At 40.0% G+C, this 144,179-nt stretch overlaps 2 protein-coding genes across 3 annotated transcripts; one reads left to right on the top strand and one right to left on the bottom strand.

Moving 5' to 3' along the window:
- Positions 1-37,867: 37,867 nt before the first annotated feature.
- NUDT11 (nudix hydrolase 11) lies at positions 37,868-43,877 on the bottom strand. Of its 2 annotated transcripts, XM_019719836.3 has the most exons (2): positions 42,683-43,870; positions 37,868-38,798 (listed from the first exon to the last, which is right to left on the bottom strand). In XM_019719836.3, coding segments are annotated over exons 1-2 (495 nt in total). In that variant the 5' UTR covers positions 43,177-43,870; the 3' UTR covers positions 37,868-38,797. The 2 variants fall into 2 exon arrangements, with proteins under 2 accessions (XP_019575395.1, XP_074179325.1); XM_074323224.2 differs by lacking the exon at positions 37,868-38,798 and having other exon boundaries at positions 42,682-43,877.
- Positions 43,431-111,204, top strand: LOC148754602 (uncharacterized). Its single transcript, XM_088794805.1, has 4 exons — positions 43,431-43,561; positions 44,021-44,115; positions 44,549-44,631; positions 110,357-111,204. Exons 3-4 carry the CDS (start codon positions 44,594-44,596, stop codon positions 110,751-110,753), a joined length of 435 nt encoding a protein of 144 aa, XP_088650931.1. The 5' UTR covers positions 43,431-43,561; positions 44,021-44,115; positions 44,549-44,593; the 3' UTR covers positions 110,754-111,204.
- The last annotated feature ends 32,975 nt before the right edge of the window (positions 111,205-144,179 follow it).

Genomic DNA, 144,179 nt, shown 5'->3' with positions numbered 1-144,179 from the left:
GTCTAAATGCTATCACTGGGGATCAGGGTTTCAACATGTGGATTTCAGTCCATAGCACTGATTTCACCCTATGAGAAACTGAGCAAAGAACACAGCCATGCCATGCATGGACATCTGAACCTACAGAAATGTGAGGTAATAAATGGACTTTGTTTTAAGCCACTAAGTTTGTGGTAATTTGTTATGCAGGAATAGAAAACTAATGCAGATGGAGCTGCTGGGTTATAGAAAAATGCATAAATTTAGCTTTAATAGATACTGCCAAACAGTTTTGCAAGCGATAGTACCAATTTATATTCCAACCAGCAGAGTTACAGTTCTTCTCTATCTTCTCCAACTCTTGATATTGGAAGTCATTTTGGCTATTCTGATAGATATTTACTGATATCTCATTGTAATTCAAACTTACATTCCTAATGACTGAGTTTGGGCAATCTTTTGTTTATTGGTCAGTTGGATGTCCTATTTTATAAAGTGCCTGTTGAAATACTGTGCCAATGTTAAATTGCATTTACTTTTTATTCTTTTTTATTTTATTCTGTGTATGGGATATTTGTTGGATTGGGTGTATATATATTTTCAATGTTTTCCTTTATTGTCAGTGCTTTTTTTGTCCTCTTTCAGATATCATCTACCCCAAGGTCATGAAGATATGCTAAATATTATTTTCTATAAGCTTTATCTCCGGTAATTAATTTTTGTGTATAATGTAAGTTAGAGGCCAAAGTTATTTTTTTCATATGGATGAGAAAATTAGTCTAACTCCACTTACTTAAATGATTATCCTTACCCTCAACCACCAAATTGGTACCTTTGCAATAAATCAGGTCCATATGTATATGTGTGTGACCACATATGTCTGTCTTCTTGTGGACTCTTTTCTTTGCTCCATTGGTCTATTTGTCTGCTCTTATACACAGATCACACTATCTTATTAATGGCTTTATAATTAGCCTTGCAATCTGGCTGTGAAAGTCCATCAAATTTCTTCTTCTGGATGGCTTTGGTTTTTCTTGGATCTTTGATATCCATATATATTTTAGAATCAATTTGCCAATTTCCATTTACAAAACAAACAAACAAACAAACAAACAGCTGGTATTTCAACTGGAATTAGATTATATCCACAGAACATTTTTATGAGAAATTTCTTGATTTAAGTTTCATAATATTGTCTTCTGATCCATAAATATATCTCTGATTTATCTAAGTTTTTAATTTCTCTCAGAAATATTATGGAGATTTCTGGGCAGAAGTCTTGCGAATTTTTATTAGATTTATTCCTAGGTATTTGATGTTTTCTAATTCTATAGTAAATACATAAATTTTTTTTCTCTTTATAATTTCTTATGCTAATATAGAGGGTGCCAAAATAATCTACATACATTTTAAGGAAGGAAAAAACTGTATTAAAATTACGTTGATGGAAACCACTTTGAGTACCTCTTGTAATTGCAGAAGTCAATCGTGACTTGTATTCATTTTTGTTATCAGTATATATTGAGTTTTACAATTTTAATAGATTTTTCCTTTCTTAAAATGTGTATACATTTTTTGGCACCCTCTGCATATAGAAACACAACTCAATTTTATAATTACCTTATACCCAGCAATCATACTAAATTCATTTATTAATTTTAATAAGTGATATATACATTCTTTATTTTATGTAAACAACTTGTTATGTCTCTTTTATTTTTTTAAAAGCTGTGAAACCTTTCTCCAAAGATACCAAAGGAACTTACGTTTATATCATATTAACTACAACTAGGAAATGTCTGTTCACAAACCAATCATTGGAGTGATAACCAGATTACTATGACCTGGTTAGTCAAATGCATTGCCCTTTATATCAGATACATTGCTTTATGATGTCACAATTTTTCTTTATTTTAACCAAATATATAAATATTTAGAAATTGATGCTTTTATCAGAAGGTTGAGAATTAGGAGATGATGGATTCTTTTTTGTGAAATATCCTTCATGTAAATTAGTTGCTATTACATTTCTTAACATATAATTTCTTAAACAATGACTAGCACGTTTCATATGGGAAAAACATTTGCAGTTTTTTGAAACAGAATGAATTTTTTAAATGAATTATTTTTTATTAGTTTCAGGTGTACAAACAATGTACTAGTTAGACATTTTCTTTTTTTTATTTTTTATTTTTAAATTTATTGGGGTGACAATTGTTAGTAAAATTACATAGATTTCAGGTGCACAATTCTGTATTACATCATCTGTAAATCCCATTGTGTGTTCACCACCCAGAGTCAGTTCTCCTTCCATCACCATATACTTGATCCCCCTTACCCTCATCTCCCACCCCCACCCCCCTTACCCTCTGGTAACCACTAAACTATTGTAGTTAGACATTTTCAAAAATATACTTTTTGCTGTTCATAAAGCACAAAATTATTACAGAAAATTTAACATACACACATAAAACTTTTCACAATAGTTATCAACCACTGGTAGGTCTGTGGTTTAAATTTTGTCTTAAACTATTCTGAATTATCTAAATGCTCTACAGTAGGATTTGTCAGACTTGACACTATTGGCATTTTGAGTCAGATAATTGTGTCCTTAGAGGGTCTCCTGTACATTAAAGGGACTTAGAGCATCCTTGGTCTCTGCATACTAGATGCCAATAGCACCTCTCCTTCTCCAGTTGTGATAATCTCCAAACATTTCCATGTCCCCACCCCACCCTGGAGGCAAAATGGCCCTGGGTGAGAACAAATGCATTATAGTGAATGATATTATATGCAGAAAGCTAGATAGATGTAAAAATGAATAGACAGATATAAATATAGATCAGTAGATAGAGTACATCTTGTGTATAGCCAATTTTTCCTGGTGTTAATTTTTTTAAAAAACATCCTGTAAAAGCTGCATAATTTTATTCTATGGACATCCAGTATCCTATTGGCAATTGAGGTTGTTTCAGATTATTTAAAATAAATCACAGTATAAAAATCACCTTTTAGCATATCAGATTGTGAATATATATGTGTATTTTAGAATTAATGCCTAGAAGAGAAATTGCAGCATAAAATGGACATATTTAAGATGTTTTATATGTATCATCAACTTTCCATCTGGCAAGAATCTGGATTTATAACCTCATATCTTCGTATATAAGATAGCCTGCTTTTTTTTTTTACAAACCTAATTAAACATTAAAATCATTTTAAACATGCAAATAGTTTTACTTTTTTCTGAGTGCAGGGGTAATGTATGCTCATTGAAAACATTTAGAATATAAAGTATGAGAGAACAAAACTCACCCAGATGAGCATATGAATACAGTTACACTATCTCTTAAACAGGAGCACTGGAAAAGAAAAAGGAGACGGCACTGAACACATGGCCATAGAGTTACAGAGGGACTTCCCTAGTGTAAAGTTTGAGATCTTAGAGAAGGGCAAATCAGTGAGCGGAAGACTACACACACACACACACACACACACACACACACACACGCACGAGGTCTGACAATTAAGTTCAAAAACTCATCGTAGAAAAACTGCTACATACCTCATTGCTGAATATCACTATGGTCATCTTCGAAGTATTCCCCTTGGGAAGCTATGCACTGACCCCAGTGTCTAGTCCATCCTTCAAAGCAATTTTGGAACTCTTTTTCTGGAATGGCCATCAGAGCTATCGTCATATTACCCTTGATGTCCTGAATGTCATCAAAATGTCTTCCTTCCAACATTTCCTTTATCTTTGGGTAAAGAAAGAAGTCATTGGGGGCCAGATCAGGTGAGTAGGGAGGGTGTTCCAATACAGTTATTTGTTTACTGGTTAAAATCTCCCTCACAGACAGAGCCGTGTGACCTGGTGCATTGTCATGATGCAAAAGGCATGAATTTTTGGTGAAAAGTTCAGGTTGTCTAACTTGTTCACACAGCCTTTTCAGCACTTCCAAATACTAAACTTGGTTAGCTGTGTGTACAGTTGGTACAAATTCATAATTAATAATCCCTCTGATATCAAAAAAGGTTAGCAACTTCATTGCAGTAAGTTCGCAAACTTAATTGTCAGACCGTCAGACCGTGTGTGTGTGTGTGTGTGTGTGTGTGTGTGTGTGTGTGTGTGTGTACTAAGGAGAGCAAGGATAGATGGGGGGCATTTTAGTTATTACTAAGTCAAGGATCATGAATCATGACTACGGCCCAGAAATTCCAGAAAGGAGGAAAGATCTTAGAGAATAAACTGAAATGATTCCCAAGAGGAAAACTGGATCCATGAAACTGCTGAAAAATTGACTGATAGAATTAAGAGAATGGCTATGAGGTAAGTTGGGGTTCATACCCCTAAATGAGTAGGACAACTACAGGAGGTGTAGTGACCAACATAGTCAGGACAGGATCACTGATTCCTACTGTGTCCCAATCTGCAAGACTAACCTATTCCATGAAGTGGCACCACCATTCACCCAGACACTATGGCCAAAATCTAGGAATCATCATTGTTATCCTTCCCTTATGACATCACAGCCATTCAAATTTTCCCAGCTGAGGCCCTAGACATCATGGAGTAGAGACAAGCCATTCCTATCGGAATTCTAGCCCTACAAAATCTATGAACATAATAAAATGGACGTTGTTCCACAACACTCTATTGTGGAATAGTGGATGAGCAGAACATATTCCATTCATTTATTCTTCATTTAAGTCCATCCTGGACTTCATTAGTATTTCATTTTCCATGTTCTAATTTTATTCAATTCCTATTCCATCATTCATAACCTTATATTCTATATTTTGTTCCATATTTCATTCCTTTATTTGATGGTATTTTAAAATTTACAGTGCGTATTTCACAGTCCATTTATTTCAATCCATTTCATATTCTATTCCATTCTATAGTCATTCCTATTTCAATTTTGATTTTCTTCTAGTTTCTTTAATATTTAATTTCACATTATACTCCATTTCATTCCTTTCTTCATATGACATTGTGTTTTAATTTTATTCCCTATGCCATTAGATATTTATTTCCATTTGGTACTCCATTCCACTTTCCCATCATTTTCCATTCAGTTTTCCATTCCATATCCTGCTCAAGTCCGTATCTCATTCTCCATTTTATTCCAGTTTTCACTAGAATCAGTCTCAATTTCATTGCATTCTGCATTCCATTTCAAATTCATTTCCCACTCCATATTATTTAACACTCCAAATACCATTCCATTCTGTTTTTGAGTTGCGTTTCAGTCTAGTTGGTTATCCACTCCAATAAATATCCCATTCCATTCTGCCAAAATTGCTACAAAAGCAACTTTCAGGAGAACCACTAACCAATATTTTGATCAAAGAATTAGAAATATACCAAAAATTTCCTCTACTGGGAATTATACCCACAAGATCTCATTTGAGGAAATGAACAATTTTTAGCAAAAAGGATATGTTTCACATTGGTATGTTATAGAGTGAAAAGTTGGAAACAATGTAACTGTTGATCTATATAGCAATGTTTGCAAGTGTAAGCTTCTTCCATAAAAGGAATATTTTGTAATTATACAATGACCTTGTGGAAATTTATATATTGACATGCAAAGTGTGTTTTCTGGACCCCAAAATGCAGTTACAAAACAATATTTATGCAAAAATAATTCAATTTGTATAAAAACAATAGAACTAGGAATGATTTATGGCCATTTTACAAAATAAATAAATAAATAAACATTTCCATTATTTGCCTGTGGGTATGTGGGAATTTAGGTTCTAGTTTTCCTACATTTGTTTTTCTGTTTGAGTACTGAACATGCGGCCCTGTAGTCCTAATGACAAAATCAGTGTCCAAACATTGAACTTCACGCCTGTGCATCCCAGCATATTTACACTAACAAAAACAAGAGAGAGGGCCAAATCAGCGGATTACTATGCAGCCCATACAAATGATGATGCATATTTAAAGATAGTATCACCCGTAATCCCAGGCAATTCCAGCAGATGCTTCGGGAGAACAGGCAGGGAAAGCCACATCTCACTGGATAATTCAACCCCACCCTCCTCTGGCGCGTGGCAGTAGTGCTGAACATCCCGAGCCAGGACAGTGTGGGCCCCACCCCTTTCATTGCCGTCAGGCCGCTCTGCAAACAGACCCCGGTGTGGGGCCGTCCAGATGCTCGTAGTGGTTCTGGGGACGTCCCCTCTGGGTCACGCAGGGCCCCAGTGTCTTGACCAGATTCCAGAATGGACACCTGGCTCGGAGATATCTCCTGTCCGCCAGCGTGGTATTTCTTTCAAGGCAACACTTGAGGGTGAGCCAGCAGAATGGTGCTGACAAGCTAAGCTGGTTTGGGGCAACTGTAATTATTTATAAGGCTATCCTCCCCGCTCAAGCCCCCTCCCTCGAAACACACCCATTTAGGGCCGTGGTAAGGATGAAGGATTCACGTCACTGACTGGCTCACGGATTCCTGTGGAAGGGAGGGGAGAGAAGGTCAGGTGGAGGGGGGTGGAGCACACCTGCAAGCGCCACGCCCGAGAGAGCTAGATCGCCACCCTCTGGCAATAGTCACGTGATATCCAGCTCGCCAATCAAAACAGACACTCCATTGGGCCCACCCACCCTCCTCATTCCTCCAGCGTAGGCTCCACCCAGGCAGCACCCATGGCCGCACTCTCTGGACTCTGAGGGAGAACTTGGCATCATGGCCACCCTGTCGTGTTGGGAGAAGGAGCTGAAGCAACAGGAGGGTGAGGTGCCCGCAGGGCCGAACAATGAGGTCGCCCCTGCTCCTGGCGACACCCACGGGACCGGCAACCGGGATCCTGGCACCTGGGTCCCCACGGTCTCCAGCGACCGGTCTCTGTCAGGTGGCGGCGCCTCACGCGTTGGCACAGCAGGTGCCTCTTCCTGTGTGGTGGCCGCACCCGGCGCCATTTTGATCATTGCGGAGGACCCAGGGCCGCCCTCCATGGACTGTGTGCAGTTGAGGGGTCGCCCTGAGCACCAGGGCAGCCCGAGTCCCCACGCAGAGCTGAGATGCGTGAGGCCCGAGACGGCGCATGTGGAGCGCGCAGACGCCAGGGGGCAAGCCACGAGCGGCGCTGGCCCGGCCGGCGGGCGTCGCACCCAGACCAGGAGCCCAGCGAAAGGCCGTGGGCGGAAGCGGCCAGGCGGCAAAGAGGCTGTCGGGGCTCCGAAGCTTCCACGGTGCTGTCTGTTTCCGGGGGCTCCCGAGCCTGAGGGCTCCGCGCCTTTGCCGCCATCTTCTCCAAAGGCTCAGCCCAGCAGCCGTCACTGCCGCCCTGCTCGTCGGGCTTCTCCGTGCAGTCGCGCATCGCAGCCAGGCCCAGCCCTCCAAAGCCAGGCCCTGCTCTCCGCACCAGGCTCTGTCCTCCCCAGTGAAGCAGCCATGCCAGGCCCTGTCCTCCGAAGCCGCACCACCCTGCCAGGCCCTGCATCCGGCCGCCGCCGTGCACCCGCACCAGGCCCTGCACCCCTCCACAATGAATCTGGGCCTGGCCCTGCCGTTTGTAGCCTTGGATCCGCGCCAGGCCCTCAAGCCCGCCGCCGTGCAACTGCGCCAGGCCCTGCTATCATCCACCACCGCCGTGCACCAGAACCAGGCCCTGCTATCCGCCGCCGCCGTGCACCAGAGCCAGGCCCTGCTATCCGCCGCCGCCGTGCACCAGAGCCAGGCCCTGCTATCCGCCGCCGCCGTGCACCAGAGCCAGGCCCTGCTGTCATCCACCGCCGCAGTTCACCAGAGCCAGGCCCTGCCATCCGCCGCCGTGCACCAGAGCCAGGCCCTGCCATCCGCCGCCGCCGTGCACCAGAGCCAGGCCCTGCCATCCGCCGCCGCCGTGCACCAGAGCCAGGCCCTGCCATCCGCCGCCGCCGTGCACCAGAGCCAGGCCCTGCTCCCAGCAGTCGTCGATCCGCACCAGTGCCTGCTGTTCGCTCCCACACATCCAGGCCAGGCCATGCTCTCAGATGCGCTGCTTCTGAGCCAGCCCCTGCTTCCCCTATGTGTGCATCTGGGTCAGGCCCTGCCCGCAGCAACCACACCAGCCCACCAATCCCTGCCCTCCGCAGCCGCACCACCCCGCTAAGCCCTGCCCTCCGCAGCGGGGGTACCACTCCAGGTTTTGTCCTCCGGAGCTGCCCCATCCAGAGAGGACCATCCCCTAGAAGCCGCCCCTCTCTCCCTGGGCCTGGTGACCAGAGTCCTCCTTCCCCTGGGGCCGCCTTAGGAAGGCTTGTGTTCCCGAGCAGCTCAGGCTCTCCTGATCCTGAGGTCCCAAGCCTTCCTTCCCAGCCTGGCTGGCATGCGGTCCGTATGCGTGCCTCTTCACCCTCACCTCCTGGTAGGTACTTTCCTTTCCCTGAGCAGTATGGTGAGAGTTCCTCCGGCTCGCCGTCCTCCTCCTCTTCTTCCCCCTCTCCATCCTCCTCCCCCACTAATTTTTCTGGCCAGAGCTCCTCTTCCCTTAAGTTTTGTGGCCTGGGCTCCATCTCCACTCCTAGCCCTGCTAGCCTTAGGCGTGCCTTCCTGCCGGAGGTTGATGCCCTGAGCCCTGTCTGTCCAGGAGAGTAGGCTGAAGTAGGGAGCATCCCTTCCCCTACACCTCCTGTGCTGTGACCCTCTAAGTGCATCCTCATGAGCCCCAAGAAAGGAACCAACACCCACTGTCCTAATGAGTTGCCTGCTCCTGCAGTTACCTGTAAGTTTTCCAAGTGTTCAAGCCTTTAACCAACGTGAGTAGTTTTGAAGCCTGTGTTTGGAGAGGCAGTTTTGAATCCTCTCTTCCTTATAGCTGTACTACCTAGCACTTATCTGCTGTTGACCCTCGATTCTAGGCCCTCTTCTTCCTCAAAAAGTCTTGCCTTTGCCCCTAAGCTGAGATTTTTTCCTTTTCTAAGTTACCTTTATATAATGAAATTTTTGAATAAATAAAACAAAAATGTTTATTTCATTTTTAAAATGGAGCATTTTTTAATTGTCCCCAAACTGTTAATCCTATGTCTTATTTACAGGATTAAAGAAAGTCGTGAGCATGCTAGCTGATTCTTTGAAAATGAAAGGGAATAAAATACTATCCCAGCAATTATTTATTTCCACTGTCTAAAATGGAATTCTGTGCAGGAAATTCCCATTTATATGTTATATACCCTTTTAGCATAGGTTATTTGCAACTTGGACAAGAAAAGGGGACAGGGTAACCCAAGGTGGCTGGAGAAAGGAGGGGTGATGGAAATATCTAGGGTTAGGAAAGAGGCAGGGCATGACCCTGTATGTTGGGGGTGGGGGGGTGATATTTTCTCCCCAGATGGGAGTAGGAACTGCTGGAAGACTCAGGATCAGGAAGGAGAACAGCAGGAGTCTGGAGCCCAAGGGAGAATGTCTCAGTTTCTAGAGAAGGAAAATTTTATGTGTTAGGAACAGGGACTCCTGAGGTCTGTGGGGGAGGGAAAGGCCTGGGAGAGTGATTAAAGATTAATGATTGATTTGAAAATGGTCAGCTATTCAGTGGAAAAATATGTTAATGATAATTCCATTTTTAAAAATTGTAACTCTGTGAGCAGGTACTCAAGGGTGAGTATGTGTGTGTGTGTGTGTGTAGATATATTTGGAGAGTACTGGATGGACATACCATGCTGTGAACAGGATATATATCCAGTTTTTGGCATAACTGGTGATATGGTCTTCTGTGCTTTACATTTTCCACCTACATTTTCCTGCTAGTTCTGTAATGAAACTCTGACAGCAGACCTCGGCTGGTTTACAAGATGTTAAGTTGTTGAAACATGGCAGGAGACCATAGATATATACTGGGCGTGCCAAAAAAATGTATACACATGACTTGTATTCGTCTTTTGTTATCGGTATATGTTGAATATTACAATTTTAATACAATTTTTTCCTTTCTTAAAATGTGTATACTTTTTTCAGCACCCTCTGTATATGTGTATATGTATATACCAAATCAGCAAATGGAACTTCCTCTGCCTACTTTCCCATATTTCTCTTTGTTATTCTGGTGTGTGGCTGGTAGTGGCATAGACGTGGCCAAGAAGGGCCCAGTTCCTGGGTTCCACATTTTAGAGGTTCCTGCTCAGGCCCTCTTCATGCTGTATTCGCACTGCAGAGCTAGGAATCCACAGGGACAGTGAAATGTGCCAACACCCTACAACTTCTATAGAAAATGTTTCAGGTTCTCTCATTCCCTGAGCTGTAAAGCCCTATTCTCCAGTTCATTCCTAATGAAGAGAGGTCTAGGCCTATGATATGCACACTCCTTGGCCCAAATTGTGACCAGTGCAGAAGTGAAGGGCAGAGAGAGCTTGGAGGTACCATATAGGCTGAGGTGTTTTCAGGGTTAGATGTGAGGCACTTCTTGGTGTAGGACATAGCTGGCATTCGGGAGAGATCAAGCACATAGGCCACGGGCCTTCATTTGTACTTTTGCTCCAGACATACTACAAATGTTAGCAACTGGCCTGTATGTATAATTAGCTCTGTAACCCAGCCCCACAGAGTAGAGACACCCAGGGATATATATTAGGAATCCACACCATGTCCTGGACATGGCTTGAATCACACACCCCATATCTCAGATGTTGAGGGAAGCAATATTTTAGGTCCCAGGTTGGGTTCCTCCCTTCAGTGAGCCAGCATTCAGTGGGCTGAATTAGAGATGCCCTCACCCTACCTCATGCTAATGTTTTTTGGGTCTCCTGGGTATTTGATCTGCTTGGAAGTAAACTTTAATCCAATGTCCTTAAGTCAAGCCCACCATACTAAAATATACATAGCCCCTATTGACCACAGACTCTTTTTCCTTCTTTTAACCTTTGGTCCTTCTAATACTCCCTCCTTGTGAAAGTAACAAATGCCATCACACAGCAGACCTCCATACTGCAGAATCCAGCATATAATTCTTAGATTTCATCTTATTTGACCTTTTGCAGCATTTGACACAGTGATCACTCCATTTTCCTTGATGCATGTTCTTCCTTAGTCTTTAAGGACTGCTCTCTTTGTGTTCACCCTACATTCTCTTAGACCTTTCTCATTTTTCACACCTCTAAGTATTGGATTGCTCAAGGCTTCAGTTTTTATTTTTCCTACACACATTTATTTCCTAGGAGATCCCATCTAGTCTCATGTTTTTAAACATAGGTATCCTCTGCTTTTCAAAAGTTCATGTTATGCCATTTTGCTTTTACAAAAAACCTACATTAGTACCTGTTTTCTATAACCACAAGAAATCTGAAGAGGATTTTCTATTTAAATTAATGGTAATTACTTCTTCATTTTATGCCATTTCAGCTTACAAAAGTTTTCATAGGAATGCTCTACTTTTGAATAGTGGGGAAAACCTGTATGTTTTAAACTGATGAATCAAAAAATTGTGTCTACTTCCACCCATCCCCTTTACTCCAGTCATGTATATCCAGCAACTTAATTGACTTCTCCACTTGAGATGACTAAAAGGCATCTTAAATTTCAGTAATATGGAGATCTGTGCAGCAGAAATATAATGCAAGCCACACATGTAATTCACCATTTTCTAGTAGCCAAATTAAAAAATGTATTAAGAAACACATGACATTAAACTTATTTAATTCTATCTATTCAAAATATTATTTCAAATGTAATCACTATAAAATTATTAATGGAATATTTTATATTTTTTCCTACTAAATCTTTAAAAGTTGGTGTGTAATTTACACTTACAACATATTTCAATTCTGACTAGACACATTTCAAGTGCTCAGTAGCTACAATTGTGGACGTGTGTACAGCACAGTTTTAGACCTCATTTCCTTAGTCTCTCTTGTTCATTTCCTATTGAATTGTGATTCCACCTCCAGCAGTTTCTCATAATTGTAGGCTTCTATCATTTAAGGCTTGTTGGGTGAATTTAGTAAGGGCTTCTCTGCTATAATGTCCTCCAGGACAATGGAGGGAACAAGGACAGGTTAGGTGATCATACCAGTGGAAAATAGAACGTGCCCACCTGGCCTTGAGGGGAGGGAGACTGGCAGCTTTAGGAACTTAACCTGGTTGTGCATACCATACATGTTGGCTGGGGAAGGCAGCACTGTCAGGTGTGAGGAGATGGACTGGGGGCAGGATATACCAGACCAGGACCCCCACCTTTGCCCCTCTTTCAATGGTGCGTGTTTCATTCCAGGCATCATGCATTTCAATAGGTCCGACTTGCAGCAGGACTACAGGATCCCAGTGAAGATTGAGTAGTTCCCTGTCGTCGGATGTGAAGAAATTCATCCACCCAGTGGGATGTCCCATTGCAAATTCCAGTAGATACCACTTTTCCTGGCATGATGGGGCTTAGTGTTCTTATCAGCATAGTATGTTGATCCATGGTCAAAGTAGGGGCAATGGCTATTTCCCATGATTTACATACTGTGTTTCCCCCAAAAATAAGACCTAACTGGAAAATAAACCCTAGCGTGATTTTTCAGGGTGACATCCCCTGAACATAAGCCCTAGTCATCTTTTGGTTCAAAACTTAATATAAGAACCGGTCTTATTTTCGGGGAAACACAGTACCTTTATAGTATTAGGTATTTTGGAAGGGGTCCCCAGTCTGGTATATGGAGCAATAGGCCCTACTGGTTGACCATTCAAATGTAGCAAAGCCTGGGACAGTACTTCAGTCCACCTGGCCAAAGTGGTTATACCTGTTAGTTCCTTTGCACCAATTCTGCTGCTTGAATGTTATAGGGGAGATGGAACCTCCATTCAATGTCATATTCCTTTGCCCAAACTTGTATATCATGACCTTTGAAATGTGATCCCAGATAACTGTCTATTTGATGTGGGTATCTATAAATGGTACTCAGCTTCTCTGATCCCCTAATGATGATAGCCTGGTTTAAACAGTGACAAGGGAAAGCTTGGGTTAGGCCAGAAGTGGTGTTTACAAAATGATGAAAGTGAACTAGCATCTTAAGATTCTTAACCATAGAGCTGGGAGGACTATGGGTGGAGCTGGGCCCCTTCTTAACTCTCGTCTTGACTTCCTGTTGAACTTTGTGGTAACTTCTGGGTGAGGGATGCGAATAAAGGGGAAAGCCATGTTGGTCTCAGGGCTTTTTCCACATGGGCGGCCAGTTGGGACACTGGCCGGCGAGTGTGTGTATACACACTCCTTGGTGGCTTTGTTTCTGTTTTCCTTTCCCAAATAAATGATTCTTTTGGTGGATTTTCTGGAGAGTTATTTTTTGCCAGTTGACACAAACCAAGGCATATTTAGAGCACTCAGAGGGAGGGGGCCCATATAATCAATTTTTCAATCCCTTATCAGTTGGGAACTTCAGTGAATGGTCCCAGACTCCTTTGACAGTTGCCTTTGGTGTTGTTTAGAACACAAAGGACAAGCAATTACTGCATTAACCAGCTCACTGTATTTCAAGGCTAATCCAGCATCCTTGGCAATATATGGTGCTACAGTGGCCACTCTTCCTATGCATCCAATCTACTGTATCTTCTGAAAGGTCAGTTGCTAGGGATTGTACCTGAGCTAGGGCACCAGCTTCCTGATTGCTAGGGTGTGTCAGTGCCATATGAGCTAGGATATGGAAAATAGTGAGGACTGCCTCAGGCTCTTGCAGGCAGACCCAAATGTCTTTCCACATATCCTGACTCCACAAGGGCTTATTCATGACCACCCACCCCTCTATTTCCCACTGTGTAAGTCCTAGGGTTAATTTTTTTAGAACAGCCCAATTTCCCTGCAAAGTGTTAATGGCCAGGCTCTTATGAGTGATCACCAGTCAAAAGGCTCTGAGGCTGCTGCAGCTCATTACTGTTTCCATCCAGATGGTGTCAGTGTTGGGCAGAATAGTGACAGCGGTCCAAGTGGTCAGGTTGCCCTAACTAGACCCATCTGTGTACCAGGCATCAGCAGGAATTTTTTCCCTTACTCTCCACTGGCTGCACAGGCTGCCACAGGAATAGGGGTGGGGCCATTTGGAGTATTTACATCCTCAAAGGGCATGTAGCACATACGTTTTTAGAGACAGTAGGCTGGCACAAAGGGTACTCCTCTGCTGCAAATAGGCATGCCACTTAGAGTGCAGAGATGAGTCAATGGAACATAGTCTCAACCCACGCTTTGATAGTAAGGGAAGTTCTTACCATGATATACTGTTACTTCATGAGAGACTGTGCCTGGAGGAGCACTGTGTACACTGCTAGGAGCTGGCGCTCTATAGGGACATGTCGTATTTCTGCCCCCTTCTATAGCTGGGACCAACATTCTACAGGTACTTTCTCCTCCTGTCGTCTCTGCCACAGTGCCCAACTCCTACCTCCTGGAGTCACAGACACATCTGATTTAAATAGTAGCCTTGCTTGGGAGATACCCAGAGCTTCAATCTGCTTCAATAGTATTTTTGCTTTCTCAAAGTGGCTGCTGCTCTCATCTCCAGTCCTACGCACCCACACTTCCTTTTTTTAAAAAAAATCAGGCTGTATAAGGGACAGAGGCACTGTGCCAGGTGGGGAATAACCCCCAAATCCCTGCAAAAGCTTGCACCTATGTCATGATTTTAGGATTGGAACATGAAAATTATAATTTACCAATTATGGCTTCTGGGACATAGTGTGCCTTACCTGACCAAATGACTCCCACAAATTTATGGCCAATCCTCTTCTTCACAGATGTTCCAGCAAAGCCTGCCAAGTGCCCTGCAGCAGAGGCAAGTCTTCACATGTTAACATCATGTCATCAATGTAATGGGCCCATTTTACTCATTTGAAGAAGGAGAACAGGGACACACTACCACCCTATGACCCCTCTAACAAAATAAGTGAGACAGAAAAAGTCAAGAACCATATGACTTCAATCATATGTGGTATATAAAACTGAAAACAACAAAAGAACAAGACAAAGAAACAAAAACTCATAGACACAAACAACAGCTTAGTGGTTACCAGAGGGTAAGGGGGATACGAGGTGGTAGAAGAGGGAAAAGAGGATCAAATACGAGGTTGGACAATTAAGTTCAAGAACTCATCCTAGAAAACGTGGTACATCCTACAACCTAGGAAAGTGCTACATTGCTGAATATCACTACCGTCACCTTCAAAATACTCCCCTGGGGAAGCTATGCACTGACGCCAGTGCCTAGTCCACCCTTCAAAGGAGTTTTGGAACTCTTTTTCTGGAATGGCCATCAGAGCTGTCATCATATTACCCTTGATGTCATGAATGTCATCAAAATGTCTTCCTTCCAATATTTCCTTTATCTTTGGGTAAAGAAAGAACTCATTGGGGGCCAGATCACGTGAGTAGGGAGGGTGTTCCAATACAGTTATTCGTTTACTGACTAAAAACTCCCTCACAGATAGTGCCGTGTGAGCTGGTGCATTGTTGTGATGAATTGTTGGTGAAAAGTTCAGGTTGTCTAACTTTTTCAGCAGCCTTTTCAGCAATTCCAAATAATAAACTTGGTTAACTCTTTGTCTAGTTGGTACAAATTCATAATGAATAATCTGTCTGATATCAAAAAAGGTTAGCAACATCATTGCAACATGTTTGCAAACTTAATTGTCAGACCTTCGTATATGGTGATGGAAGGAGAACTGATTCTGGGTGGTAAACGCACAATATGATATATACATGATAAATTACAGAATTGTACACCTGAAACCTATGTAACTTTACTAATCATTGTCACCCCAATAAACTTTAATTTAAAAAAATTGTCTGGACACTGATGGTAACTACTTTGAACACCTCTTGTAATTGCAGAAGTCAAATGTGACTTGTATTCATCTTTTGTTATCGGTATATATTGAGTATTACAATTTTAATAGTTTTCCTTTCTTAAAATGTGTGTGCATTTTTTGGCACCATATATATGTGTATGTGCATTTTTTGGCACCATATATGTGTGTGTGTGTATATATATATATATATATATATATATATATATATATATATATATATATATATGCACACACATATGTATAGTGCAAAAATTGTCCAACATAAAAGAGATCGACAGTAATACAGTCATAGTAGGGAACTTTAACACCCCATTGACACCAATGGACAGATCTTCCAGACAGAAAATCAACACGGAAACAGTGGCCTAAACAACACACTAGACCAGATGAATTTAACTGATATTTTTAGAGCATTCCACATTAAGTAGCAGAATATACATTCCTTTCAAGAGCACATGGAACATTGTCCAAGATATACCACACATTAGGCCACAAAACTAGTCTCAATAAATTCAAGAGGTTTGAAATTATATTATAAGTGTTCTTTCTGACCGAAATGATATGAAACTAGAAATCAATAACAAACAAACAAAAACAAAAAACTAAACACACAAACACATGGAGGCTAAACAACATGCTACTAAATAATGAATGGGTTAACAATGAGATCACGTAAGAGATCAAAAATACATTGAGACAAATGGAAATGAAAATGCAATGATCCAAAATCTATGAGACACAGAGAAAGCAGTCCTAAGAGGGAAATTTATAGCAATCCAGGCCTACCTCAAGAAACAAATGAAAAAAAACCAAAACCCTCATATTAATAATCTAACTTTACACTTAAGGGAACTGGAAAAAGAACAGCAAACAAAGCCCAGAGTAGAAGGGAGGAAATAATAAAGATCAGAGCAGAAATAAATGAAATAGAAAAAACAACAGAAAAATAAATGAATCCAAGAGACGGTTCTTTGAAAAAATAAACAAAATTGATGAATCTTTAACCAGACTGATGAAGAAAAAAGAGGACCCAAATAAATAAAATCAGAAATGAAACAGAAGTGAAAACTGACATGACAGAAATACAAAAAATGTTAAATAAAATACTACGAGCAAGTATACACCAACAAATTGGACAATCTGGAAGAAATGGATAAATTCCTAGAAGCATACAATCTTCGAAGGCTGAATCAAGAAGAAACAGAACATCTGAACCAACTAATTACTACTAATGAAATAGAATCAGTAATCAAACTCCCAACAAACAAAAGTCCTAGACCAGATGGCTTAACAGGTCAATTTTACCAAACATTCAAAAAAGAATTAACACCTATTCTCAAACTATTCCAAAAAATTTAAGAGGAGGGAAGGCTCCCAAGATTATTTCATGAGGCCACAAATATCCTGATTCCAAAAGCAAAGACATTACAAAAAAAACCACAAACAAACAAAAAACTACAAGCCGACATCCTAATGAACATAGATGCAAAAATCTTCAAAAAAATATTAGCAGTCGAATTTAGTGATACATTAAAATAATCATACACCATGATCAAGTGGGATTTATTCCTGGGATACAAGGTTTGTTCAATATTTGCAAATCAATGTGATATACCACATAAACAATGAAAAATAAAAATCATGTGATCACATCAGTAGATACAGAAAAAGCGTTTGACAAAATCCATCATCGATTTATGATAAAAGCTCTCAGCAAAGTGGGAATAGAAGGAACATACTCAACGTAATAAAGGCCATGTCTGACAAACCCACAGCCAATACCATACTCAATGGGGAAAAGCTAAAAGCATTCTCCTAAAGTTCAGGAACAAGACAATGATGTCCACTTTCATCACTGTTATTCAACATAGTATTGTTAATCCTAGCTACAGCAATGAGACCAGAAAAGGAAATAAAAGGCACCCTAATGGGAAAGGAAGATGCAAAACTGTCATTATTTGCAGATGACAAGATATTATACATAAAGAACTCCAAAGATACCACCAAAAAACTATTAGAAATGATAAATGAATTCAGTACAGTAGCAGGATACAAAATTAAATTTTAAAAATCAGTTGCCTTTTTATGTACCAAAAATGAACTGTCAGAGAAATTAAGAAAACAATCCAATTTACAATTGCATCAAAAAGTGAAATACCTAGGAATAAAGTTAACCAAGAAAGTAAAAGACTTGTACTCAGAATACTATAAGACACTGAAAAAAGAAACAGAAGAAGATAGAAATAAATGGAGGCATGTACTGTGCTTATGGATAGGAAGAATTAACATTATTAAAATGTCCATATCCCCAAAGCAATCTATAGATTCAATGCAATCCTTATCAAAATACCAACAACATTTTTTCACAGAAGTAGAACGAATAATCTTAAAATTTATATGGGACCACAAAAGACTGAATAACCACAGCAATCTTGACAAAGAAGAACAACGTTGGAGGTATCACCGCCTGATATCAAACTATACTATTAGGTTGGTGCAAAAGTAATTGAGTCTTTTGGTGTTGTTTTTAACCTTTTAAAATGCAATTACTTTTGCACCAACCTAATATAAGGCTATATTAATCAAAACAGCATGAAAGTGGCAAAAAACAGACACATACATCAATGGAACAGAATAGAGAGCCCAGAAACAAACCTACACCTATATGGTCATTTAATCTATGACAAAGGAGGCAAGAACATACAGTTAGATAAAGAGAGTCTATTCAATAAATGGCGTTGGAAAAACTGGACAGATACATGCAAAAAAAATTGAAACTGGACCACTTTCTTACATCATATACAAGAATAAACTCAAAATGGATTAAAGACTTAAAAGTAAGACCCAAACCAAAAAACTCCTAGCATAAAATATAGGAAGTAAACTCGTAGACATTATTCTTAGGAATATTTTTACTGATATATTTCCTCGGGCAAGGGAAACAAAAGAAAAAATAAATAAATGGGACTAAATCAAAGTATAAAGTTTTTTTTCACAGCAAAGGAAACCATCAACAAAATGGAAAGACATCCTACTGAATGGTAGAAGATATCTGTGAAAGATGCATCTGATAAGGGGTTAATATACAAAATTTATTAAAAACTCAGCACCAAAAACAGTCCCCCCAAACAATCCAATAACCAAAGGGCAGGGGACCTGAATAGATATTTCTCCAAAGAGAATACACCCATGGCCAATAGACATTTGAAAAGATGCTCAACATCAACAATCATCAAGGAAATGCAAATTATAACCACAATGAGATATCATCTCACACCTGTCAGAATGACCATCATCAATAAATCAACAAACAACAAGTGCTGGTGAGGATGTGGAGAAAAGGGAATCCTCATACACTGTTGGTGGGATTGCAAATTGGGGCAGCAGCTATGGAAAACAGTATGGAGTTTCCTCAAAAAATTAAAACTAGAACTACCTTACTAGAACCAGCAATTCCACTTCTGGGTACTTATCCGAAGAAATCCAAAACACTAATTTGAAAAAATATGCACTCCCCTATGTTAACTGCAGTGCTATTTACAATAGGCAAGATACGGAAACAACCGAAATGCCCATCAACAGACGATTAGATAAAGAACAGGTGGTACCTATATACAATGGAATATTACTCTGCCATAAAAAGAATGAAATCTGACCATTTGCAGTAACATGGATAGACCTAGGAGTTATTATGCGAAGTGAAATAAGTCAGACTGAGAAAGACAAATACCTTATGATATCATATGTATATGCAATATAAAGAACAAAATAAGCAAGCAAACAAAACAGAAACAGACTCATAGATACAGAGAACAAACTGATGGTTACCAATGGGAGGGGGTTTGGGGGGCTGGGTAGAAAGGTAAAGGCATTTAGAAGTACAAATTTTTAGTTACAAAATAGTCGTGGCAATGTGAAATACAGTATGGGGAATATCGTCAATAATATAAAAACTGTGTACAGTGTCAGGTGGGTTCTAGACTTATTGGGGAGATCAGTTCATAAATTTTATAAATGTCTAACCACTATGCTGTACACATGAAACTGATACAAAATAATATTGAATGTCAACTATAATTGAAAAAAAATAGTCACAGGGATGTAAAGTAGAGCATCGGGAACATAGTCAATAATATTGTAATAACTATGTAGAGTTTCAGATGGGTAATAGACTTACTGGGGTTATCACTTTATAAGGTATATAAATGTCTAATCACCATGTTGTTTTGTACACCTGAAACTAATATAATATTGTATGCCAATGGTAATTGAAAAATACATTTTTAAAAATTGAAAAAAGGTGTATTTCTGAAATCTTAGGTTCATGATGTAAATAGGACCTTCTGTTACTCCCTCAGCCTCAGATCTGGCCTTACAGTGGGACTGCATTGGGCATGGCACTGAAGGCTTCCCAAACACAGTGTTGCTGATGCTAAATAGCTCCCCCCAAAAAAAATATTTGTGGAATGGATGTCTTGTTGAATGACAGGAAACCAGCTAATTACTGCTAAAACTGTTATATTTTGTTTTATAGGTAAAAGGCTTAGATATCATTTGGTCTTACATTTGCAAAATTGAAAATATGAACCAAAAAGTCAGTAGAATCATGAAATCATGAAATTCAAGTGAGCACTTTCACACATAAAGAGCCTGCTCTCCTGGTGTTCCTTCTTCTTTCATGACCTGTCATCTCCAGTCAATTTCACTTTCTTCTCTCCTGTTCCACTTACTTTCATGTCAATACACTGTATCTGCAGACCATCTAATCTAACAGATATAGATGTTTACCAAGCTTCTCAGATTATGTGACTGCCTTCCTCAATAGAATGTGAGATTCTTGAGGATAAGGACCATGCTTCCTAGGTCAGTGCCAGAGCTAGAATCCAGGCTATGCTTAAAATATGGTGTGTGTGGAGGGCACTGAATAATTGTCAAATTAATTAGTTCATTAATCTTTTTTGTGTGACATTTATACCAAAATATCTACCTTCCAATCTGGGAATAATTCTATAGATACTATCTATTTAGACAACATATGTGCATCTTTTGTATAACTGGTGCCAGATGCATTCTGGTATTCAGCTGTGAGTTGCTGAGTGAAAAATATTCCAATTCCTTTTTCTATTGCATTTTGTATAGTAAGTAATACAGTTTCCAGTATGTCATATGGGGAGTCCGGCGGGGTCTCTGCTCCCGCTCCCCACAAGAGAACGCAGGATATGGTGAGGCCAAAAAGGAACACCCACGGAGCCATAAGTAGGGGAGTCATATCACTATATTCTCTCTGGCGGCATCCGCCTCTCTGCAATCCGCTCTTGTTAGCTCAGCCACCATCTTCTTGCTAGCCCCCATTTTTCTGCTAGCGTAGCCACAGCAGTTATATTAGTGGCCAATGGCTCACTGGTTACAGCTGATGGCCAACTAGCTACAGTTGATGGCCATGCAATCACAGTTGATGGCCATTTACTACCTGAGCCAGCACCTTTCTACATGAGGCCGAGAGCCTGGAAACTGATCTTTGGGGCTCTGTTCCCACACTCCACCCCTACAGGGTCTCGCCTCACAATCTACGTGACTAGCGTCGTCCACAAGGGGCCCTGTGCGAGGAGCCTGGAGGTGAATGCAATATCCTGGACACAGCCAGGGTGTCTGGGCACAGCCAGGGTTTTTCAGGGCACCACCAGTGCTTCTGGGCACAGCCAGACTTCCTGGGCTTCTTAGGGTACCACTAGTTTCCCTGGGCACAGCCATGGCCTCTTAGGGCACTGCCACTCTCTCTGGGCTCAGCCAGACTTCCTGGACACAGCCAGGGCTCTCAGGGCACTGCCATTCTCTCTGGGCACAGCCAGGGCTCTCAGGGCACTGCCACTCTCTCTGGGCACAGCCAGGGCTCTCAGGGCACTGCCACTCTCTTTGGGCCTCTCAGGGTACCCTGCTGGAACAACAGCGACTCACAGTCAAGGTGCTTACATATTCTCGGTGGCGGCCAGTCAAGACACAGAAGCAAACATCCGCCAGTTCCACTACATGGTGGTATGTTCCCAGTCAAGCGGTCCATTAAATTAGGGATGGAAGGCAATTCCCCATAGTCCATAGTCATTCACCAGGGCTGTCCTGGGGGTGAGGGACGACCTTGACCTCACCCACATCTCCCATGGAGGACTCAGCAAGCCTTTCCTCCTGGAACAAGTCCCGCATCCGGGCAGCCTCAGTAAGCACTTCCCAGCCCACAGGGCCGCAGCGACCTTTGCTTTCTCCGGCCTATGCTGGTTGGGGAACCGTCCACATCTTCCCACCCCTCCATGGAGATCCAGTTCTCCAGCAGCTGCATGGCTTTTCCTGTGCAGGTGGGAGAACCATCCACGTCCTCTCACCCCTCCACGGGGGTCCAGCTCTCCGGCAGCTGCTCCTCCTGGTCTTCCAGAGACTGAGTGTTCATACACACAAACTGCTCCATCACTCTTCGGAGAGCCTTGGCCGGCACCATATCCTGCTTGCTGCGCCATTTGTCGTGCAGGAGACCCTGCTTGCTGGGCCATTTATAGTGCAGGGCGGCCTGCGGGGTCTCTGGTCCCGCTCCCCACATAAGAATGCAGGACACGGTGAGGCCAAAAAGGAACACCAACGAAGCCGTAGGTAGGGGAGTCATACCACTATATTCTCGCTGGCGCCTGGGTTGGAGAAAAAGGAAACAGGAGCCACACAATTCTCAACCCTCATTGCGCCGCTTGCAGGTTCAGCCACCATCTTCTTGCCAGCCCCCATTTTCTGCTAGTATAGCCACAGCAGTTATATTAGTGGCCAATGGCTCACTGGTTACAGCTGACGGCCAACTAGCCACAGCTGATGGCCATCCAATCACAGTTGATGGCCATTTACTACCTGAGCCAGCACCTTTCTACGTGAGGCCGAGAGCCTGGAAACTGTTCTTTGGGTCTCTGTCCCCACACAGTAAATACCTTAAATAAGGGTAGTGTTTCCCAGACCTCATAAAAAACCTTTAGGATTTCTTTCTTTTCTGTTCTCTTTTCTTTCTCTCTTTTTATCTTCGCCTTTATTTATTTCCTTCTTTCTCTCTTTCTTTCTTACTTTCTCTCACTTACTTCCCTTCCTTCCTTCCTTCCTCTTTCCCTCCCACCCTTCCTCCCTCCCTCCCTTCCTTCTTTCCTTCTTTCTTCCTTTACCTTTTTAGTTTCTTTACAGCTTAAATGAGGAATAATTGAGATAAAATAAATGAACATATTTAAATGTATGATTTGATAAGTTTAGACATATGTAATTCCCATGAAACCATCACCACAGTCAAGTTAATAAACAAATACATTACCCCTAAAGTTCCCTTATGTCCTTCCCCACCAGGCCCGATCCAAGGGCAATCACTGACATGCTTTTGTCATATATACTGTTTTGCATTTTCTAGAGAGTTTTATATATATTTAAATATATAATGTATACACCTTTTGGTCTGGTCTCTTTCATAGTTGTTTTGAGATTCATCCATGTTGTGTGTATCAATAGTTCATTCTTTTTATTACTGAGTGGTATTCCATTGTGCAGATATTCCACAATTTGTTTATTTAAATGCACATTGATAGATATTTGATTTTTTTCATGTTTTTGGTGTTAAAAATAAACATTCTGTGAACATTTATGTACAACTCGTTGTATAGACACGCTTTCTTTTCTTTTGGGTAAATACCTAATAGTGAAATGGCTGGGTCATATGATATATTTAACTTTTAAGAAACTAAAATTGCTTTCTAAACTGTTTATACCATTTTACATTTCCACTGAAAGTGGAAGTTCAATTCCTCCACCTCCTTACCCATATTTGGTAAAGGAAAGAGATTTACATTTTAGACGTTCTAACAGGTTTATAGTTGTATTTCAATGTATTTTAAACGTATTTCCATAATAACTAATGTTGTTTAAGATCTTTTCATGTGCTGATTTGTCAAAACTTTCCACAATTATTTATTGGGTTGTTTGTTTACTTACTTTGAGTTGAGAGTTCTTTATATATTCTGGACAAAAGCCTTCTGTCAGATATGCGATTTGCAAATATCTTTTCCCACTCTGTGGCTTGTTTTTTTATTCTCTTCATAGTGTCTTTTGAAGAGTAGAAATTCTTAATTTTAGTTAAGTCCAGTTTATCAATTTCTTCTTCTATGGAACTTGTTTTTGGTATCATATCTATGAAATCGTTCCCTAACTGAAGGTCACAAAGATTTTCTCCTTTTTTGAGAAATTTTATACGTTTATCTTTTACATTTAGTTTTATGATCTCTTTTGAGTTAATATTTGAATATTGTTCAAGGTATATGTCAACATTTGATTTTTATTTTTGGATTGGATAGCTACTAGTTCCAGGAACATTTGTCGAAAAAGCTAATCTTTTCCCACTGAGTTGCCTTTATAGTTTTGTTGAAAATCAATTGAACATGTCTGTGTTAATCTATTATAAACTCTCTGTTGAATATCGAAGAGCTAATACCATGCTATCTTGATTACTATTACTTTAGAATAAGTCTTGAAGATAGTTTCTGCTTCTCCGAAGTTGTCTTGGCTATCCTAGTGTTTTTAGAATTTTACATAAATTTCAAAACCAATTTATCAATTTCTACCAAAAGAATACCCCAGTTTTATTGAAGTATAATTTGAGATGTAATAAACTGCATCTACAGAGGGTGATAAAAAATGTATACACATTTTAAGAAAGGAAAAACTAGTATGGAAAATTGTAATATTCAATATATACCAATAACAAAACATGAATACAAGTCACATTTGATTCCGGCAATTACAAGAGGTGCTCAGAGTGGTTACCATCAGTGTCCAGACACTTCTGATTACAGCGAACTACTGCTTGAGCAACATTGACCAAAGTGTCCACTTGTATACATTTTTTTGGCACTCCCGATATTTGAAGTACATAATTTGATACATTTTGACATAAGTATACACCATGAACCATCACCACAACCAAAATTTTTCTTCCCTCTTTCCTTCCCATCCTTCCCCTACCCCGTTCCTAGGCAATCAATCATCTGCAGTCTGTCACTACGTATTCGTTTGCACTTTCTAAAATTTTATATACATGGAATTTTATATACATGGAATTTACATTTTTGGGGTCTCATTTCTTTAGCTCAGCATAATTATTTTGAGATTCATCCATGTCGTTATATACATATATCTGTATTTTACACCTTTTTATTGATGAGTAGTATTAAATGTATATACCAAGATTTATCTATTTACCTGTTGAAGGATATTTGGGTTCTTTCCAATTTTTGGATATTACAAGTAAAACTACTATGAATATATGTATGTCTTTGTATGGACATATGCTTTTATTTTGCATGGGTAAATACCTAGGAGGTGAATGACTGGGTCATATGGTAGGTATATGTTTAATTTTGTAAGAAACTGCCAAAATGGTTTCTAAAGTGGTGGAATCATTTTACATTGTCACAACCAGTATATGAGGTTTCCAGTTCCCTTTTATTCTTGTCAACACTTGGTGTGATCAGACATTTTTAAAATTCTCACATTCTAATGTCTAATTGTGATTCTAGTCTGCATTTCCCTAATGACTAATGATGTTTATCATTTCTTTCATTGCTTATTTGTCATTAACATATTTTCATTTATGAAGTACCTGCAACACTGCTCATTTTTGCAGGTGATTATTTTGTAACTGTTGAGTTATGAGAGTTCTCTTTATGTTCAGAATAGAAACCCATTATCAAATATGTGATTTTCAAATATCTTCTCCCAGTTTGTGGTGTGGTTTTTCATTGTCTTTACAGTGTTTTTCAAAGAGTAGTTGTTAATTTTGATGAAGTCTTATTTATCAAAATTGTATTTTATTGGTCATGCTTTTGGTATTGTATCTAATGAATCTTTGCCTCAAAGATCTCTTACATTTTTTCTAGAAGTTTTATAGTTATAGGTCTTAGTTATAGATGTAAGATCCAATTTTGCATATGCTGTAAGTTACGGATTGAAGTTCATTTATTTTGCATATAGATATTCAATTTTTCCAGTACCATCAGTTAAAGTCTATTCTTTCTCCATTGAATTGCTTTTGCACCTTGTTGAAAATCAATTGACCATATATGTGTCAGTATATATCTGGACTTTCTATTGTTCTAGCTTGAAGCCAGTACTATGTTTTTCTGATTACTGTAACTATATAGTGAGTATTGAAGTCAAATAGTATAATTCCCCCAAGTTTGTTCATCATTTCAAAATTGCTTCAAAATCTAAAACCTTTACATTTCCATATGAATGTAAATAATTTTTTATTGGAATTATGATTAATCTATATATCAGTTTGGAATATTGACATCTTAGCAGTATTAAGTCTTTCAATCCATATGGATTTCTCCATTTACTTAGGTCTTTAATTTCTTTCAGCAATGTTTTATAGTTTTCACTCTATAGATATGACATACCGTGTTTCCCCGAAAATAAGACCTAAGCGGAAAATAAGCCCTAGCATGATTTTTCAAGATGACATCCCCTGAACGTAAACCCTAATGCGTCTTTTGGAGCAAAAATTAATATAAGACCCAGTTTTATTTTCGGGGAAACATGGTACATGTCTTCTGTTGTAGTTCTTTCTAGGTATTCCATATTTTTATAAATCCTATTATAAATCGAATTTTTATTTTTTCTGTTACTAGAATATAGAAATATAATTGAATTGTGTGTATTGACCTTGCATCTCTCAAGCTTGGTAATAAATTCACTGATTTGTTCTAGTAATTTTGTTTTGTCCATTCATTAGGATTTTCTGTTTAGATGATAGAGCCATCTATGAATAAAGAATATTTAATTCTTACTTTACAATGTGGATACCTTTTATTCCTTTTTCCTACCTGTACACACTGGCTAGAATCTCTAGTACAATGTTGAATGGGAGTGGTGAAAACAGATGTCCTTTGTACTCTTCCTGGGTTTAGGGACAAAATATTCAGACTTTCACTATAACCTGTGATATTCGTTGTTTGTTTGTTTTTGCACAGGTCATTTATGAGTTTGAAGAATTTCCTCTCTATTCCTAGTTTACAGAAAGCTTTTCTCAAAAAAAGGTGTTGGATTTTTGTCAAATGTTTATTGTCTATTATTTTGATGAATGTATATTTTTTATATTTTAACATGTTAATTTGGTAAATTATATCAACTGTTTTTCAAATGTTAAAATTAATTTGAGAACCTGGAATAAACTCAGCTAGGTCATTATGTGTAATCCTGTTTTAATTATTTTATTTGATTTATTATATATCTAAGAATTTTTAGATGTATGTCATGATAGATATGTCTCTGCAGTTTTCTTTTTTAATATCATTGGTTTTGTATAAGAGCAATGCTGGCATCACATAATGTGTGTTGGAAAGTATTATCTTCTGTTGAATTTTCTGGAATAATTTATGTAGAATTAGCATTATTTCTTCCTTTAATGTTTGGTAAAACACAACACTAAGGTTATCTGGTCCTGGAGTTTTCCTTGTGGGAAGGTTTTTAACTACAAAATCAGTTTTATAAGTACATACAGGGATGTTCAGATTATATATTCCTTCTTGAGTGAGTTTTGATAGTTGAATGCTTTCAAAGAATTTGTATATTTGTGTAACTTGTCTAATTTATTGACATTAAGTTGTTCTTATTATTTACTTATAATTGTTTTAATAACTGTAGAACCTGTGGTAATGTTTCCTCTGTTTTTACAAATATTAGTAATTTGATTTTCTTTCTTTTTTCTAATAATTCTGACCACAAATATATCAATTTAACTGACCTTGTCAAATAATTATTTTATTGTTTTATTACAAAACAGTATTAATAATAAAAAAGATTGCCTCTGCTATTTTACTGCATCCTATTTCATTGATATTTGCTCAATCGTCATTCTTTTTTCCCCCAGCTCTATTGAGATATAAATAACTGAAAACATTGTGTAAATTTACGGTATACAATATAATGATTTGATGCACATATATATTATGAAATAATTACCACAATAAGGTTTCTTAACATATCTTTCACCTCACATAATTACCACTTTTTTTGTTGTAGTGGTAAAAACATTGAAGATCTACTCTCTTAGCAATTTTCAAGTGTATAACACAGTGTTTTAAAAATAATGTCACCATGCTTTATATATGTCTTTTGTTATTGTTATTATCATTATTTATTTATTTATTTACTTTTTAATTAAAGTTTATTGGGGTGACAATTGTTAGTAAAGTTACATAGATTTCAGGTGTACAATTCTGTATTACATCATCTATAAATCCCATTGTGTGTTCACCACCCAGAGTCAGTTCTCCTTCCACCACCATATATTTGATCCCCCATTACCCTCATCTCCCAGCCCCCTCCCCCCTTACCCTCTGGTAACCACTAAACTATTGTCTGTGTCTATGAGTTTTTGTTTGTCATTTGTTTGTCTTGTTCTTTTGTTGTTTTTGGTTTATATACCACATATCCGTGAAATCATATGGTTCTCTGCTTTTTCTGTCTGTCTTATTTTGCTTAGCATTATACTCTCAAGATCTATCCATGTTGTCATGCTTTAAATTAGATCCCCAGAACTTATTAATGTTATAACTGAAAATTTGTACCCTTTGATCAACATCTGCCCATTTCCACGATCCCCCTTGTCCTTGGCAGCCACCATTCTGCTCTCTGTTTCTATGAGTTTCCTTTTCTTGTAGGATCCCTGTCTGGCTTTGATATCAGGGTTATACTAGCCTCACAAAATGAGTTTTGAGAATGTTTGTTCTGCTTCAACTTTTTGGAAGAATTTTTCTTTAATAATTGGTAGAATTCACCCATGAAACAGTCTGGTCTTGGGCATTTCTTTTTTTGGAGTTTTTTTTTTAGTGCTGATTCTGTCCCCTTACTCATTAATGGCTCCTTCATATTTTCAATTTCTTTATGATTCAGCCTTGCTAGGTTGTATGTTTCTAGGAATTTATTCGTTTCTTCTATGTTATCCAATTTGTTGTAATCAGTGAACTTGAAGACAGATTTTTTTAAAAAAATTATCCGATCAGAGGAACAAAAACAAAAGAGAATGAAAAGGAATGAAGAAAGTTATGGGATTTATGGAAACCATTAAGAGAAACAATCTATGCAACATTGGAGTCCTAGAGGGAAATGGAGGGAAAAAGGGTCAGAAAGTTTATTTAAAGAAATAATGTCTGCAAATTCCCCAAATTTGGGTAGACACTTGGATAGCCAAGTTCATGAAGCTCATAAGTCTCCAACAAATTTAACCCAAAGAGATCTTCTCCAAGGCATGTTATAATAAGCCCATCTAAAATCAAAGATAATGCAAGAATCTTGAAAGCAGTAAATGAGGCTTGTCATTTACATGGGAATCCCTATTATACACACACACACGCACACACATACGCATATGCATACATATACATATACACATACATCAGGAAAGGAAGAGTGGGGTGAGACCAGTTTCCACTGCCTTTTGGTGCACCCCATGAAGGATCCACTTCAGTTACACCCCACCCAGAGACTGTCAAATCTGAGACATACAGACATGGCTATAAACAAGGAAGAAAGCAGGGTATACCAATATCAGCCACACAACATGAGCAAATGCAATTCCCAGTGACCTGCTCTGCAGATGACCCCAGCAGCTTTTGCCACGGCAGAAACCAACACCCCAGCCTAACCCCTGTCACTGGACTTCATTACCTTGCGCACACCCAGGGAGTGACTGTGCAGCCATAGGAAAGCATGTCAAGAGCCAGAGCCCCCGCAGTTGCTTGTGGGCCTGGATCAGGCCCTATTTTCTGTCACTGACCTGCAACACTGCAGTCACCTGCTGCTAGTCCCTGCAGCTGTACACCTCTATGAACCAGCATGACCGCCGAACCATCATTGGCCTCCCCTGCCATGTGCTCAGTTCAAGATTGAGTAGCCACGTAGTTTACTCTAACAGCCAGGGTCCCTGTGAGACAGGTTAGCTAGCATGTTACTAGGTAGATGGGGAGGTACCTGGTGGAATGAACAAAAAAACCCAGCCATATCTTGAAACTCCAGTTTCTGGAATGTCTCCTTCACTCCAGGACAGAGATATGAGAATATGCCTTGAGGTTAATAAATTATCTCAGATCCCTTTTGGCCGAACAAAGGAGCAGATCTAGTAGATAGGAATAGGTTATTTCGTTAATCCCTTCAGGATGGGCAAACAGGACAAACCTAATAGATGAATTCAACTAGAAGGCTCCAGCCCCCTTCTCCAAGCAGGCAGGGGAAAGTATAAAAGTAAGAGCTTTTGCCTTAGCTAGTGGGCTTCCCAGTTTGGGGTACCCCCTCCTGCTTGGGAGCTGCAACCTCTTCTCCTGCTTTTAATAAACTACCTTCCTTTGCAACTCCTTGCCTCTCCCTGGTCCGTGTGTCCATTCTTTGGCTTCACGGGACACCATTCTGGCCTACACCCAGAAATTGCCAGCAGATCCTACATCATCTGCAGCTGACAGTGTGCCCAGAGTTGGTCCTGGCCCTTGCTGCCTGCTCTGGCCCCCATAACTACATGTGTGTTTACAACTGGCCCCTCCTACTCCACAGGCACCTTCAGCTATCCCCCACAGCTGAGCAGGTGCACACCACTGGCTCTGGCCACTATTGCTGCTTGTCCGTAGCCACCGGACCTGGAGGCACTGCTGAGTGCCCCAACAGCCCTTATTGGCTCTATAGCCTCCCCCGCCACACACACACACACACACACACACACACACACACACACACACACACAGAGGACTTGCCAAGGAACAAGCAGGTATAGATGCTGTGGACCACAATGATCTGAGCTGACAAGTCACCATGCCTCCTGAAGCCGTTCTTTCCACACAATCTCTACACATGGCATCCGATACCACTAGACCTGGGGGTCACAGCATTCTCCCACCCAGTAAGGTCTTTCCTTACTGAAATCAGTCCATAAAGTCTGGAAGACGTGACTGCCTCTTCAAATGCACAGGCACCTATGCAAGACTGCTTGGATCACAAAGAATCAGGGAAATAGGACACCATCAAAGGAATATAGTACAGCTTCAGTAACTGGCCACAACGAAATGGAGATACAGAAATTACCCAACAAAGAATTCAAAATAATTCTTCTACAGATGCTTAGAGAGCTGCAAGAAAATAGAGATAAACAATCTAACAAAATCAGGAAAACAATATAAGAACAAAACGAGAAGTTTGCCTGAATCTTTGGCTCATGTCCCCTTCTTTCTTCTTCAAACCCATCATTCTAACCTATGTTTCTGGTGTCCAATCTTTTTTTGGACTTTGATCCCTGGCCTCCGTTTTATAAGGACCCTCCGGTGACTTTTGCATTTCAATTATTGTAGTTTTCAACTCCAGATTTTTTATTTGGTTCCTTTTAAAAAGCAATTTCTATTTATTGATATTTCCTGTTTGATGAAACATTGTCATCATGCCTTCCTGTATTCTTTAAACATGGTTTCCTATAGTTATTTGAACATACTCATAATAGATATTTTACAGTCTTTGCCTGGTCCCCTCAAAGACAGCTTGTGTTGCTTGTTTTGTTCCTGCATAAAAGTCACTCTTTCCTGTTTCTTTGCATATCTCGTAATTTTTTTTCTTGAAAAATTGACATTTTAGACAGTGTGGACCACCAGAGATGAATAAGATTTTGGGAGGTCCCTCTTTGATTATCTCTTTCAATAACTCCCTTTTAGATTTCAAGCTGATGTGCCTCTATTGGTATTACACTGTAATTGTTAACGGACTGTTTTATTGTTTTAGAAAGTGCCCTGGGCCTTAAATTCTTCCATGCTCTGATCCAAATAATGTCAGCCCTCTCAGGCAGGGCCCGGGAGCTGCAATATTTTTTGGCTTGCCCTCCTCACCCAGGGCAAAACCTTTTTCACTATGGAATGGGAGCTAGAGTTGAATGTATGAGCTGCTGTCAGCCACTTGGCTTCCACTGCTTGCCAAGTATAGATTTTTCACAGCAGGTGCAAGGGTAAATATCAATCTAAAAAGGAGGGGGGGGGATGAAGTTTTCCATGGCACACAAAGGAGAAGAGATACCCCCTCCCTTTTCTTAAAGCATATACTTTTGAAAACATTTAATTGTGAATTCTTCCTCTGCTCCTTTGTGATGTACGTAAATCTTTTGAAAATCTAAGTAAGCCTTTTACCAGCTTTACAACCGAGGAATGTCTTTCTCAAGGATCCGGGACCCATCTCTTTGAAATGTAAATATCAAGGAAGCTAGCACCTCTAGCTCTCCATCTCCTTGTGAATTTTGACTCAAGTGTGGTTCCAAATTATAACCACTTAAGGTATAAAGTTACGTTTAAGTTTTATGATTACTTTGGATAAAGGAAATTAGTGAAGACAAATGGCCACTTCAATTACCAGGTGAATTTAAGATGAATTATGTGTAATATATGGTTTCATTAAGTCCTCTTACATGAGGACAAGTCATTGTTTATCTTGAGAACATGCACGTAATGGGTTGTATCTGCCTGGGCTACGTAAAACGGTGAGATTTTTTTTCCTGCCTTTGCAATCTCTTTAGCAGATTCCCTGTGATACACATCACATTCTGGTGTAATATTTATTTAATAATAAAACTATTTCCTTTCTCTTCTACTCTTGTGGAGAGGTTTTCTGGGTTGGCAGATTTTGTTTGTAACTAAGGCTTTCCAACAGTAGCGCCTGGAGAAAAATGGGAACTGCCACTGGACTGCTGAATCAAGTGGAAGAGCTTTTCCGCAACCCGATGCTAGAGGAGATGGGTGCTACTTCTATTCAGCTGCTGGTGCTCAGATGCTAAATCTGCTGGAATTGTTCTTCAGCAACATGGAGACGTTGTTTATTGAGACGTCTTTAGGGTCCAGAATATGGCCTATTTTTGAAAAGGTTCCATGTACTTGAAATGAATGTATATGTTGATGTTTGGTGGAGAGTGGTCTTTAGGTCTATGTTAGTCTAGTTGTTTTATAGTGTTGTTCTTTTGTTGCTACTAGTATCCTGGAGCAACCAGACCATTCTTAACTGTTAAGGTGCCCATTGCTTTCAACAACGCCATTAGGCATGAAATTTCCAGGTTCTTTTCCAAATAAATTCATTCCCTTCAGGCAAAGCTGCTATGTATAGTTCTCTTACAGCCTGCCTCTCCACCCAGGCAGAAACTCCAGACAGCTGTACCTGAACTGGGGGATGAGTACAGTAGGCCACAACTCTTGCAGTAACACCACACTGGGCACTGGGGGCAGATAGCCCCTGATTAGTTCAGCTTGCTTGTCTCCATGTAGAAAATTCTACAAAAGGACTGGGGCAGAAGAGATTGGATCCCACTATTCTTGGCCTGTCATGCCTAAGTCTGAGCTCTCACCCTATAGTTGGGAGTTAGTTCTCCAGCCCAGGCTTGCCTGGAATAGCACTTCTGCAACACGGGACTGTGACAGAATAAAAGACCCTGGTGGCCTTCTCCTCCTAGGGCAAAAGCATAGACCTAGCCTAGAAACTGAGGGGATAGGGAGCTCCCATCTTCTTGGGCACATCCATATCTGGAGTAGAGTTTGTCACATGGAGCTGGGGGAGATGAAATTGGTATAGCTCAAATGCCAAAAATTCTCACTATTTTTACAGAGATTTAGTAGATTTTCTCGAACAAAGGTTTATTCATTTGCTGTATACCCTTATGACAATTTCTAGGTACTTTAAATGCGTGTGTGTGGTGTGCATGTGTGTGTGTGTGTGTGTGTGTGTGTGTGTGTGTAAGTACATGTAATTGTCACCAATTAAATGGTGTTTCACTGGGCAGTGGGTCCATCAAGATTTTCACACAATCATTCTGGAAGTCCTGCACCTACCCTTAAATGTGGGTACTCCTTAGGGAGGTCTTCACTGCCCTCTCGCTACACCCTATACTGGATGGCCTTGTGTATACCCACCTCTTCATTTACTACCCATCTACTAATGACGCCAAAATCTACACCTCCAGCTCATTCTTTTTTCCTAAGCTGCATGTCTGTGTATCTCTGCCCTTCTGTATATCTCCAAGTTAATCTTGGAGTATTACAAACTAAGTTATAAAACTAATCTCATTTTCTTCTCAGCCCTGCACAACTAATGCTTTCTATTAGATTCCATCTAAGGGAATGGTATCATTGACTCAGTTGCTTCAGCCAAATATCTTTAAATATATCCATGATATTCACCTCTCTCTCATCTCCCACATCCGATTAATCAACTCGTGCCCCTTTAAACCCCATGTATTTCTGAAATATGTCCACTTCTATTATGGTTAACACCCTAGTTCAGGTCACTAGCATTTCTCACCTAGATTATTACCATATCTATTACAATCTTCTCTCCCTTTTCAAACAATTTTCCACTCTTTAGACCAAGTGATGTTATGTCTCCTCTCCTCAAATTCCCGAATGAGTCACATCAGACCCTCTATAACCTGGCTTTTTCTTACCCTGTTGGCTTCATCTCTAGAAGATTCCTTTCCTCTCTACACCCTCAGACTATGTCCTAGACATAATGAGCAAGCTCCTATCTGGCTTCCATTACCTCACACCTGCTCTTCCCTCTTTCTGGAACACCCTCCCACTACTCCTCTTGGCTGACTCCTAGTCATACATCAGGTGCCAAGTTATGTGTCATATCCTCTGAGAATCTCCTCCCTTCCTCAATAAACTAGGTTAGTTCCCCCTATTATGTGCTGGCAGAGCCCAATCTCCACTATCATAAAAAAACACTTAGTACATTTTGTTGAGATTTCTTATTTTATTATGTCTCCCCAATACACTGAGAGCTCCATGAAGACAGCTGCCATGTCTCATTTCCTTAATCCACATATCCCTAGATGTAACAGAATTCTTGGCCTAAAAGTTCTGAATAGCTTTATCATGGCTAAAGCTCAATTATGAGGATGGAGATACTAGATAAATGCAAACACTTTCTTATTTATCTACCAGGTTAAAGCTAGATGAAAAAAACAGTTTAAAGAACTCAAAATTTTATTGATTAGAACATAATAGAGGATCTTTCTTCATATATAAAACATATTAAATTTAATTCATGATTAGAAAAAGGTAATTTGTAAATAGACTTGGACAGCAGGGTGTTCTTGGGTAGCAGAGTATTCCTGGGAAAGGTTTCCTCACTCTAAATCAAATAATCCAGGACTGGGCTAATTTCTAAAATGACTACTAGGGAGTGTGATGCCATCATTGGGTCTATCTACTAAGAGTTGACTTTGTAGTCTATGTCTTTGTAACACCCAAGAATGAGGTCTAAATATGACTTGATAGACAAAAGGAAAAGAGATTCGATAACAATCCTGTTGAGTCCTCTACATGCTCAGCACTGACCTCAAAGAAGTCTAAACTTCCAGAGGTCCTAGCCTGCTTCTTCACTATGCTGCATAGGCTTCTTGGAACATGGAGGGTTCCCATGTTCACTATGTCGAAAAAAGGTGGAGCACTTCACTATAAGATATTGCCAGTCCTGTTCTTCATCGTCTTAATAGAGCATGAGCTTTCAAGTAATATAAAACTGAATTTCTATCCCCAATCCATCACATTCTAGCCTGTTGATCCATTCCATTCATTTCAGGTTCACATCTTGAATCCTGGGATATTAAATTTGAGACACTTAGAGTACTGTTTGGCGATTGAGTTGCAGGAGCAGCTTTCCCTTCTCCACTTTGTCCTTAACTGAATCTACAAACTGAAAGTTTGGTAGTGATGGGGAATGGGGGAGCGGAGGGACTTTCCTAGGCCACTTGGAGTCAGGCCAAGTTAAGGAAATAGTCTAACAATGAAACCTAGGAAATATCTGATTTGTGTGGTACCATGTTTCCCTGAAAATAAGACCTAGCTGGACAATCAGCTCTAATGCATCTTTTGGAGCGAAATTTAATATAAGACCTGGTATTATATTACATATTACATTATATATTATATTAAGACCTGGTCTTCTATTATAGTAAAATAAGACCGGGTCTTATATTATTTTTTGCTCAAAAAGATGCATTAGAGCTGATTGTCTGGCTAGGTCTTATTTTTGGGGAAACATGGTAGTTATAAATTATGTTCTTTGTATGCATGTGCTTCACATGATCTGGTAAAATTCAGTAAAACTCCATTAAAAGTTATGGCCTGGTCTCTGGTGTGTTGTAGGAAATTAGGGAAAATGAAAGCATATTTTGGGATAAAAAGGTAGAAATGGGAAAACAGAATTCCATTCCCCAAATCCAGACTTGTAGCCTCCACAGGGGTTTGCCAGTTGAAAACCACTGTGCCTAAAAGAACAGCAACCTCATGAGGGCCAGAGGCTGCAGAGAGGTAGTGATATGGTAGCTTGCTGAGGCTCCAGAGAAGACAGTGAACTTTCTAGAAAACAATGTAGTAGCAGGCCTACTTTTAGCCAATATATCACAATCGTGTGATTATTAAAGGGGCACCCCCTCTGAACTGATGCCACTACCACCCCTGCCACCAGCCTCAGTGTTTGGTGAGTAGAAAGTTTGTATGGGAAGTAGGAAACAAGCAAAAACAAAACAAAACCAGGCGAATTCCATCCCGCATCAGGACTTGGTGAGTAGAGCTTGGTCTGGGTTTCAGACCCAGGTTTTGTGCCATGCCTGCTTCACTTGTGCAGGACAGAAGTAGCCCAAATTCTGTAATGGCTCTGAGCATTACTAAAAAATTCTGAGGAACAGCAAAGTGCCTGTGTGGTGTGTGCCTAACAATAAAGGGAGGTATGGGTTTTTGGAAATATTCTGGTGGAAGGGCAACTATGGCATTCATTTTTGGGTTACACATATTTAGGCTGAAAATCTATACACACGTGTATCTTTTTCAAACTTGGTTATTCTGGGTAGGCAGATTACCTGTTATTTTTGATTCAGTTACTTTTGGGGTAACTTTCCAAGTTTTCTGAAATTGAGATGAATTAATTTTGTAATCAGGAAAAATAAATCAATGTTTTGATGTTTTTTAATTATAAATTGTAGAATGGGGAGTGTTGTGTATCTCATCTGGAACCTAAGCTTATGTCCACCATTGGGATTCAAAGTGTTCTGGTCATGTGTGGCATGTGGATAGGGCTAAAAGACTTTTTGCATGTGGAACTGGGAGAACTCCAAGGAAAGAATTCACACTAAGCTAAACATATTTTCACACTAAGTCTGCAAATATGTTTAGCTCAGGAACAAAACCTAGATTTTGAAGGGGAGGAGTCTGTTTAGGCTGTGGATTTATCCTTTCTTACTTAGGTCTTAAGGATACAGGGGGGACTGCAAAGTAAACGCTGAAGAAGTTTTTTTTGCAATTTTTATTATGGAAATTCTCAAACATATACAAAAGTATAGAGAATAGTATAACGAATTCCCAAATACCCACCATTCAGCTTCAACAATTATCAATTTACTGCCAATCTTGTTTCATCTATACGCTCACCTATCCCACCCTCAGATTTTGAATCAAATACCAGTAGCATATCATTTATCTGTAAAATTTACATACATTTCACTGAAAGATAGGGATTTTTTTAAAAAAACATAACCACAGTACCATTCACACCTAAAAAATACCCAATAAATTGGGGAGATGTTTTTATTTAAAATTCTGCAAGGATTGGGGGAACAATCAATACATTTCACTGGTACCATAAGGAAGGATGTAACACTAAAATGGGGCACTTCCCCCCCTCCATGTCATTCCTTTATAAAAGCCACTTTGGAGCCTTTGTAGGGAGCTGAGGAAGAGTGCTGACATCATAAACCCCCAGGCAAAACTCCACAAAATTTCCTCTAAACATCTTTGTCTTTTTCTTAAAGTTGTTCTCCCCGAGGCAGCTGACCCAAGTCCTTTCTAAATCCTTCATTTGCTGTTCTCCCTTCACAGAAGTTCCCCCTCCCCATGCCTTTTCCAAGTGACAACATTTAGCTATCTCTCAGTTCTCTGCACTCTCACATGCAGAAACCAGGTGGGATGAGGAGTTAGCTGAGTGTATTGGAAAAGGGGATGAAAACTATGGCTGACTGAATCAGTACGAGATACAAAAGAAAACTAGGCAAACTAAGAGACATATTAACTTTGGAAACTGCCTACACTGCAGTCTTTATTGGCTCTGGCATCAAATAATACAGTATACTGAATCAGTAAAATGAGAAAACAATTTTTTCTTCAAAGAGATGTTAACATTACATGAAAGAAGTGGTTAGGGCATTGCAAAAACATCAAATTTATTATTTGTATATCATTTTAAAATTTTTATAAAAACTCACATTATCTTGTATTCATTGTATTTACTTTTATAGTTAGTTTTATATAGCAAGTGATTTTCTTGAATAAAATTTTCAGCAAATTAACAATAGTACAAAAACACTGAAGTTGGTACACAAAGGACTGATTCTATAAAATGTTGCCCTAAGTGATGGAGTAATCTTAAAACTGTGTTATCCACTGTGTGGTATGACAGAAATGAGTAATAATTCTTGTCCTTGAACATCTTACAAGTGCTTTGAAAAGTTACTGAAACACCTGATACAGAAAAGCCACATAAATTGTGCCTAGACAGCATATACTCTAGTAGCCAGAGTGGAAAGGGAACGTTTTGCCACATCGTGATGACAAAACATGAATTAAATCAAACAACCTTCAGTGATGCCAACCATATTTCAAGTAGTGTCTCAGATGCGAATATGCAAAGATTAAGGAAACATGGTCCTTGCTCTCAAGGATATCATAGTCTAATGGAGAAGGCAGACACATCAAAAAAGCACAACAAAAGGCTATAGGTGCTGAACTAAGAGTCTGTTCACGTACAACAGTACAACAACCAGGGCAAGAGGAGTCAGTGAAACAGACAGGGATGGGCTGTCCCAAGACGTAGGCGGAAACCCAGATGAGCTATCTCCGAGGAAACCTGGGAGCGTTCTCCTGTACTTGACAATTCCATTGATCGATGGTTCACATTAATGATTCTTTCAAAGCAATCCTGAACATCTTTGCTGTTCATCTGGAAAAACAACCCAACATATGATTAGCAGGCTTATACTAATTTAACAATTCCTCCAATCAACAAATGTACAAAGGGCCTATTATCTGCATCTCTCACTTCACATTTGGAAAGCCTTCAAAGAGTTACCTAATGCAGATGCAACGTGAGTCTGGATAAGCAGCTGAGGGAGTTACAGGTCAATACGTATGAATTATGAAACAAAAAAGTGAGGAAACCAGTGATACTAGTTTTGCAAAAGGGGGGTGGCCATCTAAGACAAAAACTCCTAAATTCCATGATCTGGATGCTTATGGAAATAATTCAGGTTGGTTCACACCTATCAAAGATTTTGCATTTAGTGGCCAAACAGCCATGCAAATAGGCAAGTTCAGTAAATTGTAAGAACCATGACACACAAAGAAGAGAGTATTTTAACCCAGGTGGTCAGGAAAGGCTTCTCATAGAAGTTTATGAAGTACCTATTTTTATTATCTCCAATTTTATATTTAAAAAAATGGAGCATCCGATAGATAACTTGGCTAAAGTTACACAGTGAGCAAGAACTGGAACCAGTTTTCACGCCTAGGTCTGACTTCAAAGACCCAGTTTAGTTTCTGTCACATCAAACTCTCTCATAAAAATGTCATGTTTTACTTCAGTCACCATGGTTGTCTTTCTACTTTTCATAGTGCTGTTTGCCCATAAACATTTAAAATCTGCTAAATATGGTATTAACAGTTTATCAGGAGACAAGTACCATGAAAATATATTGATAAAACTCTGTTCATGTTTGGTAGCTCCCACACATGGGACGCCTAGAAGTAAAAGCTCTGTACAAATATACATTATTTATTTGTGTGTGCAGGTATGCACATACACACACAATTTCTTGAAAAAATTTATACATTATAGACACAGCACCAATTATTTCCAGTATATCTATGTATCTACATTAACCTCTAATGTTTTCTAAAACATTAAAATATTTGACCAGCTGAAAATGTTTATAAAACATGCAGAAAATAAATTGCTGATTCATGTCTGCAAACCTCAATTATTTGTGGAGAGTTCTCTTTTTATTTTTTTATCCAGGGGAGGGCTGAAAAACCAAACAATGTACAAGTGACTTTTTCACATTCTTAGAAGGAAAAAAATCCTAAATGTACATCAACCTTTGGAGTGCTGAGGTGGTAGAAATTTTCTATATACTACCTCTGCTCACAGGGCTTAGCCTGAGACTCTTGGTCTTGAAGAGAAAAAAAAAACCTCCTTGGAGTTTTAAAATATTCTGACTAGGCTGGGTTCCAGAGAATATTCCACAAAAACTGCTTAAATGAACCTGACGGTCAGTCCTGAAAAATAGCGCAACTTATTCTAAATGTTTCTGGCAAAAAAAAAAGAAAAGAAAAAAAACGACAAAAGAAAAAACATAATGTATTTATAGGCTAATAATTCTTAATAATGGATCAGTATGAATACTGTACATTTTTGCCTTTGTCAGATATATAAGAACCAAATTAAGATGACTCATTATTACCTCTATAAATAACAAATACAGGTTAAGCCTCCAAAGTATTTGTGAACAGCATTTCAGGTGGAAAGAGTTTTATTTAAAAAATTATCAATAAGAATCCAGTACATCTGCTATGTTAATGTTCATGTAGAATATAAGAATCTTCTTGAATAACTAGGTTAGCAGGGGAAAAATATCTTTGGGTTTATTTGAGATTGTATGAATAGTAAAAGTCAATTTAGGTGAAATTGAAAATATATGTGTCCAAATATGTATTTGATACAGTATACTTAAGAGAAAAACAGAAAAACCCTCAATAACCATATTTGATCAAACTATATAATTCAGATAATGAAACTGTCATTGGTTTTGAAAACCCAATTTATTTTTAGTTTACTTTCATAGCATTAATATGGAAAATGTCTTATGAACTAAAACTTATACTTTATCTGTACTTAAATATGTAATAAGATTTGTTTTCAAAATAGTGGCACCAAATTTCTTTAGAAAGTGAAATGAAGCCGACTTTTTAGCAGTAATTATAGAAAAATGTTAATAGTTCATAGAATTACAATGCAAATCAAATGGAGAAAAATTGAGTATTTTGAAGTATAAAACACAAAGCACACAAGGGAGCAGCACATGAGTATATATTCTAAAATTCAATATGTAAAGTTCAAAAACATAACTATTCTATGGTCTTAAAAGATAGGAGGGCAGAGTACAGATTATGAGGAGGAATGCAATGGGCTTTTGAGTTACAGGCAACATTAATTTCTTGATCTGGATTCTGGTTACATGTATGTGTTAACTGTCAAAATTCATTAAGCTATACAGTTAAGATGTATGCATTGTTCTGTACGTATGTTGCACAACAGTAAAATATTAATTTTTTAACACGGGGTAACTCTTAAAATTTTAGGAGGAACTGTGTTTAAAAACAGGTTACTTTGAGGAGGAACAAAACATTTTAAATGACCGTTATTTTCTATTCATTATTTACTAGAATATTTGAAAAGTGTTTAAGTATTATACATGGAATGACCTTTATTTTATCCTCTTCACAAAGTAGGTTTTCCCTCTACCAAACCGCTGATATGGCTGGGGGAATACAGGTAGCTCCAGAAAGAGTCCTAAGCAATTGAGATGGGATTCCTGATTTCAAGCAAGTATCAAGGTAAATGTATGGTTTTTAAATTTGGCACTCCCAAAAAGATTGTCCTGTGGGACAAAACATACAGCCTCAATCTTTAAGAGAGATTGTTTCGGTGTTCTAACACGTTGAAAGTCTTTAACAGTTGAATATCAAGAAAGGAACCTCACTCAGTTGGGATGTAATCACCATATAGATCCCATTCCTGTGGCAACTGGCAGTCAGGAAGTTTAAATGGAATGTCACTAAATTCAAATATGCGGAATAACTTCCTTTCAAAAACTAGTTTATATTGAGAGAACCATGGTAGTTCTAGGGGCCTGAGAAAGGGGCAATGAGAGCTGCGAGTTCAGCATGCTACATCATACTCTGAATAGTTTTCATGATAAGATATATATGACTAACAATACCTTCCTGAGAAATACGTACTCTGAAAGTAATATTTTGTTAAACTACATTTGGGTTATATGGGGGAATGGCCATTTCAAGTGGGCAGTGAAAAATTACCAGTTGTGAACAATTTTTGCGTATCAAATTATTTACATATGAATAAAAAATTTCTGAAAAGGACAAATTAGATCACATTTCTGGAGACAAAATTATGGTCGAGTGCAGTTAGAGCACAAGATGTCAAATTTCTTCGATCGTTTTTTAAAATTCAAAACTGATCGTTTAAACCAATTCCCACCAAAGAGCTTGCTGACAACGGCTAACGCCATGAATAAGAAAACAACGGAAAAAAAATTAATAAACGATGCCACATAACCAAGGTGATAAGATTTTAAAGGCCTTCACTACAAACCACAAAACTGGTACCAAAAATGCGCACACACGCGCGCGCTCACACACACACACACACGTGTGAAATGTAAAAAAACCCAAACCCCCCCCCAAAAAAAAACCAACCAACCACAGAGCACACACACACACCCCCCAAGGGCTAGGTGAGCAGTTAGGGCACCTTAAAAGAACAACCCATGTGGCTCAGGCTTTCCCAACTGTGTTAAACAGCGCTACCAAGAAGCGGTTTTCAAAGCATCTGAAAAACCGTGCAAATTGTCCGAAAACACTGCCTCGCAACTGAGGCAGTTTGCAAGCGTGATTCAGGGGTCTGCCAAGGAAACAAAAGGAGCCTCCCTCCCCCGGGGAGCCCGCACATGTCACCAGAGGTGCGCGGGCACTAGGTGTTGTAGGGCAGGCGGAAAGCAGAGAGGTCTGTGCAGGAGCGGTACATACTAGGGGTCGCTCCCCGGCACGGACAGGGCCACGGAGTTTCCACTGGTGGCGGAACCGTCCAGCTTTAGTTTCTCCAGGTATTCGGCATGCACGGGCTTGTGGCACTGGAGGACCTTGATCGCATCTTCGACTTTGAACCACTCTCGCTTCCTCCCAATGCTCACCGAATCTTCCCAATCCTCTAGAATCTCAGTGACAGTCAGGACATACACGTACGTTCTGTGCTTGCGATCTTGGTTCTGCTCGAAGACGCCCAGGAGCCGGCCTAACTTCCCCTTGACTCCCGCCTCCTCGAACACCTCTCGGACCGCCGCGCTGCCCGGCTCCTCCTCGGGCTCCAAGCCCCCGCCCGGCACGATCCAGCGGTCTGGGTACCGGCTGCTACTCACTAACAGCACCTCGTCCTCCCGCTCGCTCCGGAAGCACAGGCACGCCGCCCGCTTCTTGAAGCCCTCGGGGTCGTAGGTCCGCGTCTGGTTGGGCTTGCACTTCATCCTTCAGGCCGCCTGCTCCCGCGCTCGCTTCTGCTCGGGTCGCCGCCGCAGCCGCCGGCCGAGGTGCTGCGGAGAGAAAGGGCTACGGCGAGCGGCAGCGAAAGAGAAGCGAGCGCCTCAGCCCGCGAGCCTGGCGCCTAAGAGACGATGGGGCGGGGGCGGGGCGGGGGCGGGGGCGGCCGGCGAGGACGTCAGTCAGTCCGCCCCTCCGCGGCGGGGGTCGCGAGTGCAGACGCGTGAGTGGAGGAGGTGGAGGCACTGCCTCCGCCGCCGCTGGGCCGCCGCCGCCGCCGCCGCCGCCGCCCGGGACTGCTGGTCTACACGCAGCCCACCCGCGGCTCCCGCGCGCGTCGCCTTCTTAGCAGCCCGGGCAGGGTAGAGGGAGGTGAGGCGCCATCGCGTGCGCGTTCGCGTTCCCTTTCCACGTGCGCGTTCCCGTTGGAGGGCGAGGGGCGGGGGCGGGGGTCGGGGTCTCGCGGCTCCTGCTGCGCGGGCGCCTGGGGCCCACCGCGCAGGCGCCCGGCAGCTCTCGGGCTAGGAATCTCCTTCACGTGGAGTTAAATTCACCGCATTGTGACTTGGGCCGGGACTTTCCCACGTGTACCTTGGAACTAAACGTGGCTGTGGCGCCGGGGACGTTGCCTCACCGCCCACCAGGTTCAGGAGACACACGCAGTCGTTCTCCGCACAGTAGGGTCAAGTGCATCTTCATCATCACCCGTAATGAATGGTACTGGCTTATTCATAACACGGTCCCGATCTGTCCAAAGTATCCTCGGTATTCTTGGATCAGTCTTACCTAATCTTTGCTGAGTCATATCATGCAGTTTTATTTCTTCAACAGGTTCTTCATCTAGCCAGGCATCTTGGCACAGCCCATGCACTTTTCTTCAACCCCTGTTGACATCTTACCCGCCGCCTTCCTCAGTTTCCTCATCGGTAAGCTCCTCACCTAAATGCATTTGAGTCACATTCACCCACCATCTGGAGAAACACCCCAAGTAGTGCGTTATTAAATCCCCAGAATCTCCACTCTTGTCTCTCTTGGAAGAGTGCTGCTTGGGGTTTTGGAAAACAGGGCTATGGAAATCCCTTCATATTCTACAGTTTGATTTTCAGAAGTCTCCCGGTGTGGGAAGGCAACAAGGCCATTTGGTGTTCTCTGTCCTCTCTGTTTGGTCATCCTGTCCCCTAGGCCACGAAGTGGCCCCCGACAGGCAAAAATTCAACAACCTAAAGCCTTCCCTCTCCTTTTAAGTGTTTGTTTTTTTATCGTTTCCTTGCTCTAACAGTAGCCTTATGGAGAAGACCTCTGATGTCCCCTAACTGCCATATTGCAACTGAGGCATCTTTGTCTCTCTCTAACCAACAGACTGCTGGCATCAGGCAAACAGGATCACAAAAACTCACTCTTCCAATGAAATATTCCTTCATCAAGCAGAAATCGACTGAAATGTAAGTGGAAAGTAGTTATGAAACATACAGTCCAGTTTTTAAAGAACAAGTTAGTTCAGCTTCCCAGGGTCTTCTCCACTCCATGTATACCCAAAATAGCTCATAAAAAATGATCCCGTTCCCAGGGGCTACAGACACCTGCAATGTCTAGAGCATAATGTGATAAAAATGTATGGGTCGTATATGAAGGACATGATAAGATGGAGACATAAAGGGGATGACTTCAGCCAATAAAGGCACCACTGCTACTGACCGTATTTTAGCAATCTGTGGATGATCAAGAACATGTGAAGGAATGCAATACCTCATGATTAAAAACACATAGATTTTAGCAGGCTGTTATTCCTCAGTGTGTCCATACTCACAAACACACAAGCAATGATAAACCACTAGGATAAAATCCATTACAATCAGAATCTAGACATATATACCTGTATCACCAATATCATTAAATATTGTTTTAGATGTTCTCTCCAGTGTAATGGGATTGTAAGGAGAAAAAAATACCATTTTGGTAAAAAAAGACAAAATTATGATTATTTGCAGGTATGGATATATTCTTGGGAAGCACCTCAGAAACGCTATAAAAAATAATTTCCTTTAAACGGCAGAGTGACATATTAGTATTTAAAATTCCAAGAGCTTTCATGTATTCCAGCAGTACTCATACAGAAAATGGAATGGGGAAATCGTGACATTCACAATAGAAATATCAACTACCCCAAAATAAATTATACCAAGGGATCCCCCAAAATATGGTTAGGACATTGTAGTAGAAAATGATAACCTTGTACTCAGTTTTGTACGATGATTTCAATACATCAAAAGGAAGTCTAGCAAAGCTGGGAGATGAGGCTGATGTTTGGGGGCAGGGGTGACCCAACCAGGCCCCAGCTATGTCCCAAGTCTATTTCACAATTACCAGGTACTATCTCCTTGTCTCACCACTAGGGCCATTTTCTAGCCTATCCCATCACTTCCACATCAGATTATGCCTGTGCAATATGCCTCTGCTGGGGGCATGTTTATTGGAAGGGAGAGGAATAGCAACATTATAATATGGAATATGGTATGGGCTAGATTCCTACTGGCAAAGACATGCACAGTGTGTTTCTAAATAAAGAGATCCACAATTTACATGTTTAGTCCAATGCCCAGGAAAATTTGAAATTGGTTTCCCCCCCCCAGTATTTCATAAAGTAATTTTATCATTCACCTATTCTAATAGTAGCACAAGACAGTTACGACTTTTCCTAAAGAAGAGTCAGAATCGTTTTAGAGAGACTAGCATTCCGCTGCCTGGTTTGTCTGTAGTTAAGTATTTCTCCAGTGATGAAGAAGGTGATTTGGTGAACCATTGTAACAGTTGCCTGTCACAGTAACAACTGCAATTTGTTCACGCTTGCCTGTATCTCCTCCCACATTGTCCTTGGCCTTGGAGATGGAACTTTGTCCAGTGGGACAATGGCAAGTGTGAAGCAAGCAGAGAATTAAAAAGTGCTTGCACACTGGGGTTTCCCTCTCTTGCTGCTCTTCAAACAAGATGACAACAATGTGAAGAAGCCCGGGCTTGGTGGATGATGAGAAGCCCATGGCCCATGTATCCCCTTCACCCCAGCTGACAGTGAACCGATTGTCACTAAATTTTGGGATGGTTTGTTACGCATCAAAAGCTATGTGACACAGCAATTAATTGCCATCCATGAAAATCCAACCAAAAATAAAGAGAGAGGAAATATTTTTCACAGTAGAAATTTCACCTCTGCTCGAAGAGGTTGACATTGAACTTTGCCTGGAGTCAGTAGGAGAGGGACGAGGTTACGAAATGTAATATTTGCTGCGTACAGTGTATGTGCCAGGCCGTGTGTTGAGCCCTGTATCCTATTTAACTGACAGCCTATTAAATCTTAAGGAGGCAGTTTTTATTTCAATTTCATAGACGAGAAGGCTCAGAGTGGAGTTTGTGTTTGAATGAAAGTCTTCTTGTCTCGATAGCCTGTGCCCTCACAATGTCACCATGTCTTGTCAAAAGGATTATTTTCATCAAGAGCTATGGTTTTTTGTGGCATTTGTTGATAATGGTCAGAGTTGACTTTTTAGGTAACGTGTTGATTTGCTAAGAGTCACTCAGTTCAGAGAAATGTATTTTCCATCTCGATGTTCACTTGCACAATAGTGAAAAGAGCACCTGAGTGCCTGTATCATTCCCATCAGTGAAGTGTGTCACCTTGACATGTTACTCAACAACTTGAAGTCCAGTTTCCCCCGACAAGCATCAAATGGAATTACATGATAGAGAAAAGAAGATAGTCTATTTTGTCATCATTGTCAGCATGGATTTTGGTTTTGGTGGTATGTTTTATTTTACATACTTACTATTTATTTACCAGCGAACTTGGAAAATGAATATCAAAATCCCTCTTAAGCAGATTAAGAAACAGGCTGAGATGTGTTTAAGTAAGTAAGGCAGTAATCGATGGAGCTGAGATTCACACTTTGGTCTGCCTGACTCCAAAGGTCATCCTCTCCCAGTCACTATGACAAATTTCACGTATGTTGAGAGTTGCTGAGATGCACAGCACATGCCATTGCTTTGGTACACACTTCCTCCTTTCTCGTGTTTTCCTGCCTGGAAGATCCAGGCACCCAGGAGAACATAGCTTCTATGTAATATTCTACAGCTGAGACGATCTGCTCTGAGACCAACGAGACTGGGATAATGTTTCTGCGTTTTTTTCTGAGTTAGGAAGGAGTAGGCTGATTGGAAAGGGACAGCAACCTTAGAAGCTTTGTCGTGGGAAGTTGGCTGAATGAAAGAGTATGATGGAAATTATGTGGATCACAGAAGATAGTTATTATTGTACCTGTTAATCGTTTATTAGACATTAAAATGAAATATGAGTGCAGACAAGCAGCTCCATACATATGTTTTCACTTGGGGAGGTTTGGTGGGTTGTGCCTTTTAGGTCACTCTCTACATGTTCCTAAATTATTTGCCTTCGTGTACATTGGACACTGTTTCTCCCTCAGCCACAGAAGTGGCTTCATAGTGGGTCTGTATTAGGTAATTCAGTAAAAAAAACACTACTCAAAGACAAAGTGATTGAATTAAAAGTGTCTCCTTATTTTGTCTCTTTGGTTAGTCGATGACTCTTGGGATGAACACAGGACTTCTAATTTTGTGATTTTTTTGAGGAATGGCACGGATGTGCAGTCAAGGGTTTGAACACAAAGTTGGACGGATGTCAAGTCCAGGTGAATGTTTCCACTCTCTCAAAAAGGCAGCACTTCCTGATGCCTCTTGCTGTTTTGGTCACTACCGCTAGTTCCCTGACTGCGGTGTCTTCCGTTTCACTGATGCCGTCCCCTGTACAGACTTCTAATTCTGCACCTAAACCCTTTCTAGTGCTCCTCTGTTTGTGCACCAGAGTCAAATGTTAAACCCTCACACAGCTCTTCAAGGTCCTACAAGACCTGGGTCCTGTTTCCTCTTTGACTTTACCCCTACCACCTTCCCCTGCAACCACTCGTCTCCAGTTTCCCTGGACCGCAGTTTCTGGATCATGTCAGCCAGACTCCCTCTTTAGGACCTTTGCTCTAACGCACCCTTTGCCTGGAATGTTCTTCACCCACCCCGGCCTGGCTGACTTCCTCCCTCCCAAGAAGGCCTTGTTCAGTTTTCACCTCCTCAAAGAGCCCTACTCAGGCCACCATACTTCATATTGCTAAATGCACTCATCTTTTCCACCCCCACTCGCTTTCCTGATCCTCTTTACTTTGGCCTAAATTATCTCTTTTTTACACCACTGTCACCTAACTATGTTATTTACTTGTTTGTTATGTGTGTTGCTTATCTCTTGCTCCTCCATAGCTCCTGCTTGAATACTAGCTACCTGACCTTAGGGATCTTTGTCTGTTGCTCACTGGTATATCTCAAGCAGCCCAGGACTTTGCTGAGCAAACACTGTAGTCGTCCAGGCAATATCTGTTGATGTGATGGACGTGTCTGTCTCTCCCACTACACTGGGACACCCTTGAGGACAGGGGCCTTGTTTCCTGGTATGTCAACCCACATCCAGGACACTTTCTGATACAGCTGGAAAGTCACTGCCGAATATTCGTTGAATGAGTGAATGAATGAATGAATGAATCTTTTGAAAGTGACACTAATAAGGAAAACATTCTGTTTCCAATTGCAGTTATTTTAGTAGGTGTCATCTGTGTGAGCACCATGCATGTATCAGCTGCCGTGAAAACTGTGCTAGTGAGCTGGGAGACATTTGAGGGCCAGAAGTCTGACTCACTTTGTGTGGATATAAAAGTTGAGATTAATTTTAACTAATAGTACATAATGATGGGCACTTCATTGATCTTCTTTCATTTAATCCTAATAAAAACCCTTCAGAGGAAATATTTCCATTTTCCTAAGGGAGTATATTGAGATCAAAACCGTTATGTAAACTGCCCAGGAACTGACAGGTAGTAGGTAGCCACATGAGGTGGAAACTTAGGGCACCTTGACGATAGCGCCCCTTAAGGACTGCAGTGTAGACAGACCCCCATATAACTTGCCCTCAGGAGTCCTGGCTGACTCCCAGCTCTTTTGTCCTTGATACAGCTCTGCAACATTTTCATCCCATCTCCTAACAGTTTAGAAGCTCTTTGTCCCAGAGATCTCTCCCAGCTCCTTTGGACAAAGGTTGGTACATTCAACATTTCTGCTGTGGCAGATGAAAGATGACTATTTAGAGTCCTTGTGAAGGACAGAAATAATTGTTATTTACAACTCTTTTGTGACTTTTGATGATTGTGGATCCTGACGAGAGTCCTTTGTTGCAGAGCTAGTTTCCTTGTGTGAGAATACTGTTCTTGGCAGGATGCCCTTCCCTTCCAAGAAGATATCAAAGCAGCCTAGGAGGAAAGATACTTTGCTTATCAAGACACTGTGCACCCACAGGCCCAGGCACCACGAGTCCCAGTCCCTCAGGGGCAAAACAGGTTTCTCAGGGTCACCACACTGTTGCACAGATTTCACAGGCTCCTTAGATGAAGTCAACAAGGCACATAAAAGGTATGTTTGGTATCAGAAAAGGGGGTCAGGAAAATGGCTGCATTTCCCCCTTTCACAGTAAGATTTCAGGTACCCCCAATAAAATCACCATTAGTGAGCACCATGGTAGAGCGACCGTGAGCATGGCTTTTGAGCTGGCCTCATTCTCTGGAATTCGTGATTGGTAGGAAAACAGCTTTTCCTTTTCTTTTTTTCCATCTTCTTCTGGGTTATTTATTTCAAGGAAAGTTTGAAAGTCAGTGGTTTTGCTAGCAGTCTTCTCAAAATACATTCTTATATCTCCTAGGATAGGACGTCAATTAGACTCTCAGTTTCTAAACTTCACTTCAGCTTTGAACTAACACTTTTACTACCAGCCTACATCTCAGAGGAAGCATCGTTGACTTACTGCTTTGAGTGAACTTTCTGATGCATGCAATTCTCAAATTTTTTGTGAAGGAATCGTGTTTTTTTCTTAACTACAATATTAGAAGAGAATAAAAAAATCTGTGAGGGCTTACTATGTAAGAGATATTTTATGTGTCTCATTGGTAACTTTCATTAAATCCCTGTGAATAACTACTAGTATTACAATTTCACAAGTGAGGAAACTAAAACTGAGGAGGAAAAGTAACTTTCCCCTGATCACACCACCAGGAAGTGGCAGAGCTGGGATTTAGAAGAACTGCTGTCATGGCTCATTGCCTGCATTGGTCAACATACCCACCTAAAAATTTTTTGAAAAAAAAAATTTGTGTTTTTTGAAGAACACCAATGTAAAATTTTAAATTCCACTCCATTGCCATGTCATCATTCTATTTTTAGAGTTTTACTATGGCAAATAATCCTTTTCCTTTACATAAAATATTAAGTTTATAATAACATGGTTGGGGGTGTCAAGTATGGAAAGGCATATACAGGTTTTGCAGTCAAAATTCACCCCTTTGCAAATCAAATTCGTCCTTTTGCAGATCACATTTTCCCACAAAAATGTTTTATTAATCTTTGTAATAAAAATAATTCCAATGTTAAGTTATTGTTAAAATTAAGCATTTTATTGCATGTATTTAATAATAAACAAAATACTTATTTAACATCAGAAATATTATTTAGTTACGTGTAGCTTCATTTATAGTGGTCCTCTTGCTGCTGCTCGTGGTAATTTCACATACATATTCATAAAATAATTATGACAATCTGTAGGAGTAATAGTTCCAACGGAATGATTAATAACATGTAACTAAATGTCCATGATTTGATGGATCAGACAAAATATTTCTTGCGCAGAACTCAATTTTTGAAAAAACTTCCTCAGTGGGGCTCATCATTGCAGAGTATGCTGGTAGAAATCATAAAGTGTGTCTTGTCTGCCCAACAAGGTCATGCACTTCCTGGGTTTTGGGGAGGCTTACATTGTCCAAAACAAACCACACTTCCTCCAGATTATCTTCATCCAATTTCTGCAATGATCTCTGAAGAAATTCGCGAAAAATATTTGAAGTAACTGTAGAATGTGCAATTACTTCATGCCACACCGTTCCCTGAATGTTTATTGCTGCAATTAGAGGAACATTTCGTCCTCTAAATGTTGGCACGGTCACAGGAGCTGGTGTATTAACTTTCGATCGCACCTTCGTTTTTCAAAAATTAAGTTCTGTGCAAGAAATATTTTGGCTGATCTATCAAACCATGAAGATTTACTAGATGTTATTAATCATTCCGTTACAACTATTACTCCTACAGATTGTCATAATTATTTTTTGACTATGTATATAAAATTATCATGAGCAGCAGCAGGAGAACCGTTCTAAATGAAGCTACATATAAGTAAATAAGTTTTTCTGATGTTAAATAAGTATTTTATATTTATTATTAAATACATGGCAATAAATGTTTAATTTTAACAATAACTTAACATTGGATTTATTTTTATTACAAAGATTAAGTAAACATTTTTGTGGAAAAATTTGATCTGCAGAAGGATGAATTTGATTTGCAAAAGGGTGAATTTGATTTGCAAAAGGGTGAAATTGATTTGCAAAAGGGTGAATTTGATTTGCAAAAGGGTGAATTTGCAGTGCAAAACCTGTACATGACTGAGTTCTGGGAATTGTTTTAAGCCGTATTGTGTGTTGAAAACTATGTGCCATGTAGAGGCACATGGACAAATGAACCGGATTTCTAGTCCTCCAACACCTCCTAGCTTCTAGAAGGGTTTGCATGGCACCTGATACTCAGAAACCACGTGTGTAGTGGCTATATAGAAAACATCTACTGTACTACCTCCAGGTTGGAAGTGGGTGTTTTTGCTGTCAATGTTTCAGTGTGAAGTAAATGAATTCAGCAAACCTCCTGCAATACCTACCATGGTTCCTGTAGTGTGCGTCATACAGGATACGCAAACAGCATATAAAACAAGGCCCCAGTCCTTCAGTATTTCATAAGAAAACAAACAGAAGGAAAGAAATGTAATTTCTGAATTAGACGTCTCCACAGGGTGCATTTGTGGTTCCAGAGGGAAAAAGTGGAAGCGGAGACAAAGAATGGGACGGAGAAAGAATAGAAGCACTGGGCGCAGGAGTCAGATCAGGGGAACTGAGTCCTTGAGAGTTTTAACATGCATGGCTGTACCTGAAAATTCCATTGCTTAGGGGCTCTCACACTTGACTCCATATTCCTGAATATTTATGATTTTCACCAAAACAATTCGTCGAACTACCAGTCTTATGTGCTTTAATTCCTCCAGCTAATTTTTAAAATGACTTTTGTGCATCAGTCATTTTGTCTTTGCAAAGCCTAGGGGAATTTCAAAAGTTCTCCCACTGTGAGGACATTTCAGGCACAGAGAGATTATTATAAAGGCCAACAATGCACGGGTACTAGAAGCTACTGAATATAGGGAGCTGTGATGAAAGTCAGAAACTCTGTATGTTCCTCGCACTGTGGGAGGCTCTCTGGTTACTGGGATCATGCAAGATGATCTGGCTGCTTAGTAAAGAAAACCAAGCAGGCAGATCCTAACCCCAGTGGTCTGTAAAGATTTGTCAAAATTGTCTCTCAAGGGGGTGTTTTACACACATGCACCCGCACCCGCATGCATAATTAATAAATTAGACTTCTAGAATGCAGCTAGGATCACAGAGTGTTGCCGCCAGTCTGTCTGACTCTAAAGCCTCCGAGAATGTCTGTGACATCAGACCCTTCTGCGTAATAATTTACTTCAGTTTAATTCAGAGCTACTACCTACAATTCCCCTGACTGTGCCTGTCTGCTGTTGTCCCACAGGAGAACCCTGGAACTGAATGTTCTGCCTTATCTTAAGGGCATGGACACAATGGGCAGCTCCAGCATCCAAGCCCTTCACAGTGACTATGGCACCCAGCATAAGAAAGTATCCTCATTGTTGCTGTCACACTTGAAGCTGTCTGTTCATGCCTCCATAGTGCAACTCATCTCCACTCCACAAAAGTTAGAAATAAGCACTGTGCTTTTGGCCGTGCTTATTTACTTTGCACCTCAGAGCTATACGTGGTTATGGCTGGGCCAGAAATCGTTCCTCATCCTCTTCAGTAGGTTGTTGGATAGTACAGAGAATTACCTTACCCAGAACAGATTCACACACTAATAACGTAAATGTTAGTTTTCTATTGTTGCATAGGAAATTGTCGGAAATTGCCACAAATTTGACCACTTAAACCAACACATATTTATTCTTTCACAGTTTCCATGGGTCAGATGTGTGCCATGGATCAAATGAGTTATCTGCTTAGGGTCTCACAAGGCTGTAATCAAGGCGTCACCTGGGCTGGGGTCTTACCTGGAGGCTCTGGGGTGGTGGTGGGGGACTACTTCCCAGCTCATTCAGGCGATTGGCAGAATCAGCTCCTGTGGTGGCACGACTGACCCCACATCCTTGTGGATGTCATCAGGGACCGATGTCAGATTCTAGTGGCTGCCTGTATCTCTTGTCATGTGGTTCCCTCCATCTCAAGCAATGTTGTGTCAAGTCCTTCTTCTGCTTCAAATCTCTCTTCTACTGCTAGCCAGAGAAAACTGTGCTTTTCAGTGGGTCCTGTGATTAGATTAGGCTCTTTTGGATAATCCAGGATAATCTCCCTATTTTAAGGCCAACAGTTTAGTAACCTTAATTACAATTGCAAAATCCCTTTAGCCATGTAACCTAACACACATGCATGTGACAACTCATTCTGAGTCCTGAGACTGGTGGAAAAATGTCAGGAGGCCACTTTTAGAATTGTGCCTACCGTAACTTTTAATAACCATCAGTTAATTATTTATGAAAACCCTATTTTGTGATGCTGATCGTGTGTATTGCTGTGAGCATACTGCCCACTTTTTATTGAGTTACATCGCGTCATCATGTAGTTTTGCTTCAACAAAGGGCCTGTGCCCTCCCGAATGTATTATAGTCAGGGTTCTGCAGAGGAACAGAACGACTAGGGTATCTAGAGAGAGCGAAAGACAGAAAGAGACTGTTGTATAAGGGACTGGCTCACATGATTATGCACGCTGAAAAGTCCGAAGCTCTGCCATCAGCAAGCTGGAGAACGAGGAATGCCGGTGGTGTACTTCCAGTTCAAAAGCTGCTGGGATTGAGTCTGAAGACGATCCAATTTTTCAGTTCAAGTCCAAAGGCAAGAAAAGGCCAATGTCCCGCCTCATGCAGTCAGGCAGGAGAGGTTCCCTCCTGGTTAAGGGAAGGTCAGCTTTTGTGTTCTATTCAGGTCTTCAGGGCATTGAATATGGGACACCCATATTCGAGAGGGAATCTGTTTTACTTAGTCCACCGATTCCAATGTTGATCTCATCAACAACATCCTCACAGACGAAAAATAGGAATAATATTTGACCGAATATCTGGGCACCCTGGGGCCCAGTCAAGTCAATACATAAAATTACAAATTATACCAAGCATATTGACACAGTCCATAAATTAACATTTATTTTAAAATTCCTATTGTATCTTTGCTAAATGCTCTATTTCCCTGTTTTCTTACCTATAATATGGAGCTCTGAATCATTTCACTTTTGTACTTGCATGTAACTAATGACCTTTAAGGTTATATGTGTGAAAAGGTAAAACAGATCAGCAAGCAGTTTACATTCTTTGCTGCAAAGGGGAATTTTGCACCATGTGGTGTGCAGATTTAATAGCACCTAATACTTATGAAATACTTACCACATTTAGCAAGTCCTCCTGTAGTCTGTTTAAATGCTTTACCTCATTTGGTTAGCAGAACACCTTGAGATACGTGCCGTGATTACCTCCATTTTCATATGAAGAAACAAGTACAGAAATAAATTAAGTAATTTGTCCAAGACAACAGCTTTACATGAGAAGCCCAGGACTGGAATCTATGGCTTTAGAATCAGTGTTCCTAACTAAGCAGTGTGACCATATAATTTATCATCGAAACCAGTTCATATCATTTATCATCCAGACCAGGATGAAAGAGAGTGGGGGAAGACTGGACATCTTTCATAGAAATGCTGTTAATGAATGCCAGGAAGTTCATATCACCCAATACGTCCATCTTACAGTAGGTAATGCTTTGACAATGGGACCAGACATACTGCCACTTGGAAGAGACTTCTCTTCGCCACACAGGACTTGGATGGGCATGAGAAGTATTTTCTTTCGTTACTGACCAACCAACTTGTTCTGACTGATACCTTCTTCATGTCGCCATTTTAATACCTTTATTCAAATCTTGGTGTTTCTCTGAACTGGGACCTTCCTATTCTCTTTGTTGGTTTCAGTTTTGTAATAATACATGCATGCGTAAAATACATGTAGAGAGATTAACAACGAACACTTATAAAGTGAAAACCTATTCACCACCACCCAAAACAATGCAATCAAATATTAAAACCTTAGAGCCCATGATGCCCCCTTCTCTAACCATAACTGTACCTCCTCAGTAGAGATAGCGACCATCCTGATCACTGTTTAGAATGTCTTCCTTGCTGCACATTATGGCTTTACCAGCTACCATGTTTCCCCGAAAGTAAGACCTAGCCAGACAGTCAGCTCTAATGTGTCTTTTGGAGCAAAAATTATTATAAGACCCGGTCTTACTTTACTATAAGACCGGGTATAGTATAATATAATATAATGTAATATAATATAATATAGTATAATGTAATATAATACCGGGTCTTATATTAATTTTCGCTCCAAAAGACTCATTAGAGCTGATTGTCCAGCTAGGTCTTATTTTCGGGGAAACGGGGTATGTAAACAACACTAAACTATCTAGTTCAGTTTTCTGTTTCACTTCGTGGCATTACATCTTTGCTTTGAGTTTTCAGTGTACACTTAGAAAACCACCTTATTCAACTGGTTTCCAGAGGCTCCTTGGAATGTTTAAAGGCACTCCCTCCTCCCAGATTAAAGGACCAACTCTCTTCCTGAGTAAGTACTTGGGTACCTACTGAGTGCTTAGATACCGGGGTATGCATGAGAGCTAAATGGTGTTCTCCACCTTCAGTGATAAGAGAGCCTAGTTGGGAAGATGATGCTTAATGATGGTGTACACTGGTAGAACTGAAGACAGCTCAGGTTAGCAAGGCATGGGTTTTGCAGTGCCATAATCCACGTGCCAACTTACTGGCTTTGTGATTTGAGGCAAGTCTCTCTATGTCTCTGAGCTTGTGTATGTACTTCAAAAATAGAGGTAAATTAAAAACCTACTCCCCAGCGTTGTTGTATTTGGAACTTTGTAGCCTCTCAATAAGTGATAGATACCGCTGCTGTGATACACTGACTGTGCTAGTCAGAAGGGTGAACGATAACTCACTTCTCCCTGAACAACGTAGACGGCATGATGCACAAGTCTAGTGACTTTAGTACATTCTAGATGTTAATGTGAGGATTGGTTTGGCCTCAGGAACACACTTAAGCGGCTAAATGGAGCGGTAAGAGGCTAGATACTATGATCAGAAATGTTGGGATTAATAGTTATCATCAGGATGGAAGCTACCTTTTACTGAGCACTGTATGCCCCCACAAGCACGTGTAGTCTGACCCCTGGCGGGCACCTCAGTGACACGGTTAAATATGAGTACTGGGGACCACAAATGTCTAGGTTAATGATGTACTTTACAGACTTTAAAAGTAAACAACAACTGGGCCGGCCCTGTAGCTCAGGCGGTTTTAGCTCCATGCTCCTAACTCCGAAGGCTGCTGATTCGATTCCCACATGGGCCAGTGGGCTCTCAACCACAAGGTTGCCAGTTCAATTCCTCGAGTCCTGCAGGGGATGGTGGGCTCCGCCCCCTGCAACTAGGGTTGAACATGGCATCTTGAGCTGAGCTGCCTCCAGAATGGCTCAGTTGGTTGGAGCGCGGGCTCTCAACCACAAGGTTGGCAGTTCGATTCTTTGACTCCCGCAAGGGATGGTGGGCAGTGTCCCCTGCAAGTAAAGATTGAACATGGCACCTTGAGCTGAGCTGACACTGAGCTCCCAGATGGCTCAGTTGGTTGGAGTGTGTCCTCTCAACCACAAGGTTGCTGGTTCGACTCCCGAAAGGGATGGTGGGCTGTGCCCCCTGCAACTAGAAAATGGCAACTGGACCTGGAGCTGAGCTGCGCCCTCCACAACTAAGACTGAAAGGACAAAAACTTGAAGCTGAACGGCACCCTCCACAGCTGAGATTGAAAGGACAACAACTTGACTTGGAAAAAAAAAGACCTGGAAGTACACACTGTTCCCCAATAAAGTCCTGTTCAAAAAAAAAAAAAAGTTGTTAATTTAAAAAAAAATCGAAATATCAGAGAGCCTTAATTTCTGAGATAATCTCATGTAATCCTTACCATGGCTCTAGGAGTTAGGTAGGTTCAATGATTATCCCTACTTACAGCTCAAAAACCTTGAATTCAGAGATTAATTTTTCTGTGATGACACAGCCAATAAATGAAGGAGCCAGGAATGTATCCCTGTCAGTACCCAGGACCCACATTACTTTTTGTTGGGGTGATACTTTAGCAATAATTTCAAATTTACATAAAAGTTGCAAGAATAGCATAAGGAATACCTGTTATCCTTCACCCAAATACCTCTATTGTTAACATTTTACATATTTGTTCTCTCTCTTCCTCTGTCTCTCTCTGTCTCCTTCCTTCCTCCTTCCCTCTTTCTTTTTCCTCTTAATACATACACCACACGCAGATGCAAATACATATAAATCTTTTCTAAGCCATTTGAGAGTAAGCTGCAGACATGTCCTTTTCCCCCTAAATAATGTAGTGTACCTTCCTTAGAACAAGGACATCCGCTTGCATGAGCATAGTACAATTATCAAAATCAGGAAATTAACATGAATACAGTACTATTGTGTATCTCATTTACAGACCTCATTCAAGTGTGACCAATTAACAATGTCATTCATGAGAAATTTTATAATTTTCTGTCCTATCTATTCCAATATCATGCATTATATTTAGTTACTATTTCACTCTAGTCTTCTCTAGTCTGGAACAATCCTCCAGCTGATTATCTTGCATGATCATAACAGCTTTGAAAAGCATGGGTCATTCACTAGACTGTCTCTCAGTTTGGGTTTGCCTGATTTTTTATCTTCATGTTAGATTCAGGTTATAGCTGTTCTTTTTCTTTTTTTTTTTTTTTTTTTTTTTGGCGAGGAATACCACAAAAGTGATATATATCCTTCTCAGTGCATTATATCCGTTGGCATAAGACATTTATTTATTCTGGAATTGGTTATGTTTACTTCACCACTTGGTTGAGGTTGTATTCACCAGGCTACTCCAATGTAAAGTTAATATTTTCCTGTAGTTCACTTAAATGCTTTGTGGGGAGATAGACTATGGGTATATGCTGCTCTATCATCCATTGATGAATTTTGCATTAAATCATTAATATATGATTGTTGAAAATTTATGTGTTTCTAGCACCATCAGTTTCCCCTGTTTGCTAGTTGCAGTTAGTCTATAGTAAAGACCTCTTCTCTCACACTCATGTATTAATTAGCAGTGTCTTCATTTATATCAGTATAGGCTCATGGATACACACACACACACACACACACACACACACACACATGTTAACCCATTACCATCATGATTTATTTTGATGTTAAAACTTGCCCAGATTTGGTCAGTGGAATCCCTTTGAATATTGATTCTGTATCCTTTTGATATGTCCCCATTTTCTCTGAACACGTTTTTGGTGCAGGAAGATGTTTCTGGCTCCTTTTGTACTTTCCCTGCTCTAACCCTGGAATCAATCATTTTCTCAAGGATGCCTTGTTTCTCTTAGTGTAGAATGGTATTTAGAATTGAGTCTGTGCTTTTAACCACCATTCTCTACTGGTAGTATGACTTTGCAATCTCCTGTATTTGCCTTAACTTCAGTTACACAATACGTGGAGTTGGCATAAAAGTAGTGTTTTTGTCATAGGTATCTTGTAAGATTTAAATGCAGTAATGAAGTCATTTAGGAAAGTGCTTGGCAGAGAAGTATTTTTTTTAAACGGGACAATTTCTGAATGAGTATAACAATGGATTATAACCCAATGAATAAAATGAGAATCTATAAATCCATTTGAAATCAAGTGGTAGCAATTTTATCATAATTATTGTTACTATCAAATACCTCTGATTTTCAATAAGACCCACCTCTGGGAAACCTCAGGATTACATTAGCCTTGTCAAGTCAAGGCCAGCTCAACAGCATCCCAGAACTTGCAAAATGGAAACATGAAGAATGATTCCAGAAGCAGGCCTCAGGCCTTGGCGACTGACAGGACTTTAATATTAGAAACAAACAACATGAAGTGAAGAGCATCAGCTACTCCTACAACCCCTGCTGCTAGTCCCCTGTTCTTCCCTGATAATGGCTCTGACGCCACTGTGCTGCAAACAGTTATTTGTCTGCTTCATTCATCAGACTGTGATCTGATAGATATAACTTGTTTAGGAATAAGGCTCAACACCTAAAACTGTCTGTTGGATAGGAGACATTCAATAAATGTATGCCGAATGAATGAATGAATGAAAGTGTTAAGCAATTCCAAGTATCTCATTAAGATAAGTAATGAGAGGAAGGAACCAAGGCTCTAAAAAGTAGAGCAGCATCCCCAAAGTCATACAACTACTAAGAGATGGGGTGGGATTACATCCTGGTTTGACTCTAGAAGCCTGAGTCTTGGTTTATTGGCCTCTTTGGATGATAAGCCTTCCCGGAAAGATTAACTTGTCCAGTTTCCATGTTACCCAGAGTTCAAGTTGGAGTTGAAGCCCCATATGCATATCTTGACTGCATATCCAAGATTGGTTCAAGGATCAGGTAATTAATCTAACAGATATTTGCGGGTTACTTGCTATAGGCTGTGAGTGCAATAGTTAGATCCACTCTCATCCATATTTAAGTCTAATGTGAAAGGACAGACAATGCACCAGGGGATGCATAAAATTTAAGATTGCGGAGAAATGAATGTTTGATTAACAAGTGTTGAATCATCCAGCATGTATGTGCACAGAAGAGAGAGTGGATATGGAGGTGAGAGAGAGCTTGTTGGGTTCAGGGAACTTGGTATAGTTCATAATGGCTGGAAGTAGAAGGGGATATAGGCTGGGGATTAAGGGGAGGGAATTAGGAAGTAGAATCCACAAGAAAATGAATCACTTAACTTCCCTGAGACTAAATGTTCTTGCCAATAAAAGAGGGATTCAAACATCTGAGAAAATGCATGGAAAATGTTATCTAAAAATGTCAATGTTATTGAGTTTAGTTATTGAACAATAATGGCAGTGATACTAGCTGGTATTTTTTAGTGTTGCTGCTTTTCAGGCACTGTGCTAGTTGCTTTACTTGTTTTTTCATCCTCTATAATGTAGAGTAGTGGGCATATTTATAATTTACAAGGTAGGATAGCTGTAGATGGCAAGTATTAAGATTAACGCCCAAGTCTGTCTAATTTCAAAGTGCTTTTCCTTTTGTCTTAGTTTGTGGTTTGCAGAGTGTCACTCAGACAAACGGTGGCAACCAGGATAAATTGAATGGTACACAAAGTTCAAAATATAGTTATGAAGATGAAATGACATGGTATTTACAGACTGCTTAGTAAAAGTAAAATTAATTCAGTTTGTGATTCATATGCTTAATTTTTAAACTTTTATAATTTTTGTATTTCATTGAATTCATTTTTTAAAATACTTACCATAGCACATAATGTGTGTTTTGGACTTTTAGTAGTGATATACAATTTCCTTTTCATTGAATTTATTTGAGTAAAAGATGATACAATATAAATGAAATTATTAAGAAATATTAATGTAGATTTTGCAAGTAAATCCTAATGTTATATTACATAAATGATTAACTGTTGATTAACTGTTGATGTGCTGTTGAAAAAACTACATTAAGTTAGGCTTTATAAAGAGAGTATTGCTAAATGCCAGGTGAGGCTGCTGAAACTTTTTTTGTCGATGAGATTCTCCCAGAAAGCCTCACAGTTTCCTAGGAGTTTGCTTGGAACCTGATCTCAGAAGTCATAGAAATGATGCCTACAAAATAGCTTTTGCTCTATCAAGTCCCTATTGAAAGTGACTGTTTTTCTTTTTTATCTGTGGTCTCTATAAAAATACTAATTTGCTATGACAGCAACTACTCAGTTATGCTCACCATATTTTTAGAAATGTTCTGTTCCCTGGATATGCAAAGACCAATGCAACCTGGTCTATCATAATCATGGATTTCACAATCTTGTGTTGGAGGCAGACAGATAAATGATTAGGAACAAGAAAGGAACTATAGGCTCTGAAATAGATATCTGTATAGATTATAGTGGGAATTCTAAGGAGTGATACAGACGAAGTGCACCAGAGAAATGGACAGAGAAGGGCTATTCCAAAATCATGATAAAGGTGGGAGAGCTGTCTCTTTCTTAAGATTGGAGTGTTCACCTGTACATGACCATTACTTTCTTCTTTGAATTGACATCCTTGTTCCTATCACTGTAAACCTGAATGAAAGATATCTTTTCTCTGTGAAATAAAATAATTGTCAGACACATATTCATTTAACTGTTTCTCCAAGAAAAAGAAAGAAAATAAAAACTACTTGAGAAACCATGTGAACAACTAATCATTTTTTTATTAGCTTCAGGTGTACAAAACAATGTACTAGTTAGATATTTACACCCCTCATATCGTATATAGCTGTTACAATTCCGTTGACTATTCCCTGTGCTGTACTCCACGTCCTGTATTTGATAAGTTTTCAGAGAATTACCAAATGAAGTCCAACTGTAAGGTCAAATCATAGACTCAGAGGATAACAGACTATACCATGTACATTATGAAATTGTACATTAAAAAGTCCAGAATGTGCTGGTTCTAGATGTTTTTTTAAAAACATAGCACTGATCAAGTACATAAACTTTCTCTAAACGAAGGTAAACTGAGTACTGTGATAGCCTGTATTCATTGATTTATCATGGCGTTTTCCCAGTGAAGAAATTGATCATAAAATACCATATATTTTATTGGGTGATTATCAGATCATGGGTCATCCACATGATTATTATACAATGAATGTTTACCGGGCACCTGCTGGACACTGGGTTCCAGGCTATGTGCCAAATTATGGGGACACATATGACGTAGGCTGTGTCCCACTTTTCAATGACTTCTCAGATTAATGAACATAGATACACAGAGACCAGTAATTTCTGGATTATTATCAGGAGAACAATGACAAAAGTAAGCACAGTGGACACTAGGAACAGAGAAGATGATGCCAGTTCAAAATTCCTAAATTACTTCTCATTATTTATTAGGTAGTGCTGTTATTATCATCCCCCTTTTCAGACTGGGAAACCTAGGAATAGAGAGAATGGTTCCAGGAAGATAGCAGATACTCATAATTTGTGGAATGCATGAAAGTTTTTTTTTTACCACTATCTCAGAGGATATATTATATTGAAGTAAATTGGTTTTTTTTTATTTTATTTTAAAATTTTAATACACTTTTTAGAGTAAACCTTTGTAAAATACAGACTTGAGTTATTAATAATATAGAGCAGTTTTAGGTTTACCTAAACATGAGCAGAAATTAAAGAGTTCCCATATACTCCCTCACAATCCCATTCCTCTATTACTAACATCTTATATTTATGTGGTACATTTGTTATTATTTTTGAGCCAATATCAATATATTATTAATAACCCAAGTCTGTATTTTACAAAGGTTTACTCTTTGTGTTATACATTTCTATGGGTTTTTACAAATGTATTAGATGTATTCCTCATTTCAATATCATACAGAATAGTTTCACTGCCCTAAAAATCCCCTGTGCTCCACTTATGTATTCATCCCTCCCTCTCTCTTCCGCAAACTCCTTGCAACCATTGATCTTTTTACGCTGTCCATAATTTTGCCTTTTCCAGAATGTCATGTTGGAATCATACAGTATGTAGTCATTTCAGATTGGCTTCTTCCATTTAGCAATATGCATTTAAGGTTCCTCCATGTCTTTTTGTGGCTTGATAGCCCACTTTTTTTTTTTTTTTTTTAAGATTTTATTGGCGAAGGGAAACAGGACTTTATTGGGGAACAGTGTGTACTTTCAGGACTTTTTTCCAAGTCAAGTTGTTGTCCCTTCAATCTTAGCCATGGAGGGCGCAGCTCAGCTCCAAGTCCAGCCGCCATTGCTAGTTGCAGGGGGCGCAGCCCACCGTCCCTTGCAGGAGTCGAACTGGCAACCTTGTGGTTAAGAGGACATGCTCCAACCAATTGAGCCCTCTGGGAGCTCAGTGGCAGCTCAGCTCAAGGTGCCATGTTCAATCTTTAGTTGCAGGGGGCGCTGCTCACCATCCCTTGCGGGACTCGAGGAATCGAACTGGCAACCTTGTGGTTGAGAGCCCACTGGCCCATGTGGGAATCGAACCGGCAGCCTTCGGAGTTAGGAGCATGGAGCTCCAACTGCCTGAGCCACCGGGCTGGCCCAGCCCACTTCTTTTTATTATTGAATAATATTCCATTATATAGATACACCACAATTTGTTTATTCATTCACTTATTAAAGGATATTCTGGTTACTTCCAAGTTTTGGCAATTATGAATAAAGCTGGTATAAACATTCATGTACAGATTTTTGTGTAGATATATTTTTCAACTCATTTTGGTAAATACCAAAGAGTTCAATTGATGGATCATACTGTATGGTTATGTGTAGTTTTGTAAGAAACTGCCAGACTGTCTTTCAGATTGGCTGTTCTATTTTCCATTCCCACCAGCAATGAATGAGAATTCCTGTTACACCACATCCTTGCCAGGATTTGGCAGTGTTTTGGATTTTAGCTATTCTAATAGGTTTGTAGCAATTTCTCATTGTTGTTTTAATTTGCAATTCCCTGAGTGAATATGATCTTGGGCATCTTTTTACATGTTTACTTGCCATCATTTTGGTTGGTAAGATATTTGTTCATCTGTTGCCTATATTTAATTGGGTTATTTGTTTTCTTATTGAGTTTTTCTTTGTATATTTGTTTTCTTATTGAGTTTTTCTTTGTATATTTTGGATACCAGTCCTTTATTGTATGTATATGTGATTTGCAAAGATTTTCTCCCAGTCTTTGCCGTGTCCTTTCATTCTCTTAAGATTGTGTTTTAGGGGCCGGCCTGATGGCTCAGGTGTTTGGAGTGCCGTGCTCCGAACACTGAAGTGGCTGGTTCGATTCCCACATGCCAGTAAGCTGCGCCCTCTACTGTTAAGATTGTGAACAATGGCTATCCCTGGAGCTGGGCTGCCGTGAGCAGCCAGAGCTGCCCGTGAGCTGCCCGCTGACTTCACGGCTGACTTCACGGTGGAAGTGCAAGGCTTATAACGCCAGCATGGGCCAGGGAGCTGTGTCCTGCACAACTAGACCGAGAAACAACGGCTTGAACCTGGAGTTGGGGGGAGGAGGCGGAAGAAGGGGGAAAAAGATTGTGTTTTAGAGAGCACAAGTTTTTAATTTTAATTAAGTCTAAGTTATCAGTTTTTTCTTTCATGGATCATACATTTGGTATTGTAATTGCCAAACCCAAGATCACCTAGATTTTTATTCTATGTTATCTTCTAGGAATTTTGTAGTTTTATTTTGCATCTAGATCTATGATCCACTTTGAGTTAATTTTTGTAAAAGATATAAAGTCTGTGTCTACATTCATTTATTTTACATGTGGATATCCAGTTGTTCCTGTATCGTTTTTCTGAGATTGTCCTTTCTTCATTAAATTGCCTTTGCTCCTTTATCAAAGATCAGTTGACTATATTTTATGGGTGTATTTCTGGGCTCTCTCTTCTGTTCCATTGATCGATTCGTTTATTATTTTGCTAATATTATACTGTCTTGTTTACTGTGGGTTTATAGTAAACCTTGAAGTTGGGTAGTGTCAGTCCTCCAACTTTGTTCTTCTTTAATATTATGTTGACAATTCTGGTCTTTTGCCTTTCCATATAAATTTCAGAATCAGTTTGTCAATATCCACAAAATAACTTGCTGTTACTTTGATTGGGATTACATTGAATTTATAGGTCAAGTTGGGAAAAACTGACATCCTGATAATATTGGTTCTTTCTATATGTGTACATGAAATATTTGTTCATTTATTTAGTTCTTTGATCTCTCATCAGAGTTTTGTAGTTTTTCTCATATAGATTTGTGCTTATTTTGTTAGATTTATACCTAGGCATTTCATTTTAGGGGGATGCTGTTGTATATGGTGTTTATTTTTAACTTCAAATTCAAATTGTTCATTGTATGTATTTAAGAAGCAATTGAATTTTGTATATTAACATCGTATCCTGCAACCTTGTTATAATCGCTTAATAGTTCTAGGATTATTTGTGTGTGTGTGTGTGTGTGTGTGTGTGTGGTTGTTGATTCTTTGGAATTTTCTTCATAGACAATCATGTGATCTGCGACTGAAGACAGTTATATTTCTTCCTTCCCAAACTGTATACCTTTTATTTGCCTTTATGTCTTTCTTTTCTTTTTTCTTTTGGTCTTCTTCTGTTTGCTAGATCTTCCAGTACAAAGTTAAGTAAGAGAGGTGATAGTGGATATGCTCATCTTAGGGGAGAAAGCATCTAGTTTCTTGTTAATAAGTATGTTAGCTGGGATTTTGTAGATATTCTTTATCAAGTTGAGGAAATTCCCCTCTCTACCTAGTTTGATGAAAGTTTTTATCATAAATGCATGTTGGATTTTTCAAATTCTTCTTCTGCATATATTAATATGATCATAGGATTTTTCTTCTTTAATCTTTTGGTGTGTGGATTATATTAACTGATTTGTAAATGTTGAACCAGCTTTGCATACTTGGAATAAATCCCACTTGGCTGTCCTGTATAATTCTTTTTATATATTGTTGGATTCAATTTTCTAATATTTTGTTGAGCATCTATGTTCATAAGAGAAATTGACCTGTGTTCCCATTTCCTGTTTGGTTTTGGTATTAAGGTAATGCTGGACTCATAGAATGAATTAGGAAGTAGTAACTTTGCTTCTATTTTCTGAGAGAGATTGTAGAGAATTGGCATAATTTCTTCCTTAAATGTTTGGTAAAATTCACCAGTGAACCCAACATTTTAGAAATGTTGTTTTAGAAATCTATTTATTATTGATTCAATTGCTTTAATAGATGTAGGTCTATTCAGATTATGTATTTCTCCTTGTGTGACTTTTGGTAGATTGTGTCTTTCGAAGAATAGTTCCGTTTCACCTAGGTTATCAAATTGGTGGGCACAGAGTTATTCATAATACTCCTTTATTTATTTATTTTTTTTAGTGTCCATGTGATCATTAGTGATGTCTACTCTTTCATTTCTGATATTTGTGATTTCTGTTTTTTCTCTCTTTTTTTTTTCTTAGTAGTTAACCTGGCTAGCTGTTCAGCCAGGTCAATTTTATTGACCTTTTCAAAAAACAGATTTTGGTTTTGTTGATTTTTCTCGCTATTGGTTTTCTGTTTTAAGTTTCATTAATTTCTACTCTAATTTTTATTATTTTGTTTTTTTCTTTGGATATGACTTGCTTTCCTTTTTCCAGTTTCCTAAGGTGGAGACTTAGATGATTGATTTTAGGTCTTTCTTCTTTTCTAATATATGCATTCAGTGCTATAAATTGTCTCTAATCACTGCTTTCAGTGAATCCCACACATTTTAATAAGTTGTACCTTTGTAACTTTACTAACCATTGTCACCCAATAAACTTTAATTAAAAAAAATAAGTTGTATTTTCATTTTCATTTAGTTCAAAATATTTTTAAAGTTCTCTTGATGCATCTTCTTTAACTCATGTTATTTAGATGTTTAATCTCCAAGTACTTTGGGATTGTTTACATATCTTTCTGTTATTGATTTTTAGTTTAATACCATTGCTGTCATTTTTATTTAATTCCATTGTGGTCTTTGTATGATTCCTATTTGTTTACATTTGTTAAGGTGTGTTTTATGGTATGCTATATAGTCTTTCTTGGTGAATGTTCCATGTGAACGTGAAAAGAATTTGTATTCTGCTGTTTTGGGATGAAGTATTTTATAAGTGTCAATTAAATCCAGTTGATGGATGACTGTTCAGTTTAACTAAGTCTTTACTAATTTTTTGCCTGTTGGATCTGTCAATAATATTGTCTCCAATTATAATAGTGGATTCATCTATTTCTCCTTGCAGTTCTATCATTTTTGCTTCACATATTTTGATGCTATGTTATTAGGTACGTACACATTAAAGACTGTTATGACTTTTTTGAGAATTGACCCATTTATCATTATGCAAGCCCCTCTTTATTCCTGATAATTTTCCTTGCTCTTAAGTCTGCTTCATTTGAAATTAATATAGTTACTTTAGCTTTCTTTTTTTATATCAAAGATGCTTGAATTTAATTATTATTGCAATGTCAGGATAATATATTGATGGGCTGGCAATGTTTGCATAAGTAATGAAGTCAAGGTATAATAAACAAAATATAATAAACAAATTATTATGAATTTACTTCATGAATTTATTTTTCTTCCCTTATTTTTAAAAGTCATTAAGTATGTTTTCATAGTCAAGATTTCACGTAATTGTGTTTAATTGACAGCAGTGCCAAATACACAATCTTTCTTGAGTCATTGCAATTCTTAGATAATTTTTTATTGATTTCAATTTGGAGAAACTTTGTTTTATTGAGGCAGTAACAATAGGGATTGTCAGTTCTTTCTCTTTTTTAAATTAAACTTCAACTTTAGTTTGATTAGTGTTAGCACGGCAGGCTTTTATCTACTGCTTTACTTTTAACCTATCCACGTCTATATTTAAAGTGGGCTTCTTGTAGACAACATGTAGTTGGGTCTTGATTTTTTTTATCTGCTCTGGTTTTTATTGACATATTTAGACCATTGACATTTAAAATGATCATTGATATAGCTGGATTAATATCTATTATTAGTATTACTATTTTCTATTGAGGCTAATTTTTAAAACCAGGTCTTTATCTTTCTTTCTTCACAATGAATACTCTCATGTAATAACCTCCTTTAATGCATAGATACTAGCTACAATTCCTTGGCTTTGTTTGCCCAAAAATTTGAAAACTAAATCTGCTAAAGGGTAGTATAAAATAGATCAGGGGAAAACATCCAAGGAGAAATGGCTAAAAATTCGTTTTGCTTCGTGCCCAACCTAATCGTCACAAAAACATTATGAGCTATTTTCTGACATAAGGTATGTGATATGATTTTCCTAATTCTTCAACAGAGGAAGCAGAGGTACTTGATAAGTCATCTTAGGTGTCTTGTTGAAAGTTCCATTGCCAACAAAAGATGAGGCTGGGATTTGAACCCAAGTGGTCTATCTAGCTCATTGCACATGCTCTTTAACTTATTCACACTAAGCAGTTGGGACCCTGATAGTTTTTAAGGGGGCAGGAGTGTAGCTGCAAATACCAGTATTTTCTGTGATCTATTATTAGGGCTAGGGAAGAAGACTATTCCTCGAATGCTCTCTCTGGAAACCAGAATGTCATGCATGCTGTCCCTCTGCCTGGAGAACTCATTGCCCACTCTCCACTGGGCTAACTTTTACTCATCCTTTACATCTGAACTTACTGGTCACTGGGGGGAGACTATGCCCCTAAGCAACAGTATAGTCATATGCTGCTAGAGCCCACTGAATTCTGCCCATCACACGGTGCACTCCTGACAGTTGAAGATTATTTGTTGTCTGCCTCCCCCAGCTGACTGTGAATTCCCTAAAAGCAGGGTCCCTGTCTGCCTTCTTCAACCATGAAGTCCCAAATCCTCACTGCAGAGAATTATGTGGTCCAGAGATCTGAGAGGAATTCTGTGCCTGCTGGGACAAAATTATTGGTTGGGGGGTGGGGCGAGGTACTAGTGTATATATGAACAATTCAACATCTTTTTCCTATTCATGCAGGGAATGTTAAAAATAGACAAAAAGGTACAGCTAAAGATTGAAATTTGATAATAATGAAAAATGATGGATTTCTAGGGGAGAGACTGGTTAGGTTATTTTATTATAATGCACCCCTGAGATTATGTATTTGAACAATTAATATATTAAGATAAAATACTCAAACTATTTTCTCTATATATTATATATAATAATGCAGAATACATATGTATGTATACATATATATGCATATACCTAGGTAAAAAGAGAAATTCGCTTTACATAGTAATTAATATTAGAACAGCTACTTGGGGTTTTAAAAAGTGAACATTCTAGTACACTGAGGGAATGAAGCAGAAATTAATAACTGAAATTAAACAGTGTCTTGTACAGAGTGCCTATTACATAGTGGGAGATCAGTAAGTATTAGTTGTATAAATGAGTTTTTGCATCATTTTCTCATTTAGTTGGCATTTATGGAGTATTTAATATGTGCTTCACCTGGGCCCTAAATGCTGCCTGGAAACCTTTCCATGTTTCCCTAGTGAGTACTCTCTCCCATTCTGCACTGAACTTTTTCAAAACCTCACACCTCTCATCAGACCGCTCCTCATTCTCTTATTACTATCACACCCAGTCATAGCATATAAGCCTGCCTCCTAAATCCCCAAGAAAGGAAGAAAAAATCTAGTAATTTTTAAGTTTTCTGCATTATAGTTAATATAACAAAATTCACCCATGATAACTCTAAATTTAGATAACATATAGGAAGTGTTTACAGTTGTACAAACATCACAATACATTTCAAGAACACTTTCACTAGCAATAAAAGTTCCCTCATGCCCATTTTAAAAGAGCTTTATTGCAGTATAAATGTCATGTGAGGCATGATCAAACAATACGGTAAATGTTGAAATAAAAAAATTTATTACAGTAAAAGACACATTGCCATTAATCCTCCTCAAAATACTTCCCCTTGTTTGAACACACTTATCCCATCGTTCTTGCCACTTTCTGAGGCAATTCTGGAAGTCCTTGTTCGTGAGTGTCTTTAGTTGAGCTCTTGGTGGCTGCCTCGATGTCCTGAATTGATTCAAACGTTTACTTTCATGGTCATTTTGACTTGGGGGAAGAGCCAGAAGTCGCATGGTGCCAGATCCAGTGAATAAGGTGGATGAGGACACACCGTAATGTTTTTATTTGACAGAAATTGCCATACCAGAAGTGATGTGTGACACGGTGTTGTGATCAAAACATACGGTGAATGCTGCCGCCGAGTGCCATCCAGCGGAAAGGCAGGGATCTTCAGTACCGGAAGTGGCACATTGAACCATAGTGACAGTGTGGGACAAGTTTCAACTTGTTCGGTGCAGCCAGTTTGGTGTGAGCTACGGTTGAAAGGAGGTGTGTTTTAAAGTGTGCCATAAATCATCCTCCATCATGACAACGCTCTGTGTCACTCATCTCTTCTGGTATATGGCAATTTCTGTGAAATAAAAACATTATGATGTGTCCTCATCCACCTTATTCACTGGATCTGACACTGTGTGACTTCTGGCTCTTCCACAAAGTCAAAATGATTCAGGACCTCGAGGCAGCCATGACAGTGCAACTAAAGACACTCACGAAAGAAGACTTCCAGAGCTGCTTCAGAAAGATCTAAGAATGATGGCACAAGTGTGTTCAAAGCGAGGGGGAGTATTTTGAGGAAGATTGATGGCAACGTGTCTTTTACTGTAATACATTTTTTAAAACATTTACCGTATTGTTTGAACACACTTCGTGTGTGTGTGAAAAGTGTACAATTTGATGTTTTAAAACATGTATACACCTGTGAAACCATCAGTACAATCAAGATAGTGAATCTTCCATCACCCCCCAAAAGTTTTTCTCTTGACCCTTTGTAATCCCTCTTTCTCACCCCTCCCACCACTCCTTATCCCCATGCAACCATTGATCTGAGTTCTGTCATTTTGATTCGTTTATTTTTCCTAGAGTTTTATATAAATAGAATTCCACACTATGTGATTCCTTTCTGGGTTATTTCACTCATAATCATTTTGAGATTCAGCCATGTTGTTGTGTGTATAAATACTTCATTTCTTTTTAATTCTGTGGAATATTATACTGTAGGGATATGCCACAATTAATTTATCCAGTCATCAGTTAATGGGTATCTGGATTGTTTCCAGTTTTGGGGTATTACAAATAAAGCTGTAATAGACATTTAGACACAACTGTTAACAAGAACATACACTTCCTTTACTCTTAGATAAATACATAGTAGTAGAATGGCTGGACTATATGGTAGCTATGTGTTTAACTTTTTAAATAAGTAACAAACTGTTTACTAAAGTGGTTGTACCATTTTACATTTCTACTGGCAGTGTATGACATTTCCAGTTCCTTCTTTCTCACAACACTTGGCATGGTCAGCTTTTTTAAATTGTAGACTTTGTAATAGGTGTGTATCTCATTATAATAAATACTACTAGTATTACTACTCATGTAATAGTAGTATCTCATTAGGGTTTTAAATTTCATTCCCTTAATTACTAATGATGTGCATATTTCCATGTGCTTATGTGATATCTGTTCAAATCCTTTGCCCATTTTTAATTGGATTGTTTGTTTTATTGTTTAATTTTGACAGTTCTCTATATATTCTAAATATAAGTCCTTTATCAGATATATGCTTTTGAAAGATACTCTCTCAGTCTATGGCTTTTCTTTTCATTTATTATCATTGTCAATTTAACTATTTGTTGTGAATTGTGCTTTTGGTGTCATATCTAAGGAATCTTTGAATAACCCAAAGTCATAAAGAATTTCTCCCATGTTTTCTTCTAGAAGCTTTATAATTTTAGATTTTACAATTAGGTCTATAATCCTTTTTGAGTTGATTTTTATGGTGTAATGTATGGCTCCAAGTCCAATTTTAGCATATGAATATCCAATTGTTTCAAGAAAGGCTGTTTCTCAACTGCATTACCTTTGCTTCTTTGTTAAAAATCAGTTGTCCATTTATGTGGGTTTATTTCTGGACTTTGTTCCACTGATCTATCTATCTTTACACCCATACCATGGTGTTTTCTACAAAACAATTGAAATCAACAAGTAGTAGTCCTCTAATTTTGATCTTCTTTTTCAGAGTTGTTTGACTATTCAGGTAGCACTTCCATATGAATTATAGTATTGGCTTGTGAATTTTTACCCCCAAAATTAAATTAAAAAGGGGAAGGTGAAGGGTAATAAAACAAATTTCTAAGTATAAAATTCTAGATGTAAAACAAATGTCATGGGGATGTAACATATAGCACAGGGAATATAGTCAATACTGTGATAGCATGGTATGGTGTCAGATGGTTGCTGCACTTATGGTGATCATTGCTTTAAGTGTATAAGTGTTGAATACTATGATGTACACCTGAAACTAATATAATATTGTATGTTAGTTATATTTTAATAAAAACCTTTAAAAAAACCTACCATATAATTCACCAATCCCACTGCTGGTATTTATTCCAAAAAATTGATATCAGAACCTCAAAGAGACATTAACACTCTTATGTTCATTGTAGCGGTATTCACAATAGCCAAGATGTGGAAATAACCTAAATGTCCATGATAGATAAATGGATAAAGAGAATATGATGCATGCGCATGCGTGCGTGTAGGCGTGCACATACACACACACACACACACACACACACACGGAGTGATATATTATACTATTCAGCCTAAATAAAGAAGGAACTTTTGCAATATGCAACAACATGGATGAACTTTGAGGACATTATACTAAATGAAATTAGCCAGTCACAGAAAAACAAATGCTGCATGATTCCACCTATATGAGGTCTCTAAAATAGTCAAATTCATAGAATTGAAGACTGGAATGATGGTTGCCAGGGACTGGGGTAGGTGGAAATGGGGTAGTTATTAATCAACAGGTGTAAAGTTTCAGTTAGGATAACTAAATGGGAGAGGTCTACTGTGCAACATCATGTCTATATAGTCAACAATAATGTACACTTAAAAATTTGTTCAGAGGGTAGATCTCATGCTAAGTGTTCTTACAATAAAATCAAATTTTAAAAATACTTTTAAAATTATGTAATCAGAACTTTCTTGGAAGGGATGGTGCTGGGCAAAGTAAAGTTCATTATGGCACCTCTCACTCTAGACAAAGTGGAAGACAAAGCAAAGATGTACTTACAGCTTTTCTCAGTGCAGCTTATGATATTTTCAGTAATGCTCTTGCCAAGGCCCAAGTTTCTTTCAGGAAGGCAAAATCAAGAAACAACTGTTTTTTTTCTTTAGAGTATGGATCAATTCATTTTTCACGCAGAGACAGTTATGTTCACTGTATGAAATAAATACATGGAATTGGAGAAAAATTAAAAATAGATAAAAAAAGTTTTCTCTTTCCAAATTCAGATATGAGCAATGCTAACAATTTAATGTAGTTCCTCCTGGCTTTTCTTGGTCCTTTGTAGTGGGGGATAGCAAACATACAGCAACATGTACAAAAGAATGAATTAATGTAAAGCAAATACAAATTCTTGACCAAGGTGAAGTAATTTTTGTTTTCAATTTTTATGGTTCTAATGAACACTTCAATAAATTCCTTCATTACAAGGATTTTAATAAGACTCCTTTGCCAGCAAAATATCTAAGGGCATTCACTTTGTATATCATTGTATATATGTGTATGTGACAGTGTGTGTATATACATCCTATTTATTCTATTTGAACATCTAGGTACATCAGAAATGCTTAATGAATACTTATAAATTTATTTATTTTAAAAATAAATTTTATTTACCAATCCTAAAATGAATACATGAGACTTACAGAAAATAAGAGAAATTTGAAAAACAGAAAAAATTCTCAAAGTTTTGCTATTTTAAGCAACCTGTAGTAATGTAACATTGAACACACAATGGGATTTATAGATGATGTAATGCAGAATTGTATACCTGAAATTTATGTAACCTTACTAACAATTGTCACCCAATAAACTTTAATTAAAAAAAAATTAGACCACAGAGTTACATTTCTGGGATTATGGCAAACGGTGTTGCTCAGACCAACTCTCCTGTTGAAAAGAACTCATAATGCTATGGCAAATAACACTATGATCTACACTTTGGGGAATATCTTGTCTGCAATTACTAATCGTTCCTTTAAGAAAGTAAGAATTGCTTTTTGTTTTGTTCTAATTCAATCAGACAGCCCTAGAGTCATTCTAATATTTTATGAAAAAGGGCATTTTCTTGGCTTTTCCTGGACCAACTCAGGAAGGAGGAGATTAGCAAATGGAATACCATTAATGTGCATTTTTAAAAAACTGGTTTTGACAAATACTTGGCAAATGAGTGCTTCAGATGCTCCTCCTCCTCTACAATAATTTCTTCGTGACCGTTTTAGTATACCATACCAACTGAATGCCCAATGTCTTTCTCAAAGTTTTTTCATGATAGCTTTTAGTTTTCTAGAGAAGATTTTAAAATAGTTGTGATTTATAGGTTGTTAACTATGTTCCAGGAACTGGCTTAATCCACTGTTGGGGAAAGAGAAAATTCCTCCCCACCTACCCTTTTAGGTTCTTCTGTGCGGTTTAAGGATTAAATTGACACAAGAGAGATTAACAGGAGAAAAAAAATGTAATTTGTATGTACGGAGGTCCCATGGAAATGGGACTATTTTTCCAGCTATATTGAGATAATATTGACATATAACATTAAAGTTTAAGGTGCTGATATTCTCACTTTGCCTTCCCAGGGTCCATGCTAAAGCTGAAGTTTGCGGTCTCTCTGGCCCACACATTTGGGCCATCTTTCTGTGTGTGGTCACTAGCCTTCTGCCAAAGGTCACTCTTGCCACCTTCAGGAGTGCACACTTGGATCTGGCCACAGGTTGAGCTGGCCACAGGGTGAGGGTTTGTATAGGTGAAGTGTGTGGAGTGTTGGGGATGCCTGAGGGCCAGTGTGGAGGAGCTCAGCAGGTCAGGCTTCCCCAGCGCTTCATGGTGAGGATTCTTGATGACGTCCATGGTGTGGTTAGTAGAATCTGTGTCCTTTTAATGCCCTCTGGGAGTCCTGTTTGCTGCTCTCCCAGCTTCATCCTGCCCCTTCTCCCCCCTCCCCAAGTCATCCAGCTCACAACTCAGTGCTTCTGATGAGACAGAAGAAAAATGGGCCTCTTTGGCAGCATCCCACACAGCTGGGGAAGCTGGACACTTGCTCACATGGTCTCACGTTTCCCTGTGGGAAAAATCACAAGCTGAGAAGGTCTCTCTTGGCACTAAGCTCTGTCACCTTGGGAGGGAGGTAACACAGTAAAGTCAACTGTTCCTTTCAACCTTTCCAGTGTATCCAAACTCACTTGTACATGCTGGACTCCTGGACTTCCACAAAGGCTCTCTCTTCATGGGTGATTGCCTAAGACAGTGTTCTCCAAGGGCTCACAGACCATCACTAAGAGGGGCTGCAGCCATTTCATGGGCCACTGTAGGATCCAGAGCCAGGACTGAGGTCTGTATTCCTACTACCCCATGCACAAGTGGGTAAATACCCTCTTGGGTCCCTTGGTGTATAGAACTAGAACCCACAGCTCCCACAAAGTCACCTTTGTCTGTGGATGGATGCCAAATTGTTTTTGAGGGGGTATATGAGCAAGGGACATCTTATTCAGCCATCTTACTGATGTTACTCTTCCCAGCATCATTTGTTGAAAAGACTATCCTTTCCTCCATTGAATTGCTTTGGAGCTTTGTTAAAAATTAATGAATCATAAATGTAAGAGATTATTTCTGAGCTTTCAAATTTATTTCATTGAACTTATGTCTGTCCTTATGCCAGTAATAGTGATAGGGTAGGTAGATAGACAGAAATGAGCAGGAGAAGGCGCCACAGTTAGAAAGCCCCTTGCTGCAGCTCCTACTTGGGTCAAGACCTCTTGCAGCTGCCCTCACTTAGGGCACCAATGCCTTTTTAGCCTAGCAGGATTCCAGGCTCACACATGCCTCTAAATCAAAGGGGTGTATTGTTAGAAGCTAGAAAGAGAGAGAGAAGCCATCCTGCTTATCAGAATGTACACCCTGCTTCTCAGGGCCATTGTAATAATGAGCTCAGACAACCTTGGGAGCAAGAAGGGAGTACAAGGCATGCCAGCTAGGAGAATGAGAGATACTAGAGAGGGAGAGGGGGAGAGCATACCCATAGAAATAAAAACTATCACACAATGTAAGGAGAGGCCTGCTTCCGTCTCTTGGGTCAGCCCCCTTCATTTCTCAGAGTGTACTTATTATTACTAATAAACTTCTTGCTGTTCTATGCTGCACAAACTCTGTCTCTTGACTGAATTCTTTCCTTCAAGAAGACAGAGCCGATGTATAACATCTTTCCCAGTAACAATAGGGTTTTGATTACTGTAGATTTATAAAAACTTTGTAAACAGAGTAATATATATCTTCCAACTTTTTTCTTCTTTTTCAAGATAGTTTTGCCAGTTTTACATCCTTTGTTTTCTGTATTTTGAATCAGGCTGCCATTTTCTGTAGAAAGGACTGCTTGAATTTTGATAGGGTTTGTGTTGTATCTAATTTGGGGAGAATTTCCATTTAATAGCATTGTGTTTTCCAATCCATGAACATAGAATGACTCTCTAATTATTTGGATCTTAATTTCTTTCAGTAAGGATTTACAATTTTCAGTTGTATAAATCTTGCATTCCTTTTAACTCTGGTCCTAGATATTTTACTCTCACGTCATTGTGAGTATAATCGTTTCCTCGAATTCACGTTTGAATAGCTCATTCTTAGTATATAGAAATACAACTGATATGATATCCTACAATCTTGTTACAAGTAGTTATTTCTAATACTCTGCGTGTGTGTGTGTGTGTGTGTGTGTGTGTGTGCTTTAGGATTTTCTTCATCAGGATTATGTTGTCGGCAAATAAAATCAGTTTGACATCTTCCTTTGTAATCCGGATGTCCTATATTTGTTTTCCTACTGTCTTTCACTGGCTACAACTTCCAAAACAATGTGGAATAGAAATGGTGAAAGTGCACATCCTTGTCTTGTTCTTGATCTCAGAAGGAAACTATTATGTTTTGTTTGTTTGTTTTACCATTAAATAAGATGTTAGCAGTAGGTTTTTCATAGATGACCTTAATCAGGTTGATGAAGATACTTTATAGTCCTATTTTGTTAAGAGTATTTTTTATTATAAATGAATGTTGGATTTTGTCAAATGCTTTTTATGCATCAGTTAAAATATCTGTAGATTTTATCCTTTATTAATATGATGTATTATGTTAATTGTATTGTATTTTTAATCAGTTTATTTAAGCTAAAATAAAAACAGTTCCCCCAGTTCTCCCACCGTCATCCCCCCTCCACCTCTGGTAACCCCCCATTTAGTCTCTGTATCTATGAGCTCGAGTATTTATTTCTTTGTTTATCCTTTTTTTTTTTAGATTCGACATGTATGAGAGATCACATGGTATTTGTCTTTCTCTGACTTATTTCACTTATCATAATACCATCAAGGTTAATTGATTTTTTTATGGTAAACCAACCTTACATCCCTAGTATAAATCTCTCTTGTTCATGATGTGTAATCCTTTTTAAATATTCTGGGATTTGGCTTGCTCATATTTTTTGGAAAACTTTTTATCTGTATTCATGAGAAGTGTTTGTTGTTTTCTTGCGATGTCTTTCTCTGAAACAATGTTAATATCAGAGTAACATTGCCTCACAGAATTAAGTTGATAAGTGTTTCCTCCTCTGTTTTCTAAAAGAATGTGTGAAAATTTGACATTATTTATTCTTAATTGTTTGGTTGAATTCAGCAGTGAAACCACCTAGTCTTGTGCTTTTCTTTGTGGGAAGATTTTTAATTACTAATTTCTTCAGTTTCTTTACTTGTTATACATCTATTCAGATTTTCCATTTCTTCCATAGTCAGTTTCAGTGACTTGTGTCTTTCTAGGAATGTTCTATTTTATGTTAAGATTTTTTTTAAAATTAAATTTATTGGGGTGACAATTGTTAGTGAAATTACATAGATTTCAGGTGTACAATTCTGTATTACATCATCTATAAATCCCATTGTGTATTCATCACCCAGAGTCAGTTCTCCTTCCATCACCATATATTTGATCCCCCTTACCCTCATCTCCCACCCCCCACCCCCCACTCCCCTTACCCTCTGGTAATGGAGGTATCACACTTCCTGACTTTGGCTTGTACTACAGGGCTACAATAATCAAAACAGCATGGTATTGGCAGAAAAACAGACACATAGACCAATGGAATAGAATTGAGAACCCAGAAATAAAACCACATAAATATGTTAGGATTTTTAAGATTGTTGCAATAAACATGTTCATAGTAGTCTCATAATCCTTTAATTTCTCTAAGACTGATACTGGTGCCCCACTTCCATTACTGATTTTGGTATTTTGTGTCTCCTCCCTATATTTTGGCATCAGTCTAGCTAAAAGATTGTAATTTAAAAATGAATCTTTTCATAGAACACATAAACAAAATGAAGGATGAAAATCATACGGTCATATGAATAGATGCAGAAAAATCATTTGACAAAATCCAGCGTCCATTTATGATGAAAGCTCTCAGGAAAGTGGTACTAGAAGGAACATACCTCAACATAATGACTAACATGTTTGGCAGACCCATAGCTAGCATCTTACTCTACAGTGAAAAGCTAAAAGCATTTTCCTTAATATCAGGAACAAGACAAAGATGTCCACTTTTACCATTTTTATTCAACATAGTACTGAAAGTCTTAGCCACAGCAGTCAGACAGGAAAAAGAAATAAAAGGCATCCAAATAGGAAAGAAAGAAGTAAAACTGTCATTATTTGCAGATGACATGATACTATATAGAGAGAACCCAAAATATTCCACCAAAACACTGTTAGAACTGATAAATGAATTCAGTAAAGTAGCAGGATACAAAATTAACATTCAGAAATCAGTTGCATTTTTATACACCAATAAGGAACTGTCAGAAAGAGAAATTAATAAAATAATCCCATTTACAATTGCATCAAAAAGAATAAAATATTTAGGAATAAATTTAACCAAGAAGGTAAACATGCTGTACACTGAAAACTGTAAGACACAGATGTAAGAAATTGAAGAAGACAATAATAAATGAAAAGATATTCCGTGCTTATAGATTGGGAGAATTAATATTATTAAAATGCCTGTATGACCCAAAGCAATATTAAGATTCAATGAAATGCCTATCAAAATTACAATGGCATTTTTCACAGAAATAAAAAAAAACAATCCTAAAATTTGTACGGAAACATAAAAGAACCTGAATATCCAAAGCAATCTTGAGAATGAAGGACAAAGCTGGAGGCCTCACACTTCAAAATATATTACAAATCTGTAGTAATCAAAACAGTATGGGATTGGCAATAAAACAGATATATACATCAATGGAACAGAATAGAGACCCCAGAAATAAACCCATGCTTATATGAGGTTGGACAATTAAGTTCACAAACTCATCCTAGAAAAATTGCTACATACCTCATTGCTGAATATCACTACAGTCACCTTCAAAGTACTCCCCTTGGGAAGCTATGCACCGACACCAGCACCTAGTCCATCCTTCAAAGCAATTTTGGAACTCTTTTTCTGGAATGGCCGGCCATCAGAGCTGTCGTCGTATTACCCTTGATGTTCTGAATGTCATTAAAATGACTTCCTCTCAATATTTCCTTTATCATTGGGTAAAGAAAGAAGTCACTGGGGGCCAGATCAGGTGAGTAGGGAGCGTGTTCTAATACAGTTATTTGTTTACTGCCTAAAAACTCCCTCACAGACAGTGCCGTGTGAGCTGGTGCATTGTTGTGATGCAAGAGCCATGAATTTTTGGTGAAAAGTTCATGCAGCCTTTTCAGCACTTCCAAATAGTAAACTTGGTTAACTGTCCAATTGGTACAAATTCATAATGAATAATCCGTCTGATATCAAAAAAAGTTTAGCAACATCGTTGCAACAAGTTCACAAACTTAATTGTCAGACCTTACTTGTTGGACTTACTTGTCATATAGTCAATTAATCTATGACAAAGGAGGCAAGGCAAGAATATACAATGGGGTAAAGACAGTCTATTCAATGAAAGGTTCTGGGAAAACTGGGCAGATACATGCAAAAAATAAAACTAGACAACCCTCTTACACCATATACAAGAATAAACTCAAAATGGATTAAAGACTTAAATGTAAGACCCGAAACCATAAAAGCCCTAGAAGAAAATATAGGAAGTAAAGTCACAGACATTACCCTTAGGAATATTTTTACTGATATATCCCTTCAGACAAAGGAAGCAAAAGGAAAAATAAACAAATGGGGCTACATCAAACTAAAAAGATTTTTCACAGCAAAAGAAACCATCAACAGAACAAAAAGACGTCCTACTGAATGAGAAAATATATTTGCCAATGATACATCTGGTAAGAGGTTAATATCCAAAATTTATAAATAAACGTATACAACTCAACACCAAAAAAACAAACAACCCAATTAAAAAATGGGCGGAGGTCATGAAGAGACATTTCTCTAAAGAGGACATACAGATGGCCAATAGACATATGAAAAGATGCTCAACATCACTGATCATCAGTGAAATGCAAATAAAAACCACAATGAGGTACCACCTCACTCCTGTCAGAATGACCATCATCAATAAATCAACAAACAATAAGAGTTGGCAAGGATGAAAAGAAGAGAAACCTCATGCACTGTTGGTGGGATTGAAAATTGGTGCAGCCAATTTGCACCTCTAAAATAGTATGGAGGTTTCTCAAAAAATTAAAAATAGAACTACTTTATGACTCAGTGATTCCACTTCTGGGTATTTATCTGAAGAAATCCAAAACACTAAATCAAAAAGATATATGCATCCCTATGTTCATTGCAGCATTATTTACAATAGCCAAGATATGGAAGCAACCTAAATGCTCTTCAGTAGATGATTGGGTAAATAAGAGATGGGACATATATACAATGGAAAAAGAATAAAACTACTTGTAAATAAAAAGTGAATATTTAAGACATATAGAAGGAACAAGGAATAAAAAATAACTTTTCAAAGAAGCAACATGTGCTTTCTTTGATTTTTTGATACAGCTTGTGTTTTTTAATGTATTGATTCCCACTTTAATCTTTATTATTTCCTTTCTTCATTTGATTTGCTTTAAATTTGCTCTTAGTTTTTCTGGTTTACTTAATTGAAAGCTTTGATTATTGCTTTCAAAATTTGTTTTTTTCTGACATGAGTATTTATTGCTGTCATCTTTTCTCTAAGTCCCGCTTTATCTGGGCTTTAATTTATTTTAGTGATGACATCTTGCAAAACTATAATAAAATTTCAAAACCATGATATTGATACTGACATTGATGCAATCCACTGATTTTATTTAGGTCTCCCCCAGTTTATGTGTACTCATTTGTATGTGTATTTGTGTACATTTATTTCTATACATTTTTATGATATGTAGATTCATAGGTTCATCTATCCACTACCAGAGTGAAGATACAGAACAGTCCTATTGCCACAAGGATCCCTTGTGTTGTCCTTTTATAACCATACCAACTTCCTCCCCACCCCAACCCCTACCCCAGCCTTTAACCCTGGCAATGACTAAGCTGTCCTCCAGTTCTATAATTTTATCATTTCAGAAGTGTTACATAAATTGAGAAAATACAGTATGTAGTCTTTGGAGATTGGCTTTTATTTTACTCAGCATAATTCTCAAGTCATTGTGTCTATCAGTAGATACTCATTTTTATTGTTGAGTTGTATTTATGGTTTAGATATACTTTAATTTGTTTAACCATTCACCCACTCAAGAATGACTGATTGTTTTCAGTTTAGAGCTATTATGAGTAAAGCTACTATGAAAAATCATGTAGAGGTGTTTATGCGAACATATTTTCATTTCTCTGACATATGCCTAAGAGTGACATTGCTGAGTTGTTTAGTAATTGAATGTTTAGTTTTATAAGAAACTGCAAATAGTTTTCCAGAGTGGCTGTATGATATAACATTCCCACAAACAGTGTATCTGTGATCCAGTTTTTTGGCATGTTTGTCAACATTTATTGCTGTCACTTTTTTATTTTAGTCATTATAATAGGTGTGGTATTATTACATTGTAGTGTTAATTTGTATTTCCCTGACAAAACTATGTTTAACATATTTTCATGTGCTTATTTGCCATTTTGTATATCCTCTTGAGTGAAATATCTGTTCATGATTTTCCATTTTCAAATTGGTTTGCTTACTTTTTTTACTATTGAGTTTTGAGAGTTCTTTACATATTCTGAATGTTAGTCCTCTGTCAAATATGTAGTTTGCATTTTCTTTCTCCCAGTATGTAGCTGGTAGATTTTCATCCTCTTAACAAGATCTTTGCCAAAGCAAATCTTTTTTATTTAAATTTTGACGATGTCTATCAATTTTTTATTTTATGAATTGTGATTTTGGTGTAAATTTCAAGAACACTTTGCTAGCCCTAGATCCCTCAAATTTTCTAAACATTTTATAGTTTATGTTTAAATTTAAATTTATTACCCATTTTGAGTTAACTTTGGTACAAGATGTTACGCTTAGCTTCAGGTTCATTTCATTGCCTATGGATATCCAGTGCTCCAGCACCATTTGTTGTAAAGGCCATCCTTCTTCCATTGAATTGCTATTGCACCTTTTTCTTTTTTTTTTTTTTTTAATTAAATTTATTGCGGTGACAATTGTCAGTAAAATTACATAGATTTCAGGTGTACAATTCTGCATCACATCATCTATAAATCCCATTGTATTGCACCTTTTTCAAAACACAGTTGGAAATATTGTGTGGGGGAAGCGACATCATAAAAATGGCAGTGTGAGGTGAGCCTCTGGAAATCTCTCCTGGAATTTACAATAAATTGAACAACTATAACTCCATAAAGGACTCCCTGTGCAGCAGACAGGCAAGACAAAGAGGCTCACTACTGAAATCACCTAAAGGTGGGCAAATTGTGTGAGCAGATGAGGAGGGAATGGAGAAGTGTGGAGACAGGGCTGCGTGGGTGCAGGACACAGACCTAGCTCAGTGCTCTGAACTCCCTGCATCCTGGAACTACCGCAGCTGCGGGATAGGGAACAACTCGGACTGCTAGGGCTCTGTTTATGGCCTACAGGGCTATGGGGGTAGCATATAACACGGCTGAACCCAACGCTTATGGCAGAGACCTCGGAGCAAAGACTAAGGGAAGAAGGCTGAAAACGATGGCTTAAACCCTCACTGCCAAGCAGAGCATGGAAACCTTAGGCACTGAGACTAACCGCCCCACCCCTACCCTCCCAGAGCTCACCCTGCCACCATCTGCCTAGTGCTAGAAGCAGAACAGTAGCAGTGTCAGATCAAAATCACAGAATATTTGCTATTCTGAGAACTGTGGTGCATAGACACGGACTCGCAGCGCAACTAATACTGCCAAAGGAGAGGGAGCTGTGGAAGCAGGACTGGCTGTGGTGATGGTCGCCACCATTGCTCTGGCCAACTCTCACAACCCAGGCCACCCTTGACCCCACCTCTCTGGGTGGATCCGTGCAGGAGTAAACAGACCTGATGAAGCACGCAGGCTCTGAATCTGGTGCAGGAAGAGCTTTGGAACTTCAAAAGCTCTCTGCATCCCCACATGGACATGGCGCCCTATGACCCAGGCAAACTGTTAACAGAGGAGAAGCCCGCCTTCCAGGAAATCCCTCCATTGTGTGAGAAGCTGGAATAGTGCAGAGAAAACATAACACTAAAGTGTGAGGGAGAATAAAAGGCTGCATTTGGGGAGAAAACAAAACATTCTACCAACACCTACTGCAAAACAAAAGAAAGACCTCTTTCTATCACCTGTTGCACAACCCACTCCTGTAGATGTCTAGGAAGAGAAATAATAAATCACTAATTGCCATGAATACCCAAGGCAACAAGACAGCTCAGAAAGAAAATGAAAAGTCTCCAGAAAATGAACCTAAAGATATGGAAATATGTGACTTAAATGTCAGAGAATTCAAGACTGCAGTTCTGAAAAACTCAACAAGATGCAAGAAACCACAGAAAGGCAGTTTAATGAACTCAGAAACTCAATCAAAGAACAGCATGAGCATTTTACAAAAGAGATTGAAATCTTAAAAAAGAACCAAATAGAATTTCTGGAGTTTAAGAACTCAATAGAAGAAATTAAGAATGAAATAACCAGCTTAGGTAGTAGAGTTGACCAGATGGAGGAAAGAATCAGTGACATCGAAGATAGAAACCTGGAAATGACACAAATAGAAGAAGAAAGAGACGTGAGACTTAAAAGAAATGAAAGAACTCTACAAGAACTTTCTGACTCCATCAGAAAGAGCAATATAAGAATAATGGGCATACCAGAAGGAGAAGAAAGAGAGAAGGGAACAGAGAATATATTCAAACAAATTGTCGAAGAGAACTTCCCAAATTTGTGGACAGAACTGGACCCTCGAATCCAAGAAGCAAATAGAACACCTAGTTACCTCAATCCCAACAGACCTTCTCCAAGGCACATTGTATTGAAGCTGTCTAAAATCAACGACAAAGAAAGAATCCTCAAGGCAGACAGGGAAAAGAAGACGGTAACTTACAAAGGAAAGCCCATTAGATTATCATCAGATTTTTCAGCAGAAACTCTACAAGCCAGGAGGGAGTGGAACCAAATATTCAAACTATTGAAAGAGAGAAACCATGAGCCAAGAATAATATATCCAGCAAAGATATCCTTTAGATATGAAGGAGGAATAAAGACCTTTCCAGACATACAGAAGCTGAGGGAATTTTCTAATACACGACCTGCACTACAAGAAATACTAAAGGAGGCTATTCGACCACCATCAACAGGGACAATTTGTGCCAACCAAAACATAAAACGGGGGAGAGTAAAGGCCTGAACCGGAATATGGGAATGGAGAAAGTAGGCATGCTGAAGAAAATGGAATACTCCAAATATCATACTTTCTTTTGCATAAACTTAAGTGTAACCACTCAAAAAACAAATACAGAACTGAAATATATAACGTAATAAAAGACGAAACAGAGGGAAACATCATAGAATACCACCACACAGAAATAATAGACAACAACAAAAAGGCAAAGAAACAATGGAGATACAGCCTTACCAGAAAATTAAAGATAGAATGACAGGAAATCATCACATATCAATAATCACCCTAAATGTAAGTGGACTGAGTTCACCAATAAAAAGGCACAGAGTAGCGGATTGGATCAAAAAACTAAACCCAACCATATGCTGTCTCCAAGAGACACATCTCAGCTACAAGAACAAACATAGACTCAAAGTGCAAGGGTGGACATTGACACACCAAGCAAATGGCATCCAGAGAAAAGCAGGTGTAGCCGTTCTGATATCAGATGAAACAGACTTCAGGGTAGAAAAGGTAACAAGAGACAAACAAGGACATTTCATAATGGTAAAGGGGAATATACAACAAGAAGACATAAAAGTCATCAATATTCATGCTCCCAATCAGAGAACACCGAAATATACTAAGCAACTACTAACAGAACTAAAGGGAGAAATTGACCAAAACACAATTATACCAGGGGATAGATCATTGACAGCTATGGATAGATCATCCGAACAGAAAATAAATAACGAAATAGCAGCCCTAAATGACACATTAGATGAAATGGACATAATTGACATTGATAGAGCGCTTCATCATAAAACATCAGATTATACATTCTATTCTAGTGTACATGGAACATTCTCAAGGATAGACCATATATTGGGACATAAAATCAGCCTCAGCAAATTTAAGATGATTGAAATCATACCAAGCATATTCTGTGATCACAAGGCTTTGAAATTGGATAGCAACTGCAAAAAGAAAGCAGGAAAAAACACAAATACATGGAGATTAAACAACGTACTTTCAAAGAATGACTGGGTCAAAGAAGAAATTAGAGGAGAGCTCAAAAGATACATAGAAACAAATGAGAATGAAAATACATCCTACCAAAATTTTTAGGATGCAGGAAAAGCAGTTTTAAGAGGGAAATTTATATCATTACAGGCCTATCTCAAGAAACCAGAAAAATCCCAAATAGATAACTTCACATTACATCTTAAAGAACTAGAAAAAGAAGAACAAATGAAACCCAAGGTCAGCAGAAGAAAGGAAATAACAAAAATGAGAGCAGAACTAAATGAAATATAGAACAAAATACAATAGAAAAAATTAATATGTCAAAGAGGTGGTTCTTTGAAAAGATTAACAAAATTGACAAACCCATGGCTAGAATCACTAAGAAAAAAAAGAGGAAAAACACTAATAAACAAAATCAGAAATGAAAGGGGAAGTTATCACGGATGCCACAGAAATACAAAGGATCATCCAGGAATACTATGAAGGACTATATGCAACCAAGTTCAATAACCTTGAAGAAATAGTCAAGTTCTTAGAAACATATACCCTTCCTAGGCTGAATCATGAAGAATCGGAAAATCTAAATAGACCGATCAACAGTAACAAAATCTTTCCAAAAGCAAAAGTCCAGGACCAGATGGCTTCATTAGTGAATTCTACCAAACCTTTAAAGAGGATCTAATACCTGTCCTGCACAAACTCTTCAAAAAAATTGTAGAAGAGACAGTACTCCCTAACTCATTTTATGAGGCCAACATTACCCTGATACCAAAACCTGGTAACGATAATACTACAAAACAAAACTACAGACCAATATCTCTGATGAATACAGATGCAAAAATCCTAAACAAAATTCTAGCAAATCGAATGCAACAATACATTAAAAAGATTATTCATCACGACCAAATGAGGTTTATCCCAGGGCACAAGAATGATTCAACATACGCAAATCCATCAATGTCATACATCACATAAACAAAGGACAAAAATCATATGATTATATCAATTGATGCAGAAAAGCATTTGACAAGATACAACATCCATTTATGATTAAAACACTTAATAAAATAGGTATAGAAGGAAAAAAAACAACATAATAAACGCCATATATGACAATCCCTCAGCTAATCTCATAATTAATGGTGAAAAACTGAATCCCTTTGCTCTATGTTCAGAAACACGACAGGGCTGTCCCCTATCACCTCTGCTTTTCAACATAGTGTTGGAAGTCCTCGCCAGAGCAATCAGGCAGGAGAAAGAAATAAAAGGCATCCAAATTAGGAATGAAGAAGTTAAATTGTCACTCTTTGCAGATGACATGATGCTATATATAGAAAACCATAAAGACTCCATCAGAAAGCTATTGGAAACAATAAATGAATACAGTTAAGTTGCCGGCTACAAAATCAATGGAGAAAAGTCCATTGCATTCCTATATACTAACAGTGAAATCTCATAAAAATAAATAAAAAAACAACAATTCCTTTTGCAATTGCAGCAAAAAGAATAAAATACCTAGGAATAAACATAACCAAGGATGTGAAAGACCTATATGCTGAAAACAATAAGACTATTTTAAAAGAAATTGAAGACGCAAAGAAATGGAAAGACATTCTGTGCTCATGATTGGAAGAATCAACATAGTTAAAAAGGCTGTATTACCCAAAGCAATATACAGATTTAATGCAATCCCCATCAATACCCCAATGGCATTTTTTAAAGAAATGGAACAAAAAATCATCAGATTTGTTTGGAATCACAAAAGACCCTGAATAGCCAAAGCTATCCTAAGAAAAAAGAACAATGCTGGATGTATCACACTACCCAACTTTCGCTTGTACTACAGGGCAACAATCATCAAAACAGCATGGTATTGGCAGAATAACAGGCACATAGACCAATGGAATAGAATTGAGAACCCAGAAATAAACTCACCAAATATGGACAGATAATTTTTGACAAAGAACCAAAAAAAAAAAAAAAATACAATGGAGAGAATACAGCCTCTTCAATAAATGGTGCTGGCAGAATTGGAAAGCCACGTGCAAAAGAATGAAACTGGACTGCTATCTGTCACCATGTACCAAAATTAATTCAAAATGGATCAAAGACTTAAGCATAAGACCTGACACAATAAACTGCATAGAAGAAAACGTAGGTACTAAACTTATGGACATTGGGTTCAAAGAGCATTTTATGAATTTGACTCCAAAGTCAAGGGAAATAAAAGCTAAAATAAATGAATTGCACTATATCAAACTTAAAAGCTTCTGCTCAGCAAAAGAAACCATCGACAAAATAAAGAGGCCACCAACCGAATGGGAGAAGATTTTTGCAAACAGTGCCTCCGATAAGGGGCTAATATCCAAAATATACAAGGATCTCATACAACTCAACAACAAATAAAGAAACAACCCAATTGAAAAGTGGGCAGAGGACCTGAAGAGACATTTCTCCAAGGAGGACATTCAAATGGCCAATAGACATATGATAAAATGCCCAACATCACTTATCATCAGAGAAATGCAAATAAAATCCACAATGAGATATCACCTCACCCTGATTAGAATGGCTATCGTCAACAAGACAAATAGTAAGAAGTGTTGGAGAGGCTGTGGCGATAAAGGAACCCTCATACACTGTTCGTTGGAATGTAGATTGGTGCAGCTGCTAAGGAAGGGAGTGTGGAGGTTCCTCAAAAAATTATGAATAGAATTACCATATTACCCAGCAATCCCTCTCCTGGGTATCTTACCCAAAAAATCTGAATACGTTTATCCATAAAGACAAGTGTGCTCCAGTGTTCATTGCAGCTTTATTTACGGTGGCCAAGACACGGAAACAATCAAAATGTCCTTCGATAGACAAGTGGATAAAGTTGTGGTATATATACAGAATGGAATCCTATTTGGCGGTAAGAAAAGATGAAATAGGACCATTTGTGACAACATGGATGGATTTTGAGGTTATAATGCGAAGGAAAATAAGTCAGACAGGAAAAAGTAGAGAACCATTTGATTTCACTGATATGTGGTGTGTAAACCAAAAACAACAAAAGAACAAGACATGCAAATGAGAAACAAAATCTCAGACACAGACAACAGTTTAGTGGTTACCAGAGGGTAAGGGGCGTGGGGGGTGGGAGATGAGGGTAAGGGGGATCAAATATATGGTGATGGAAGGAGAACTGACTCTGGGTGATGAACACACAATGGGATTTATAGAGGATGTATTACAGAATTGTACACCTGAAATTTATGTAACTTTACTAACAATTGTCACCGCAATAAACTTTAATTAAAAAAATTATTATTGTGTGGGTGTATTTCTGGATTATCTATTCTGTTACCATGATATATGTGTCCAGCTCTCCACTAATACCACACTATCTTGATTACTGTAGTTATACAGTAAGGCTTAATTTCTGAAGAAATTATTTCTCGCAACTTTATTCTTCATTTTCAAGATTGTTTTAGCTAGTGTTTGGTCTGTGCCTTTCCATATGAATTCTAAAATAAACTGTCTAGTGCTACAAAACTCTATCCTGGGATTTTGATTGGAATTACATTACACTTTATTATTTTGCAGAGAATTGAAATGTTAATATGTTGAGTCTTGCAATCTGTAAGCATGGTATGTCTCCACTTATTTAAATTTTCTTTGATTTATTTCATTAGCATCTACAGTTTTTAGCATGTATATTATGTACATATCTTGTTGAATTTATATGAAAGTACTGTTTGTTTTTTTGGAACTAGTATAAGTGGTATTTTGTTTTTAATTTCAGTTTACACATGTTCACTGTTATTACTGTGTTTCCCCAAAAATAATACCTAACTTGAAAATAAGCCCTAGGATGATTTTTCAGGATGACATCCCCTGAACATAAGCCCTAATGTGTCTTTTGGAGCAAAAATTAATATAAGACCTGGTCTTATTTTCAGGGAAACACGGTATATAGAAAAGGCATGGATGTATGTGCGTTGATCTTGTATCCTACAATCTTACTGATCTCACTTATTAGTTCAAGTTTTTGTAAGTTCCTTCAGATGTTCTATGTATAAAATCATATCATCTTTAATAGGGAGCTTTGTTTCTTTCTTTCCAATCTGTATAAATGTATTACTTTTTCTTCCATTTTATTTGTGCTGGCTAGAACTTCCAGTATGTTTAATGAGTGTGTTAAGAGTGGACATCCTTACTTTTTCCCAAGCATTGGACCTTTCACTGTTCAGTATGATGTTTTTTTAGATGCTCCTTATCAAGTTGAGGAAGTTCCCATCTATTTGTTGTATACGAAGAATTTTTATCATGAATGAGTATTGGATATTGTCAAATGCTTTTTTTGTGTCATTTGATATCATATGATTTGTCTTCTTTAGCCAGTTGATATGGTGGATTATCTTGATTAACGATATATTATGTTAAAACGCATGTAACATAAAAGTTAACATTTAAAATGTACAACTCAGTGGTATTTTGTTCATTCATAATGTTGTGCAACCATCGCCACTATCTATGAAAATGTCAGAACATTTTTTCATGTGACTGTTGGATATTTGTATGTCTTCTTTGGGCAGTTGTTTATTCCATTCTTTGTCCATTATTTAATTTGGTTGTTTGTTTTGTTGTTGAGTTGTGAGTTTTTTTGTTTTTTTTTTTTATATTCTGGATATTAGACCCTTTGCAGATATATGATTTACAAATATTTTCTCTCATTCTGTGGGTAGTCTTTATACTCTCTTAATTGTATCCTTTGATGTACAAATGTTTTTAATTTTGTTGAAGTCCAATTTATCTTTTTTATTGCTTATATATCCTTGATTTTCATGCCTAAAAAATCAACATCAAATCTGAAATCATTAAGATTTACCTCTACATTTTCTTTTAAGAATTTTATGGTTTTAGCTCTCATATTTAGGTATTTAATCCATTTTGAGATAGTTTTTATATGTGGTGTGATGTAAAGTTCCAACTTCATCCTTTTCTATGTAGATATCCGGTTGACCAAGCATGACTATTGGCTATTCTTTCCACATGAATGGTCTTAGCACCTTTGTCAAAAATTAATGGACGTTAGATGTGTCAGTTTATTTCTGGACTTTCAATTCTATTCTGTTGATCTACATGTCTATCATTATGCCAATACCAAACTGTTTTGATTGTTGGAGCTTTTTGAAATAATGAAATGTGAGTACTGTAATTTCATTCTTCTTTTTCCAGATTGGTTTGGCGAGTCGGGTTCTCTTGAAATTCCATATTAACTGTAGGATCAGCTTTTCCATTTATGCAAAAAAAAAAAAAAAAAAAAAAAAAGGCTGTTTGGATTTTGGTAGGGATTGCATTGAATCTGTAGATCACTTTCAGTGGTGTTGCCATCTTAATAATATTACATCTTCCAGTCCATGAATAAGTGATGCCTTTCCATTTACTTAGGTCTTTAATTTCTTTCAACAATGTTTTATAGCTTTCAGTATACAAGTATTTCACCACTTTGGCTAAATGTATCCCTAAGCATTTTATTCTTTTTGATGCTATTGTAAGTAGCATTTACTTTTCTGATTGTTCATTTCTAGTGTATAGAAACACAGTGCTTTTGCATGTTGGTCTTGTATTCTGTAACTTTGCAGAATTCATTTATTAGCTCCAGTAATTCATGGTGGATTATTTAGGATTTCATTTTTAAAGGATTATGTTACCTGTGAATGGAAATAGTTCTACTTCGTTTCCTGTTTGGATACCTTTTATTTCTTTTTCTTTTCTAAGTGCTTGGGCTAAAACTCCCAGTACAATATTGGATAGAAGTGGCCAAAGCAGGCATCCTTGTCTTGTTCATAATATTATGGGAAAAGCTATCAGTCTTTCACCCTTGAGTTAATATTAGCTGTGTGTTTTTCAAAATTTCCTTTATACTATTCAATAACACCCCCCGATCCTTAGTTTGTTTAATGTTTTTATTCCTGAAAAGGAGTTTGATTTTTGTCAAATGCTTCTTCTGCATCACTTGAAATATTCATGTTGGGTTTTTTTTTCTTCATTTTATTAATATAGTGTATTACATTGATTGATTTTTGTTTGTTAAAACATCCTTGCATTCCTGGGATAAAACCTTTTGGATCATGGTATATAATATTTCTAATACGATGCTGGATTCAACTTTCTAGTATTTTGATGAGGAATTTTGCATCTATATTTATAAGTGATACTGGTCTACAAGTTTCTTTTCTGGCATATGTTTGTATGGTTTTACTATAAGGGTAATCATGATGGCCTAATAAATGAGTTAGGAAGTAGCCCCTCCTCTTCTGTATTTTGCAAGTGTTCGAGAAGGATTGGTGTTAATTCTTTAATGTTGGGTAGAATTCAGCAGCAAAGCTATCTGGTACTCGGCTTTTCTTTGTAGGGAGAATTTTAATTACTGATTCCCTCTTTTACTTGTTATAGCTCTATTCAGACTTTCTATTTCTTCTTAGGTCTCATTTGGTAATTTATATGTTTCTAGGAACTTTCCCATTTCATGTACAGTATCTAATTTGTTGAAGTGCAATTGTTCATAGTGTTCTGTTATAATTTTTTTTTTAAATTTCTGTAAGGTGGGTAGAAATACCCCCATTTTTCATTTGTAATTTGAGTAAATTGTCTTCTTTCTTTATTTTAGTCAATGTAAGTTGTCAAGGTTATTTATCTTTTCAGAGAACGAGTTTTTATTTCATTGATTCTCTCTGTTTTCTCTTTTGTTTATATCTAGTCTAATCTTTATTATTAGATCCTTTCTTCTGTTTGCTTTAGGTTTAGTTTGCTCTTCTTTTTCTAGTTAGATGGAAAAGTTTGTTATTGATTTAAGATCCTTCTTCTTTTCTAGTGTAGGCATTTACAGCAATAATTTCTCTCTGAGCACTGCTTTCATTGTATCACATAAGTTTGGTATGTTGTGTTTTTATTTTCATACATTTCAAAGCGTTTTCCGGTCCTTTGGCTAAAAGGAACAGCTTTTCTTGGAGCTTTTTGTCTATACCTGTTGGCAGTTCTGGGTTGGAGGCTTCTGCATGGCTCTGTCTGGAATATAATGGAGGCAATAAGGAAACTCATGTTGTTCCTTACGTCTCAAGGTCCCTAGTTTGTCTTTCTTCTTTTCCTCTTTCAGGTATTTTCATGCTTATAGTGTTATGTCTAGAGATTTTTAGTTGTAAGGAGGTCCTTAAAATGATGAGGCTATTCCATCTTGCATATCACTTGTGACTTTTTTCTTTGACCCATTGGCTATTTAGAGTGTGTTCTTTTGTTTTTCAGATATTTGTGCATTTTTCAGTTGCTCTTTTATTATTACATTTAGTTTCATTCCATTATAGAGAGAGTACTTTGTATGATTTTACTCTTTTACAATTTATTCAGACTTGTTTTGTAGTCTAATATATAGTCTATTCTGGAGAACATTTCATATGCACTTAAATTAATCCTATTCTGGGTTTGTTAAGCTTCTTGAATCTATGTTTACATTAAATTTGGGGAGTTTTCAGGCATTATAGGAACAGTCCTCCCCCTCCCCTCCCCCTCCCCTCCCCTCCCCCTCCCCTCCCCTCCCCCCTCCCTCCCCCTCCCCTCCCCCCTCCCCTCCCCTCCCCCTCCCCTCCCCTCCCCCTCCCTCCCCCTCCCCCTCCCCCTCCCCCTCCCTCCTCTCCGTTTGGGACTTCAGCAATACAAATGCTAGCTCTTGTTTTATTGTCTCACAGGCCACTGGTACTATACATTTTATTCCGTCTAATTTCTCTCTATTGTTCAGATTGGGTAAATTCTATTGATCTATCTTCAAATTCACTAATTCTGTCTTCTGTCATCTCCATTCTGTTGTTGAGCACTGGGTGTGATGAGGATGTGAGAGTTTGGGGTATTTGGTTTTCATTTCTATAATTTACATTTATTTTCTTTTTGTAAATTCTATTTTTGCTGAGATTTTCAAATTTTCATTTGTTTCAAGAGAATTTGTAATTTTTCACTGAAGCATTTTCATGATGGCTAATTTAAAATTAGAATATTTCAATATCTGACTCATCATAGTCTTGTTGTCTGTTGATTTTTTTTTCTTATTTGTGCTATGCTTTTTTTGGTTTTGATATAACATTTGATTTTCTATTATACATGGGACATATTAGATAGCATATAATGCGACACTAGATTTTATTTAATCTTTCTTTTTTAAATCAAGCATAGCTCCTCTTAAGGTGTAGCACAAGGGCCAGGTGGATGTGTATGTTCAGCTCCTGCTGGGCCCTGCCTATATTACCCTGGCAAAAGTATGTACTCACTCACACCGCCTCATTGCCCACTATTGGAGTGGAAATTCAGCTTCCCCTTTTACACCACTGACTTCTCCATGGTAGTAATAGGGCACCAAGTTTCTTACTGTATCTGTTTCCTCTGAGTGCCAGTGTAAGCCCAGAGCCCAATTTGGTCTTTTTGATACTAGGTCATGGGTAGCCGGTAAGTGGAGTGCCAACTAGCCTCACCTCACCATTTTACTCTGTTTCATTGATGCTGGATGGGGAGGTGGAGGCTTCAGCTCCTCAGTCTGCCCTGCTGATACTGGCAGGAATGGCAGGTGAAACATAGTGGTCACTAGCTCCATCCTGAACTCCCTTGTAAAATCTCTTTGCTTCTGTATGCAGTTGTACACTCAGCTCACTACTGAACCGAATTGATACTACCCTGGCAGGGGAGTCTGCATTGCCTGCTTCTACCATGTGAAGGATGGGAGATCAGCTCCCTCTCACCCCATCCAGAGACACAATCCCTACATGGGAATCATTAAAACATCACTGCCAGCTTCCTTCAGATGGAAGTGGAAGATCAGTTTCCTTCTTGGCTCACTGCAAATATTCAGTGGGGCAATCAGAGCACTGCCTACTTATGCAAGGTGGGAGATGGAACATTAGCTCAGCTGCATGCACCAATAGGGTTAGGGAATTAGAGGGCTGCCACTGTGGGGAAAGGAGGGTGTAGTTTTTCCTTTGGTGTTTGGCTGGAATAAAGATGATAATTGCCAAAAATGTTTTCTATTGTTACGTCACCCTTTTCCGGTCCATTGGCTAAGAGGAAAAGCTTTTCTTGGAGCTTTTTGTCTATGCCTGTTGGCAGTTCTTGGTTGGAGGCTTCTGCAGGGCTCTATCTGGAATATAATGGAGGCAATAAGGAAACTCATGTTGTTCCTTAAGTCTCAAGGTCCCTAGGAATTTTTACTTCTTTTCATCTTTCAGGTATTTTCATGCTTGCAGTGTTATGTATAGAGATTTTCAGTTGTAAGGAGGACCTTAAAATGATGAGGCTATTCCATCTTGCATATCTCACAAGTTACAAAATGTTATATTTTCATTTTTATTCAGCTCCAAATGTCTCAAAACTTCCTCTTTGACTCATGTGTTACTTATATGTGAGTAGTTTTGTGTGAAAATATTTAGAGATTTTCCTAAATACCTTTCTGTTATTAATTTCTGGTTTAATTATGTTATCGTTGAAGAATATATCTTATATTGTTTCTGTTCTTTTAAGTTTGTTAAGGTTTTTTTTTCTTTTATGGCCCAGATGAAGGCTTATCTTCCTTAATGTTCAATGTGCACCTAAAAAGACTTCATTCTATTGTTATTAGGTGGGACATTCTATAAATATCAATTAGGTCAAGGTGGTTAATGATGTTTCTTGGGTCTTTTAAGCTTTGCTGATTTTCTGACCACTTGTTCTATTGATGACTGAGAGCAGAGTACTGATTCTGAAAGTATAATTATGGATGTGTCTATTTCTGCTTCATGTTCTATCATATTTTGCTTTATTCACTTTGAAGTTTTGTTTTCAGGTGCACACATATTTAAGATTGCTATTCCTTCTTAGTGAATAAATCCTTATATGAGTTATTAATATTCCTAATTATGTCTGATACTTTTTCCTGTTCTGAAATTTGCTTTGTCTGATATTATAACTACTCTGCTTTCTTCTGATTAGATTTTGTATTGTATATCATTTCCATCATTTACTTTTAACCTGTCCATGTCATTATATTTAAAGAGGGTTGCTTCTAAATGGCAATTGGTTGAGTCTTTTTTTTCTTTACCTAATCTTCCATCTATTTTTTCTTAATGTGTTTTGAACATTTATATTTAATATAATTATTGATATGTTGGATTTAGCTCTACTATTTTCTTACATGCTTTTGTTGTTGTTGTTTACCCTCTCCATTTTTTGTTTCTCTCTTCAGCATTTTCTTCCTTATTTTGTATTCTTGGAATATATTAATTATGTGCTTCTTTTCATCTTTTGTTTTTTAACTGCCTTCCTGTATTAAAATATTTAGTGATTGTTCTAGGGATTAAAACATATATACCTTCCTTTTAAAAATCTACTTCAGTTAAAGTTTCACCATTTCAAGTAAAATCATCTCCCCTTTATAGTTGTCATATGTCTTACATCTACATACTATGAAAACCCCACCAGTTAATGTTATAAGTTTTTCTTTCTATAGACAAACATATTTTGAAATATTTAAGAGGAGAAAAATAGTCTATTATATTTGTCCAGACATTTACCATATCTTTTTATTTTTCTTCATTCTAATGCTCAAAGTTTTCCACTCTTGTCATTTCCCTTCAGTCTGAAAAAAAACTATTTAGCATTTATTTTAGACTAGCTCTTCCAGCAACAAATTCTATTAGTGTTCCCTTTATCTGAGAATGTCATTATTTCGTTGTCGTTACTTAAGGATATTTTGGCTGGATGTAGAATTCTGGGATGACAGTTATTTTCCTTCAGCGCTTTAAAGATATTATCATCTTCTGGCCACTATGGTTTCCTAGGAATAGTGTGTTGTTATTTGAATCACTATTCCCTTACATGAACTGTGATTTTTTTTTAATTGGACGTTTTCAAGGAATTTTTTTAATCTTCATTTTCTAGAAGTTTATGATTTTTCTGGGCATAATTTTCTTTAAGTTTATAATCATCTGGGTTCGCTGAGTTTCCTGAATCTATAAATCTATGTCTTTCATGTATTTTGGGAAGTTTCAGCAATTATTTCTTGAAATATGTTCTGCACTAATATCTTTTTCTCTCCTTTTGGAAGTCCAATGAATACCACTATTTCTGAGTCTCTACTCATTTTATTTCAATTATTTTCTTTTATTCATGTGATTGGACAATTTCTATTTATCGAATTTCAAGTAACTGAATCTGTCTTTATCACTGTCATCCTTCTATGGAGCCCATCTAGTGAATTTAAAAATTTTTGATATTATATTTTTGATTTACAAAATTTCCACTTGACTTTTAAAACATTATTTCTCTGCTTAGAACGTCTATCTTTTCTTTCATTTCAACAGCATTTACCTTCACTCCACCTTCAACCCATGAAGCATGGTTATGACAGCTTCCTTAAAATCTTTGTTTCACATTTCCTATATCTGAGTCACCTTGGAATTGGCCCATGTTGCATTTTCCTGTAGTTTTTATTTTTTTCCCAATTTTTCTTTGTTCTGGATATGTCGTATAACTTTGGATTGTATTATTGTATGCAATTGTATTGTATTTCAAATTACAAATATTATATTGTTATCCTCTGGATAATATCTTTAGTTGGTAAGATAGAAATCAACATGGTTAGGTTTAAACTAAAAGTTCTGTCTCACCATCTTTGGAAGATTTTCCATTTTGAGTTCACTTTACAAAATTGCTGTTGTTGTGTGACTGCCCCACACATGAAACTTGCAGGATTTATCTGAGACCTGAGTGGGGGTTTATGGCATAGTGAAGTTCAAAGTATCTTACTATGCTGTTTTGGGTCTACACTGTGTATATGTAACTTAACAATAAGCCTGAGATGTACACAGATTCATTCACAGAATTAGGATATTCCGTTCCTGTGCATTCTAGTCTCCAAGATTTCCCTCCCCAAATTGTCTGGCTTCCAGGGGCCCCTTTAACCAATTCTCTGTCCAGAAAGACAGTTTCTCTTGGATTTTTAATCATCCATGCCAACACAGGGGAGCTCTGTGGAAGAAAATTCTTTCTAGCTCTGAATAGCACAGGGCTATCAGGTAGGACATCACCTCTTCTTTCCCATAACAGCTGTTCCTGGGAAGCTGCTCTCTCTCTGAAGAATAGACACTATTTGAAATGCAGAACAAAAGAAGCAGCTCCTTTTCCCAAGTCATTTCAACTCTGTAAGGTCCCCTTTCCTCATGTAGTGTCTTTTACTTTTGTTGTTCAGGTTGCATGCTCCATGTTCACCAATGGAAATTTGGAAAGATAGATCACAATCTTCTTGGTTTCAGAGAAGAGCATTTTAGTTTTGATCAAGAATACTATACAAGGGTGCTATGCCCTGTGAGGTGCCTGTATTTTTTCAGTAAAAATTGTATTGTATGTGGATGATTATCTTAGGAGTAAAGACATCTATATTGCAGCAATTCTAACATAATTAAATTGTTATTATCATCCAAACAGAGTATTTATCTACATGATTTGAAATGGAAAGTGGGCCATTAAGCTCAAATTCTTAACTGCATGACAAAAAGATTGTACTTAGCACAATGAAATATTTTCCATTTTCAAGTAATTAGAAATACATTATTTAACTTCCCCAATATTAAAAGCTAATTTGAAAAACTATCCCTTTACATGAGTCTAAATCAGGTGGCTCTTCCCCATTACTGTGTTTTCTTTTCTCTTTGGGGGCATCCTGACTTCTTTCCCAATACCTATCAGACAGTCCTTGAGCTAGAATTTTAAAACAACTTTATACATTGTAACATCCCTCCACCCCTACTCTCCACAATAGCCTCTTTGAGAATAATGCTGATGGTCACACTTTTTGTACATTGCAATTTATAATCTCTTATCTCTTTCTCTTTTGCTGGAGCACTGCTAACTACAGCTAAACAGAGTCATGAAAACTTGCTTTATAAACAAAATAGTTTCTTGTATCCAAAGGCAAAATACAAATGGAAATTATCTATTAAGCATAAAATACACTTTTAAAGAACAATATAGTTCTGTTTCCCAATATCTATTCCACCTCACTGAATTTGGGATCCAAGGTTCTGATACTTTTTCCTAAATATTGTGCAGGGAGAATGGAAATTTTGTTGACAAAATGTGAAGCTCCAGGACAGGATCAGGCAGGAAACACAGAAATATAGGACATCTGACAATTAAGTTTTCGAACTTGTTGCAACGATGTTGCTAACTTTTCTATTATCAGAGGAATTATTCATTATGAATTTGTACCAATTAGACAAACAGTTAACCAGGTTTACTATTTGGAAGTGCTGAAAAGTCTGCGTGAAAACGTTAGATGACCTGAACTTTTCGCCAACAATTCATGGCTCTTGAATCACGACAATGTACCAGCTCACACAGCACTGCCTGTGAGGGAGTTTTTAGCCAGTAAACAAATAACTGTATTGGAACACACTCCCTACTCACCTGATCTGGCTCCCAATTACTTCTTTCTTTCCCCAAAGACAAAGGAAATATTTTTTAAATTAAAGTTTATTGGGTTGACAATTTTTAGTAAAGTTACATAGATTTCAGGTGTACAATTCTGTAATACATCATCTGTATATCACATTGTGTGTTCACTACCTAGAGTTAGTTGTCTTTCCATCACCATATATTGGATCTCCTTTACCCTCATCTTCCCCCAACCCTTACCTGCTGGTAACCACCAAACTATTGTCTGTGTCTAAGAGTTTTTGTTTCTTCATTTGTTTGTCTTGTACTTTTGTTGTTTTCAGTTTTATGTACCACATTATCAGTGAAATCATATGGTTCTCTGCTTTTTCTGTCTGACTTATTTCGCTTAGCATTACACTCTCAAGATCCATCCATGTTGTCACAAATGTTCCTATATCATCTTTTCTTACCGCCGAATAGTATTCCATTGTGTATATATACCACAACTTCTTTATCCATTCATCTATCGAAGGGCATTTTGGTTGTTTCCATGTCTTGGCCACTGTAAACAAAGCTGCAATGAACATTGGAGCACACGTGTCTTTATGTATAAATGTTTTCAGACTTTTTGGGTAGATACCCAGGAGAGGGATTGCTGGGTCATATGGTAATTCTATTCGTAATTTTTTGAGGAACCTCCTGACTGCCTTCCACAGCGGCTGCAACAATCTGCATTCCCAACAACAGTGCATGAAGGTTCCTTTTCTCCAGTCTCTCCAACACTTGTTACTATTGGTCTTGTTGATGATAACCATTCTGACTGGGGTGAGGTGATATCTCATTGTGGTTTTTATTTGCATTTCTCTGATAATTAGTGATGTTGAACATTCTTTCATATGTCTATTGGTCATTTGTATGTCCTCTTTGGAGAAATGTCAATTCAGGTCTTCAGCCCATTTTTTAATTGGATTGTTTGGTTTTTTTGTAGTTGAGCTGTATGAGTTCCTTACATATTTTGGATATTATCCCATTATCGGAGGCACTGTTTGCAAAAATCTTCTCCCATTAGGTTGGTGGCCTCTTCATTTTGTCGATGGTTTCACTTGCTATGCAGAAGCTTTTTAGTTTGATATAGTCCCACTCATTTATTTTAGCTTTTACTTCCCTGGCCTTTGGAGTCAAATTCATAAAATGCTCTTTGAACCCAAGGTCTATAAGTTCAGTACCTATGTTTTCTTCTATGCAGTGTATTGTTTCAGGTCTTATGCTTAAGTCTTTGATCCATTTTGAGTTAATTTTGGTACACGGTGACAGATAGTAGTCTAGTTTCATTCTTTTGCACGTGGCTTTCCAATTCTCCCAGCACCATTTACTGAAGAGGCTGGCTTCTTCATCAGAAATTATCTGTCCATATTTATGTGGATTTATTTCTGAGTTCCAGTTCTATTCCATTGGTCTATGTGTCTGTTTTTCTGCCAATACCATGCTGTTTTGGTTATTGTTGCCCTGTACTACAAGCTGAAATCAGGAAGTGTGATACCTCCAGCATTGTTCTTTTTTCTTAGGATTGCTTAGGCTATTTGGGGTATTTTCTTGTTTCATAGAAATCTGATTATTTTTTGTTCTATATCTTTAAAAAAATGCCATTGGGATTTTGACGGGGATTGCGTTAAATCTGTATATTGCTTTGAGTAATATGGCCATTTTAACTATGTTGATTCTTCCAATCCATGAGCACGGAATGTCTTTCCATTTCTTCGTGTCTTCAATTTCTTTAAAAAATGTCTGATAGTTTTTAGTATATAAGTCTTTCACGTCCTTGGTTAAATTTATTCCTAGGTATTTTATTGTTTTTATTGCAATTGCAAAAGGATTATTTTCTTTTTATATGATTTCATTGTTAGTATATAGGAATGCAATGGACTTTTGTACATTGATTTTGTAGCCAGCAACTTTACTGTATTTGTTGATTGTTTCTAATAGATTTTGGTGGAGTCTTTAGGGTTTTCTATATATAGCATCATGTCATCTGCAAAGAGTGATAATTTAACTTCTTCATTCCCAATTTGGATGCCTTTTATTTCTTTCTCTTGCCTGATTGCTCTGGCAAGAACTTCCAACACTATGTTGAAAAGCAGAGGTGATAGGGGACAGCCCTGTCATGTTCCTGAACGTAGAGCAAAGGGCTTCAGTTTTTCACCGTTAATTATGAGATTAGCAGAGGGCTTGTCATATATGGCCTTTATTATGTTAAGGTATTTTCCTTCTATACCTATTTTATTAAGTGTTTTAATCATAAATGGATGTTGTATCTAGTCAAACGCTTTTTCTGCACCTATTGATATAATCGTATGATGTTTGTCCTTTATTTTCTTTATGTGGTGTATCACATTGGTCAATTTGCATATGTTGAACCATCTTTGTGCCCCTGGGATGAACCCTACTTGGTCATGACGTATAATTTTTTTAATGCTATGTTGTATTTGGTTGCTAGAATGTTTAGTTTTTTTTTTTTTTAATTTGCATTTAGTACCATTTTTTAATTGGGGAATTTTGGGGAATAGTGTATGTTTCCAGAACCCATCAGTTGTTGTCCTTCAATCTAGTTGTGGAGAGCACAGCTCAGCTCCAAGTCCAGTCGCAGTTTTCAATCTTAGTTGCAAGGGTCGCTGCCCACCATCCTATGCAGAAATTGAACCGGCAACCTTGTTGTTAAGAGCTTGCGCTCTAACCAACTGAGCCATCGGCTGCCCCTATGGCTGCTCAGTGGCAGCTTGTTGTCGTCAACCTAGTTGTGGAGGGCGCAGCTCACTGGCCCATGTGGGAATTGAACCAGCAACCCTGTTGTTAAGAGCTCTCTCTTTAACCAACTGAGCCATCTGGCCACCTCATTATGGATATTTGCATCTGTATTCATCAGAGATACTGGTCTGTAATTGTGTGTGTGTGTGTGTTATCCTTACCAGGTTTTGGTATCAGGGTAATGTTATCCTCATAAAATGAGTTAGGGAGTACTGTCTCCTATTCAGTTTTTTTTGTTGTTGTTGTTTTGTTTTTGTTTTTGTTTTTTTTTTCCATGAGTTTGATTAGGACAGGTATTAGATAGTCTTTGAATGTTTGGTAGAATTCACTAGTGAAGTTATCTGGTCCTGGAGTTTTGCTTTATTGGTCCTGGAGTTTGTCCTTTATTTTGTTTATGTGATGTATCACATTGATGGATTTGCAGATGTTGAACCATCCTTGTGCCCCGGGGATGAACCCCATTTGGTCGTGATGAACAATCTTTTTAATGCATTGTTGTATTCGATTTGCTAGAATTTTATTTAGGATTTTTGCATCTATATTCATCAGAAATATTGGTCTGTAGTTTTCTTTTTTTGTGCTGTCCTTACCAGGTTTTGGTATCAGGGTAATGTTGGCCTCATAAAATGAGTTAGGGAGTACTGTCTCTTCTTCAATTTTTTGGAAGAGTTTGAGCTGGATTAGTATTAGACCCTCTTTGAAGATTTGGTAGAATTCACTAGTGAAGCCATCTGGTCCCAGACTTTTGCTTTTGGGAAGATTTTGGATGACTGATTCAATTTCATTACTGGTGATCGGTCTGTTTAGATTTTCCAGTTCTTCATGGTTCAGCCTAGGAAGGCTATATGTTTCTAAGTTCTTGTCCATTTCTTCTAGGTTATTGAATATGGTGGCATATGAACTTTCACAGTTTTCTTGGATGATTTTGTATTTCTGTAGCATTCGTGGTAACTTCTGCTCTTTCATTTCTGATTTTGTTTGTGTCTTTTCTCTTTATATTTTAGTGAGTCTAGCCAAGGGTTTGTCAATTTTATTAATGTTTTCAAAGAACCAGCTCTTTGTCACATTAATTTTTTCTATTATCTTTTTGTTGTCTATTTCATCTAGTTCTGTACTGATTTGTATTATTTCCTTTCTTCTGCTGACCTTGGGTTTCAGTTGTTCTTTTTCTAGTTCTTTAAGGTGTAACGTGAGGTTATTTATCTGGAATTTTTATTGTTTCTTGAGATAGGCCTGTAATGATATAAATTTCCCTCTTAAAACTGCTTTTGCTGCATCCCCCAAATTTTGGTAGGATGTATTTTCATTCCCATTTGTTTCTATGTATCATTTTTTAATTAAATTTATTGGGGTGACAATTGTTAGTAAAATTACATAGATTTCATGTTTACAATTCTGTATTACATCATCTATAAATCCCATTGTGTGTTCATCACCCAGAGTCAGTTCTCCTTCCATCACCATATATTTGATCCCCCTTACCTTCATCTCCAACCCCCCACCCCCCACCCCCCTTACCCTCTGGTAACCACTAAACTATTGTCTGTTTTGATCTCTCCTCTAATTTCTTATTTGACCCAGTCATTCTTTAAGTGTATGTTGTTTAATCTCCACATATTTGTTGTTTTTTCCTGCTTTCTTTTTGCAGTTGATATTCAATTTCAAAGCCCTGTGATCAGAGAATATGCTTGATATGATAATCTTCTTAAATGTGCTAAGGCTAGTTTTATGTCCCAATATATGGTCTATCTTTGAGAATGTTCCATGTACATTAGAAAAGAATGTATAGTCTGATGTTGTAGGATGAAGTGCTCTATAAATGTCAATTATGTCCATTTCATCTAGTGTGACATTTAGGGCTGCTATTTCGTTATTTATTTTCTGTTTGGATGATCTATCCATAGCTGTCAATGATGTATTTAGGTCCCCTAGAATAACTGTGTTTTGGTCAATTTCTCCCTTTAGTTCTGTTAGTAGTTGCTTGGTATATTTCGGTGCTCCCTGATTGGGGGCATAAATATTGATGACTGTTATGTCTTCTTGTTGTATATTCTCCTTTACCATTATGAAATGTCCATCTTTGTCTCTTGTTACCTTTTCACCCTGAAGTCTGTTTCGTCTGATATCAGTATGGATACACATGATTTTCTCTGAATCCCATTTGCTTGCAGTGTCAATTTCTACCCTTTCACTATGAGTCTATATTTGTCCTTGTAGCAGAGATGTGTCTCTTGGAGAAAGCATATGTTGGGGTTTAATTTTTTTGATCCAATCTGCAACTATGTGCCTTGTTATTGGTGAGTTGAGTCCATTTACATTTAGAGTGATTATTGATATATGATGATTTCCTGTCATTCTGTCTTCAGTTTTATGGTAAGTCTGTGTCTCCATTGTTTCTTTTCCTTTTTATTGCTGTCTGTTATTTCTGTGTGGTGATATCCTATGGTGTTTCCCGCTGTTTTTTCTTTTTTTATGTTATATATTTCAGTGTTGAAATTTTTTTTGAGTGGTTACCATTAAATTTTTGTAAAAGAAAGTTTCATATTTAGAGTATTCCATTTTCTTCAGTAGGTCAATTTTCTCCCTTCCCATGTGCTGGTTCAGACCTTTACTCTCTCCCCTTTCATGTTTTTGTTATCACAAATTATCCCTATTCATGCTGTGAGTTCGCTGCAGTAGTAAATTGTCTTTTCCCTCTTCTTTGAAGTTTTTTTTTCCTTCTTTACCCTGTGCGTTATGTTTAAGTGTTATAGTGTCCTATTTGGTATAGGGATTGCCATTTCATGCTTCTATCTTTTCGTAATACTAACCATGGTTTTGTATTCTTTTACTTTTTTGTTTCAGGTCAAATAGTCTCCTTCAGTATTTGTTGTAGTGTAGGTTGTGTATTAGAGAATTCCCTCAGCTTCTGTATGTCTGTAAAGGTCTTTATTCCTCCTTCATATCTAAAGGATTTCTTTACTGGATATATTATTCTTGTCTCATAATTTCTCTCTTTTCATAGTTTGCTTATTTGAGTCCATTCCCTCCTGGCTTGTAGAGTTTCTGCTGAAAAATCTGATGATAATCTAATGGGCTTTCCTTTGTAGCTTACCGTCTTCTTTTCCCTGGCTGCCTTGAGGATTCTTTCTTTGTCATTGATTTTAGACAGCTTCAATACAATGTGCCATGGAGAAGGCCTGTTGGGATTGAGGTTATTAGGTGTTCTATTTGCTTCTTGGATTCGAGGATCCAGTTCTTTCCACTAGTTTGGGAAGTTCTCGTCGACTATTTGTTTGAATATACTCTCTGTTCCCTTCTCTCTTTCTTCTCCTTCTGGTATGCCCATTATTCTTATATTGCTCTTTCTGATGGAGTCAGAAAGTTCTTATAGAGTTCTTTCATTTCTTTTAACTCTCAAATCTCTCTCTTCTTCCATCCGTGTCATTTCCAGATTTCTGTCTTCAATGTCACTGATTCTTTCCTCCATCTGGTTAACTCTACTACATAGCTGCCTATTTCCTTCTTCATTTCTTTTATTGAATTCTTAATCTCCAAAAATTCTATTTGGTTCTTTTTACAATTTTCAAACTCTATGGTAAAATATTCATGGTTTTTTTTGTGCTTCTGAGTTCATTAAACTGCCTATGTTTTCTTCCATCTTGTTGAGTTTTTTAAAAACTGCAATCTTGAATTTTCTGTCATTTCAGCCGCATACTTCCATGTCTTTAAGTTCATTTTCTGCAGCCTTTTCATTTTCTTCATGAGCTGTTTTGTTGCGTCAGTTATTTATGGGAATTAATGAATTATTATTTGTCTTCCTAGGCAACTACAGGAGTGGGTTGTAACAGGTTAATAGGCAGAGGTCTTTCTTTTATTTTCCAGTAGGTGTTGGTAGAATGTTTTATTTTCTCTCTGACTGCAGCCTTTTAATATCTCTTACACTGTAGTGTTATATTTTCTCTGCACTGTTCCAGCTTCTCACACAATGGGGGGGATCCCTGGAAGGCGGGCTTCTCCTCTGTGAACAGGTCACCTGGGTCTCAGGGCACCCCCTCCATGGGGGGATGTGGAGAACTTCTGAAGTTCCACAGCTCATTCTGTACCAGTTTCAGAGCCTGTGTGTTTCAGTGGCTCTGTTTACTCCTGCAGGGATTCACACAGATAGGTAGTGATAGGTGCGGGGTGGATAGTGAGAGGTGGCCCAGAGCAATGGCGGAGACCACCAGCATAGCCAGTCCTGCACCCAAGGCTCCCTGCCCTTTGCTGGAACTAGTTGTTCTGTGAGACCATGGCTGCGGGCTGCAGTTCTCGGAACAGCAAATATTCTGCTTATTTGATCTGACACTGCTTCATTTCCCCTTCTAACACTGGGTGGGTGGGGGTGGAGCGAGCTCTGGGAGGGTAAGGAGAGGTCAACTAGGTTCTGTTCCTATGCCTTCTGTCCTCTGCTTGGCAGTAAGGGCTTAAACCGCTGTTTTCACCCTTGTTCCTTCTGTCTTTGCTCCAAGGTCTCTGCCGTGAGCATTGGAACTGTGTTATATGCTGATCCCTCAGGTGGGACTGTGGGCCATAAGGGGAGCACTAGCAGTCCAAATTCTTACCTATCCCATGCCTGCGGTATGTATGGAATGCAGGGAGCTCGGAGCCCCGAGCTCCAGTCTGCTCCTGAGCTCCTGTGGCCTGGGTCGCCACATTTCCCTCTTCTCTCCTCCCCTGCTCGCCCAATTTGCCCACCTTTAGATGATTTCAGTTGTGCGTCTCTTACTCTTCCCTGTCTGTTGCACAAGGCGTCCTTTGTGGAATTATAGTTGTTGAATTTGTTTTAACTTCCAGGGGAGATTTTAAGAGGCTCACCTCACGCAGCCATTTTTATGACCGATAAAGGAAATATTGAAAGTAAGACATTTTGATGACATTCACTATGTCTAGGATCATACAGTGACAGCGCTGATGGCCATTCCAGAAAGACTTCCAAAATTGCTTTGAAGAGTGGACTAGGAGCTGGCATCGGTGCATAGCTTTCCAAGGGGAGTACTTTGAAGGTGACCATAGTGATATTGAGCAATGAGGTATGTAGCACTTTTTCTAGGATGAGTTCGCGATCCTAAGTGTCAGACCTCGTGTGTGTGTGTGTGTGTGTGTGTGTGTGTGTGTGTGTGTGTTTGTTTAAATTTCCCAATGTCTATGCGAATTCATTCTTTCCAGGCAGCCTGAATGAACACACACACACGGAAACATGCACATTCCAGTGAAAGAATCTCATATACATTCAACACTGGGAACGTTTTTTTTTTTCTTTCCTTTCTGGAGGGCACTGTGCTAAACAAACAGGGAATTATGAAACCTTTGACAACTGTCTTTAAATCAATGACCTCTGAACTGATTTACACAGGCATGTTGATACTAACACTTGTTGAACTCTTAGGATATGCCAACACTGTTTTAAAAGCTTCACATCACATTCACAGACTGGCTTAATCCTCACAGCAACCTTATAATGTAGGTACTATTATTATTTCAATAACACACAGGAGGAAATGAAGGACCAGAGTCAATTTACACAACCAGCAAATGGTGGTGCTGAGATTTGAAATCAAGCATTAGTCTGATCCTAGTATCCACGGTCTTAGCCCTCTACAGAACGCTATTTCCTCCTCATTTCTGGAAAGAAGAAACAGAAAGACATTTTTATACAGAAATACAGATATGGTAGGAACACAGCACATTTCCCCCATTACACCATTTTCTTTCCCTGCCCTTCTTTACCCCAGTGCATCAAATCCATGCTGTGTGATGTTGCACACTTCTAAATTCAAGACACCTTTGACACTCGTTGACCACAAACTCAAAACAAATGGACACCCTGGGAGAGACAGGGTTAAAACCACAGAGACAAAGAGCCCTCTTGGCATGCTAGAGTGGCTGCAGCCCTTGGAGGCTCTCTGGAAAGTTGAGGTGATTGATTGGAGCAAGTTCCTCCTGAAAACAAAATACCTGGGTTGTCAGGTTACAGAGAGATTGCAGCCAGTTCCTCCTGGAAATAAAAGCTTGGTTATCGGGTACCGGGAATGGGAGTATTAGGGAAAATAGGTCCTAAATTCATTCTAAAGGCAAGCATGGGGAAGGAGCGTGGGATGCAAGGTAGAGGGTAGGCAGCAGGGCGGAAAGGGAAGGTGGGATTCTTTGTGTGATGGGTGTGATGGCCTAATTATTTCTACTCCTGACAAAATACACACTTCTTCTTGGGGTCCCCAAAACACTAGGTAAGTTGGCACTGGACAGCGCCTGCATGGTAGAGGGCTGCCATTCCTAGGATACCTAGTGATTGGTACAGAGGACAAAGTAGGTTACTCATGAGGAAAACGTAGAGGGGGTTTCAGGGCACTGGACGTGATGTTACAGCAAAGGGACAAGTTGAAGAACCTATTTTGTTATTTAATTCATTGGGTGGCAGGCAGGGACTGGAGGTGGAGGAGGATGGCAGGGTTGAAGGAGGTGGGCTTCTCTGTGTAACAGGCGTTATAGGTTGTTTCTACCTTCGTGTACTCATGTGGGAATAAATGACTGTTAATTTGAATTTTTATGGATTGAAAAAACTGTTTATAACATTCACTTGGTAAAGAATTCAGTAACTCTCCACGTGAATTATGTATATTGAACAATAGATTCCCCTTCCATTTTTACCTAAGTGGTAGCACACTGTACACACTGTTCTGTACCTTGCTCTTTGGAAATAGCACTGTAACCATAGGCAACCACAAAAAAACCCGAAATGTTTTTTGAAGTGGGTGGTGATTAAATGAATTATGCTGTACCCATGAAATTGAATATCATGGAGACATTAAAAATGATGATGCAGGCATAAAGTATTTGACATAAAAATATATTAATTCTCTAAGGCCAAATGAAGAAAAGCAGCTTTTGAAATAGAGAAATGTGTGTTGGTGTGCGTGTGTGCCTATGTGTGCACACGCACACGCGTGTACATGCACATGCATAGTCAGAATTTTGGAAAGGTACACAAACACACAAAAATGGTTGACTGTGGCCATCTCTAGACGACGGTATTCCAGATGCTATGTTTCCCCATTTATATGTACACTTTAGGTTTGGGATTTGCTGCCATGTGAATTAATTGCATATTTGATTATTTTAGATCTGATTCTATAACACTTTCACAGAATTAAAAATCAACAAATAAAAAGTATATATTAAAGTCCTCATCCCACACCAGGTCCCTAGGCCCCCAGTTCCAGTTCCTGGATTAGGGTAGTTGAGATTCAAAAGATCAATATATAATAGTGTTCTCATAATACAGTGTGTATACGGGCAGGATGGAAAGCTGTGGAAGCAAATAAGCTCAGTGTACTAATATCAGAGTTAGGAGAGAAATCTGTTCCTTGTGTGAATCAGGCTCTCTCTGACTTTCAGGGCCTCGGATATGCTGTTCCCACTACCTGGAAAACTTGCCTCCCACGACCTGTCTGTCTGTCTCTTACTCTCACTTCAGGTCTCAGCTTATAAATTTCTTCCTTTAGGAAGCCACTTTAAACTATGAGGGATTTCCATCCTGTGTGGTGTCAAAGTGTCCCGAATGTCTTGTAGCTCAGAGACCACTTACACACTTTGCTATAGTGTCTTTTTTTGTTGTTGTTTTCTTTCTCTTTTAGCAGAAATCAGGAACCCTGCCTGACTTCTCATTTTTTTCATCCCAGACTCTACACAGTGTCTGGCAGGGAGGTTTAGGAAAGGTCTGTCTCATTTGGATCTCAAAAAGCAATGCAAAAATTTGTCCCCAACATTTATTAGAGCTGTTTGAAAGTGCACGAATAAACTTGAATTTATTAGTGGGTGGAAGATGATGGAAGCTCATTACTAATATCCCAAATGGAACAAGATCTTATTCAATTTCAGAAAAAGAAAGTAACTAGAATTTGGGACAGGGGATTTTTGAGAAGGGTATTTTTTGCCCCCAAAAGAGACATACAGGAGAGCATAGCCTTTTTTCTTTTTCTCTTTCCAAGCTGGCTGCAGGTGTGTCTACACTTGATACCTGGAACTCTTACTGCAGAAGAAAGCATCCTAATTAATATATCTTTTGATGTCAAAAGGCTAATTTCTTGGACCATCTGGAGACAGACATCAGCTATCTGCCAACTTCAGAGAATCCTTCCAGACACGCTGAAGAGGAACCAGCCAAACACTGGCTTCCCAGGGTACCTATCCACGGTTGTACAATTTCCTCCGATATCCACTGGAGGGCGCAACTCCACTGCAGAGATCATCTGCTATTGTCCAGTGAAAGTGAATGTGAATCATTTACAACTATTATTTACTAGAAGTCCTCATAGCACAAAGCACCTCCGTGTCAAACAGGTCCAGGACTTCGTTTTGTGGGCAAAAAGGATAAGACAGAAATGACAATGATCCGGCCCCAGCCTTATATTCCTCCATGCCTGGCCTGAGGACCCCAAGCATGCTGGCATGCTGCCTTCCATGCTGATTTGTGACTAACACAAGCACAGTGTGATTGCTCTTCCTGAAATGACATGTACCCTTCAGCAACTCTATGTAAGGACTGCCATAACCTGGGACCGAGGGATTCTCTCAGGCTGTGAAATGCAAAAGGCTAATTATACACAACATCGTTGACTGTTTCCTCACCTGTTCCATCACCTGCGTGTGCAACTTTTCAATCCAGGCCTGTCCAACTTCAATTCCTTTCTCTTTCCTGCAAGTAAGAGCTTCCAAAGTGTGGAACACAGAAAACCTGTGACACCCACAATATTTTTAGTGCTACTTGGGCATTAAAATTTTAACAGAAATGTATGTGTTTTATTTGGAAATAAACGTATAGCATATCACAGCCACATCAAGGCCTTTGTGGGATGAATGGGGAAGAGCGTTGACATTACACCCTCCATTGAAAATCACCGTACATTTGCCTCTAAATAGCTCCAATTTTTTCACCAGGTTTCCTCCCCTGTTGGCAATTGCCCAGTTCTCTCTCTCTCTCTCTCTCTCTCTCTCTCTCTCTCTCTCTCTCTCTCTCTCTCTCTCCCTCCCTCCCTCTCCCCCTCTCTCTCTCTTTCTCTCCCTCCCTCCTTCTCCATCTCTTATCAGACTTCTTGTTTCCCCAAGAATAGAAACCACCCCTCTGCCATCTGTTTTTACAGATGCCAACTCTAAGCTTGATTTACATTATTTCTACCAGAAACCATTTCTGCAATAAAGGACCCTCCTCAGAACAGAGTTTTTGGATGACAGGAGGACATTGTAAACAGCAATGATTTTTCACTCTTGCAAAGCATTCAAACAAGTTGTCCTTTCCCCAAGAGACAGAAAATATAACTAACTACATTTCAGGGAGAACAAAAAAAGCCATTCTTTTTCTTGTCAGGTGTCCTGAGCATTTTGCCACAGCATCTGGGGAGAGGACTCAGGGATGAGAAATCGGCTGACAGGATTGAGAGGAGATGGGATGTAAACTCCATGAAGCTGTGTCAGAGAGCAAAGAAAAGGGAGAATCGGAGGTAGATGGTTAAGCTGAGCACTGCCCAGCTGCCTGCTCGGGTAGCTTTGTGAGCTCTGGCGTCACGTGACAGTGGGTTTCCAGGCTGAGTCTGTGGAATGGCAGCTCTGTCACTTTGTGCGTGTCTCCTAACTTCTCAGGTTTCAATGTACTCATCTTGAAAAATGGACATGGTATTATGCATTCTGAGTTGTCCTACGAGGATTAAATGAGAGAATACATATAAAATCATTAGTAGTGTGGAACTCTATTCATTTCTTTCTTTTTATTTCATTTTAAAATTTTATGTGAATATGTGAAATCCTTTTAAACATTGTATTTATTTTTGCAGTTATCTTTCATTACTCTGATTTTCCATTTCAATCTTAAAACTCATCCCATTTTACTGAAAATATTAGGGAGAAAACAGCACAGTGGTATCGAGAATTGTCAACAGCCTTAAAAGTGGTGAGTGAGTTCTGAGAAATGTTAATCCAATTTATTTCCTGTGGTGTGTGGCCTGTGCCATCTACAATGAGGGATGACACTGAAAAACAAGTCGCAATTTCCCTGCCCTTCGTTATCTCATAGTGCAACAGAAAACTTTACCTGGCACCTAATACACGACAGCCAAATTATGATACCTACTTTACTAATTCCAGATTGGAAGAGAGGTTTCAACAAATACTTGATGATGCTTACTGTATTTCCATCTGGGTTTCCTGGAGTCTAATGGCTGATATATTCACAGACATCATAAAAAATGGACTATAGCTGATGAATTAGAAGTCTTTACCTCGTACAGCAGGAAGAAAGCTATAAAGAAGAAAAGGATTCACATGTCTGTTGGTTATCTGTATGTCTTCCTTAGGAAAGTGTCTATCCAGGTCCTTTGCCCATTTTTCAGTTGGATTGTTTGTTCGTTGTGGTTCAGTTGTATGAATTTTTATACATTTTGCATTTAGCTCCTTATCAGAAGTATCCTTTGCAAATATCTTCTCCCATTTGGTTGGTTTCCTTTTTGTTTTGTTGATGGTTTCTTTCGCTGTGCAGAAGGTTTTCACTTTGATGGAGTCCCATTCATTTATTTTTTGCTTTTGTTTGCCTTGCCTTTGGGGTCAAACTCACAAAAATCCGTCTGAGACCAAGCTCCATAAGTTTCATGCCTATGTTTTCTTCTATGCAGTTTATTGTGTTGGGTCCTACATTCAAACCTTCAATCCATTTGGAGTTAAATTTTCGTGTATGGCGTCAGATAGCAGTCCAGTTTCGTTCTTTTGCATATGGCTGTCCCGTTTTCCCAGCACCATTTATGGAAGAGGCTTTGCATTCTCCATTGTATATTCTTGACTCCTTTGTCAAAACTTAGTTGCCTGTCTATGTGTGGGTTTATTTCTGGACTCTCAATTTGTTCCATTGGTCTGGGTGTCCGTTATTCTGCCAATAACTCGCTATTTTGATTACTGTAGCTTTGTAGTATAATTTGAGGTCGGGTGGCAGAGGGTGTGATACCTCCAGTTTTGTTATTTTTTTCTCAGGATTGCTTTGGCTATTCGGGGCCTTTTGTGGTTCTATGCAAATTTTAGGATTTTTTTTGGGGGGTGGTTCTATTTTTGTGAGAAATGCCATTGGGATTTTGATAGGGAAAAGATGTTCAACATCACTAGTTATTAGAAAAATGCAAATCGAAACCAAAATGAGATACCCCCTCACACCTGTTAGAATGGCTATTACAAAAAAGAGAAGAAATGACAAGTGTCGGAGAGGAATTGGAGAAAGGGACTCTCACACACTGTTAGTGGGAATGTAAATTAGTGTAGCCAATGTGAAAAAACGGTATGGCAGTTCATCAAAAAAATAAAAATAAAAATAGAACTACCGTGTGATCCAGCAATTCCTCTTCTGGGTATTTACATGAAAAACATGGAAACACTTACTCATAAAGATATATGTACCCCTATGTTTATTGCAGGATTATTCATGTTGGCCAAGATATGGAAACAACATAAGTATCCACTGACAGATGATTGGATAAAAAGATGTGGTACATATCTACAATGGAATACCTCTCAGCCATAAAAACATGAAATATTGCCATTTGCCATAACATGGATGGATCTTGAAAGTATTATGCTAAGTGAAATGTCAGACGGAAAAGGACAAAAACCGTATGATGACAGTCATATGTGGAATGTAAAACAAAAAGAACAAATGAACTAACAACAAACAAACTCATAGATATAGAGAACAGAATGATGGGTTTACCACAGGGAAGGGGGGTGGGGGAGGATGAAGTGGGTAAAGGGGGTCAAATGTATGACGACAGGAGGACAAAGGCTTTGTGCAGGGAGCATGCAATAGAGTACACTGATGTCGAATTATAATCTCCTACACATGAGGGTTACATAGTGGTATTCACCAATGTTACCTCAATAAATGTAATTTTAAAAAACAAGAAAAGGAATAATTCAAATAGGTTGAAAATGAGTTGTCAAGGAGTAGGAGGAAACCAGGAGAGTCATCTCCTTGTGACTGTGGAAATGTTTACTTATGTTGACAGTTTCACTTAATCGTTGGGTGCAGGAATTTAACTCTGCCAGGATTGATTTAATTCTGTCCAATCAATATCTATGAATTTAAACTCTAAAATAAAATAATATAATTGGCCGGCTTGTGTAAATTCAACAGTTAATTCACCCAACAAGGACTTACTGAAGACTCACTGTGTCTCACACAGTTTGTATTTGGGAAAGTGTAAGTAAGTCATCTAACGTGCTCTCACCCTGAAGCGAGATCAACGCATAGGATAATAACAAGTTGGCCACGATTCATTAAGAAGCAAGTAAGTCAGGAGTAGACCGTCTGCCAGGTTCTAAACACAGGGTGAGGAGGAAAACCACAAATCTCCCTCTAAGTGAAAGGAAGTTTGAGTGTAGTGGTGGTGTCATAGCTATCCTTTACGGAGGGGTCGGTTGCCCAATAAACACATACCGAACACCTGTGTGTACCCGACTAGGCTTTCTGGACAAGGAGAAGAACCAAGCCAAGGCTACAAATGCTTCCAATCTGCGGGACAGACACTTATACAGAAGTGGCATTAGCAAACCTTTTGACAAGGGCTCTGACAGGGATAAGAAAAAGAGGTGCTGGAAACACAGAGTAAGGCACTATCTAACACCAGGCCGAGGGGTGGGCAGGTGTGACAGGCTGCAGAAATGCTTAACACAGTCAGGGACGTGGAGCTAAATAGTGATGTGCTCTGGTTTCATCAGTAGGTCAGTCCAACTCCAATGCTCCCTGCAGCTTACATTAGCCCAAGCTCCCACCTATAACGTGCCACCAGTTTTCATGCAGAACTGGTGCCTCTATTAGTGCTGTCACTTTCCACATGGCTTTCTCCTTCCCAACTCCCATAAAGTGACATAGTGGACCCGCAAGCCACTTGGTTTCAGAGCAGCAACTTTGAGGTCTGACTTAACACTTAACAGGGATACTTTTTCCTGGTGTTGTCCTAGGTTTTCCACATGCGAGCCCTATGGGAAGGCTAATGCAGGTCTCCTCAGGAAGGACAGGTATACCTCAGCAGGTAAAATGTTAAGTGATGTGTTGTGATAGTGAGTGGATAAAGGTCTGTCTTTGGAGACAGACAAACCTGAGTGTGAGTTCCAGCTTCATCACCAACTACTCAAGTTTCCTAACACCCATCAACCTGTTCCCTCACCTGTAGAACGCAGGGAGCAGGTACTGATAAATACCTCCCTGAGTAGTTGGGATAGAAAAATAATGTACCCATTGAGATGATGTTTCTGTTTCCTCCTTATTTAGCTGTGACCTCCCAGAGGTCAGGGGCCTCATCTCTGTCATCTCTGTGGCCTGAAATGCACCAAACCATGCCCAGCCCAGACTGGCTCTCCATCCAATTTCTTGTGCCAGTTTTCTGAACAAGGGTTCAGCTACTACTCCAAAGTGGTGATGCTTATCTTGGAGATTCTTGCAAATCTTGGAGTTTCTTCCTTGCATGCTAGAAGTCTATGAAAACTGCTTATATGCCAACATTGATGGGCATCTCCGCAGAGGAAAGATATTTTACTCCATTGTGACTTTTGCTGTCATTTGACTTTTTGAGCTCCACTTGGCTGGAGCTTCAGCCAGAAATACACAGATGATTAGAGAGGCAAGCTGGGGGCCTTTTAGAGGTACATACTCTTTACCAGAAAGATTGGAAGAACGTGAACAGCGGTTTCACTTAATACATCTGCCAGTGGCTTGCTGCAATATTGCTGTCAGAGCCCAACCCCATGGTCATGTAAACCATGGTAACTTGTCTCTTTTGCCACTGTGACCTTCCAGAGGCCCGGAAATGTACTTATTCCTAGCACTCATGACAGTGCCTGGCACATAGAGGACATTCAATAAATTTTTCTTGAATAAATGAATGAGAGCTTTGGTGAATTTTATGCAACTCTGCAGAGGAGGTAACAGACTAAGCGTAGTTCTAGAGCAATCCCGGTGTCACACAACTTGCAAGGGAGAGAAGCAGAATTCCATCCCAGGTCTGCCTAAATCAGGAAGTCTGCAGTCTTTTTGTATTCGCTTTACTAGACTCTGGGAGACCCTGAAGCTTCTCTTGGCCACTTTCCATGCTACTCAGAAGCCAGAAAGGAGCCTTCTTTAGGATGGACCTTGTGTTCAAAGCGCATTCGTACATCAGATTATCCATGCAACAAGTATTTATTATGCACTGAATATGACTAGGCACCCCTGAAGCAAACTGACAATGTTCTGGCTCCATTGAAGCTTATATTCTAGTTCAAGGAGTCAACATAATAAAAAAAGAATGCAGACCCTGAACAATGCAATGGTTCTTAAATTGCAGTTACTGTGTTTTTAGTGAAGCAGTACCCAAATCTCTGTGCTTTTGGAGCAGTTGTGGGGAGGCTAAATGAAAGGTAAAAAACAAGAGCAGTACCTTGATATTGAGCTACGTGTCCTGCCTTGTTGCCATGTGCATGGATAAGTGAGTCCTTTCATGTATGAGGAGCCTTGAGCCAACTCAGAGTCTGCTTGTCCAACACAATTCCCAAGTTTCTCAGGCGAATGTTGGTCGCTTGGCCCGGCCTTCCAAGGGATGTGGGACACATCACTGACCAGGGCGGAGTGGTAACTTGTCTGCACCCTGAACATTAAAGTTGTTACTTCCGTGATGTTAAACCAATGGTCCGAGTGATAAAAAACATCTCTGCTGGTTCTTCAGAGGACACTGGTGAGATCACCGTGTCAATTCATCCAGCATGCCCACAGTCTCGATGATCCCTCTTTGTATAAAGGTAGCTAACATTAAGAGAAGGGGGAAAGAGAATAAGAATAGAGAAATTGCTTATGGGGAGCTGAGACCTTATTTTGTTGGCCTATATTTGTCCACTGACCGACTTACCTGTAACCTGGAATTTGCAAGGGGTGCTGTGATAACCCCTCTCCATTGCTGTAATGCTCATATAATCTGAGAAAGTGAGAGAAGGGGAAGGAAATGTCCATAAAAAAGTAAGTGATGTGTTTAAAAATGCATAACAATGGTACCTGAGAATTAATTACCTGAACAAGGTAAGTGCTTAGTACATTGCAGATGAATTAACTAAATGAAAGTAAAGTGCATGATATTGTGTTATTTATTTTACTTATTTTTATCCATGCAAATAACGGCACATGATATTTTTGAATTAAAAACAAAATTATGCAAGTAAAACAGTATAAAGATCCTTGGTTTTGGGCCGGCCCAGTGGCTCAGGCGGTTGGAGCTCTGTGCTCCTAACGCCGAAGGCTGCCGGTTCAATTCCCACATGGGCCAGGGGGCTCTCAACCACAAGGTTGCCAGTTCGACTCCTCGACTCCCACAAGGGATGGCGGGCTCCGTCCCCTGCAACTAACAACGGCAACTAGACCTGGAGCTGAACTGCGCCCTCCACAACTGCGATTGAAAGGACAACAACTTGACTTGGAAAAAATCCTGGAAGTACACACTCTTTCCCAATAAAGTCCTGTTCCCCTTCCCTAATAAAATCTTTAAAAAAAAAGATCCTTGTTTTTTTGGAACAAATATCTGATTAAATAGTCAGTGCCTCAACTCTCCTTCACCAACTCACAGGCATGGCTTCTAAGAACAGAAAAATACTTTAGTGGAGAGTGCTTTTGTCTGACACATTCTTTCTCTAGCTATGATGTCATTACAGATTCAGTCCTGTCCAATTATGTCAAATTTTGTATTTTTATTTTCTTGTTAGATTATTTTTAAATTTTTTATTAATTTCAGGTGTACAAAACAACATAATGATTAGACATTTACACCTCTTAGAAAGTGATAGTTGCAGGGGGCACAGCCCACCATCCCTTGCGGGAGTCGAGGAATCAAACTGGCAACCTTGTGGTTGAGAGCCCACGCTCCAACCAACTGAGCAATCCGGGAGGCAGCTCAGCTCAAGGTGCTGTGTTCAATCTTAATTGCAGGGGGCGCGGCCCACCGTCTCTTGCAGGACTCGAGGAATTGAACTGGCAACCTGTGGTTGAGATCTCACTGGCCCATGTGGGAATCGAACCGTCAGCCTTCGGAGTTAGGATCATGGAGCTCTAACTGCCTGAGCCACCGGGCCGGCCCCCTGATCTGCATTTTTATGCTCAGAAAATGGCAGTGGCAAATAATTCAGTGCCAGCTGATCCATACAGACAGGACAAACAGAAATCCTTAAAACAGAATCGATGTTGATCTAACAATGTGACAGGTTGGCTAGCCCCAGAAAAGTCACAGTCTAGCAACACAATAGGTTGGTAAAGGGGTTTGCCACTGGAATCAGAAATAACCATAATTAGAATGAGAGGTGTATTTTTGAGGGCTAACTATGTTCCAACATCCATTTTAATCCTTAGAACAACACTGTGAGGTACGCACTGTTTTTATAGCCCACATACATGTAAAAGAGAAAACAAACAACAACAACACTGAGACCCAGGGGCTATTGAACTTGTCCAGAAATACACCGCCACTATAGGAAGGGGTCAGGATTCAAACCAGCGCTCTCTGATAGCAGCTCTTAAGATTTACCAGGGACTACTTTGCTAAGTGTTTCACATCTAATACTTAGCTACTTAATCCTCACAGTTACACAGTTCTTTATTACAAAGTACAGTTCTCACCCAGAAAATAAAAGCATTTGCATACACATTTTTCTTTTTTCAAATCCAGAAATACTCATGTTTCCAGAAGAGTAACCAGCATCCAGCATCCAACCTACGTTTAGCTTCTCTCTGTTACTAAGAGCTCCTTTAACGTTCTTTTGCCATGAAGTAAAGGACTGCCCCTACATAGACAACAGCTGAGACCATAGAGAACAGAGCACCAAGCATAGTAGAGTTTCTGCATTGATCCAACACACACAGATGGCGGTGACTGCCTGCAGCCAGGGATTTCTAGAGGCGAAGTACTTTAAGTTTACAGTAGGGGACTTGAGGTTTAAAGGGAAGGTAACTTCATGGAATCTGAGTCCTAATTTTACTCCTGCGGGTCAGCCGGAAGAGGAGTATAGAAGGTGGAGTTCTCTTTATGATGGACTGGTTAGGTTCTGTCTCAGGGTTACTTGACTCTTTGAGGAGAACCGGGTCAAGTCCAGTGGCTTGCTGACTCGCTAGAGCTGATGATTAAAATTACATTGTATGAACTTACAAAAAAATGACTTACATTAAAAATAAACGTAAAGTTCTCCAAACTTATTGCTTCCTATTTATTATTTTTTGCTGTTGTCTAGGTTCTTGAAGTTATTTACGTCTTTTGTACTGTATTATGGAAATGTTATGTAATGCTGTGCAAATGCACATCTTTTCTTAGGTATGTATTCTGTGACTACGCATTGGTAGCTTGAAACAGGCCACGGTGAGGGCATTTCCAGTACACATGGAGATCAGGAAGTCAGGGTTTGATTTACCGTCTAAATTAAAAGTGATGCAAAAATGTCAATAATGTAGATTAAACTAAAATGTATTTTGCATCTGTAGCCATTGCACTGTGACTAGAATAGCCCACAATACTGAGGAAGTAAAGCCGTGCCTAGTTGGGCCCCGTGTACTCAGCATGCCTCTGGGATGCCCTACCCCCATTCCGGCTGGCTTCACTCTGCAGCTTGAGCTCAGAATGCCTCAGGGATGCCCTGCCTCCATCCAGGTGGGCATTTCACCCCTGTGGCTGAGCTCAGAATGCCTCCGGGATGCCCTGTCCCAGTTCCGGCTCCTTATCTTAGATCCCCTTGTAGATGCTTGCTAATTACAAACTCTATGGCTTAGCGTTTTCCCAGGTTACTCCACCACCGTTCTAGGACCACTGGCGCGCCACAAAAGATTTGATGACAGAGGGAGCATCATGAAAGGAGAACAGACCTCCAGGACGTCATGCAACCTCTGGGAGATGCCCCGATTTTCCGTTAAATACCTGCAGCCTGTCTGAGAATGTAAGGCAGGTTTTGGAGGTGTCTTCTCAGACCACCAGTGCTCTGACAATAAATGCTTATTCTATGACCCAACTCCTGTGTTAATCTATTGGCTGAGTGGCGCAGGCAGCATGCCTCCCCGACTCCTTTGGCCTCCGGTTACAGAACTAGCCTTTGGCTATTTGAAAACCACTGTTCAATTCGGCAAAGAAGCCGCCAGAGTCTTTGATGGATTAGTGAACTTATGATATAGGTCTTCACTTGTGATTGAGTTTCATCTTACTTGTTAATAACAAGTTAAAACCCAAAATTCACTTCAGAACTACATGTGGAGAGACATGTATGTATTTAGTAGGATGTATTGGGTCAGTACCCTCAACTCGCCCCCACCGCCTTCATCCCCTCCCAACCCCCCCCCCCCCCACACTGTAATGTAAGCCCTGACATTTATTTCTTTGTTGTAAAGCAAGTGCCTGACTGAGGCTTTCATGTTCCCAGGCGTCCATCTCCAAGAGGCATTCATTTCAAAGATGAGTGTCTCCAATAAACACATGGCCAGCCACAGGTCTAGATAAAGGGCCAGGTGGCTCACCCCATTCAGGCTCCGTTGTTTTAGAAATTTGCATTGATGTCAATAACTCATCATTTGGGCTACTTTTTTCTCTTTCTGAACTTGCCATTCAAACGCTTGTGTTTTAAATTCACCAATAAATTGTGAGCCAGGCAAAACCTAGGCCCCACTCTCAACCCCAATAAACACAGAACCCCAGGATCTGACTCTCTTTTTCTCTCGCTCTCACTCTCTCGATCTCTGCTGTCACTGTGTGGCCCTGAGGTACGCTGAGCCATTTCCAGGTCTTGTAATAAACCTGTATCTTGTTAAAGTTTACTGATGGTTCTTGCTGAGGGCATCTTGCTCTCATAATAAAAACCACAATGGCCGCCGGTCCAGCCACAACATTGGTTATTAGTAGGCTGAGCTTGGCAAGAAACACACACCAAATAACCTGGCCGCCCAGCACTGACTACTGACGGGATGGTTAGAGAAAGTGGGCTATAAGGCCTACAAGCAAGAGTGGAGGCGGGGGACAAATGGAGGAGGAGGTGGAGGTGACAAACGGGGGCAGACGTCAGGCCATTTCTGTGAGTACAGGTGTCAAAAGATATATCTGATGTTTACTTTGGATTTGTTTACAAATTTCAATGCATATTCTATGCACATCCAAGGATATATGTGTACACATACAAATAGATATTCAAGCGTATAAAGTGATGGACTTCCTAAATTTTATTGATTCATTTTTAAACAGATGAATGCATAGACAGAGCAACAGGCACAGTGACTGTTCAAAAATTCTCAGGAACACTGGTTAGCTGTTTCCCTACTCCTTTGTACTCAAATGGCAAATACATTTTTTCTGGATTTCTTAACCATTGCCAAGAAATAGCTATGTTTTAATTTCTGTTCTTTTTGAATAAGTCTGAATTTTGTAAAAAGCCAACAGTAGTTCTACTTCAAGGCCTGGCACATAATGGGTGCTCTTAGTCTATACATACATAGACATATATTGAACATTGATATGTCAGAGGCCGTACTGAGGACTCGGAGGTTAGAAAGAATTGGTTACGGTCCTTACCTTCAAAATATGTAGAGATTAACAAACAAATACAACTTATGGTGTGACTTTGAGGCCGGAATACAAGTCTGTTCCTCACGTGAATCACACTCTCTAACTTCAAAACCTCGTATATATTATCCCCCCTCTCTGGAAAATTCTAGCTCCACTTTCCACCTGACCAACTCCTATTTTTGTTGTCATTGTTTTTGTTATGTCTTACATGGCAAGTCTCTTGCTTTGAAAGGCGACAGCTTGCCCCATCCAGGGAGGTATAATCAGCACATCTTGAATTCCCCCATCGCCCTGAGTGCCTACCATAACTTGTGGTAGTTTCTTGTTTCGTTGTCTGCCTCCTTCAACATGCTATGAGCTCCGCAAGGACTGAGAGCAGGTATATATATGGCAGAGCCTACCTCACGACCTGGCATACTAGAATGAGGAAAGGCACTATGACAGCTGGAAGCCTCAGTTCACATGATGAGGCTAAGAAGCAGATAGAAGTAATGCATCTACATCAATTTCCTATTCATATGCCACAGTTAAAGCCGGATGCGCAGACTCAGCTAAAGACTGGAAATTGAATGATAGAGCTTCTTTCCTTAGCATACGAGTACTAAATAGTGCCAGATCTTATTCAGCTCAGAAAAAGAAAACTGGAAATAGAATCTGGGCGCCATGATTTTAGGAAAGATGTCCTTTTTCATGAAAAGAGACACACAAAAAGAGACAGGTCTTCTTTTTCTGGTGGACAGTGCTCTTTCTGGTTGTATATAATTCCGGGAACACATACTGTAGAGGAAAGCACCCCAACTTCTGGGGAGCTTTCCCAGACACTCTGAGGAAGACAGCATCACCCATCTCAAGTGCTAACAGTAAAATCATCCAACACTGACATTACTTCACAATGTGCAATGGAGGGTGATATTCTACTTCTGGTACCACCTTCTATAGCAGGACCCATGAGGACTAAGTTTAGTTAATGTCAATCGATCATTTTAAGTCCTCAGAGCACAGAACACCTAAAAAGTAAAAGAAGGCCGTCCAGCAGATGTGAAGATATAGAAGAAAAGATGGAAAGGGCACCTATCCTGTCCCCTCTCCCCATTTCTTTACCCATGGTCCCAGGGTAGATTAGCTTCCCAGGGGTCCAGGAACGCTTCCCCTCCATAGTGATGAGTGACTAACACAGGACACAGAGTTAAAGATTTCTCCAGTACAGCTGGTCCCTCTGGGTTCCTTGATATCTCATCCCACAGAGACGACAAGATTAGAAGATGAGGCTAATTATTATAACCGTTTTAGAGATGAGGACCTTGGAACTGAGGCTCAGAGACGCTCCTTACCTGGTCCAAGAACTGGGGCTTCTTCTCTGTGCTCTCACAGCACCCTGTGCTTTCCCTAGCCACACTGTGTTGTTGTAAGCTGAAGGTTATTTGTGTCTTTCAGCCACCAGATGGGAGTGATAGGGGCCTAGGCGATGCATTTTTTTCACTGCTCTATCCAAGCATGGAGAACAGTGCTGGGCACCAGGTAGGCATAAAATGGAGGAGAGCAGGGACAGCGTAGGGGCCGAATGGGGTAGAAAGAGGTTCCGTCTAGGATGATTCCCTAGCTTGGCGCTTGGATGAATGAGGATATGAGCATGTCCTGGAGGACAGAGGAGAAATAGTGGATGTTGTCTGATGAGCCTGTTAAAGGGGGAAAGAGCACCTAGCTTCCTGTAGACTTTTGACTTAATATTCCTTTTTCGCCATCACTGGACAGCTGTGACTCTTCGCATTCTGTGGCCAAAAAAGGGCATGTGAGAGGATGAACACGAGTGTGTCTCAATTCTAGAGCTGAGTACAATTGTGACCAATTCTAGAGCTAAGTACAATCGTGACTGTTTATCGATGTCTTGATCTAATAAGAGCAATAATAGTAAATTATCATTGCGTGCTTGCTGGGTGTCAGTCACTGTGCCAGGACATTACACGTGTGACCTCGTTTAAACCTCACAATGAAGGTGAGTGTGGATTCTTACAGATCTTACAAAGCCAGACAGCAGTGGGTGGAAGAACTGGGATTTCATCCCGGTGCCATTTGCCAAGTCCTTGCTCTTTCCTTGAAGTAAGAGATGCCTGAAGCATGGCACACAGACCACTGTCAGTGTCCAAGATGACTTGAACGGTGCATGGCTAAACATTTTGAAAATATATGACTTTTCAGTGTGTTGTATTTTTTGTGCCATGGAAAAGACAACTAACACAGAAAGCAAACTTGAGGCGTTCTCTGGAGGTAGGGCACAAAACACTGATGTCACACAACCTGTGCCAAATCCCCTAAAGACACCTTGAAACACCTCTGTCCTTTCCGCAGCATTCCTCACTGGGCCTAAGCTGCTGCTCATCACTTCTCTTTCTCTCCAATTCTCCATCTCCAGACACCTGGGAGGTCATGGCCTTTTCCCAAAAGCTCATCCAGCTTCACTTCTAACACCATCTCCCACCTCATTTCACCAGCACAGCGGTCGCCTACCTGCATTCTCACACATGGAAACCAGCCTAGGAGCCACACACGGTATGTCAGGTGAACAACGCTGCCTGAAAGCAGCCTTTGATATAGGTTTTAAGCCAAATAAACTCATGAATGATATGTGCACATGGCACAGAGAAGCAGCACACAGTCAGTACTCACTTTGAAAGCCAAGTCACTCTTACAAAAGAAAATAAGTCACATATACATGTATACACCTTTGTACGGAAAGTAGTGAACCATTTTCTTTCTCAATGTCTCTGGATCCTATCCACACAATGGAATATCACACGGCTACAACTCTCAGTACAGCCGGATGAGTGAACCCCCTGGGGACGTTCTCCTTCCAACTCCCTCTTTTCCACCTCAACTCAACTTCTGAATGGTGAAGGGGCTGGATCGAGCTATTCCAAATAACAAACGACAAAGTTTGAGGAGCAGGGGGACATGCTGGAGACACCAGTTGGTAAACTCTCTCCTCTGCTCTGTAGTCGGGGATGATGCAAAATGTGGCCAAGAGATGGACGGCTGATAGCTTCTCTGTGTGATAGTAAAGTCATGTTATTTTCAATGTACATGGAAACACATAACTACTTAGTTGATGCAACACTGAGCATATTTATTTGTACTTTACTCCTTGGAAATATCATTGTCATTATAGTGAAAAGGTGGAAAAAAATTAACAATCCATCAGAGGAGACTGGTTAAATAAGTCAGGAAAGATCCACATTTCTTAATTCTACGAAGCCATTAAATGATGAATTTATACATACTATTGTACAGGAAAAAGTACCTAACACGTCCCGTTTGATAAAATTTCAAGTATCAAGAAGTTTCATATAAATTGATAGTGGTTTTGTAATATACAACCTAGAAAAATACACTTTTCTACTTATTAAGTATCTATTTCTGAACACTCTTTTCTGAATACGCGTGCAACAAAAGAATTTCAAAACAGCAAACAGGGCTTACAGTGCACAGACCCCTTTCTCATTCTTCAGTCTCGCCGTCCACCTACCAAGAGACAGTTTCTAACACAAAACCAAGGAAAATGACATTACTTTTGAGCGAATCTTACACATGCTATAAAAAAAACCCCACATTAAATGAACACCTTGGATAAAATAATGCGAATCTCTAATGAGCAAATCTGTGAATTCCTACCTAACACACAGAGAGAGAGAGAGACAGAGAGAGAGAGAGAGAGAGAGAGAGAGAGAGAGAGAGAGAGAGAGAGAATGAGAATGAATAGAAAACGTCCTGATAAATGTTGACAAAACTCTTTGGACATAGGCGTCCTACATACTACCAGATACAACTGTTAAACACAGTCCTGTTCACGACAGCACCCTAGCCGGACAGTACATATGAGGAATCTGCGACTGACTCGTCGGAAATGTACAGAGTACTCAATATAAAAGAGGTAGAGGGAGACTTGAGAAAGTGGAGACACTACTTGCTCATCGGATTGGAAGATGATCTCTGCACAAACGTGTGCTTAGTTTCTTGACTAGAAGCAAGTCCGTTGAAAAACACTGCAAGGGCAGGGGTAGCAGCTTGGGGCAACGAGACAGGTTCACCGGTCCAGAAACAGGCGTCTTTCACGCAAAAGTTCTACAAGCACGGAGGTGGCTCCCTCTAAGGCACCCGGACGCATTTCAGGCGCTTGTGGCCCAAGTCCCCTGCTCCTCTTCCGGACGCGTTCCGGAGGGGCTTGCGCGCCTTGGTGGCCACCGTCGACCTCTGACGACAGCACCGCGCACGGTGCCCGCATCCTTGCAGTGCCAGGGGACGCTGGAAACGCCGCTCGGAGACGGATGCGTGGAAACTGCGCGCCGCAGCTGCTGCGCAAGCTGTGCAGCGCGGGGTGCGTGTGGGGTGGCCGCGTGCCCAAGCCCTTGGCACCCTGCAGGAGCGCCGAGCGCCCAGCCAGGAGCGCGGAGCGCGAGGCAGGGACGAGGAAGCGGCGGTGCTGCTGCTTCCTGAGCAGCCTGCAGCTGCGATCCAGAGCTCACGGGTTTGCGGGGGGCCCGGCTGCAATTGAACCGCGCCGCAGTGGCGGCCCCTGGTGTAGAGCGCCAGGCCGGGGTACCCGGAGGTGTCCAGCGGGAAGGCGGCGGCTGCGGCGCACTGGCAGCTGAGGCCCCGCCGCTTCCCGACGGTCTCCCGGCGCTCCCGCTGCGCTCCCAGCCCCATCACGTCGAGGGACTCGTCGGGCTCCGGCGGCCTCGGGGATGGCAGCGGGCCTGTGGAGCCCGCCTCCCGGGGCCGGCCGCTACAGCCTTGCCGGTGTCCTCCTGGCCGACGCCGGCCTCCGCCCGCCGCGTGGCTCCCCGCCCGGAGTTGCACAGGTGGGCGCCGAGCGCCGGTGGCCGCGGTGGCTGCTCAGGCGGCCGCAGGATCCCCGGGCCGCTTTCGCCCCCGGGGCCGAGCGTTGGCGCCTCTCTCTGCCCAGGGCGCCTGCGGCCTTCCAGGCCTGTGCCCACCGCCCCTGATGGGCTAGCGAGTTACTGAGCCGCCTCATCGGCCGCTTGTTGAATGTGACATACAGAGACCCTTCCCTTGACACTATCAAAACAGCCTTTGCTGGCCTGAATTTCAGTCCTAAGGCAGTTTTCACTTGAGCACCTGCTGGACACCAGCTCCCCTGCTGGACTCCGAGGACGTGGACAAGACTCAGGCTTCCCCAAACACTTTCAGTCTCTGAGGGTCAGCTGCCCCAAAACTAAGTAAAATAGTGTGTTGTGTGCCACGACTGGGTGTTACCGTGTAAAAAAGGTCCCGCTGCTCGCTGCACTAAAGCCAAAACTCGAGAGGCAAGTTTAGTGGAAAGAAAAGTAGGTTTTATTCCAAAATGCCAGGATTAAGGGCAGACAGTGGACTTCCGCTCACGAAGAGTGCCTTGCTCTCTCAATATTACTATGAGGTTAGTGCAAAAGTAATTGCGGATGAAAGGTTAAAAATAATTGCAAAAAACGCAAACACTCTTGCCCCAACCTAATAAAAGGTTTTATAGACATGCAAGGAGGGGCAAAACAAAGGAAGAAGCTGACTAGGCAACTTCAGGAAAAGGCGCTTCCTGGTGGCTATTCTGCCCCAGGGTCAAAAGTGATCCCCATACAGATGCAAAAAAAAACCTCCCAAGTTATCTGGGCCAGGTGTGCACACCAGTCTGAAGTAAACAAAGCCATTGGAACTGGTATGCAAAGTACTTGTCAATGCACAGTAAACAGGTTTTCGGGGAGGACAGAGAAGCCAAGAAAGGAAAGAAGAAAAAACTTTCAAAAAGTCCCAAGCCAAAACACTGTCAAACAGAATTCCATCAGAGGTTTAAATTTCAAAAATAGAAGACGTGGGGTCACCCTTACCAGGGGTCAAAACAGAGTACTCTGGAAACTCACAGAGAGAACACCCCCACGCCAATGGGAGGGGTGCATAGGAAGGTTCCGGAAAGACTCCCTAAAGGAGTCATTCTTTCATTAGTACGCAGTGCTTTGTTTTGGTGTCTACTAACTTTCTTTGTGATGAAGGCTACCGTATGTAATTAATATAGCTACTTCTGCCATTTAATTAATGTTTGCATGATGTTGTGTGCTCCGTGCCTTTTACATTTAATGTACCTAGAGCCTTGAAATTGAGGTGACTTTCATAGAAACAATGTAGTTAGCTGGCGTGTCTTGCTGACACTGCCAGTGTCTACCTTTTCATTCATGCATTTAATCAGTTTGCATTCTGTGCATTACATTGAACACTAAAGGAGTCCATCCTGATTTATTTTTAATGGTGTTTTTAAGTATCTTGGCTTGCACATTTTCTCTTTGGTTGCTCTGGGATTGACGATATCCATGTGTGACTTATCACAGCCTACCCATATCAAATTGCATCACCTAGATTGAAGTATGGAAACCTCACTCCCAAATAGGTCCCTTTGGCTTTCCCACTTTTAAATGAAATCGCCTAGATTATGAAATGGTTTTGTGATTTTTTTTTAACCACGTGATGCGATTTCTCCAACTCATGAAGAAAATATGTCCCATATATGTGCTTTCTACTACACTGTTTCTTTCTGATGTTCCCAGAGTCCTCCCTTTATCATTTCCTTTCTGCTTCAAGCACCTACTTTAACTATGCCTTCGGCATGGATGAGCGAGTGGCAAATTCTTTTTGGTTTCCTTTGCTGAGATGTCCTGATTTGTCCTGCATTCACTCGGAAGACTGTGGATGGAAAAGGGGCCGCATACTAAACCTGACAAGCTCAAGAGATTGATAATAACCAAATAGGATGGGGTGAGCATAAAAAATATATATACATTTATGAGTAAGTGGGCAGTGGGGGGAAGTCACATCTTTAGCCAAAGCTTCCTTCATAAAGTTTATCAGTGCCTTTAAGTGGGCCTGTCTATTGTCTTTTTGCACCTAAGATGACATCCTTGGAATGTCAGTAATCCCTTTTTCCAGACCAGAGCAGGAAAGTACAGAATCCCTCATTATTATTCTTGTCCCTTGATTAACATCTCTATGTGAACTATTAGTTATCCTGTACCCACCTATGTGAAAGAAGTACCTGTCTCTCCAGTTTACTTTTATCCAATGCCAGAGATGCCCCCCTACCCCGCTTTGCTTTCTCCCACACCCTTAATCTATCACCAGTGGATTCCATGTACCCCTCTGTGGGGACAGAGCCCCAGAAAGTAGTTTACAGGCTCTCGGCCTCACGTGGAAGGGTGCTGGCTCCGGTGGTGGATGGCCGTCGGCTGTGGCTGATTGGCCGTCGGCTGTGGCCGGTTAGCCGATTGGCCGCTGGTATAACTGCTGCGGCTACGGAGGAGAGCCGAGGACTGCCGAGGACTGCCGAGGATTGCCGAGGAGCCGAGCAGAGCCGAGGAGAGCGGAAGAGGAGAGCGAGGAGAGCCGAAGAGAGCGGAAGAGAGGAGAGGAACAGAGTCGAGAAGAGTGGGGGAGAGTCGTCGGTCGGTCGGTTGGCGGAAAGGCGGACGGCAGGTCACGCGTCCAGTGGGCCCAGCCTCCAGTGAGACCATAGTGGTCTGACTCCCCTACCTATGGCTCCGTGGGTATTCCTTTTTGGCCTCACCATATTCTGCGTTCTTTTTTTTTTTTTTTTTTTTTTTAAATTAAATTTATTGGGGTGACAATTGTTAGTAAAATCACATAGATTTCAGGTGTACAATTCTGTATTACATCATCTATAAATCCCATTGTATGTTCATCACCCAGAGTCAGTTCTCCTTCCATCACCATATATTCGATCCCCCTTACCCTCATCTCCCACCCCACACCCCCCGCCCCCCTTACCCTCTGGCAACCACTAAACTATTGTCTGCGTTCTTGTGTGGGGAGCAGGAGCAGAGACCCCGCAGGCCTCCACGCACGACAAATGGCGCAGCGAGCAGGGTCTCCCGCACGACAAGTGGCGCAGCGAGCAGGGTATGGTGCCGGCCAAAACTCTCCGAAGGATGGTGGAGCAGTTAATGCGTACAAAAGTTCAGCTTCGGGAGGCCCATGAGGAGCAACACCGGGAATGGGAGGCACGGTCTGCCTGGGAGAAGCAAGCCTCCAACTGGCACACCACCTTCTTGGCCATAGAAGGCGTTGTCCTCCTTTTGTTGATCTGCTGCAGCCTTAGGATCCGAGGGTGGTAGACATCTTACAAGGAGGCCTCCACCCACTCAGACACCTGGCACGGTGAGCAAGATTCCGACCAGGTAGGAATGGCGTATGACTCTGGGCAGGAGGACGTGTGGCCCTCACACAGTGTATGGTGTCCGGTGGCCACTGTTCTCAGGAGTTGGACCCCCAAGGAGGGGTGGGAGGACATGGACGGCTCTCCGGCCAGCGTGGAGAGGGCCCTGCAGGCTCTGGCTGAGCGGTTGCCGGAGGAGGAGTAGGCTACGGCCGGCCGCGTGGGCTGGATGTTCCTCACGGCCTTGAGTCTCAACACGGAAAATGGGCTTAATGAAATGGCCCGGGTGCCGAACCAGGTGTCCCGGTTGGAAGCGCTGGAAGCCCGGGTCCACCTGTTAGAACAGGGGCCCCAAGGTGGAGACTCTGAGGCAGAGGCGGAGTAAGCAAGTGGAGACAATGTAGCTCCCAACCCCCAAGCCTGGCCAATCTTGAAGCAAAGGGTAAAACATGAGCAAACTTTGGGCCCCGGGGGCATTGCTGCCGGCAACCCAGCTGTGACTGAGTTCATGACCTACACCCCTTACAGTCCCACTGAGTTGCAGGAGCTGGGGAGGCGGTACAGACAGAGCCCTGGAGAGCCAGTCTCGGCTTGGCTATTACGTTTATGGGATGAGGGAGCAGACAGCATTCTCTGCTCCCCAGGCGAGATGGAAAAGCTAGCCTTCGTGACAGTGCATCTGTCCCTGCGACAAAGGTTACAGAACTGCCATAGGTTGGCCCACGACCAGGGCAACCATTCTCTAATGGAGTGTCTCACTGCTGCGGTACGCACAGTATGGGGACAGGCTGGCAAGCTGCCAGACACTGTGAGTCAATGGCAGTCATATACAGAACTTACGCAAATAATCCGTGAAATGGGTATGAGACATGCTATGTTCAACCCTAATATGCAGGGCCCAGATGACGAGCTTTTTACTGCCAGCATGAGAGATCTGGTTTTGGATACTGCACCTGCGAGTGCTTTTGGATCCTTGGTTGCTATTCTTACACCGTATGTAGGGCGATGGATCCATGAAGTTACAACTGCCATGGCCACCCTAGGGGATGTTGAAAGCCGGAGGCAAAGGAAGTTAAGACAGGAAGTCCGCACAGTTGAGACCTGGAAGCCCAAACCAAAGGTAAAGGGGCGAGGTCGCTGGCCTCAGAGAGTAACACGTGCACAGATGTGGCGTGATCTCGTGGCAGCAGGGGTCGATAGGAAGAAAATAGACCGACAACCCAATGCACTCCTGCTTGAACTTTGGAAACAGTTGCGTCTGGAACAACAATTCTGGAGAAGCCTGAAGGAGAAGTCTGGGAAAGCGCGACCTGTGTCCCTCCAGGACTTCATACAGCCGCTTGAGGCCGACTCCTTTCAGCTTGATTAGGGGTGGGGCCAAGGTACCCGGTCAGAGGGGACGAGCAGGGACCGGAGGCCCCACGTGGAACTGTCCATACATTGGTCCCCTTCTAATGTGCAGAGGGTTTTGGCTCTAGTTGACACTGGCGCCGACTGCAGTCTCGTTTATGGGAACCCAGAACTGTTCCCTGGACCAGCAGTCTGCATTGATGGCTACGGGGGAAAAACTGTGACTGTGAAAGCCATTTCCTTACCACTGGGTATAGGAAGGCTTCCTCCTCGTACCTACAAGGTGTATGTCTCCCCTGTTCCGGAGTATATTCTAGGGGTGGACGTGCTACATGGCCTCAGCTTACAGACGTCGGTGGGAGAGTTCCGTCTCCGGATCCGGGTGGTGAAAGCGGTGACACGCAGGCATGCTCACCACCCTCCTCAAGTGTTGCCACAGCCCTGGCGCGTGGTTACAGTGTGACAGTACCGCCTGTCAGGAGGACAGGAGGAGATTGGTCGTACAGTATTGGAATTGGAGAAGGCACATATTGTGAGGCCAACGCACAGTCCCTTTAACTCCCCAGTATGGCCTGTCAAGAAGCCAGATGGGACCTGGTGAATGACTGTGGACTATAGGGAGTTAAATAAGGTGACGCCACCCTTGCACGCTGCAGTGCCTTCAATTCATGATTTAATGGGAGACTCTGTTAAAGCCAGGCTACGGCAGAAATGGGAACATTTTGCTGCCAGCACCCACATGCTTGAAAGCAGGGGAACGGCAGCAATGGACTTGGCCCTGGCAGGTCAAAAGCCCCCACTGTCGGTGGTTGGGTCTGATAGCCCCATGGGGGGCTGGTTTGACTCATGATTTGCAAGCGACGCCAGGGGTGGTGGCTGAGTGGCCACCACAAGTGACTGCAGTGTACAGAGGTCCCGATACCAGGATGATTTTGTGAGGAAACTATGTGCTCTCACTATGGCCTATTATGGGGTCCTCTGTTCTGTTACATGTTGAAACTATGCAAGGGACCCCAAGCACTGCCATAAAGGTCTGGTACCACAAACCGGGAAAGGTGCCAGTGGCAGCGACCCTCCTTTCCCAGGACAAAAAGCTAGCATGTATCCTCCCAGATGGAAGGGATTTGCCATTCTTGGTTCCTAAGACTACCGTTACTTTTCATCCGTAGGTGTCAGTAGGCTAATACGGCACAGGGACCCTCGCGGAAGACGCTTGTCACGTAGATTGTGAGGCGAGACCCTGTAGGGGTGGAGTGTGGGGACAGAGCCCCAGAAAGTAGTTTACAGGCTCTCGGCCTCACGTGGAAGGGTGCTGGCTCGGGTGGTGGATGGCCGTCAGCTGTGGCTGATTGGCTGTCGGCTGTGGCCGGTTAGCCGATTGGCCGCTGGTATAACTGCTGTGGCTACGGAGGAGAGCCGAGGACTGCCGAGGACTGCCGAGGATTGCCGAGGAGCCGAGCAGAGCCGAGGAGAGCGGAAGAGGAGAGCCGAGGAGAGTGGAAGAGAGTCGTCGGTCGGTCGGTTGGCGGAAAGGCGGGCGGCAGGTCACGCGTCCAGTGGGCCCAGCCTCCAGTGAGAACATAGTGGTGTGACTCCCCTACCTATGGCTCCATGGGTGTTCCTTTTTGGCCTCACCATATCCTGCGTTCTTGTGTGGGGAGCGGGATCAGAGACCCCGCAGGCCTCCGCGCACAACAAATGGCACAGCGAGCAGGGTCTCCCACACGACACCCTCCTCCTTCGAGTCTGTATAAAATAAGCTGCAAACCGCCATTTCGCGGAGCGTTTTCTCAATCCGTTGAGATTGTGCTTCCCGGCAATTGTCGTTGAGTTTGGCTCAAATAATCTCTTACAAGTTTTCTCCTCTGCTGGATGTTTTTCGTCGACAAGAGTATTGCTGGAGGGCTTCCGGATGGCTCAGTTGGTTAGAGCATGAGCTCTGAACAACAGGGTTGCCAGTTCAATTCCCACATGGGATGGTGGGCTGTGCCCCTGCAACTAAAGATTGAAAATGGTGACTGGACTTGGAGCTGAGCTGCGCCCTCCACAACTAGATTGAAGGATAACAACTTGGAGCTGATGGGCCCTGGAGAAACACACTGTTCCCCAATAAAAATTTTTCAAAAAATGAAAACAAAGGATTGCTGGGAACAAAATCCATGGCCGACGGTACTTTTTTGGACACTTAAAAAAACAGTCATGACACTTTCTCCTAATGGCCCCCATCAGTCGGAAGAGAAATGTACTGTCACTAAAAAGCGGTGCTCCCACATAATCAACGTGTTCTTTCGGTCTCACTGCGTTTAATGTTTTTGTCTTGAGTTATAACAGATTGACTGTGATGTGTCTTGGCACAGATTTATTTGGGTTTGTCCTATATGTGCTTAAGTCATTTTCTAGACTCTCTAGGTTTATGTTATTCAACAATTGTTGACATTTTAAGCCATCATTTCTTATTATACTTTTTCAGTTCCACTCTTTTTCTGGGACTCTGACCATGTGGAATTTTGGAACTTTTGTTATTGTCCTAAAATTCCCTGACTATGGATCTCTTCTTCTTCTTCTTTTTTTTTTTCAGTCTATTACGTCCCTCTTGCTCAGATTGGGTGGATCCTGTTGATCAATCCACAAGTAAGTGATGCTGACTTCTGTGATCCACACTCTTCCCTTGAGCCTATCCAGCAGTGTTTCAAAATTTCTGTTCCTGTCCTATTTTCTTTTCAATTCTAAAGTTTTCTTTTTTAAAAAAACAATAACCTCTCTTTATCTCTGATATTTCGATTTTTTCACCTGGTTCAAGAGAATTTGTAATTGTTTATTGGAGCATTCTTATTATGGTTGCTCTAAAATATTTGTCAGGTAATTGCAACATCTGTTTCATTTCTGTGTTGGTGTTACTCGGTTATCTCTTCTCATTCCCGTTACGATTTTCCCGGCTCTTGCTGTGAGGGGTTATTTTCTGTCCTGTCGGCCATTATATTAGGAGTCTGTGCAGCCTATTTAAACATGTCATTTTGGAAGGGAGCCACCTTCTTTGGGTTTAGCATGCAGATCCTGGCCTTTTGTTCTGAGACTATGGTTCCTAAGAAAATGTAGCTTTCAAAGCCTTTGTGGTGTTAACTTTGTCTGCCTGGTTTATCGGGTGCCCCTGAGACCCCAGGTGGAGCCTGAGAGGCAGAAGAAGCTAAAGTCCATACTTTATTCAGATTGTCTTAGTTTTCATCTGATGTCCTTTTACTGTTCCGGGATCGCATCGAGCCTCCCATATTACATTTAGTGGTCATGTCACTTTAGACTTCTCTTGACTGTGACAGTGTGGTCGACATTCCTTGTTTTCGAGGACCTTGACCGTTAAGAGAGTTACAGGTAAGCTGTTTTGTAGACTATCCTTCAGTTGGGACTCGTCTGATGTTTTCTCATGAGTAGATTGGTGTTGAGAGTTATGGAAGAAAAACCACAGGGGTGAAATGACATTTCCATCGAGTCCTATCAAGAGTACCTAATATCAACATTATTTTTGACTGTGGAAGCAGACCTTGATCACCTGGCTGAGGTCGTGTTTGTCAGGTTTCTCCAATGTCAAGTTACTCTTTTTTACCCCTTTCCACACTTTACTCTTGCAGACGAAGCCCTACAAACAGACCACACTTAGCCGGTGGAAGGTTATGCATCCTTTCCATGAGGACAGAGTATTTACGTACAGTATTTGGAATTCTGCGTGCAACATCTATCTGTGCTTCCGTATTATACGTGTGTTTGTATTTATGTCATAATGGTCTTCCAGTTTTTTATCTTTGTTTGTCTTGCTATTGGGAGTTGCTTACTTCAAAGAATGAGTTAGGAAGCATTCCGTCTGCTTCAGTTTTCTGGAAAAGATGGAGGCAAATTAGTACGGTTTCTTCCTGAAATGTTCGTATAGAATTCACCAGGTAAAAGTCTGGGCCCGGGATATGAATATATAACCACTCAGGTTATGTGTTTCTCCGTGTGAGTTTTTTTAGGTAGTGTCCTTCAAGGACTGTGACCCTTAGGCTGCGATATCAAATCTGTGGGTATAGAGTTGTTAATGGTATTCCTTTATTATCTTTGAGTGCTCATGAGATCAGCGGTGATATCCATCCTTTCAGTTCAGATATTGGTGAGTTGTGTCTTCGGTCTTTATTTCTTGGCCATAAAGAGGTTTATCTCTTTTATTGATCGTCTCAAACAACCAGTTTTGGGTGTCATTGTTTTCATTATGGTTTTCCCACTTTCAACTTCATTGATTTCCACTCTAATTTTTATTCTTTATTTTCTTCTGTTTACTTCAGACATAAGCTGGTCTTCTTTTCTGGTTTTCGAACATGCAATCTCAAGCTCTTGATCTTAGTTAGATCTTTCTTCTTTTCCAGTACAGGAATTTATGCTATAACTTTCTTTTTCCTCAGAGCAATACTACTGCCGTGTCATAAAATGTTGACGAGTTTTATTTTCCTTTTAATTTCATTCCAAATCTCTTAAAGTTTCAGTGCAGCCTTCTGCTTTCATCCATGTGTTGATCACAAGTGTTTTGTTTATCTCGAAACATATGTGAATTATCCATGTCTTTTTCTGGGGTTGATTTCTAGCTGAATTCCACGGTGGAATGAGAACATACTTTGTATGACCCTTATCGCTTCATATTTGTAAGGGTATGATTTCTGTGCCCAAACCTGGTCTGTCTTTTGCAAGTGCCCTGTGAGCTTGAGACGATATGGGTTGTGCACTGTTGTTGGGTGGAGTAATCTATAAAAGTCAAGTAGATGGAGTCCACAGACCATTCTGTGCCAGTTATCACTACGTATCTATTCTGATGGTCTGCCTGCTTGATTTTCCAGTTACGGACAGAGGGCTGTTGACATCTCCCACTACACTCATATATTTATGCATTTTCCTCTGAACATCCATCTGGTCTTGCCTCATAACTTTGACTCTGTGTTGTTAGGAGTGCTCATATTTAGGATGATGTCCCTTGGAAAACTGACCCCTTAGTGGGTAGGTAATGCCCCTCTTTATCCCTGGCAATTTTCCTTGTTTAGATGCCTGCTTTGTCAAAAATTAGGATAGCTACTGCATGTTCCTTTGGATTAGTGTTAGCATGGAAAACCTTTCTCCATCCTTTTTCTTTTAAGCTCTGTGAGTCTTGAGGTTGGGTGGGATGTTCTTATAGACAACATATAGTTTGGTCTTCCTGTTGTCCACTTTGACACTCTGTCTTAATGGGTGTACTGAGACCATTCTCATTTTAAGGGATTATTGATCAGACTGGATTAATGTCTACCATATTTGCAACTGTTCTGTATTCACTACATTTGTTTGTTTCTTTGTGTCCCTCTCCTGCTTTCACTGGATTGAACTGTGCTTCTCATGTGATTTCCCATTATGCCCTCTCTTAGCGTATTGCTTAGAATGCTTTTTAAATTGTTATCAGCAGTTGCTCTAGAGTTTACAATGTATGCCTTCACCTAAGTCCCCCTTCATATAACACTCTGTGGCTTCATGTGTGGTACAGGTATGTATCTTATAACAGAATATTTCCAATTCCTCCCTCCTGTTGCTTGGGACACTTCTTTCCATCATGTCACTCATCCAGATGTTATAGTCACCCAATACATTGTTTCTATCGTGTTTTAGAAAACAGTGATCTTTTTGGTGACAAAAGAACCAGAAATACAAAGATGGTATTTTGCCTCCGTTTTACTTGACAGACTCGCTTCCTTTCCGTAGGGAGATCTGAGTTTCTGACCTATATTATTTTCCTTCCATCTGGAGGACATCTCTTCCATTTCTTGCAAGGTAGATTTCCTACAGATTACTTTGTCTGACTTATTTGTCTGAGAAAAATCATTATTTCTTGTTCACTTTTCAATGATAATATTGCTGGAAATAGCATTCTAGGTAGGTGGTTATCCTTTTCAGTCAGCACTAATTGTTTCACTCTATTGTGTGATTCATTCTATGAGTTCTGGTGAGAAGTCATCCGTAATTTCTACCCATATTCCTCTAGAGGGAAGGAGTTTTTACCCTCTAGCTTATTCGTTCAATGTGTTCTTTGTCTTTAGTTTTACACTGTTTGAAAATAATGTCTACGTGCATGTGTGTGTTTGTGTACACACATTTAGGTAATATGCTTCTTGTTATTTCCTGAGATTCCTGGACCTGAAATTTGGTGTCTCTCATTTACTTTGGCAGTTCTCGGCCCATATGGCATCCAATATTCCTTCTACTCTGCTATCTCCATCTTCTTTGTCTTTTTTGTATTCACATTAATATATCAAACTTTTTCCAGTTTCATGTCTCAGGGTGTTCAGTTGTGTTTTTTTTTTTTCCTTTTTCTGTTGAATTTTCCTGTTTGTATTTTGCATTTCCATTTTGAAAGTCTTTTGGACCTGTGACAATCAAGAAGGTGGCCGATTCTTCCATTGGCCATGCTGAGTCTACTGATGAGCCCCACATTTCTGTTACTGTGCATTTATTTTCTGATATTTCCTTTAATTCCTTTATTAGAACTTCCATATCTCTGCCTATGTGACCCATCTGCTTCTGCCTGTTGTCCAGTTTTCCATTTGAATTATTAACCTATTTATCATAGTTATTGTAAATCTCAGTTTGACAGTTGCAATCTCTGTGTCATATCAGTGATCCGTTTTAATGCCACTTTCTGTTTTTCATTCTCTTGATTTTGGGCATGTTGGGAAATTTTTTTTGTTAATATTGTAAGCCTGACATGTTCTTTGGGTAGGAGGACCTGATGAGAATAGTAGTTTAGAGTGAATATTTATGTTATTCAGGCTAGCAGCTGGAGTGTGTTTTATGTTGGCTGTAGTAGTAGAGCCAGTGGCTTCCAGTTCCTCTGTTATCCTTATTTTGGTGCCCCCTCTTGAATTTGGGCTCCCCAAAGCGTTCCTGCTCAGAGAAAATGTGTGTTTTTGCTGTGCATTCAGCTATAATCCACTGTTACTGTCTGGAACCCCACTGATGTGGTGGTGAGGTGTGGGGGAGGCAGAGAATCCTGTGGCTTCAGGATTAAATGTCCATCTTTTAGCGGGACAGTATTTCTGGGCAGTAACCTTCACAGGTGTTTGTCCAGTGGCATTACCTTCATGCCATACCCGAGTGGGGGCTAAGAAATGAAGACTTTTCCTATCACTTGCTAGGTTCTTCTAGCTGGGCTAATAACCAAATTAACAGACAGATTAAGAGGAGAAAATACAAATTTTAATACAGCCCATGGGGGATTCACATATGCGTGAAAATTCGAAAGATAGTGAAGCAACAGTCAGTAAATATGACATTTTGGAAAAAGGAGAAAAGGGGGTGGGGGAACGGGGTCTTTTGTTTCAGAAATGAGACTGGGGGATTTTGGGGTAGTTGAGGAAGGGTGGAACACACAGGGCAGGCAAATTCTTGCTAGACAACTCAGAAACGATGGGACACGGGGTATCTAGCTAACAGACCCCTGTGTGACACCCTTGTATTTACCACACTTAGTAAGCAGGCTAAGGAAACATCCTAAGATTCCCTTCCTGGAGTAGACCTTTGCATCCGAATCTGTTAGGCAGAAAGGGGGCGGGTCAAAGGTTCTGAGTCTTTTGTTGCTTAATAACCGTCTTAATAATAATCAGTATCCCAAAAGGCAGGTTCGGGGTGGCAAAACTTTGGTGCCCTTCACCCTCTATCCTTACCCTGGCTGCAATATTCCTGAATGTTCTCCTGGAAGCCTTGACCCTACTGACTATTGTGTTTCCCTTAGGTGAGACAAGAAGGCTGGAGGGGCCTGGCCTGGGAGGAATACCCTTCCTCCACCTATGGTAAGGCTCTAGCAAAGTCTTTCCCCTGGAGAGTAGGCCTTTGTCATGGAGATGCCTCTGGGGGGTGTTTTGACAAGGATTTCTCCTCTATTTCCCAGCCACATAACCAGGACATCCTTTTCACATCTTCACCAGGAAAAACCCATTCCTAATGTGGAAGACCATGAACATGTGGATGCCTCGTAAGCCTGTGGTAGGTGGGGAGTGGTAAGGGAATGAGATGGTCTCTCTCCTGCTTGTCCACACTCAGCCTCCATCAGTTCATCTTATTTACCATTTAAATGTTCTTTATTACCAGTTGATGACTGCAGAGGAATCTGATCCAGGAAAGATCTCAGTTTGGACACTCTAGATTCAACACTGTCGCAAAACTTTATATGGTGGTTTGCCCTGCCACCTGCGATCTCTGATATGTCGAAAAAATAGATTTATATAGTTTTTCCAACAAAAAGAGAAGCAGGTACAACTTGAAGGTAGTGGTCTGAGGGTTCCAGGAGGAGGAGGAGGAAGAGGAGAGAGAGAGAGAGGGGTCGGGCATTAGGGTGGGGGTGTTGATGGATTTAGAATCACGTGAATTCTCTTTTCATTCAATGCTAGTATTATTAACTAACCTGTATCATCACCTATGTATATCATTTGAGAAAATTAAATAGTAGGTGATACATTTTATGTAGAAGTAGTCTATAGAAACTTTACATAAGGAATACAAGGGAATTCTACCAGGATTTCCAGAAAAACACCCCCAAAATACATAAGAGCCTTACACAGTTATTATCTCTCAGCTTGTGGATGTCTTTCACCACTGTTTGTTAATTAGTGTGTGTGTTTTACTCATGATCACAGCAGGTTTGCACACTAACTGGATGAGTAATAATGTGAAAATGGCTGTCTGCTAAGTAAGATATGGGGAAAGAGTGAAAGAGAGGGGACTATATTCTCGTTTCACGAATCAAGAAACGAAGCCTAAAGAGAGCAGTAACTTGCCGAAGCCATGCACTTACTAGCTGGATTGCCCACGTCTATGTGTAATCCCCTCTGGTACAGTTGGGTGGAACCAGTGAACATGATGATTTATCACTCCTGTCATTACATTACTGTCTATGGCAACAGGATTTTGAAGATGTAATTCAGGCCATGGATCAGTTCATCTTCAGATAGGAAGATTACCTGGGGTGGGCCAGACCTAATCGGGGGAGCACTTACAGGGGCGAAAGCCCTTGCTGAGAGAGAGACTTGAAGGATGAGAGTGCACTGGGAGGGGGCTGGATGGCAAGGAACTGCAAGCAGCCACTAGGAGATGAGTGCTGCCCTCCACTGACAGCCAGCGAGACAATGGGGGCCTCAGTCCTCCAGCAACCGGAACTGAATTCAGCTGAAAGCATGGATTGGTTTGGAAGGGACTCTTTCCCAGAGCCTCCAGAAGGGACACAGCAAGTCCACCGTCATCTGAGCCTCTGAGACCGTGAGCAGGGAGGCCAGTGTCACTGGGCACAGACTTTTAACGGGCACACCTGTGAGCTAATAAACAGGAGCTGTTTAAAGCTGCTGAGACTGTGGACACTTGTTCCCCGACAACAGAATACGTGTATAGATTTTGGTACCTGAGTGTGAGGCGCTACCATTGCAGACACCTAACAATGTGGGTGTGCCTTTGGAACTGGGTAGTGGGCGAAGGCTGGAAGTAGTGGGAGGTGCCTGCCAGAGAAAGCTTCAGGCCACCTAGCAAAAGCCTAATTGCCTTGGGCGGACTTTTAGTAGTATCAGAACTTTAGGGACATTCCTGGTCAGGGCTCAGAAGGAAGCAAGGGATGCGTTATTGGAAACTGGAGGAAGGGAATCCCTGCTAGGTCGTTGCAGAAAGTTTAATAAGATTGTTGCCTGCAGTGATGTGGGAAGAAGCAAATCTAAACGACAAATTTGGATCTCTGACCCAGGCAGAGGGGGGCACGTAGCACAATGTGGGGAGCATAATGGAAAAGAACCTGCTTTGCTTCAAGCAGAGTGTTAGGACAGATCTGGAATTTAAAACAACTGCTGGTGGGGGCTCGCAAGCAAGCAATTAGGAGGTTTTTAGAGAAATCCTAAATTGCTCTAAAGAAAGCCGAAATAACTGTTAACCAACATTTAGTAGAAATCCAGACTTGGAAGTTTCTGAGTGAGGGTTCCCGAAGAAGTGAAGAACATATTATTCGAAAGTCTAGGAGGGGGCGGGCATGGTATTTCTAGAGTGGCAGAATGCTTCCCAGGAGTGCATCCTGCAGTGATGAGGAAAGTTGAACTAATAAACAACGACCACGGATATATATCTGAGGAGATTTCCAAGCAAAATGTTGAAGGAGTGGCCAAGTTTCTCCTTGCCGCTTGTAGGAAAAGGAGAGAGGAGAAAGATACATTGAGGAAAAACTGTTAAACAAGAGGAACCAGAGCTACACGTGGTGGGAAATTCTCAGCCTAGCTTGGTGACCAAAAAAGAAGGTAAAATTAAGAGATGGCTTCTGAAAGGGTGGTAGAGAGAAAAAGGGAAAGGCGTGTCTGTCCAAAGGTTTGCTGAAAGCTTTGAAAGAACAAAGCTTTAGAGGACTCAGTCCCACAAAAAGCCCTTTCTGCAGACTAAAGTTGTGTCTCACAGGTTTTCTGAACTATGTTGGAGGGCCTCTGGGGACCTCAAGGTTGCTGTCCCTCAGCAATCCCAGCAGGAACCCCCCCACCCCCCAAAGAAGGGACTGCCTTGAACACATGTATGGGTGGGGTTTTGTGTAATGGAGTGAATGCAGTGAAATCCACATAAGTCTCACAAGGTTCTTGAGAAACGTCCATCAGCAGGAACACTGCGAGGTTGGACCAAAAGGGCACGAGAAGGTACAAAGTGAAAGAGGCCGCTGGACCCCTGATATTCTCCTGGCTAAGGGCAGGCTGACAAAGACGACTCAGCTGCAGACAACTGCTGCCTTTCATGATAAAGGAAGAATAGCTCAGAGGGCGGAAGTCACCAAGGGCCTGGAGGTCAGAACAGTGAGTTAGGGAGGATTTTTCCGGGCTTTGAAACTTTGTCAAAGAATTCTGGCTGGTGCTTTCCCCGCTGGATTTCCCAGCAGCCTTGGGACTCTTAACTCCTTTCTGCCCTCCATTTCCTTCCACATCGAACCAGCAGGTTTATAGCTGTTATCCTATGCCTATCCCACCCTTGTGTGTTGGGGGGAGAGAGCTTGTTACCTTAGTGTCACCACTGGTCCCCAGTTGGAGAGGGATTGTGCGCCTGGAGTTGCACTGCATGGATTATACCCAGGATCCTCACCCATGCTCGATTTTGATGATTGAGGCAATGAGATTTCAGACTATGAGTTCAAGTGATTTCATCAAGCTTTAGGAATTGAGCTGATGCCAGTTTTGGGATAGACTGGGGCTCTGGGTGCCAGAGGGCAGACTATGGTAGGTGGAATTCTAAGGTCACCCCAATGACTCTTGGCCTTGTTTAATCCCCTGCTGTTGATGGTGCAAGGAGCCCGAGAATCTGATGAGACCCTCTTCCCATGATTACATTGCACTGTGTGGAAAAAGGTTTTGCAGGTGCAGGAAGTTTCCAGATCAGTGGAACTTAAAATCTGGGTGGGCCATGCCTAAACACGCGAGCCCTTAAAATGACCTGGGCCACACCTGAGAGACTCAAGCGTGAGAGGGTGTTTGGAGGGGAGGGGCCCGTGTGGCAAGTACCTGCGGCCGGCCTTTAGGAGCTGAGAGTGGAAATGAATTCAGCCAGTAACCCAAATGAGCTTGGAAATTAACTCCTCTTCAGAGGCTCCACAAAGAAAAACAGCCTGATTGCACCCTGTGAGCCACTGAGCAGAGAGCAAAGCCATGCAGATGCCTAGACTTCTGACCTACAGAACCGTGAGCAACTAAATAGGCATTGCTCTGAAGTTGGTAAGTTTATGGCAGTTTGTTACGCAGGAATGGACCATTAATACAGATAGTGTGGCAGGGTTACAGAGAATGCACCTGTTCCGCTCTGACAGAGAGTGCCAAACACTTTTCCCAAGGGCTGGTACCAATTTACACTCCCACCAGCTTTTGAGAGGCCCTCCATATCCTCATCTACCCTTGATATTGTTAGTTGTCTTGGCTATTCTGGTAGATGTCTCCTGATATCTCCCTGGGATTTTCATCAGCATCTATACCCCTGGGGACTCAGGTTGCGCAGCTTTTCATCAGTTCATTGGTCAGTTCGTTGGATGTCCTGTATTGTGAAAGTCCTGTTCAAATAGTTTGCCAATTTTTCATTGCATTGCCTTTCTTCTTGATTTTGGGAGGCGTTATATTCTGTACAAAAGACATATATTCTGTGGGATGTATGTGTTTAGCAGGTATCGTTCTTCTTTCTGAGGTTTACCTGTTCACGCTCTAAGTGTGTCTTTTGTCGAACAGAAGTCACTATTATTTATTTATTTATTTATTCATATCCAATTAAAGTTCACTGGGGTGACAATTGTTAGTAAAGTTACATAGATTTCACGTGTACAATTCTGTATTACATCATCTGTAAATCACATTGTGTGACACCATCCATCACCATATTTTTGATACCCTTTACCCTCATCTACCACCCGCCTCCCCCCTTACCCTCTAGTAACCACTAAACTATTATCTGTGCCTATGAATTTTTGTTTCTCATTTGTTTGTCTTGTTATTTTGTGTTTTTTTTTGTTTATATACCACATATCAGTGAAATCATGTTTCTCTGCTTTTTCTGTCTGACTTATTTCACTTAGCATTATAATCTCAAGATCCATATATGTTGTTACAAATGGTCCTATTTCATCTTTTCTTTCCACCAAATGGTATACCATTGTGTATGCAT

This window comes from Rhinolophus sinicus, chromosome 18 (genome assembly GCF_057876585.1).
Source record: "Rhinolophus sinicus isolate RSI-liver-muscle chromosome 18, RSI-T2T, whole genome shotgun sequence".
NCBI lineage: Eukaryota > Metazoa > Chordata > Mammalia > Chiroptera > Rhinolophidae > Rhinolophus > Rhinolophus sinicus.
This window is presented reverse-complemented; position numbering and strand designations above follow the sequence as displayed.

What these genes read in the sequence shown, in the direction of transcription:
- NUDT11 (XM_074323224.2), bottom strand. Translation starts at nt 43,176, where the DNA reads ATGAAGTGCAAGCCCAACCAGACGCGGACCTACGACCCCGAGGGCTTC.
- LOC148754602 (XM_088794805.1), top strand. Translation starts at nt 44,594, where the DNA reads ATGAAATATTCCTTCATCAAGCAGAAATCGACTGAAAT. An exon ending in AAGCAGAAATCGACTGAAAT is followed by an intron (nt 44,632 to 110,356) that starts GTAAGTGGAAAG and finishes TCTCTTTCCAAG; the next exon opens with CTGGCTGCAGGTGTGTCTAC.